This window comes from Leptinotarsa decemlineata, unplaced genomic scaffold, assembly GCF_025532065.1.
Source record: "Leptinotarsa decemlineata unplaced genomic scaffold, Ldec_3_MD MMD2_P_RNA_scaffold_12, whole genome shotgun sequence".
In the NCBI taxonomy this organism is placed as follows: Eukaryota; Metazoa; Arthropoda; class Insecta; order Coleoptera; family Chrysomelidae; genus Leptinotarsa; species Leptinotarsa decemlineata.
The window spans coordinates 10,420,773-10,542,668 of record NW_027412526.1 but is presented as its reverse complement, the minus strand read 5'-3'; the positions used below and the strand labels follow the sequence as shown (position 1 = coordinate 10,542,668).

Sequence of the window (121,896 nt, the reverse complement as noted above, 5' to 3'; positions counted from 1 at the left end):
ACGTAATGACATTCGATCACTTGAATTTTACAAGTTCATACTTCTATTCTCCAATATGATTTGAAATCTCTGAAAGAACAAATAAAATTAAAAGAATAGCTAAAATATCAAATATAATAATCAATAAACCGTGAAATGAATTTACAATAAAACGAATAAAATAATCAGGATAAAAGATAAAAATGACCACAGAAATAAAAAGAAATAAAATAAAAATAAGCAAAAAACTAAAAATACGCAAAAAATTAAAAACTAAACAATTAAAAAGGAGATCAAAAAAGATTTTCAACCAAGTTATTTCACGACGTTTCGATTGTTAGAATCCACAATGAAGTTTGAAATATTTTTTATTAATTTTTTTTTAGTTTTCATATTTTATCCTGACTATTTAATTTATTTTATTGTAATTTAATTTCATGTTTTATTGCTTAATATAAATGATATTTTAGCTATTCATTTTAATTTTATTTGTTCTTTTGTCTATTCAGTCATCAAACTGATTTGATTTCTTTTAGTATATAGACACAGTCAAAAAAACCTTTGGATTATATTTGAGAAAGAACAGTTGAAAAATTACATCAAGATAACTACTTATTTCAATAAAGGTTCAAATTTTTTCAGTCAGATCTAGAAGTGGTATGCATCAGGCTGAGTGAGAGCATTAGCAAAGAATATGTATGACCTTCAAAGTGGCCAACAGTTATCAATCAAATAATCACCATAGATAAAACCGATCACAATGTAATTTGAAATATAATTCACATAAAAAATAAAAAGCAAAATTAAGTGTATAAAGTAAATACTGTAATTCAAGATTGTCCATGCAAACTTTGATTCAGTCTCACCAAATTCAATAAACGAACAGAACGATATTTGAAAAATTTGTTCGAAAGGAATGTTAATAAGCACACACCTTAATTTGTCATACTAAACCTTTTGTTGCAATCAAAATGAAACAAACACACTTTGGAAGGTACTGCTCAATAGAATATTGTATAAAATTTGACATTTGTTCCTGTAATGCTGATCAGAACTGATAATGTTCTCAAACACTCAATTTATTTATTTTGGAGTAACGAAGATGGTAAATTTTAAATGACTAGAAAAAAGTGTAATATTTTCCAAGTAAACGACTAAACAATTGGAGTGTCACATTTTTTAAATGTTATTTTATGAATAATTGCTGCTCCAAACTCCAGAAAATAATAGGTCTGAATTTCGTTAATAAGTTGAAGACCAGAATTTTTCTATTTCTTTTTTGAATACTCCGTCATCTGATAAAGAAAACAGACCCACCAAAAAACTCAAAATCACAAATGTCTTCGACCTTTAAGTCATAAATGTTTTTCTGTGCAATGCTTATGTTTATTAAGGTATATTTTTCTTTCGTTATTATATTTTTGAAGAAAAAAAAAATACTCAATATAACAAGAGCCGAAAGTGACACATCCATATCAAATTCATTTTTCCTGCAATATGAACAATTATTTTAGCAAATCCAATCTTCATTATTTTCCACCAAGAGAAGTGATAATTAGTAACAGAATATTTAATTTTGCCATAAACTAACTTGTCAAACAAAAACTTTTCTTTAAGAAAACCATAAAAAATTTAATGTAGTGAAAAAAATTATAATATCCATCTTTGCTGATATTTCATGAACTTATGATTTACTTTTTGTATTGTTTTCACATGCAATCATACACATTTCCATGTTTCAACAACCTACATTTTTTTAAATTTTTTCAAAATGATCCATTAATGATTCTCGACGAATGAAATATCTGAGTAATTATAGTTTCATCCTTACAATGTAAAAGAGACGTGTGAGTTCTGAAAAAAGGAAATAAAAGTCCCTAAAAAGTTGGCAAAAATATAAATTGCATTACGAGTCTTATAACATATTGAATCTCCAAAACTAAACAAAATTGGGGCCAATCTGAATAACTGACAATCACCGATTTCATATATCGAAAGAGGGAGAACTCTTTTAAAAGAATTTGTTTCCGTCGAAACTTACGTATCTGTATGGTTTTACTTTCATACAACAAATGTCAAATTTTATATTGAAGATATTTTCACAAATATTGTATAATTTCCTTGCCTTTGAGATCTTGGAAACTACTCTCTTCTCATTTACATTATATTATGCATGAAATTGAGGTTGAAAAAAGTATACCAACAGATTCAGTGTTATTTTCTAATATAATAAAACTTAACTAACATCGTATCAGGTGGTTTTGACATCTGTTGCCAGCAAAAGATGTTCAAAAAGCTTAAATTTTATTTCATTATCTGATAAAGTATAGTTACCTCCGTTACATTCAATTCAAACCATTAATTTTCATGTCTTTAGTTACCGAAATCTCAATGGAAGGGATCCGCTGAAAATGAACACGTATTCTGAAGGGTTGTGTAGTTATTCTATTCCGTGAGCAAAAATCATGACAAGACCGGGCTCTACCATCATATCCTCTCCCATGTGTCCGTTATCGCAAGAAAGCACCAAAACAGCCTGCTTGCCAGGTACCCGCTTACAAACATAGTTTTCGTATTGCCTGCGATTGTTTTGTCTCGTTTCTAGGGAGCACAATCCAGGCGGCCACCTCCGTTCGTGGCAGTTTTCCATCAGGTCGTCCAGAATGTGGGGCGGACAACCCATTTCCGTTAAGGTTCTTTTGATCATTCTCTGAAATGAAACTGTGTTTGAAAATCATTTCATAACTCTTTAAATTTACCATTTATGGGTTACTCAAAGAAGTTTTCATTTTTTCAATAGTGATTGAAATCGAGAGATTGTGAGTTATTTGAGAATCACGGATCCGTTAGCGTGTTACCTTCATTCTCTAAATTCAGTATCACTACTTTTCGGATTTAAAGACCGTCGATTTTTGGAATTTTTTCCTGTGGCTAGCTTCATCAGAGGATGTATAAACCTGTGTAGAAGTCAGCCAATTGCACAGGCGAAACTTCCAAAAATAGTGACACTAAAAACCTAGGCCGCGAAAGCCTCAACCATTTTGTCATTCTCTAAATCAGGGGTGCTCAAACTTGAACTGTTGGCGATCTACATCAATATTGTTAGACTATAATCGATCTGCTCTGAGAGGCTGCAAGGTGTGTGATGCAGGATTTTCGTCTCGGCAGGGTGTATCGTGGCATAGATATTAGTTTTCCGCACGATATGCATTTTTTTTAGTCAAGGCGAGTGTAGGTCGGCTCTCAAATGTTAATGAAAAAACTCATAATTATTCAAAATTGCAAGTTTATTGGTTCTTGTAAAACAAACGAGTTGTAGTGTCTGAACTCAACTAAAGGGTAACTTTGGATGTTGAAGCGTGGCACTGCATGTCCTCAACATACTTTTTATAAGATGGTATAGGTCAAGTAAACGATATAGTGCACCCTAGCTTCCAGCAGTTCCCCTTTCATATATATATATATATATATATATATATATATATATATATATATATATATATATATATATATATATATATATATATATATATATATATATATATATATATATATATATATATATATATATATATATCATATCATATCATAATATGATGATATGATATATATATATATATCATATATATATATATATATATATATATATATATGTATATATGTATATATATATATATATGTATATATATATATATATATATATATATATATATATATATATATATATATATATATATATATATATACACATCGGAAAAGTCTAGGGATATTTTTAAAAATGGCTATAATTTTTTTTTTTAGATCGCTTTAGGGAAAAAAAAGTTGACGGGTGATTATTAAACGAATGTAACTTACAACAAAATTTATTAAATGGTCAAAAATACTGAGTGCGCATATAAGCAAAACAAAAAAAAAATATTGCTCTTCTTTGGCACTCCGAAAAAAAATCATAATACAAAAAAAATTGGAATCAGTACAAAGTATGGCCTCCACGCTGGTTTATTACGGCCCTACATCTATCGTGCATCGACAAAATGAGATTGTCAATGTCTTGTTGAGGTACATTTGCCCATTCAGCGATTAAAAGCTCTCTCAATTGAAACGTTGTGTGAATGGTCCCCATATGCGGAGTAATTCTTCGTTGAAGCATGTCCCACACATGCTCGATGGGATTCAGGTCCGGTGATTGTGCTGGCCATGGCAATACATCAACTTCTTCGTTGGTTAGCCAGTCAGTCACTAGACGCGCGACATGTGGACGAGCATTATCGTGCATTAGGTGGAAGCTTTCACCAACAGCACCAGCAAACGGACGGACGACAGGTAGAAGAATGGTGTCGAGGTACTGTCGAGCTGTGAGGGAGCGATTTGGAAAAACGAGATTGGTTCTGCCGCCGATCATGATTCCGCCCCATAGCATTACTGTACCACCTCTGTATGTGTGGACTTCCTGGACGTGTCTCAAACGTTCATTATTTCCAGGTCGTCTCCACAGTCTTACTCGACGAGAATCTGGATGAAATCCAAATCTGGATTCGTCTGTAAACAAAACTGTGACCCAATCATTTGCATCCCAGTTTTGATGTTCTTAACACCACTCTAATCTTCTACCGCGATTGCCTCTCGACAAAGGTGGACATCTAAGTGGCCTTCTGTTGTGGAGATCTGCTTCATGCAGTCGATTTCTGACAGTATCACGACCAATGGTTACCTGGTGCGTCTGCTGCAACACGTTAACCAACTCAGGTGCTGTGATTGTCGGTTGTCTTCTTGCGGTTAAGACCAAAAATCGGTCTTGAACTGCAGTTGTAGCACGTCCTCGCCCTGGATGTTGTTCGGCTGGACTGCCAGTTTCACGGAAACGCCGCCACAATCGGCTGATAACACTTTGGGAGACCCCCAAACGAAGAGCTACATCATTTTGTCGCATGCCACCTTGAAGAAGCCCTACAGCTCTATTCATCTCAGCCAATGGTAAGTGATGGCGTTCCATGTTAAAGCACAATATTTCCAGTTTAATTGCTGAGCAAGAACTGCATAGAATGTACAAACTCGACACTTTCAGATTATTCATTTTAGCCGAAAACCTACAGTTTGTAAAGAACTTGATAAAAGATTAGTTACCGTTTTTGCAGGCTTTGTAGGCTTTCTGGACTCCTTAAGGAGTGCCAGAAGATAACAGTACTACCAACTGTCGAAAGCGCTCGCAGATAATTGATAGAAGATATAAAGTAGAATTTAATATTGAAATATATATATATATATATATATATATATATATATATATATATATATATATATATATATAAATGTATATATATATATATATATATATATATATATATATATATATATATATATATGTATATATATATATATATATATATATATATATATATATATATATATATATATATATATATATATAAAATCTAGAAAGGTTAATGCAGTCAAGCTGCTGGAAAATAATTCCATGAAAATCAAAAAATAAATAGATAAGTACTCTTTGATCATTCCCATATTGATTTCAATTTAAGAGCCACCGGTATACAGCTGTTTCAGCCTATTGGGCATCGTCAGTACCGGGCAGGCGGTCCTCGATTGAAGACAAAATGAGAAAAAACCAAGAAAGTACTTGATAAAAATAGCTGCGTAAACGCAAGCGAAACATAAGTGGAACCACCTATTGGTGTGACACCCAAGTCAACTTGCCAAGTTTTTATGTCAGTGTTGGTGGTTTGACCAATCAACCGACAACTGCGGTAGCAGAAATTTGGGAAGCTAAATATATATATATATATATATATATATATATATATATATATATATATATATAGATATTTCGTTTATATAGATGAGTGGGAAAGTAGGGATTCAACTAACAGTGATGATTGAAAATACTTCTGAATACCACAATAAACCCTTGCGGGTTGCGGTGGAGGGTCGAATAGACCCACTCACTTGTGACCTAACCTAACCTAACTATTTACTCACATATTTACATATAATCGATCCTTTGAAAAACTCTTCACCAACTTTCTTCGAAAGCTTCTGATAATTCCTCTTCCATATTCTCCGTTTCACTATCACTGTCGTCATTTAAATCAATAATGAATTTATTTCCACCATTGATATGGAAGTAATCCTTTTCTGCCAGTCTTCTTCGGTGATATTAGATACTTCTTCTTAAACTAGCTCTACCACCTTCTTATCAAATTTTGGAAAATTATTTTTACACCTGATGCTTTGTTTCAATTTTCCCCAAATCAACTCGATGGGATTGAAAACACAAAAATAGGGGGGAAGTCTCAATATGGTGTGTCCTTACTTTTCAGCAAGACTTTCAAGGGCATACACTTTTTCAAATGTTTTCGTCTGTAAAACTTCAAGTAGTTGGTTTTTGGTATAGTTATCTTCAAAATACAAATTGTTATCCATTAAAAAAACTTTGTATTTCATCTTTCCTCGAATTTTTATTACACTATTCGCATCCAAATTTGGGATCAATATGTTTTCAAACCATTCCTCAAAAATATTAGCTTCCATGTTCTTATGATAGTCAACATTGCAGTTCTCAAGTTTTTTTTCACATAATTTCAAATAATTCGGAACCGATTCTTTACTTTCTCCACAATGCACAATGATTAGTCGCGATCCTTTGTTTGCAGGCATGTTAGGCGTACACATCTCGAACCAACAGTCCACTCTTTCGTAACTGTGTCGTGAGTGTCATACCAAGTTTCGTCCAAATAGAAAATTTGCCGTTGTTTTTGTCTATATTTTGTTATTTGTTTCAAGTATTTGTTATGCAATTCCACTATTATTCTGCTTTCCATAACTGCTTGACGTTTGTTTATTATTTTAAATCTAAATCCTAGTTTCTTTATCCAATTCTGAAGAGTTTTGTCACAGCAGCTCACGTTATGGCCGAAAGTATTCAATTTCTTCCTTATGATTTCAATTGTGTGAATCTCATTGCTTTTGTAACAGTCGCATATTGTTTTTTTAATGATTTTATTAGATAAACATCTAAAGGTTTTGGTAATCCCACATAAAATCGCGTCTTGCGTTCATAAGGTTTGTTTTTGACTATTTTACGTACAGTTGAGAAAGGAATTTTGGTCAAATCTGATGTTGTTTGTAATAGTTTTTTCCCTCGAAACCAAACTTGATATGTAGATTCTCATATACATTGAAACATTCTCTCTGTGTTTCAATATTCAAATGCATCCGAATTTTATTCAGTGGTATCTCTTTTTCGCATTGTTCACCAGCGCTATTGGAATCACTACACAGGAAAAAGTCTGCATTGTTATCACACTCGTTATTACTATTAGTACTTGTCCAAGGACGCCACATTTTAAACAAATAACAAACATTTTAAGTAATTATAACTTCACCAATATCGAATTTCAACACTCAAATCGCGATCAGTTCCTGAACTGAACATTGACGACACAACGGCGGTACTCATCGCTACATTCTATTGGTCACCGTAACATGACTGAGTTGGGAGATATTTTCAATCATTTCTCATTTTTGTAGTTCACGCAAACATACAGTCATGGATTTTTTCAAAGAGAAACACGACCTACTGTAGTCGGTTATCTTGTACGTATTCATGTAACTAGCAACATTATATGAAAAACTACGTTTGAAAATTTCCTTTCTATGTCGAGGAATGGTGATAAAAAGTTTGTCGAGTATTTCTAACATGTATGTCCTTTCTATATATGACTTTATCATGGAGATACTCGGGTTGCTTGTATATCAAAAGTTTGTAGAACTAGCAAAGGATATGTAGTTAACGCCTGTTGGACATATTGAGCCTGTTGGACATATTGAGCCTGTTGGACATATTGAGCCATTCAATTTCTTTAATTTTATGGGAAATTCTCGCCTTCATCCACGTGCTTTTCTGATTCTTGTAGTACACTGGTAAGGCTTTGGGTGAAATATCATTCAGGACGTGCAGACTTTCCAATCACCATCAGGGGGAGTTTGTGCTCACCAGATGCATTGGAATATGCCATTATGGTTAATCTTTCCTTACTCCTCTTATGTCCAGGAGCTGATCTTTCCTGTTGAGACGCCAAGGTTTTTAAAGGAAGCATTTTATAATTCATACCACTTTCATCGCAGTTATAAATTTGATCATATGAGTACCCACTATCTTGGATTTGCTTTTTACAGACTTGCTTTAATTTGTCAATTGATGATATATAAGCGGAAAGTTTCTCTCCACATACAGTTAGTTGTCGTACACCATACCATTTTTTCCAGTGGTCAAGCCAACCAGAACTGGCTGTAAATATTGCCTTTTGTTGTAAAATTGGACCTGACAAAGGCACACTTTTTGATCTTTGTTGGTTAAACTAAATGAATAATGAATATTACTGGAGTTCTTTCCCAACACCAAATCGTTATTTTTAACACCTCGACACGTGTTTCGATCACAAAGTGTCGAGGTGTTAAAAATAACGATTTGGTGTTGGGAAAGAACTCCAGTAATATTCATTACTACACCAAAGGTTCCAAACAGTGCATCATAAGTAAACGAATAATGCTTCGTTAACTTTTTCAAATTCGCCAGGTTTCATTGACTTTCTCCACGAGGACGAAAAGGCTTGTTTTATAGACCACTCTTCAATTTTAGTGCGATTTATTTTCCAATCTCCAACTGTTACCTCACCTACTCCATAATCTCGTGCAACAACTTTGAATGTTTTACCTGCTTCTACTCTTTTAATAGCTTTTAATTTTTCTCCAATTAGAATGACAATTCTTTTTCCTCCATCATTAGAATACAACTAAATGACTATAAAATAAAAAAAAAACATGTAGGTCAAATTCCCAATATATACATGCACGCATCTACCAGAAGATTATCGTGACGCTCCAACTAAATACATAAAGTAATTTAGTATATTTCTGCCTAATAAACTGATAAACTTCGTAAGAACACAAAAACAAACTGTGAGCACACCACACACATTCACATGCTAACTAACTCCAGGAACCTAAACGGCAGTTTTAGGAGTTTCCTAACACTATTTGGGGATTCCCCATCGATTTTGAATGAGCATTTTTCCTGAAGTACAAAAAATCACTCACTAGCAGCCCTAGTAGTTCGGTAGGGACAAATACTGCCTAATCCTCATATAAACATATGGTAAAGTACAATTGAAAAAGAATGTTTTTAACAGAAGAAGATGTTCCTGGAGCAAAACTTAATTTTGCAACGGTAAAGGATAACAATGTTGTAACATTAAAACGTTGGCTTGCATGCCGTAATTTAAAAGTAATTGGAAAAAAAGTGAATTATTAGACAGGTTAGTATACAGACTCTAGTAAACAAGTAGCAGTAGATTCAAACTGTAATAAAACAAATTTAAAATAATTGTGAATTTCAGATTTATTTCAGAGTGAAATATGAATCAAATATACAGTGTGACCCATTTAAGATGGAAGCACCCTTATAAAACTTACTTTTTTTAACCGATTGGAATGATTTTTTTTTGTTAGGTAGATATTCAAAAAGTCTATTAGGACACCAAATATCATGAATAAATCTCAATTTCCAGGGCCAACTAATCTTATTTTTCAAGGTCAAAAATCTAAAAAAATTACTAGCGATTTTTTTAGAAAAACTCTGACTACACCACTGGATTTGTGACATTTTCAAATGGGTAACATGTAAATTACGTTGAAATGCATCAATCAATAAAAAAGTTAAAAAGGAATGAAATTTGAAAAATATGCCGTTTAATCAACCCACCAATTTATGTTCAGGAATTTTATGAAAATTCTGTATACTCCACTGGATTCAAGATGTCTTGAAATATTACTGATCATAGTTTCATCGAAATCTGTTCGGTAATAAAAAAGTTATAAAGGAATAAAATTTGAAAAATATGTTGTTCAATGGAATTTTAGCAACGTTCTTACTACACCACTGGATTAGGGGCAATATTCAACAAAATATTATTTATTCAAATAAAATTCATGAAACGTTTATGGGAGAATCAATTTCCTTTCATAATGTATGTCGAACCATATCAATCAATCAGTTTATCACAACAAACTTTATTGTCAATAATTTCAAATGAATCTACAAAAAACTAACTGTAAGTACATTTTTCTAATTGCTACAAACTAGCGGAAAACAATCTTTTATTCACAATCAATGTAAAAATAGAAACCAAGAAGATACCGAATTGAAAAATAAATGAGTGCAATTCATATTCTGGTGGCCTCCACCAAACTTCCATCCAATTCAATGCATTTATCATATCGCTTACGAATATTTTTTAAAGTATTCCTCAATTGTTGTGGAGTAATTGCATCGCAAGCTTGCTGAATTCTGGTGCACAGTTCCACTCGATTCCTTGGTCTTGATTTGTAAACCTTTTGTGTAACATAACCCCAAAGGAAAAAATTGAGTGAAGTAAGGTCAGGCGATCTTGGTGGCCATCCAATTAATGTACTCCCCCTTCCTATCCAACGATTAGGGTAATTTTGATTCAGCCAACTCTTCACAATTCCCGCATTATGTATGGAACAACCATCTAACTGAAAATATAAATTTCTTGTTTCTGCAAGGGGAAGTTCATCTATTGCGTCCGAAAATTCATTCCTTAAAAATTGTAGGAAAATTGCGCCATTCATGTTGCCGTCGAAAAAGAATGGTCCAATTATCCTTTCATTCAGTATTCCACACCAAACGTTCACTTTTTCTGAATACTGCCTTTTACAGTTTATCACCCAGTTAAGATTTTCAGTGGCCCAATAGCGAATATTTTGTGATGAAACCACTCCATTTGTTGTGAAACTAGCTTCATCACTAAATAAAATTTTCTTTAAAAATTGCCTGTCATTAAGATACTCGCCCTGGGCCCATAAGCAGAATTCCAATCGTTTTTCTTGATCACCTAGTTCCAGAGTATGTAAAAACTTTGGTTTAAATGGCCTCAATTTATTTTTCTTCAGACATCGCCTAACATTCTCCCTAGGTAAGTTTAAATCTAAGCTGGCATCCCTCAAACTACTATTTGGATTATTTCTGAAGTAATCTAATATAGTCTGGTTAGTTTCGTTCCTTCTTCGTATATTGTTCTTTAAAATATATGTGGTTACTGCTCCAGTCCGATTGAAAACTTGGTTTATTTTATGTACCGTGCTGTTACTTATGGCTGGACGATTTGGGTGTCTTTCATTGAATATTCTAGTTACTTCTCTTTCACTCCGGTAATCATCACCGGAAAGACGTATAATTTCGATTTTTTCTTGAATTGACAATTGAGCCATTATCTGTTTTTATTTTGAAACACAAATTATTCAGTTCACTAATGGTGCGTAACAAAATGACAATTTAACAAAATGACAATTCATGCGCAAATAAATAGATGAGAAACTGTAAGTCACAGCTAACTTGTTTATTTCATTAATGCATTCTGAATAACAGGCAGTTAAAATTGCAAATCTCATTTTTTGCTATTCAACAAAAGGAAGAAATCACAGCTGATGTTACCTACTGGAATGATAATAATTATTATCCATTGCATATTTTTTTCATTATAATTTCTATTGGGAGTACATTAGACTTGTCTTATATTGTTGAAATTGTTTTCATGAAATTAACCAGGAGTTCTCTCCTGATTGTACTTGTTTATGTATCCACTCCACTTCGAGAAATACCTATAGACTATTTTTACCATCATGATTTTCAGATGTTATAATTGTACGACATTGCAATAATCACCCCAATAATTTTTTCAATAATCAACAGTGGTGTAGTAAGAACGTTGTTAAAATTTCATTTTACAACATATTTTTCAAATTTCATTCCCTTATAACTTTTTTATTACTGAACAGATTTCGATGAAACTGTGACCAGTGATATTTCAAGACATCCTGAATCCAGTAGTGTATTCAGAATTTTCATAAAATTCCTGAACATTAATTGGTGGGTTGATTAAACGGAATATTTTTCAAATTTCATTCCTTTATAACTTTTTTATTGATTGGCGCATTTCAACGTAATTTACATGTTACCCATTTGAAAATGTCACAAATCCAGTGGTGTAGTCAGAGTTTTTCTAAAAAGATCGCTAGTAATTTTTTTAGATTTTTGACCTTGAAAAATAAGATTAGTTGGCCCTGGAAATTGAGATTTATTCATGATATTTGGTGTCCTAATAGACTTTTTGAATATCTACCTAACAAAAAAAAATCATTCCAATCGGTTAAAAAATGTAAGTTTTATAAGGGTGCTTCCATCTTAAATGGGTCACACTGTAGATGGTAATGAAATAAATTTAATTAAATATAATAAATAAATATAACTTAATAAACAATTGAGGTTATATCTCATTCTAATCAATGGTAATTAACTATGAAAAATGTACTATTCATTTCATGTTAAGAGCATACATATGAATATTTATTTATTTATTGCACTGTTAAATCCACTCTCCTCCAAGCATGTATCCATTTCTTACGTCTAACCTCATTAATATGAGGTTTTGTAAATGTTATAAAAACACGTTTTCTTCCGTATATCGATTATCTGACATACAATTCGCAAAACAGCAATGCTTTGTTGGCATTATACTAGCACAAAATAATTTTTTATATCAGATTTATATTTTTAAATAATAAATTAATATTACGTAAATAACACTGTTTTACATGTGAATAGTTTATGTTTGTCCCTGCTACTGGTGCTGCCTCTCGTGACATTCGCTGTATTATTCCCAGGAAAAAGGCTCATTGAAATACCCTACAGTATCGGTTAATCCGGAGCTCGGTTAAACGTGACTCTGATAAAAGGGGTTCTACTGTAATAAAATCGCAGTCGGACATATTTTATAAACATTATTCCATTCACTGGTCCACTGTAATATACATCCAGAATTTTTAAAAGTTCGATATTGAGATCACTGCTTTTTATCATATACACTAGTAATATATTAACTTCGGTGGATTATTGCAAAATACAGACACATCAACAAAAATCCCAACAATAATCAAAAAGTTATCTAACGGTTGCACATAAGGTTACAGGAGATGAAACCAAATGTTACTAAAAATGTAATACTTAGTGGTTTGGCAAGAGTAATTTTGAATAGATTCAAACGATTTCTCACATTAATTGCAAAAAATTTTATCGCTGACTTGATGCCATATAGATAACGGTTTGGATGTAGAAGCAATTTAAAATTTCATTGAGCAAAATAATAAATTTGTTGGCACCTGCAAAATTTCATCAGGTGTTGAGATCATTCCTCCCCATCTAGTTACTCTTGCTCTTTGTAGGGAGTTACTCCAGCGCAGTACTTCATCTCTCTCCATTGCATCAGCAATTGCTCGCATTGATGGGTTCGATATTCTCATTGCTCTCATAAAATCCTGAAAAATACAGCAAAATTTTCCTATCGAATGAACGAATTCCCGTATATGTTGATTCAGTAGGTACCTTAAGTAGCTGCATTTCTCTCCTTTGTTCAGAAATTAAAAATCTCTGCTCGTTTATCTCCTGTTGAAATTCATTCATCTTCTGCTGCTGCGTATGTATCAAAGCTCTTAGTTCTTTAACACAGTTGTGATCTTTCAGTTCATCTTTAGGTATAATCAGGCCACATCCCTGTTCACAAGGAAGAGGCCTCTTTGGATTGTGTTCACATTCTTCTAAGTGAGAAGCTAACGCATCTAGTTTCAACACACGAGTACAGCCGTATTGGGCGTTATCACAAGAAATGCACAATCTGTAAATGATATAACACATGTTCTATGGATTAAATTCGTTGAAAGTTCATAATTATAAGTATGTTGCAAAACCCAACAAGCAACAGTGAATTTTATAAATAAATCGACCCGTTAGTTGATGAAAATTATTAACAGTATCCATGATAGTTATACAATTTTCACACTAAGGTTGCATCAGTTGGTCTGGTGCATCAAATTATTCTACATGGTCATATTCTACATAGTCATATTCTACATGGTCATATTCTACATGGTCATATTCTACATGGTCAATAAGCAATTACAAACCTTAATTAGATAAATGATTGATTCTGATAAAATAGGTAGGTTTTGAAAAAATACTACAATATGATATTACTTCTAGGAAATCAAGTAATTTATGAATATTTAAATTATTGGCTTTTCACATATAGTGAGTGGGCGTTCATGAAAATTGGCTATAAATCAAATCATCTGAAGCAGTCTTTCTCAAAGTGGGCGATAACGCCCCCTTGTGGGCGTTGGAGGCAGTAAAGGGCATAGAGAAGATTGGGGGGTGTTGAAGCGGTTTAGGGAGGCGATGGCTAATTTTAATTAAGTGAATAGCTGGATAAAGTGCTATCTGGGTAGGAATATTCAAAAACCGTATAATAGATTCAGTATTTTTTGAAAACACACTAAACGGTGGAGTATTTTAAAATTTTTTGACGAAATTCTTGGATTTTATGGAAGAACTAAGCATTGAAGAACGCAGAAATGTTATATTTCAGCTAGACGGTGCCTCCATTCACAATATGATTGCTGTGCGGCAATATCTTGATGAAGAATTTTCTAGAAAGATGGATTGGCACCTTCGATCACCAGACCTGACTCCATTAGATTTTTTCTGTGGGGATATATGAAAGAAAGTGTTTATAGAAGTGGAACACGAAATTTCAATGAATTGAAGGAGAGGGTATGGCAAAAGTGTGGTGAAATAACACCAGGCCAATTGAGGAAGGTCTGACAGAATTTGAGATGTTATGAAAAATGTATAGAGCTTGAAGGGGGATATATTGAAAACTCCAATATCTAAAAAAACTGTTCCATTTATCATTTAATTTATTTCTGTTGTTGGTAAATTTTCTAAAATTAAAACATGTTTTCAGCTTTTGATATGTTGTTTTCAATTAAACTAGAGACAACTCCATGAAACGATAACAACCTATGTAACTTCGTAGCTGAGTATTGGATGGTTACTTCATCGTTTCTGTAAAGTTCATAGACTTTCATACAGGGTCAGTCAAAAAATCATGGATTTGGAAATTTGTCATCATATAACTAACACCCTGTATGAGATATTGGGCTGAATCTTGGAATCTAGATGTTCGAAATATGCCCAAATCAAATGTGTTATCCACTTTTCCGAAAAAAAAAATGCCAAATGGTCCTTCTCAAAATTTCGACCCATTTTTCAGGTCATAATAAGCTTTGAAAACGAGAATAATTTATATCTGTCAACATATTTGGATAGAGCTCGTCGAGTACCATAACTTGAAATTGTGATTTTTCAAAATCAGTTCATGGGTCCCAAAATAACAGGATGTTGCGGATTGAAATTGCACACACTGTATGTGTATGTATCACATTACACTCATTTGTAGTTCTTGGACTTCAGGTTTGATTTTAATATTGATCTCAATGATTTATGTACATGTTTGTATATTGGATGCTGCCCGGTAGATAGTAAATAAAAATAAATTTCGGAAGTAATCCATGGATGATTTGTGATTTTACTCCTGGATTTTATGGGTACAAAACTCGGTAGGAAAGGTAATATAAGTAATATATTGAACATTCCAGAAAAATATTATTGATTCGTCAGCACTAAAAACATTTAAATTCTCTTGTAATAATACATTACAGAATTTAATATTTTCTTCAGTATAAAATTTCTTTTTCTTCCACACATGAATATCCTCTGTAAATAAATAACAACTGTCAAGTTATTCATAAACATAATTAGTTGTCGGAAGGGATCCATATATAATACTGCCTTGCATATTCTGCAAGTTTCTGCTTGAATGGTTGTTTCATCTTTGGTCACCAGACCATAGAAGAGAATGTTATGGGTTTAACCACCATAGTGTAGAAGCAATAAATCATGTCTGATTTGAAGCCCTGTGCCTCTCCATGGGCTTGTTTAGGCAGCATCAGTGCCCCCTCTTTCTAAATGTTAGTTTCAGGTCAACCTGGTATCACTTCCAGATATTTGAACTTTGCCTTGGAATTTTAGAGATGCATTAATGTTACTGTGTGTGATCTATGAAATGAATATTTGTCATGAACTTATGATTAATGATAAGTTATTTACTCTCTGAATCGGCCAGGAATGAACTGAATGAATGGTAGACACATACCTAGAGAGTAGGTTTCTCAATATTCTTGGAACTTGGCGCAACTGTGGAGACGTAACGCTTTGTCTGTCAACTGGACATGTTGGTTGTCTTGAGATCCACTCTGTTATGCACGATTTGCAAAAGGCATGTTCACATACGGGGGCCTAAAATACTGCAAAAATGTATCTGGTCAAGTCAAAATTATTTTGAATTACCTGTAAAGGATCTTCTAAAACTCCCGAACATATCGGACAAACAAGCTCTTCATCGACCTCTCCTTGAAACCTGTTCAATTCAAATCCCATATTTATATCTTACACCCATATCAAGCCTTTGAAAACATATTTGAAATTACAGAATATTCAGGCCCCTGTGAAATTTGTTTCTTGTTTTCGGAAAACTTCAATCTTTCAAAGGACAGATGATCATGACAACATTGACTACTGACAGGTGCTCATGACAAATGATGAAGTGACGTTAGACAATTTTCAGCGATAGTATATACCACCGAAAACATCGTTAGTTTTTGAAAAAGAGAGACTTGGACGTGGCTCACATAAAAAATAATTGAAGTAAATTTATTAAAAACAATTAATTCCAAACTTCAGAGTCGAATAGATGTGAAGAATAATTCCACATTTTCAAACCATTTTTTCTAAGGACAGAGCACAAGCACTACAAAGAAATTCTTAAGGCGCTCTAATAGCGGTGCCTGTGTGAAAGTAGCGATGCACAATGGATTTGAATCGCTAGAGATTGAATCCATTTCTTCTCAGGAAACTTATTCCACAAAAATGCAGTTCTCCAAATGAAAGAGTTCTCAAACAGTGATGTTCGAGGTGTACTGAGTTGAACCTTAAAACGATGAGCAGCAACAGTCCGTCGCGTATTCCTGATATGTACCGCTCTTGGTTGAATCAAATGTGCCAAGTAAGTCACTTGAACACTTCCCGTGAAAGTATCCTATAGAAGATAAACAAATCCCCTACCTTTCTTCGATTTTCCAGACTATCAAGGTTGCAAGTGATGTTCGCGTCTCCAATCAGGCGGAAGGCTCTTTTCTGGATGGAATTCAGTACTTTCAGGGTATGTTTAGGAGCGAATGAGCTCAATACATAAAAACAATACTCCAAAGAAGGTCTGAGCTGAGTTTTATAAAGTATCCAAAGTTGCTGAGATGTGTACAGTTTTCTGGTTCGGAACAGTGTTCCAAGCTTTTGAGAAGCAGCAATTGCAATTCCAGCGACATGATTGTACCAAAACATATTGGTGTCCGTTTTTAACCCCAACAAACTTATCGAAGCAGGAAGTGGAATTGTCTGTCCTGAGATTATTATATTCGGTTTGAGACCCTCAACTTTTTTGGAGAAAACCGATGCCTGGGTATTTGTAGTATTGAATTGAACCTAGTTACTTTCACCCCAATTCGAAATCACAGCCAATGTCCCAAAATCCAAATGACATGACGAGACAAGTGTGCCGTCGTCAGTAAAACAATATATTGCATTCATCATTTCTTCCAATAAGTTGTTGATATACAATAAAGAGAGGGTTGGAGACAATATGAATCCCTGGGGAACACCAGTATTGATGGTAAAAGATATATCCATCGATGATAAAAGATATATCCATCGACGGCCACTTGCAGGAAACGTTCTTCAGGAAGCTGGCGAGCCATACACAAAAATGATCTGACAAGCCATACCATCGAAATTTGGCCAGCAAACCCTCAAGCTACACACGGTCAAATGTCTTAGAAATATCAAGCCCAACAGCTCTTGATTTTCCATGTTTCTCGATTGCGTTATAGCAAATATGGGTGACATACAATAGAAGGTCGCCTGTTGATCTTTGTTTCCGAAAGCCATATTGATGATCGTTCAATACATTAAAGCCTTTCAAATATTTAAGGATATGGTGGTTTACGATTTTCTTCATGATTTTTGAAATCACTGATACCAAAGTTACTAGTCTATAGTTATTTGGAAGATTTTTCTTGCGCTTTCATTCACGATTATGATATATTGCATTTGGAAGAGAAAGGTTTAGAACTTAAAGCTTTGGAATGTTTAGAAATCAATAGGATTAATAACTGAATGAACGAATAGAATTGAATTCTTTTTTTATACCAAATCTTTTTTCTTATGTGGAAATTGGTAATTACCTCAATACATGTCCATTTAATGAGTCGGTAAAATTTATTTTATAATGTTTAAATTTTCAATTAGTAAAATTATCAGTCATTGAGTATATAGAAGTTCATATGTTTCAAAAATTGTCATATTATATGATGCATTTAGAATTTCAGCAGTATTTAGAATTCAGTATTATTCAGAATTCAGTCACTAAGAACATGCCTGAGAAAGCTATTGTATAGAAAAAACGTGTTGCGCTTTTGTAAACTATCCAGTGAAAATTCCACGTTTTGGATTTTCATCAAATATCGGCTAGTTTCATCACATAACATGATACATTGTCATCGAAGCAGACAAATCAGTAAAACTCATACAATATATTATGTATATTTACCAAATTTACTGTGAGTTGCATTTACTGCACGAATGATGTGTGTGTTTAAGGTAAGCTGCGTAACGAACTAGATTTCCAGATCATAAGTACGCTGCATTTCTATACTATCGGTTTAGAGTGCAGGGGTCCTATAGTTAGGTACTGAGTTACTCGATTTATCAAATTCTGTATTCTTACGAGAACATGCTACGGTTATTAGCAGTCATTTATACATATCAAGAGCAGAGATTCAATTGTCAATAAACCTAACTTCTCAGGAATACATCGCTATGACGTCGCCCGCGCATACGTTGCGAACAACGAATATATATTCCCAGGGCACCATGAATCCTGTATTCTTGTGTTCATATTACAAGCATTTAATCATATCAATAAGAGACATCCAAATGTCAGGAATCATATTCTTCAATCATTAGTCGTTCGCAACGTACCTATGCGCAGGTGACATTACAGGGAAATTGGTATTTTTCAAAGAAATTGGTATTTTTCAAGCATTCGCAGATTTGCGATTGTGATTATCACTCACAGAACCAATTGGTTGAAAAATTTTTGATCCAACACCAGACAGCGTCTGGTCAGCTCCTAAACATAAGGAGCTGTGTCCAAAAAACGTGGAAGAACAAGAACTAATATGTCGTATGGTTCTGTTCCAGAATATTTTTCTGCGGTTTTGTGATATGGTCGTATGACATAATAATAATTGACATCTTGACGTACGTCAAAGGTCATTGGTGCTTGTAAATTGGGACTAAAAGAGAAGTTTATTTATACAATAGTGTTGTGTTGTTCCATTTTTATCCATTTGATTGGAGGCTACGGTTTTTTAAATCGTTTTGATGTGAAAAATGTGTAACGTGCTCTCAGATTTATTTGTTCTTTATCATCAAGGGTTTATTTCTCCAATAATTGTGAAAGCCCAATAGACATACACCGACATATATGACTCTTCCTCTCTGATTACTAGTTTTGGTAAGTAGTAAGTTTCTACAGATATTTTACTTTGCAGCTACTTGGAAGGTTCTGATTTCGTCTCCTTCTTTAATATATTAGTTTTTAAGTTATCCTGAATCGTAGGTTTTATATCTGCTTCAAATTTTTTATAGTTTGCACCCTGGGGGGTAAAGGATGATAATTACTGTAAGTAATAATAGTGACAACCAATTTTCAGTGAAATCAGTACATTAAGGGATCATTTTCCAGTTCAGTAATTTCATTTGGTAGAGGGAAATTTCAAACTAGGTCATATTGGAAGAAATTGTAATATATAAATTATATTGGGTGGATTCTGGCCAAAAACATCTTTTCAAATTTTTTTCCATTCCAAACATATTTTTGCGAGGACCTTCGAAATGTTTTTGAAAGAAAGAATTGTTTGTGTAAGAGTTATGTGATATTATTTAATAACGGGAAATTGGCTTTGATTTGAAGTGTTTAATGAACTGTTATATTTCTAAAATACTATTAAAGGGACCAATTGTCCTTGTAATTATTTTTTCTACACCCGTACTCTAACAATACACTTATATGACCATAATCCGTTTCATAATGATATCCATTATGATACAGATTTTTCATAACGATACAGATTATCAACCAATAGAAACCCATAATTTTTCAATCAAGAATCCTGTTTCTTTGTTTGTCCTAGATTCTAACCTAAGTAACTAATTGCTTTATTTGTCAAAATCAGTTTTCATATTACCTACCTATATTATCAAAATGTCTGAAAACAGCGATATAGAAGGAATACCATCGACTCCAATATTTTTAAAAGATCAGATTAATTACAGTTGTTATATTCAATATAAATATAATTAGAATCTTTATAGTTTTCATATATCCATGATAATACCATTAAGTTTGTGTTTTTTTAAAAAAATATGAGTTAATTACTGTAAATGTGTTCAATACAAATATAATATTTATAGTTTTTCATTATTTATCGGGTTTAGAAAAAATAGCGTATGCAACTCTCATGTAATGGTTATTAATACACTCGCATATACCATACAAAACTCGCCTTCGGCTCGTTTCGTATCCCGGTTAATGCTCGTGTCTTAATAACCATCATTACATGATCGTTGCATAATATACTATTATTGTACCTACAATTGTCTCAGTTTTCAATTTGGATTTTGAGATCTTATCACATCCTCAATATAACTTAGTAGCAGTACCTATATGTTTCAATTTGTATCTGAAACTATGTGAGCCTTATAGGAAAAATGTTTTCAAACTATCTGATCAAGATATTCCAGATACTCCAAGAATCTCAATTTTTAAAATGCATTTCGCGATCATCACATTCTCAAAATAATTTAATTGATGGCTGTATTTGTTTTGATTCATATCTGAGCACCCTATGATGATCATATTTTATTGAATATTTTGATCAAGGTTAAGATCACAACATAAAGAGTGTTATAAATAAATGGAGCTTGTAACTCTAAAAAACTGAATCAAAGTGGGGTACGGAAAGGGTAGATCTTGGGTCTCTGTTTCTAAGAAATGTCATCTTCACTTCAAGGCTATACCTTATTCTGGTATTTTGATAAATCTGTTCAGAACATAGAAGTACCACTTTGCCTTATCAACTACACACTGACATTGATTACAAAACAGTTATCATATGTGATCATCACAAAGAAAAACAATTTTATTATTAAATGTATGCTCTAGTAAAATAGTATGGACAAACAAGTTCCTGGGTCTACATATAGACTCAGATTGTCATGGAAAACATAGGGGAGACTATCTGAAAAAAAAATGGCTCCTCCAATAGGCATTTTGAAAAACTGAGCTTTTATATTCCAAGATATCTACTTTGTTCATTATATTTCTCACTCATACTTTGTCACTTTTCTAAAACTCACCTGTCCTGTGATTTGCAACATTTCATAAATATATGAATTCACTCCAGATTATGCTGAACAAATATACAAGGTCTGTTAAAAAAAAAGGTGACATTTCATTTTTCTCAAAAAAGTATTCAATCATCAATTTGTTTTGTTCCCTTCAAAGTAATCCCCCCTCAGATATAATACACTTGTGCCAGCATTTTTTCCTATCCTCGAACAGTTCTGATATACAATTTTTGGTATGTCCTTGAGCTCTCTCAGCGATTTGGTTTTCATCTCCTCAATCGTCGCAAAACGCCGACCCTTCACGGGTCTTTTCAATTTCGGGAACAAGAAATAGTCGACGCCAAATCTGGTAAATACGGTGGCTGAAGCATGTTTATGGTGTTGTTTTTAGCCAAAAAATCATGAATAAGCAATGACGAGTAAGCATTATTGTGATGTAAGAGCACATAACTTGAAGCACTACGTCACGGTAATCGAAGAAATCAGTAAGCAGAACTTCAACATCTGACCGAACTTGGCGTGCCTTATTTGGTCTTGGGTCTCCTGGGCTCTTCCATTGGGACGATTGGACTTTGGTTTCGATCTTATAACTATATACCTATGATTCGCCACCAGTTATGACCCTTTCAAGAAAATCAATATCTGCGTTGACGTCATTCAACAATTCCTGATGCCTAAAATTTCTGAAAAACTGCATGGCATGAGCCAACCGATATGTCGACATCTTCAGCAACTTCTCTGATAATGGTTCTACGAATCTCCATAACAATTTTCTTCATTTTCTGAACATTTTCATCGGTTATTGATGTGCTGGGGCGTCCAGGGCGAGCATCGTCATTCACATCTTCACGACCTTCTGTGAAGAGCTTGTACCACTTGTAAACATTTTTATGATTCAGAGTACAATCATCGTATGCCATTGTCAACATTTCGAGTGTTTTTGAGCATTTCATTCCATTTTTACACAAAATTTGATGCAGATTCTCTGATCATAAAAGGCATAAAAGTTACAAATGTGAAACATTTGTAACTTTTATGCCTTTCATCAATAAACTAAACACGCCGAAGAGCTGAAACTGTGAACATACGTTCGAGACGAGTCTACCAACATGAAAAAATTAAAAAGTCTCTAACTGAATGTAAGTATGTAGCTCTTGAAATTTGACGGATGTGAAGTTATCCACATCCACAAAGTACACTGAGAGAAAAATATCGAATTACTTATTATTTTTTCATTTACCGACTCTGTACACCTACCATTTTTCAATATGATACGCTTATTGACTGATTTAGTGAAAAAAAAAGAACCGTCCTAGTTTATTAAACTGTCTGAAGTGGCGAAAATAGGGTGGAAGTATTTAAAAAATTCGTAACATGAATAATAGACTTTGTGCACCTACAAAATTGAGATATGTTATTCCTGATGATCTATTCGATAGAAAAAACTTCACGTCCTAGTTTTCCGGGCCGTCTGAGGGGGTGAAAATGGGGTGGAAAGTTGAAAAAATCGTATCTTCGAAAATTGAATGTGTACACCTACAAGTTTACATATGTTATACATGATTATCTATCCGACAGTAATAGTTTTAAAGGCCGGCTGGCGGGTTCAAATGTAGAATGTTTTTTTGAGGTTATTTATTACTACAGTTTAATCAAATACGTATTTATATAGAGCATCTAAAACAGATGTTCTCAAACTTATTTTGTCTACCGCCCATTACCGAGAATTAATTATTTTCTAGCGCCCCCCAAATTTTTTTACTTTACTACATCTTAAGAATCACAATCGCCGTCATTATTTCAATAATTAAATTATGTGTGTCATGTGAAAATAAGACTTTCTGATGAGGGTAATGTGAAACACCATTTTTTAATACTAGGAAAACTTTTATTCATGTTATTAAAACAAACATTTCAATTTGAATTTTAAAACTAATCTAATCCAGCTGGGGCGATCCTGCAGTGTTGACATTTGAAAAAGCATCCAACACCCAGTCAGGTATTTCCAATTTTAAAATGTCCTGGAATCGTTCTGCGAAATTACTGTGGAGGTTTTCCAAATGTTGGCAGTAAACAAGCAAGTCGTCGTTGTTGAAGAATACTGCTGACAAATTAGGGAAATTGAGAAACTCACGTCTGTCAATATTATTCTTGTGTAAGAGCAATTTGGCTTCAGAAGCAGCAATGACATTTTTTGTTTTAATTAAATTAAAGTCGTCACCTTGAAGTTGGAGATTGACATCATTAAATAATTTATACAGGTCTGTCAAGTACGAAATATCATTCTTTTAAGTTATGAGGTTGTCGTGCAATTCTTTGTCTTTGTTTTCCAAGAACTGTATTACAGAATCAAATAGATTGTAAAATCGAGTCAGACACTTACCTCTTGATAATCAACGCACTTCTGTGTGAAATAGCAATCGGTTGAAATCTTCAGCATTAGCAACACAAAGCTGATTATATAATCTGTCATTTAAAGAGCTGTTTCGGATTTTATTGACTGCTTTGATGATATATTGCAGTGATTGAGAGAGGCGCTCACTCAAATTTTTCGTAACCAAATGTTGCTTATGAATGACGCAATGTACAGCGAGCACATCTGGAATTTTATTTTTTAAGTACGTTATGAAGCCTTTGTGACGTCTTGTCATAGCCAGAGACCGTAGCAGCTGATATAATATTTTTCAGTGGAATTTCTTTCTCATCACAAAATTTTTCCAGTGTATTATATATGGTTTCTCCTTTTGTATCCGTTTCTAAATTTCTGGCAAATAGTAGTTCTTGATATATTTTCTCATTTTTAATAAACCCCACGTATGACAACAACAATGCTTCATTGGTTGGTAAAGTGGACTCATCCAACTGAATTGAGAATTTAAAAGTCTTCAGATGATTGCACAATGACCCTTCAATGTTTTCAGCCATCTCATCAATTCGTCTTTGCACAGAACTATTGCTTAAAGGAATTTTTTGGATAATATTTGCTGCTGATTTATGAAGCACAGTAGTTATTACTTCTTTTATTGCCGGTAAAATTAAATCCTCTCCAATAGTGTGAGGTTCACTTGTTTGAGCAATTAGCAAGGAGATATTGTAGGAAGCTGGGAGTCCGTCGTCGTCTTGCTTGGAAGCCGCTTAAAAAAAGTTTTGACACAGTTGGCTGAGCTGAGTGTTTCTTTTCCAGTTCTTGAAAATAAGTCACACTTTTGTCTTTTTTATCTGAATGCATTTTATTCAAATGATCTTGTAGCTTTGAGTTTCATCGCTTCATTCGAAAATGTTTTTGACAAAGAAGGCATATAGGCGAAAATGGATTTGTGGGATTTTCAATAAATCCATATTTTATATATTCCGCGCTATGCTGCCGTATCTTCTTTTTTGCTTCCGACATAATTTTGTCTTAAAAAATGCCGAAGTAAAGAATCGAGTATTAAAAACTTGCTAATGACACCACTATTCACCACCGCACGAACAGCACTTTACCTAGCTAGTCGCTAACTAAATTCAGTTGTTTTCGTAATATCGTCGAATGACATTACTGGCTGAATGGCGAGCGCTTTTATATGAGGTAGCGGGCGGGCCTAGTACTTTCGAGAATGGAGACTAGAAACTTTTCGCTTCGCATTGAAGCTTACCGCCTTCTATTGTAAAGTTTTACAACTATTGGACAAGAAATAGTTACTGTCTAGTCACATAGATGGCGTTACACGAGGAAACGGCGTTAAGCGTAAAGGAGCGATAAAGTTTGTGTTGAAAGTAAAAAACATTTTTAACTTAGCCATCGCCCCTCTAAACCGCTTCAACGCCCCCCAATCTTCTTTACTGCCCCCCTATAGGCCTCCAGTACCCACAAGGGGCGTTATCGCCCACTTTGAGAAAGACTAATCTAAAACATAGTGACTTTGCAGCGTTGTCAGACTGTTTCCGAAGTATATACTCCTACATACATTACATTAACAGTTATCAATTCATTATATTAAACAACTAATGTGGTGTAAAAGTTTCCAGTCAATATGTTTCCACTCCATTTCCACCTTCTCACAACTGAAAAACTCTGACACAGTGTTTTTTTTGTTGAATCGATTGTCAGGAGTATCTCAATCTTGTTGGTGTACAAATTCAGTTTTCAAAGATATGATTTTTTTGAATTTCCACTTCCTCAGACGGCCTGAAATACTATGACGAAGTTTTTCTCTGTCGGATAGATAAACATGGATAACATATTTCAAACTTGTAGGTGTACACATTCAATTTTCGAAGATACGATTTTTTTCAAGTTTCCACCACATTTTCAGCCCCTCAGACGGCCTGGAAAACTATGACGTGAAGTTTTTTTCGTCGAATAGATCATCAGTAGTAACATGTCTCAATATTGTAGATGCACAAAGTCGATTTGTCATGTTACGAATTTTTTAAATATTTGCACCGTATTTTCACCCCTTCAGACAGTTTAATAAACTAGGACGGTTCCTTTCTTTCACTAAATCAGTCAATAAGCGTATCATATTGAAAAATGGTAGCTGTACAGAGTCGGTAAATGAAAAAATTATATTTCGATATTTTTTTCTCAGTGTACTTTGTCGATGTGGATAACTTCACACCCGTTGAAACTTGAACATTCACCTTATTTTTCAACAGACTTCGTATGCTCCTTCCTTGTGTTAATCCAGAAAGTGCCACTATAACCTATCCATGAGAATTTCACTATATCACAGAATATGAAGTAGAGGATTGTCCTAATGAAATGAAAAATGAATACCTATTTATTTTCGATCTTCAAATTACCGTGAAGGTTGATGTCTGAAATAGAATAAAAGGAGGTTGTTTGTTACTTTTGTTACTTGTAACTAAACATTTATAGGTAACAAATGTTCTTTCATTTATTAATTGCCTGAAGAGCAACTTTTTGAGATACATGATGATCCCGCAGAAAAACGAAATCAGCTTCAAAATCTCACTGTTATTTCCAACCAAATGATTCTTTTAGCAATTGTTTTATTTATATCCAACAGTCGAAAGCGACGGGTGTGATATTTATTTTAAAAATTTAGGTGAGTCGAAAACCTCTACGTTGATTTGACGATCATAGATAATAGGAATCATCAAGAAAGAATAGATGAAATTTTATTCAATTTTATTGATAAGGTCAATGTACTGGGCGTCGTTTTACTAATACAATCTATAAGAAACATCTATCTATAAAAACATAAAAAAATTGAAAGAAGAGTGATTTATATTCAAATCATAGTTGCTGATGCATATCAATATAATAACAATTATTTTAGATTTTTTTTGTAATAATTGTAACCAGATGTACTAATATCACATTTTTTCTTATAATAAATGAAGAGTGAAGCATACAGGGCGTCCCAACAAAAACTTGACCCCCCCGTAAGTCAGAAAAGGACGTGTAATCGAAAATTTCAAAGAACACGTCAATTTTTATTTTTAAGGAGACTAATTCTGATATAGAAATTATACCCGAAGCTTCACCCAACTTCGGTCAGCAACTACTCCCCCCCTATTTTTGTCAGTGGCATAGGGGATCGAGTGATACATCATTTGAAAGGTCTTTTGTCTCTCTATTACTTCTGTCATTTTTTTTCGAAATTGGTTCATTCGTTACTTATTGAGAAATTAAATGTTGAACGTTTTATTTAAGAAAAAACAGAAAATTTGCTGTCGCTCATTTTATTGAGGAAATCAACAAAAGTAATATAAATGGCAACACAATCAACAATAAAGTGTTCAAAATGGCCTCCATCCGTTGATTGTGTTGCCATTGATATTACTTTTGTTGATTTCCTCAATAAAATGAGCGACAGCTAATGATCTGTTTTTTTTTAAATAAAACGTTCAACATTTAATTTCTCAATAACGAATGAACCAATTTCGAAAAAAAATACAGAAGTAATAGAGGGATAAAAGACCTTTCAAATGATGTATCAGTCGACCCCCCATACCATTGAAGAAAATAGGGGGGGTAGTTGCTGACCGCAGGGGGGTGAAGTTTCAGGTATGATTTTCATATCAGAATTAGTCCCCCTAGAAATAAAAATTGACGTATTCTTTGAAATTTTTCGATTACACGTCCTGTTCTGACTTACAGGGGGGTCAAGTTTTCGTTGGAACGCCCTGTATACAGACTAAGCCATTACCCATATTGATTAATTTAACTTAAATAACTCTTCATTCTTCCAATTAAACTTTCATCTCCAGTCACTCTTACGGCAATTAACCATTTAATAAGTTTCATGTATGGTTACTATGAAAAGGTGGTAAAAACTCATGTATAGTGTACACCTTGGTCTGTCTTTTATTAATGATATTGAAGACTCAAATAAAAATAAAGGAAAATCATTCAAAACCACTTTTAAAAATACTCGAGTGTCAGTGTTAGATTTTCAAAAATTTGGGTATCCTACAAAAATTTCAAAGGTGGATCAGGTCGAATCAATGAAAGGTATTAAGATTACTCTTATAATAATAGAATTGACTTCTTTACTGATGATGTAAACTTGATTAGTGAAACGAGCGGAGTGTTTTTGTTGTTCATCACTATTTTTTCTATGATAATTGAAATAAGGAAAGGTAGTAAAATTGATCTTATAATAACGAGATTGACTCTTTTTCTGTTGATGTGAATTTGGTTAGTGAAACTGGAGCGCATTGTTTTTGTTGCTCATCACAATTTTTTGTAGGATAATTGAACCAAGGGAAGGTATTAACATTGATCTTAAAATAATGATATTGACGACCTTTTCCAACTGGAATTTCCAAACCAGTGGACCAATATTTCATAAAGGCTTGTCTTCAACTTTTGATGATCTGATCTTGCCAAATCTTCGAGACGGTATGACTCTCATTGACCCATGTTTCATCCAAATAAAAAATAGATTTACCTAGTGATCTGGATTTCTTTATTTCTCTTAAATAGTTTCTTCTCCATTCTACAATCTCTGAGTTTTCAATTAACATGCTCTTTCTATTTTGCTTTCCAAAAGTGAAATTTAGTTCAGGTAATATCTTCCATAATCGAGTTCTTCTTATATCAGGAAAAAAACTGTCTTCATGAATAACTGACAAAACTTTATTCAATGTAGTAGGTATTTCGTTTTTTATGTAAAAAGAGTGTACTGTTCTCCTAATAGAATTCTTCATTTCCTCATCGATAACCAAACACTTTCTACCAGTGAATACCTTCGGCTCGTAAAAGTTGTTGTTTTTCTTGAGTTCCTTGAGAATTCTCAAAATTGTCGATCTATTGACACCGGTCATGATTTTTGCACTACTTCCACCTTACTTTTTATTTCGGGCTGATATTGTATTCTTAAAAAATTATATAGATTCATAACAAATTATTTTGTTATAAATGATATTTTTCAAGAATAAATATTTTATTTTCGTCGTATTTAATTCATTTATTCAATTCGTTGAGGGCAAATAATTTGAATGCAGTACGCCTATGGCACTAATATATATATATATATATATATATATATATATATATATATATATATATATTTTATATATATATATATATATATATATATATATATATATATATATATATATATATATATATATATATATATTCGGTTACGGTGTTGTTGAGTTATTGCTTAAAATGTAAAGTCTTGAGAACGACTATTATTTTTAAAAATATCTCATACAATTATTCTCTCTGCATCAGATCACATGAAAATTAGTCAAAATTTTGGGTGTTCGAAGTAATGGTTTCAATTTTGAGTTGTGGAATTCAGTCAGGAATCATTTTGAATATGAAACAATTGCGAAATTGAAAGAGGTGTATTCGAAAACAAATCTTTAATTAATAACAATGCAAATAATATAACTTGATAAATCATTTCATAAGAATGGTAGGTACCTAGAAATAAGTCATAAAAATTGTTCAAAGTGATGCCCATTAGATATTATACAGGCTTCGAAACGTCGAATCACTTCTCTCGTACAAGTCGCTCTTATAATATCAGGCGTAATATCACTGCACGCTAGTCGAATTTTCATTTTCAGATCATCCACATTCAAAGGGGGAGTAGTGAAAACAATATATTTTAAATAACCCCATAGGAAAAAATCAAGCGGTGATAAATCTGGGGAACGAGCCTGCCACCGAATTGGACCCTTATTACCAATCCATCTATTTGGGTACGTTCTATCCAGATATTCAGTAACAACCTGTGAATTGTGAGGAGGAGCACCATCTTGTTGCCACCAAATTCCTTGTCGTTCTGCTATGGGAATATCTTCCATCAAGTGGATCAAATCATTTTCTAGAAAATGTAAATATCGCAATCCATTGAGATTTTCATTGAAAAAGCAAGATCCTATGATGCGACCATTGAACAATCCACACCATACATAAATACCCCAAGTAGTTTGAAAATTAATTTCGCGGACCCAGTGGGGATTTTCTTGAGACCAATAGTGACTGTTATGTCGATTCACAACTCCATTATTGTGGAATCGCGATTCATCGCTCCACAAAATTTGACTGAATATGTTAGGACTTTCATGTAATATTACCTGAATACAAGCAATGAATTCAAGTCGTCGTTCAAAGTCCGTGGGTTTCAAACCTTGTACCAACTGAATTTTGAATGGGTGGTATTTATTTTCTTTCAGAATTCTCTGTACATTAGATTTACTCACACCGACTTCTTCTGCAAGAAACATGTGGATGAATAATAATATAAGCCAACACATTGATCTCTAAATCTTCAGTTCTAACAGATCTCGTATGATGACGATGCTTTGTAGTAGAAGGAAATGACCCAGTTCGCAATTTTTCTACAACTCTCGAAAAAGTCATTCGTGACGGAATGGGTCTGTCTGGAAAACGTTCTTGGTATAGACGTTGTGCTTGACGGTAGTTTTTCTGACATTCCCCAAAAATTAATAACATATCAATGCAATCACTTGGACTAAACGCGAAAGGCATACTGGAGTTTTCGCACAAAGAACACAGTTACTGTTTTGCAAAGAATCACTGAATCGAACTGACAAGTAGATACAATTCAACAACATTTGTTACTATGGCATCAACAAGCATAAGCTACTTGATGAAATTGTGCAATATAAAGCAATTCACCCTCAAGTTAGTCACATTTTCAAGAATTTCAATATTATATTCAACTGATATCGATATCGTATCGTAGAGGTGAGAATAATGGTTTGTATTCAGTAGTAGTCTAGTTCAATTTAATAAAAGATATAGACTGGATTCGTATACGAGTAAATAAGTTTTTTTGAAACTTTATATTTAAGGAAAAGTGCAATAACTCAACAACGCCGTAACCGAATTTCAAAAACCAAACATGAAATGATATCAGAATTTAACGTAGCATCTGAATATGTAATGATATACAGGGCGTTCTATTTTAAAAAATGGAATTTTGGTCTGTAGCACCTACACCAAACACCCTGTATATTTAAAAATTATATCAAAATATAGCTCTCATGAACTCCTAAAACTTTTGTATGAAACATTTATATATATATATATATATATATATATATATATATATATATATATATATATATATATATATAAAATCTAGAAAGGTTAATGCAGTCAAGCTGCATTAACTTTCTTGGTTTTTTCTCATTTTGTCTTCAATCGAGGACCGCCTGCCCGGTACTGACGATGCCCAATAGGCTGAAACAGCTGTATACCGGTGGCTCTTAAATTGAAATCAATATGGGAATGATCAAAGAGTACTTGCTAACCTGAAACGCCATCGGAAAACGAATCCATATATATATATATATATATATATATATATATATATATATATATATATATATATATAGATTCGTTTTCCGATGGCGTTTCAGGTTAGCTTCCCAAACTTCTGCTACCGCAGTTGTCGGTCAATTGGTCAAACCACCAACACTGACATAAAAACTTGGCAAGTTGACTTGGGTGTCACACCACACTTGCGTTTACGCAGCTATTTTTATCAAGTACTTTCTTGGTTTTTATCATTTTGTCTTCAATCGAGGACCGCCAGCCGGTATATATATATATATATATATATATATATATATATATATATATATATATATATATATATATTTATTTATTTATATATATATATATATATATATATATATATATATATATATATTTATTTATATATATATATATATATATATATATATATATATATATGTGTCAGTGTCACACATAAAGTCCGCATCAAATAGGTTTTTTTTGTTCATCTCTTCAAACAGCTTTTGATATCTCCATTAGGTTGTGCTTTGAAAATGATGTCAAATGACATGCATATGACCGATCAAGTGATTTTTCTTCCCTGTCCAATTTGACATTTGCCGATTTCTCAAATTTAGCCAAACCTCAACAAAGTTAGTGCTTTATGCCTAACTTATCTTTCCAACGCATTTTTATTACCAATTGCAATTCTAAATACAACTTATTTCGCAAAAATTTAAAACACCAGAAAAAATTATGCCAAAAATGATGCAAAGTTGATACAGTTTTTAAAAACAGATAAACATTTCACTTTATTTCTACTTTTTGCGAAATAGCTTGATACATAAGCATAATTAAAAAACAATATCAATGAAAAGTCAATAATTTATTCTTTACTGCAATTTTCAAACAGTTAAACGGTGATTTACTAATTACGAAAAATATCAACGAAATTAAACTAAGGGTACTGTGGAAACAATTGAACTGAACTGAATAAGCAAAATATTTTATTTCTGACCGGGATATTATAAGCTTATATCGTCATAGTTACGCTATCAATAAAGAGGGTCATAACTCCCTTGGGACATTATAGATTTTATAATTCCCTCTACCTTTCACAAGTAAAAATAAATAGAAATGAAAACTGAACCATGGCTAGTTCTTGAAAATATGCCAGAAATACAGTTTCAGTGACATCTTTTGGCATAACATTTTTCCGTGTCAGCCAGTCCAGATATATCTTGTATTCTTTTTGGTATACGGCTTCACTTTTCGATGGAATTAATGATTCTCTTGCTTGTTCAGCTTTTTTCAAAATATCCTCCATTATATTTGGGGTAGAAAACACGTTTTCACCGCAAACACAGCTTGATAACAAAGTTCTGTTTATAAACAAGTAACATAGCAACAACCTAGCAACAAGAAAACTCTACTATAATCAACGGTACCTGATTCAAATATACCGGGAAGGTAATGAATTGGTACATTTTTCCGTTTCAAAAATGAACAAAATTTTATTGAAATCGGTCAGAAATAAAATTATCTATGTACCACGAGAATTAATGAGCCTTAATAACCTCAGGCAATTGCTGTCCCTCGGGCCAGAGGCCCTCGGGACGCAAACTTTGCCATCGGTAATTAAGGCCCTCCTAATTCCCTTGATACATAAATAACTATTATTCGTTGTCTTCAAGAGAAAATTGAAATCGTTTTAATATGCGACGAGAATACCGGTCACCGACAAGTAGCTGATATTTTCAATGTCAGACATCCTGCAAGAAATATTCAAAGTCGTAATACACTTGAGCGATAGAACAATTTAGGTGTATGCACCGACTAATTTTTCAGTGGAGTCGGGTGTGGGTCTTATTATTATCATTAGACAAGAAAATGCATTAGAGGGTGCCAACAAACAACAAACAACAAAATAAAACATACACCTCTCTTAAACCTAAAATCAGTAAATCCTGGCTTACTTGCCAAACTATAGGTTAGTTGAAATTAAAAAAATAGATGAATGGTATAAACGCTTCTATAATATCAGTAAATATGTTATAATACAAGTTATACAAAATTTAGAGGTAACGGCAAAGAAAAACTCTCGAGAGAGAACGGTTCCAGAATAAAATCTATAAAACTCAATCTTTATCATCTACTTATTAGTAAAATAAATCAAGCTAAACAAGTATATATAAATTCTATAAGGCTTTGAAGAAAAAAATACTCGCACCTACTTATTAGTAAAATAAATCAAGCTAAACAAGTATATAAAGGCTTTTAGGAAAAAAATACTCGGCTAGTTCATGCACAGCACGTGCGCGTACTAGTGCGCGTAAGTGTGCGCACTAGTGCGCGCACTAGGTAAAAAATTAAAGAAACATCCACTGAGTGGTACTGTGGTACTTATCACTGTGTCCTAAGACTTCATCAGTTCCTGTATCAGCTGTTAGCTTCATCAGTTTCCGTATCAGCTGTCTTATGTTGGATCGAAGATGAATAGCAGTCGTTCTTCCTAGTTCAAAAAAATAACCCTTTCATTACCTTTTATTAACTCGAAGACTCCCACAAACTCCTATTCCTCAGGAGAATTGGAAACACAAGTCAAAACGGTATCGTAAAACGCCTTATGTGCAACCCTGAGACGTTGAATACTAACATATCATAGACGTATCCTCTATTATTAAAGAAAATCCGGCGATACCTATCCAGAAAATGCTATAACCCAAAATGAAATTTGCCGATTTGGAACGAAATAGTGAAGAATCCATTAACAACGATACGGAATAGGCACCATTCATCCAATACCGGGTGTCAACGAATCTATTAGACAAGTCATAATTTCTAGACTATTAGGAGAATTGAAATGAGATTTGGTATAGTTGAATGGTATGTGGAGAGGAATGTTTTCACATATTTTTCACTTTCCGGTCACTTCCGATTTCAGCGGAAATGGCTCCGGTTCTGAATTTTTAAATGGAACACCCTGTATATTGTAACATTTTTGGATTTCTGAGACAATTCTGGATCAGAAACTGACATTTCCGGAAGTTTTTCAGCCTACTTGATTTTTTCAGAGTCACTTTTAAAATTGCATCTAGGTGGCCATGATCGGACGTAAACTAATCTATGGACCTCAGGTGATATCAGAAAATTGCAATAGCGGAGTTTTAGTGACTAGTGTGTTGAATATGAATGAGACAAGTTTACAAAATAACATTTTCGTGTCGAATTATTATTTTTCAAATGGCGACCATTTTTTGACAAGCAATTTCCGAAAAAAGGATTTTTTGACGAATCTAACGTTACTAATTTATTTGCGATTGGATCAACAAATTTAACAAATTTAACTAATAATTTCAGCGATGCACTTAGATTTTTTGTAATATCCTAAGTTCTTGAAAATTCCACTATAGTAAATTTTCAAAGTGCATCCCTCCTTGTTCAAGACACATTTCAGCTCGTTCAATTGTTTCTCTCAACACGTTTTGTAACATTTGAGGCGATATACTTCTAAATGCCTGTTGAATCCTTTCTTCTAAGATTTCGAGAGTGGCTGGGGCTGTTGCATAGTAGACCCTTTCTTTTACATATCCCCAAATGAAGAAATCTAACACAGTCAGATCCGGTGAGCGGGCAGGCCACCGTACTGGACCGTTGGTTGCAATAACTCTATTATTAAATTGCTCTATTAAAAAATCAAGTACGTCTCTGCTATTATGGGGTGGTGCTCCATCTTGCTGGAAGTAAATTTGCCGTAAAACTTCTAAAGGCATATCATTAAGATGATCCTCGATTTCATTTTGAAGAAAATCCAAGTATCTAACCCCTGTTAACTGACCTTGAAACAATATTGGACCAATTATTCTGTTTCCAACGATACCAGCCCAGACATTGACGCCAAACCTTTCTTGAAAATTGCCCTCTCTCATTGCATGTTGATTTTGTTGGGCCCAGTACCGACAATTCTGCTTATTAAACATGCCATAATTTGTAAACCGTGATTCGTCGGAAAATAGAATGAAGTTGATAAAATTTGGGTTAACTCTATGATTTTGAAGCAACCAATCACAAAATACTACTCTTCTATTGCCGTCGTCAGCATACAAATGTTGATGTAACTTATATTTAAATGCTCGATATCCGTGCTTTTTCAGTATTTTTCTTGCTGATTCGTAACTTATCTGCATTTCTCTACTAATTTCTCTTAAAGAAACCGTTTTGTCAACTTCTACCATAGCAAGAACGTTAATCTCAGTCTCCTCATTTATGACAAACCTCTGTTCTGCGTCTCGATTTCCCTCTTGCCTAAAACGACTCTCAACCTAGGGAAAATACTGATGAGATGGGTGTTGCCGATTGGGATATCTCTGAGCATACAACTCAGCAGCTTTCCTTGAATTTCTGTGGCATTCTCCAAACAATAACAACATATCCACTTTTTCACTTTGAGTATACATTATTTCGACGAAAAATTAAACTAAAATTAACGAAAATCAAGAGAAACTTCTACTTTCTGCTCATAAAGCTTATGTCACTGTCATAACCTAGGTGAGCGTTTTGTTCTCCAAAGTGGACTTGATGGAAATAACCGCAAAATATTATGCATCATTCCTATCCATGGCACCCTTGACAAAAGTAAATGAATTTGTATCGAGTATTTTCCTCAGTAATATTTAATTTATGTTCTTATTTGTAATCCAATCGCAAATAAATTAGTATCGTTAGATTTGTCAAAAAATCCTTTTTTCGGAAAGTGCTTGTCAAAAAATGGTCGCCATTTGAAAAATAATAGTTAGACACGAAAATGTTATTTTGTAAACTTGTCTCATTCATATTCAACACACTAGTCACTAAAACTCCGCTATTGCAATTTTCTGATATCACCTGAGGTCCATAGATTAGTTTACGTCCGATCATGGCCACCTAGTGACTCTGAAAAAATCAAGTAGGCTGAAAAACTTCCGGAAATGTCAGTTTCTGATCCAGAATTGTCTCAGAAATCCAAAAATGTTACAATATACAGGGTGTTCCATTTAAAAATTCAGAACCGGAGCCATTTCCGCTGAAACCGGAAGTGACCGGAAAGTGAAAAATATGTGAAAACTCTCCTCTCCACATACCATTTATCTGTACCAAATCCCGTTTTGATACACCTAATAGTCTAGAAGTTATGACTTGTCTAATAGATTTGTTGACACCCGGTATATCCGAAATCTACCCAATCACTGTTCCGTCGACCGAAACATACGATACGGTTTTTTTCCGTAGCTACTTTTTTTACACGCTTTATATTAGCTTCACCTGTATGTATGTATGTTTGTTTGTCAGTTTGTTTGTAACTCCAGAATTATCGACATTATTGCTTGATCTATTCGCGGCAGATGGCGCTGTACGTAACCGTCTTGATATATCGATACTATTGCATGATCTATTCGTGGGCAGATGGCGCTGTACGTAACTTTCTTGATATATTGACATTATTGCTTGATCTATTCGCGGGCAGATGGCGCTGTACGTAACCTTCTTGATATATCGACAATATTGCTTGATCTATTCGCGGGCAGACGGCGCGTAACCTCCTTGATATATCGACATTATTGCTTGATCTATTCGCGGGCAGATGGCGCTGTACGTAACCTTCTTGATATATCGACAATATTGCTTGATCTATTCGCGGGCAGACGACGCGTAACCTCCTTGATATATCGACATTATTGCTTGATCTATTCGCGGACAGATGGCGCTGTACGTAACCTCCTTGATATAATTCGAACTCACCTTACATGTATTTTTTCATTTAAAAAAAGTATTTTTTTTAATTAACACGCGCGCCTGCTGCGCGTGTTATATACTCCTGATTTTTCGAATTTTGATGTTTTGTCTTTCTTATTTTCAAATAACTTTCCCAACGTATTATTCGTTCTGTATGCAATTTTAATGTTTTGTTTCCTCAGAAATGAAGCCACTTTTTCTGTTGTTTGTCCAAAATACGTTAAAGCTCTATAATTTTGATTTTGATTATCTAACTTTTCAATAGGAAAAACGTCTTGAATCGTTTTGGAAAGTATTTTGTTTATTAATTGGGCATTAAACCCATTGTTTACTGCAATTTGCTTGATGATATTCTTTATTGAAATTATCTATTGAAAGAGGAACATTGACTAATCTGTGAATCATGCTATTATGAACTGCTATTTTGTAGGCTATTTCTTTGCATGATCTACAACATCTGTGTAGAGTTAATTTTTTAAATTGCTTTCTGCCTTTTTATCGGAAGATTCCCACATTTTTAGTGTAAACAGATGTAGAAGTAAAAAGCCAAAACCTTTCTTTCCCACTTTGTGAAACATTTTCGTTAAGTCGACTTTGCCTACTCCTATTCTTTTCAGTTTTTCTCACTCTATCTCGTGTATACCTTCACTTTTCAGTCAATAGTTTCATTCATTTTCAAAACATTTCTATTTTTATACGATGAAAACGTGAAAATAAACTTCTCGAAATATCACGAACTCTTACTTATAATATTTTTTAACGAAATCACCCACAATTTTATTAATATTTGTTGCGAATTGGCTATATACAGGGTGTAACATAAGTACGTTGAAATATTCAAGTGACGCATTCCTGAGAAAATTTTAAGAAAAGAAGCCTATATGAACTTGTGTCCGAAAATGCTTCGTTTCGGAGATACGGGGTGTTGAAATTGAATTTTTTTGTTCGCTTTTTAAAATCACTCTTGCAAAAAATGAGTTATTTGCACGAAATTCGGTACCAGGGGTTTTTTTGACGTGGGAAATCATAATTTCGTATTAATTTTCATGTAACATCTAGAGGGCGCTGCGTACGCTGTCATTATTTATTTCAAATTGCCCTAACTTTTTTGACAGTAAACTTTTGGTACTTTTCATGAAAAAACCTAATTCCCACACCTTTTCCAAGTAAAAAAAGTACACCTTCTAAACAACGATGGAGGTGATCGTTTTCGAGATATTTACAATTTTCTATATCGATGCATATTACTTAGCTCCTAGGGAGCTAAGTGAAGTTGCTGAGAACATTACAAAAACTAAGTATGTGGTGGATCTCGTCAAAATAAACAACTTTTTCCTATAAAATGTTTAACGAAGAACGTTTTTGAATTACTTGACTTATTTCTTCGATATCTGACTATTTATAGGTCATTCGAGTGCTTTCACCTATCCCCTTTTCCCTTTGTTCGTTTCATCGGTTTTTCAAAAACCGACGAATCTCTCATAAATAATCACTTTGGACTAAACTTATCACTGCCTTGCACTACAAGTACTAAGCTTAATATTCTCTATCCATACGAAGACAGTCCGATAACTAAACGTGAGATACATGATATCCTAAAATTAATGAAAAATAAAAAGTCATCAGGCGTTGATGATCTATCTATGAGTACTATTAAGAGCATAATAGATGCTATAATCGACCCACTCACTTATCTTTTCAATCAATCATTCATCCAAGGATATTTTCCTGATGAATTCAAAAAAGCTCTAATTTTACCGTTGTTTAAAAAAGGTAGTAGTGACGAAATAGATAACTACAGACAAATTTCTCTGCTTTGTGAACTTTCCAAACTATATGAGAAATTAGTGGCTAGCAGAATTATCAGCTATCTGGAGAGTAATACCCTGCTATCAAACTGCCAACACGGTTTTAGGAAAAAATCATTCTATTGAAACAGCTAGCTATTGTTTTCTCAGTTATATTTATGAAAAACTTGATAAAAATGATTTTATTATCAGTGTGTTATTTGACCTGTCAAAAGCATTTGACACGGTATCAACTAATTTTGTGTTGACCAAATTAAGTGTGCTTGGTTTGCCTAATAACATAGTACTATGGTTTAAGTCTTACTTGAGTGGTCGTAGCATAATTGTAAAACAAATAAATTCAATGTCTAATGAACGCGAGGTTAGATTGGGGGTTCCCCAAGGCTCTGTTCTTGGTCCCCTATTGTTTTTAATTTTTGTCAATGATCTGTCGGAATATATGAGTGATTGCTATTTAACTGTGTTCGCTGACCACACCACCATTACAGTCGCTAGACCTACTACAGATGATTTGCTAACAAGAGTTAGACTGATTATAGACCAGTTCACAAGCTGATGTGATCGTAATCGTCTAGTTCTGAATACCTCAAAGTCGGTATCGATGAGATTTTATAATAGAAGTAGGGGTACCATAAGTGAATTAGCTCAGTGCGATAATATCAATATCAATGCAGCAAACGAAGTTAAATTTTTAGGAACAATTTTGGATGAAACATTAAGTTGGGATCAACACATCGATAGTGTCTGTAAAAAACTAAATAAAGCATATTTTGCGATCAAGCAAATGAAAAACTGTGTTGACCAACAAGGTCTATTGGCAATCTATTTCGCTATGGCTTATTCCCATATTTCACTCAATATAATGTCTTGGGGTTCTGGTAGAGATTTTAATAGGATATTTGTAGCACAAAAACGTATTGTAAGATTGATTTTCAATATGGAATATAGAGATAGCTGTAAACCGATATTTGTCAGAATGCAACTATTATCGGCACCATCAATTTATCTGTTCAAATGTGTTAATTTTGCGAGAAAAAATCTGTCCACTTTTGCAACCAATGCATCATCCCACAATCATAACACGCGGCATGGTAGCTTATTGAGAATACCAGCCCACACCACATCTAAATTTAAAAACTCTCCCCAGTATAGTGCTATTACGTTTTATAATAAACTACCCAACTTTTTAAAAAACTCCAAATCAGACAATATTTTTTATAAAAGTACTAAGGAATTTTTTATTGAAAAATGTTTTTATAATGTACAAGAGTATCTGGATGGCAACTTCATCTGAGTTTTATTTTGTTTAGTATACTAATAAACTCTCATTGAGATTTTAAACTTTATATGTTTAGTATAAATAGTACCTGTTGACATACCATATGTACATATTGTACCTCAGTGGCTAAATAAATTATTATTATTATAGCGGGAGCTGACCGTTTGGCGGGAGTTGGTCGTGTTCCGCTTGATTAGAGGTTTCCATATGTTGCCTCTCTCCACGCTAACTTGGCTAAATAAGTTATTGAACATATATGCGGCTTCTTCGAATTTTCTCCTAAACCAGTGTTCCTCCTCGTGCAGGATTTCAGCTTGACACCACTTGGACGAGTGGACGAGTCCAAACATGTTCTGTTATTCCCGATTTGCTGGTTTCTTCTCGCTCTGTGTGTTTCTTGTGCTCGGCAATGCGAACTTTCAATGACCTCTTAGTTTCACCGATGTATAATTCTCCGCACTCGCAGGATATCCGGTAAATGCAATTATTGAAATTGCAGTCCGTGTTTGGTGGCCTGGTTTTCGAGAGGCTGCTACGGATAGTGTTCCCAGATCTGAAGCAGTTCCTGATGTTATACTTAGACCCAATCCTTCGTATCCTTTCCGATACTCCTCTGATGTAGGAAAGCACATTTGATTGTGTTTGTATTTCATTTCATTGTAATTTCAGTTTTTTTGCTTAATATATTTGTTATTTTTCAGCTAATCTTTTTAATTTTTTATAGATTCTTTCAGGGATTTCAAATCAATTTATATCATATTAGACAATGGAAGTCTGAACTAATGAAATTATTACATACATTGAAAACAATAGTTGAGGGGAAGAAAAATGCCTTTTTAGTTGAAGAATTTTTTCTCGCGCAATTTTTGTTGAACATGTTGTTAAGAATTCTTTATAAGTGACAGAACTATATGAATATTACTTACAGAGTAAAATGCACCGAGGTCTCCGAGCCAGCAGCAAAGGCAGTACCTCTGACCTGGGCGTAGGCTACCTTTCGAAGCAGTACGACGGGAAGATAGCTGGTCTGTATGACTTGGAGGAAACCCTTGGACGTGGACATTTCGCTGTTGTAAAACTTGCCAGGCATGTTTTCACTGGAGAAAAAGTCGCTGTCAAAGTCATCGACAAAAGTAAACTCGATGAAGTATCCAGAGCTCATCTGTTCCAAGAAGTAAGTTATTTGGTGTATGTAGCTTGCGAAAAGAGTGAATCAATTTTAAATAAAACGTATTTGCTCAATCAGTCATTTAGTGGTCTTTATAAAGTTTACATTTCATAGTTTCGAGAGCACAATAAAAAGGTTGAGGTATATCGTGTATCAAATTAGGAGTTTTTCAATACATTTGTTTATAATTGTTGATAAAGATCAGTCAACAATTCTTTTAGATTTTTGAAGGGTAATGTGGTCTTCGCCGAGAGCTGCATTCATTTCTAAAGACATTATTATTTCTTTTATGTCTTTATGTAGACTTCAAGAACAAAGATTTACAACAGGATGGTTTTAATTTTTTTTTCATAACAACAATCCAATATCTGAGAAAAAAAGAATAAAATTTAGGATTAGCTGTTAGTTCAAAATTTTTCTCACATTTTTTACAACAAATATCAGTTTCATTTTCTAGTTTTTTTATATAAGAAATCCTAATTTCATCATTGTTTGGATCATTCTTCAAATTTTTGTAAATAGTTTGTTTAAAATTTCATCGATTATGAGCATATGTAGCTTATGAGCAATGTCGGAGGACAGTGGGACGCGCATGGGGTCTTTAACCCCGTGTTATCACCTGGATCTACACTGCAATAATAAGATCTATGTTAACGTACAGAACCATTGCATGGGGACCGAAAGTTCTACAAGCAATGCCCATCCAAAAATTATATCAAATACAGCGATTGGCTTGTTTAAACATCACAGGAGCCATGAGAACAACACCAACCGCGGCAATGGAATTAATTACGGGTCTGACTCCTCTGGACCTGTACGTTAAAGGAGGTTCCGTTAATGGCCATGTTACGATTGCGCACGGCTGGTGTAAACCTCGAAGTAGGAATGGGTCAATTGAGGTTGGGCCTATGGCGAGAAGCGCTCACTGCGCAACCTCTGCTGCAGGCAACCAGTGATGCAATTGAACCCAGGTTTGTGTTTAATAAACCCTACAAAATACAAATGAAACAGAACACAGAGTCAGATGCTACAAATGCAATACGTATATATACAGACGGCTCAAAAGCCAAAGAAGGCGCAGGATGTGGAGTGTACTCCATTAAGCCTAAGGATTAAGTGGGAAATTGGAAAAAATACCAGCGTGGTTCAAACAGAACTGCTGGTATCTCAATGGCCACAAAAGAAATAACCAGGAAAGGAATTTCTGGCAAAAACATAAGAATCTGCACTGACAGTAGACAAGCCCTATTAGCCTTGAACAGACGTGATAACCTCAGGGCTAGTACTAGAGTGTCACCAAGATTTAGCCAAAGCCTCGGTAGATAATAACATTATCTTGAGGTAGGTTAAAGGGCACGACAGAAGTAAAGGTAATCGCATTGCCGACTCTTTAGCCAAGCAAGCGACAGGACTAAGAATTTTAGGACCCAGGGGCACCTACGGCCTGATGACTTCGACAATTGCGGAACTAGCTTAATGTTACACCCATGCTCGATCCATGAAGAGATGGGATGGAATCAAAAGATACAATCTTGCAAGGATCACCTTGGGAGACCCTGAGAAGCTGACGCCGAAGAAATATCTGGCGATTACCAGGAAAAATCTACGCTTAACAGTAGGATTTCTGACTGGTCACTGTCAACTAGGTGAACACTTCCATAATATGGGGCTAGTGGACACACCTCTATGCAGGATGTGTGAATAGGAAGATGATACTGTCAGGCATGTCCTGTGCGAGTGCCCGGAGTTATCGTCAATAAGAGAGTGTGTGTTCTGCGAGTCTTGGCCTACACCTGCCGATATAAAGGAGATGTCTTCCAGTGACCTGTCCACCTTCCTGGAAAGGACAGGATGGACGATGACCTAGGAGGACAGTTCCTCGGGAGGATGTACAATGAGTCACATGTGGCCTAGGTGCTGTGGGCTTACACTTACATTCCCTACTCTACAGATACTCTCATTCTCAATATCTTATTGAAACTGCATCTATTTTTTTATAGGGTTGTTGAAGCTATATCTGTCAAATTAGTTGTCATTTATTTAGTCTATTTTACCAAATCTCCATGGACGGATATAGCATTCAATAACACGTGCAAATAATAAAATTCTTTTATCAAAATGGGTGCTCTGTTCGGGCATAATCTTCCTACCGAGAGGACTATTCTAAGCGTGGTGGATAAATTTGAGTCCACTGGTTCAGTAAACGATCGATCAACACCCGTACGTCGACCAAACGCAAGATCTACCGAAAACATCGCCGCTGTCTGTGAGAGTGTGCAGGAGAATCCAAAGCAGTCGTTTTCCACATCACTCGCAAGAAGTCGCCTAGGACTATAGACATCCGTCTTTCAGGCGGAAGTGTATAGTGTGCAAGGCTTATTAAATTGAGACCTCAAAGAAATGAGCGGATCAATATCAAAGCTGGCCTGGGAATGCCATGAAGAACTGAATGAACTTGCAAACAGGAACAAATTAACTTTTTACTGGGTGCCAGGGCATTTAGGAATCACAGGTAATGATAAAGCTGATGAATGCGCTAGACGCGGATCATCAACTTCATATACCGGGTGTCAACGAATCTATTAGACAAGTCATAACTTCTAGACTATTAGGTGTATCAAAACGAGATTTGGTACAGATAAATGGTATGTGGAGAGGGGAGTTTTCACATATTTTTCACTTTCCGGTCACTTCCGGTTTCAGCGGAAATGGCTCCGGTTCTGAATTTTTAAATGGAACACCCTGTATATTGTAACATTTTTGGATTTCTGAGACAATTCTGGATCAGAAACTGACATTTCCGGAAGTTTTTCAGCCTACTTGATTTTTTCAGAGTCACTTTTAAAATTGCATCTAGGTGGCCATGATCGGACGTAAACTAATCTATGGACCTCAAGTGATATCAGAAAATTGCAATAGCGGAGTTTTAGTGACTAGTGTGTTGAATATGAATGAGACAAGTTTACAAAATAACATTTTCGTGTCTAACTATTATTTTTCAAAATGGCGACCATTTTTTGACAAGCACTTTCCGAAAAAAGGATTTTTTGACAAATCTAACGATACTAATTTATTTGCGATTGGATTACAAATAAGAACATAAATTAAATATTACTGAGGAAAATACTCGATACAAATTCATTTACTTTTGTCAAGGGTGCCATGGATAGGAATGATGCATAATATTTTGCGGTTATTTCCATCAAGTCCACTTTGGAGAACAAAACGCTCACCTAGGTTATGACAGTGACATAAGCTTTATGAGCAGAAAGTAGAAGTTTCTCTTGATTTTCGTTAATTTTAGTTTAATTTTTCGTCGAAATAATGTATACTCAAAGTGAAAAAGTGGATATGTTGTTATTGTTTGGAGAATGCCACAGAAATTCAAGGAAAGCTGCTGAGTTGTATGCTCAGAGATATCCCAATCGGCAACACCCATCTCATCAGTATTTTCCCTAGGTTGAGAGTCGTTTTAGGCAAGAGGGAAATCGAGACGCAGAACAGAGGTTTGTCATAAATGAGGAGACTGAGATTAACGTTCTTGCTATGGTAGAAGTTGACAAAACGGTTTCTTTAAGAGAAATTAGTAGAGAAATGCAGATAAGTTACGAATCAGCAAGAAAAATACTGAAAAAGCACGGATATCGAGCATTTAAATATCAGTTACATCAACATTTGTATGCTGACGACGGCAATAGAAGAGTAGTATTTTGTGATTGGTTGCTTCAAAATCATAGAGTTAACCCAAATTTTATCAACTTCATTCTATTTTCCGACGAATCACGGTTTACAAATAATGGCATGTTTAATAAGCAGAATTGTCGGTACTGGGCCCAACAAAATCAACATGCAATGAGAGAGGGCAATTTTCAAGAAAGGTTTGGCGTCAATGTCTGGGCTGGTATCGTTGGAAACAGAATAATTGGTCCAATATTGTTTCAAGGTCAGTTAACAGGGGTTAGATACTTGGGTTTTCTTCAAAATGAAATCGAGGATCATCTTAATGATATGCCTTTAGAAGTTTTACGGCAAATTTACTTCCAGCAAGATGGAGCAGCACCCCATAATAGCAGAGACGTACTTGATTTTTTAATAGAGCATTTTAATAATAGAGTTATTGCAACCAACGGTCCAGTACGGTGGCCTGCCCGCTCACCGGATTTGACTGTGTTAGATTTCTTCATTTGGGGATATGTAAAAGAAAGGGTCTACTATGCAACAGCCCCAGCCACTCTAGAAATCTTAGAAGAAAGGATTCAACAGGCATTTAGAAGTATATCGCCTCAAATGTTACAAAACGTGTTGAGAGAAACAATTGAACGAGCTGAAATGTGTCTTGAACAAGGAGGGATGCACTTTGAAAATTTACTATAGTGGAATTTTCAAGAACTTAGGATATTGCAAAAAATCTAAGTGCATCGCTGAAATTATTAGTTAAATTTGTTGATCCAATCGCAAATAAATTAGTAACGTTAGATTCGTCAAAAAATCCTTTTTTCGGAAATTGCTTGTCAAAAAATGGTCGCCATTTGAAAAATAATAGTTAGACACGAAAATGTTATTTTGTAAACTTGTCTCATTCATATTCAACACACTAGTCACTAAAACTCCGCTATTGCAATTTTCTGATATCACCTGAGGTCCATAGATTAGTTTACGTCCGATCATGGCCACCTAGATGCAATTTTAAAAGTGACTCTGAAAAAATCAAGTAGGCTGAAAAACTTCCGGAAATGTCAGTTTCTGATCCAGAATTGTCTCAGAAATCCAAAAATGTTACAATATACAGGGTGTTCCATTTAAAAATTCAGAACCGGAGCCATTTCCGCTGAAACCGGAAGTGACCGGAAAGTGAAAAATATGTGAAAACATTCCTCTCCACATACCATTCAACTATACCAAATCTCATTTCAATTCTCCTAATAGTCTAGAAATTATGACTTGTCTAATAGATTCGTTGACACCCGGTATAGGTCTGAACCAGCTCTGGGAGTACCAAAATCATTGATACGAAACCAGATTAGGACATGGACCAATAAGAAGCATACAGAGTACTGAACAAAAGTACCTGGCAACAAACACAGTAGAACTTTCATTAGGGAACCGTCCGAGAAAAGAACCGAAGAACTACTTCAATATAGTAGGGATCGGCTCAGAATAATTACAGGGTTATTAACTGGTCATTGTCCGCTTAGAGGACACCTGAATAAAATGGGGCTGTACAATGGAGACCTCAGCTGCAGATTATGCAACGAAGGGACAGAAACAGCTCTATATATCTTATGCGAATGTGAGGCACTGAATCACAGGAGGCAGGCAATATATAGGCATACAAAATTACGCCCAGAAGAATATGACGAACATCCAACACGGAACCTGATGGAACTGATGGAATGGGTGCCATGAAAACATGGGAGAATAAACGCAATAAGCCCAAGAGGCTGCAGTATTTTCTGGAGACTTGGACTAAATGGACAAGTCAGACAGCTCCCAAGGTACCAAAAAAAAGAAAAGAAAATTGTCGAATTTGGAACGATAGCAATCCACATGAGATCCAAGAGTGTCCAATGCATTCCGAAAAAGTCACTGTTTGGTGTGGATTTTGGGCTGGCGACGTCATCAGTCCATATTTCTTTGAAAATGACGTAGGCCAGACTATCACTGTCAATGGGGGTGATGTGAATTGGCCTCCGAGATCCCGCTATTTGACCTCGTTAGACTTTTTTTTGTGGGATTTTCTCAAGTCGCAGGTGTATGTGAATGAGCCACAAACCGCAGCGGTCCTCAAAGCCAACATAACCCATTGGTCAGCCTGATTTATGCGCCAGTCATGGAAAATTAGACGTTTCGGATGCGCTCCACCCAGAGAAGCCGTGGCGGACATTTGAACGATGTTATCGTGACAAATTAATGAATTAACTATCTTAAGCAAGTTTATTTCCAACAATATTTCAATAATCACAAGCTTATTTATTTCCACCATTTGAATTCCTTGTTTAGCCGCTCGATTCACTTTTTGAACTGCCCTCTTGGGTCGGGAAGACGAGCTTATATCGGTAAAAGTCCTTTTTAGAATTCTGTAGTCGTTTTAACTTGAGTTCATGTGTTTGTTTGATGAGTCGGCTGGCCTAGCGGTCAGGTGCCGCTCCAGATTCGTTACATTATATTCCACACATAATGGCATCAATAGGTATTTCAAAGGAATAACAAATTTCGATGATATTACACACACTCTTTGTTTTATTTAAATTTAAAAATAGGAAGCGCCTTATGAAAGACCCTATACAATTTACAAGGTTTAAGAATGTCCGGGTATCAGTTAATAACTCCAGCTTTTCTGTTATTAAACAACAGAATTTATTTTCTCAGTACTACATCGCAATTATTTTTCACGACTCGAATCTTTGCAGGTTCGGTGCATGAAACTCGTTCAGCATCCCAACGTAGTTCGACTCTATGAGGCTATTGACACGGCAACTAAACTCTATCTGGTGCTGGAACTTGGAGATGGAGGGGATTTGTACGAATACATCATGCGGCATGAAACAGGTCTCCCGGAAGAAGTGGCAAAAGAGTACTTCAGTCAGATAGTGAGGGCCATATCCTACTGTCATCAGTTGCATGTGGTCCACAGAGATCTGAAACCGGAGAACGTGGTGTTTTTTAAAAAGCAAGGCATTGTCAAGTTGACAGATTTCGGTTTTAGTAATAAGTTTTATCCCGGACAAAAATTAGAAACTTCTTGTGGTAGTTTAGCTTATTCAGCTCCAGAAATACTCTTGGGGGATTCTTATGATGCACCCGCTGTCGGTAAGTCTTCGGTACTAAGAAGCCGAAGGGCTTTGGAGTAGCTGTCATTGATCTGTTTAATAATTGAACTGTTATTTTCAGATGTATGGTCTTTAGGAGTAATACTATATATGTTAGTTTGTGGCCAAGCTCCCTTCCAGGAAGCCAATGATTCCGAAACGCTTACAATGATTATGGACTGTAAATATGATATTCCTGCACATGTGTCGCAAAATTGCCGCCAGTAAGTTAGTAGTCTATAATTTCACTTAGTTTATAAATACAGTGAGCTGTTACTTGATAAAAATTAATAACAATATTCATGATAATACAATCATATGGATGAAAAATGGGGAACTTTTTCACATACTTTTTTGGTAAAGAAAGTTTTTGGCTTTCTACTACTCCATCTTGATACAAAAAAAAGGATGAGGAAATCTTCCAAAGAAAGGAATGAAGTAATCAATTTGAAAATAAGTAACTCTATACATGGATGTGTAGATCATGCAAAGAAGTAAATTTCAGACACAAACTGAAAGAAAGTCCTCCTGAAACAGCTGCTTTCATATAAACATTGAATTACACGAAAGAAAAAATTCTTTCAAAACAAATACTTCTATATGAACACTGAATTATACAGAAGATACTTTTCTCTACTTTGTATTTCAAACATTTGTTGTGGAATAAAAATCAGATATCATTCACATGAGTTCTACTTTAAATGAATGGTAATAAATTGCACTTACATGGAACACTGTCACCCTTACTGGTATACACCGATGTTTCGCCTTAAGACAGCAAGTGTCTTAAGGCTCTTCAGTACCAAATTGGATAACATTATAGAAAATACACACAGTTCATTCACGAATTACGATTTTTAATGTCACGGAATAAGCTTGAGCTGCTTATGTCATCGATGACATCGTAATGTCATTCATTCACCTATTTGATTTAATCCCAGCCAAGAGGAATCTTATTTGAATTGAAGGGGTTATATTTTTAGGTTATAGTTTTTGGCTTTCTACTACTCCATCTTGATACAAAAAAAGGATGAGGAAATCTTCCAAAGAAAAGAAGGAAGTAATCAATTTGAAAATAAGTAACTCTGTACATGGATGTGTAGATCATGAAAAAAAGTAACTTTTTTTTCTTCTTTCGTATAATTCAATGTTTATATGAAAGTAGCTGTGTCAGGAGGACTTTCTTTCAGTTTGTGTCTGAAATTTGAATAAGTTACTTATTTTCAAATTGATTACTTCCTTCCTTTCTTTGGAAGATTTCCTCATCCTTTTTTTGTATCAAGATGGAGTAGTAGAAAGCCAAAAACTTTCTTTCCCAAAAGTTAATCACTTTTAAAAGTATAACCCCTTCAATTCAAATAAGATTCCTCTTGGCTGGGATTAAATCAAATGAATGTCTTTACGATGTCATCGATGACATAAGCAGATCAAGCTTATTCCGTGACATTAAAAATCGTAATTCATGAATGAAGTGTGTGTATTTTCTATAATGTTATCCAATTTGGTACTGAAGAGCCTTGGGGCAAGTGTCTTAAGGCAAAACATCGATGTATACCAGTGAGGATGACAGTGTTCTATGTAAGTGCAATTTGTTACCATTCATTTAAAGTAGAACTCATGTGAATGATATCTGATTTTTATTCCACAACGAATGTTTGAAATACAAACTGAGTAGAAAAGTATCTTCTGTATAATTCAGTGTTCATATAGAAGTATTTGTTTCGAAAGATTTTTTTTCTTTTGTATAATTCAATGTTTATATGAAAGTAGCTGTTTCAGGAGAACTTTTTTCAGTTTGTGTCTGAAAATTACTTCTTTGCATGATCTACACATCCATGTATGGAGTTACTTATTTTCAAATCGATTACTTCCTTCCTTTCTTTGGAAGATTTCCTCATCCTTTTTTTTGTATCAAGATGGAGTAGTAGAAAGCCAAAAACTTTCTTTCCCAAAAATTAATCACTCCTAAAAATATAACCCCTTCAATTTTTCTGATACATTGTCAAGATAGTCAAATTGGCTACTGGAAATTTAGTGCGATTGGAAATTTAGAACCGATCAAGTAAATATAGAATCGTTGAAATTTTTGTATTGAATAAACTGTAAAAACTGTTTTCTATTTTTTTGTCAATTTCAAAACACGGAATTTCCAAGGCAAACTTTGTGCCTGTGCCAAATTTCAAACCAATATCTCATTTTTTTCAAAATATAGTGTATTTTATCAAATTCTGGACGTATGTACATACAGACGGACATAATTTCACAGAAAAAAATCTCCGAGAAATACATGTTCAAAGTAACTATAGGTTTATCTCTACAAATAAAAAAGTTGGGGTCCACTTCGAAAATTATTTCAGGCATGAATCTTCTCCATAGATTCATATGTGGAGAGTTAGGCGGCTACAACTAACCTCATACATTAATTAATGATAATATTTTCGGATTGCCTATTTTCAAGTTGGTTTTGAACTGACAAAAAACCTCTTCAATAGGCCACATTGACCTGGAAGGTAATTAAGCTGCCAACTCTCTTGCAAAGGAAGTTGTTGCAAGTTGTTTTGATTGGATCAAAACCTGTCTTAGCATGTCTTCAGGTTTTGTCAAATAAATAATACTGAATACCTAGATTGCAACATCTATTAAGATTGGCCCATTGTAAATCATTTATTCATTTCTCAAAGAATTGTAGATTATAGCAGGGATGGCCTATACATTGTATAACAAGCCTAGTCGTAGGTTACTGATGGCCAGAGACTTGGCGTGTTTGAAGATCCGGAATTCATGCGAATTCGTGACCACAAGAACTTACCTTTTATGTAATAGCTGATGTTTAGTCCAGTGGTGTTTCAGCTTCTAATGGTAATCTTTGTGCCTGTTAGAAGTTGGTTGAAGTGGCCTCTTGATGTTAGGAACAATCGACAAACCATGACACAAATACACACACATTTAATAATGTTTGTTGCGATGCGTAACATTAGATTTTGCACAAACCCCTAAGCATAACCTGAAGCTGCTAGATTCCATTCAGAAAAGAGCCATCCACTTGATTGAAGACGCTAACATCACTTGTAATCTTGATAGTCGGGAACTTTGAAGAAAAACTGGAGATTTGTCTCTCTTCTCTTCTGCTCATCGTTTTTAATTTCAACTTCACTGTTCAAGAACTCTTTAATAAGAATAATAATAATATTTATTCGTATTAGCATACAGCAGCCATACGTAGATGGATATACACGTCAATTTTAAAAGTTGATCATGCAGCATACGTTAAGACATTATTGCAAGGTACATTCGTTTAATAATAATAATAATAATCATCCTATTTTTCTTTTTGACATGATTGAACACGTATAGAAATAGTCAGATACATAAAAAATAGCATACTCAATAATAGTAATAGAAAAAGTGATACATGTTATTAAAATAAGACAGATTATTCACGTTTATAATAAAATAGAAATATAAATAGAAATATATAACTTTTATTTATGTATACACGTATGCACAAATACACATATACATATACATAATCTACATATACATAAGAATGTTTGCAGCGCTACTTCAAAAGGAACTCCTATATCGTGTAGGGATTTTTTTTGAATTATAATCTTTTTAATAGAAATTGAAATTTTCTCAGGCACCCTATTTTCCTAATCTCTTGTGGAAGATTATCAAAAAGTTGTGCTCCCAGGTAACAAGCAGAGTTTTCAGTTATCTTCTACTAATAAAATGGAATATAAAATTTGTCTTTATTTTGTCTGGTATTAATGCTGTGAATATTCACATTCAAAGTAAAGCCTTTTCTATTATTAAATACATAAATGCATAGCTCTAAAATAAATAAACTTACTGCATTTATGTGGAATGAACTTCCTGATGACGTTTTTCCAAATGAATTTAATCTCCAGCAATTCAACTCTCAACTCTTAAGAGCGACTTAAGAATTTTTCTGTAATCCTTGTGATTTGTCCTTAAAAAAATCCACGAAATATTTATTAGAAGAAAATGGGAGACCGATCAGTCACGTTAGCGTCTGTTTTTGAACTGACTTTTCGTTTATCAATTCTAATGACAAAAAAGATAAAAAGTCTTTTATGGCCAATGGCGCGGACAGAAATATTTCCGAGGTAAACCCTCAACGGCTATCTGTAACTGTCAGGAATCATATCTCTTGTGAAATCTCTAATTTTGAATAGAATAAATTGTGTATGAGTAATAACCATGTCGATGATCAAATAAAACTTTGCAGCACAGAAATTGATATTGCAAATGCATTCAATGTATAGGTGAAATTGTAAACAATATAAATTCTGAGTCAGACTGGAGTTCAAACAGTTTCTACATAGTAAATTGTAAATTAAATTCTTTTAAACAGATAGACTTGCCGCAGTTGAAAAATATAATATTTTCAATAAATAAATTTAATAGATCTGAGATAATGAACAGTCTATTTCTGAAGAGACATTCAAAACCTTGGGGCATGTTATACTGAACTTTATTAATACGTCTCTTCAAACAGGACAATTTCCCCAACACTTCAAAATAAGCACAGTAATACCAGTACCAAAAATAAATAATACTTATGAGGCATATTATTTTCGTCCTATCAATGCTGTTCCAACCCTTGAAAAAGTATTGGAATTAGCAGTGTATGAGGAACTCAACAAAAACTTTGATGAAAACAGGTTACTTCTAGGTTGTCAGTCAGGCTTCATAAAAAAACATCCGTGTGAGGTTGCCTTACAGTTCACAATAACAAATTGGAAAGAAAAAATTGATAAAGATAATTACGTTGTTTGTGCATTCTTGGATTTAAAGAGGGCATTAGAAACAATAGACAGAGATATATTAATCCGAAAGCTTAAATATTATGGTATTGTTGATGTGTTTTGAAGAGGATGAAAAGTTACCTCAGTACGCGGAGTCAAATAACAAAAATTAATAGGTGCTACTCACCAGAGGTAGTGAATAATTTTGGAGTTCCACAAGGTAGTGTATTAGGACCTTTACTATTTCTGATTTATATAAACTATATCAATTACGTAGATGGTGATCATGTGATTAACTTATTTGCAGATGATACATTAATATATACCTACGATAAAACCTTGCAAGTCGCTATTGAAAAGATGAATAATTCATTGAAAAATGTTGAGTTGTACCTTGGAATAAATAAACTGAAACTCAATATCACTAAAACTAAGGCGATGATCATTACAACATTACATGCTGACTATGTAATAAGTAAAATATCAAAGAAACTGTATTTTTTTATTTTTGTTTTCTAGAGTGGCATCTGTATTATCAATGTATGCCAAAATAACGTGCTATAATTGCATAATAAAACCTCATTACGATTTTTGTGGGACTCTTTTATATCTCTTGAATCAGAACAAATCAAATACAAAAATTACAAAATCGTGGAATGCGAATATTACTTTGCAATAGAATGACACCTATACATAATATGCTCTGTAGTTTAAAGTTGCTTAATGTCTCTCAACGACTATAGTCTCAAACTATGATATTTATGTAGAAAATAATAAATAAAATGCAACCAACATACTTGGTAAACCTTTTGATCACGAGTAGTGAAGCACATCATCATGATACTAGATTAAACACCAATTTTCACATCCCAAGGACAAATTCACGTAACAGTATGAACTCGTTATTATTGGACAGTTTTAATAAACTGTCAAATAATATAAAAAAACTCTTCTCTTCGTCTATTCAAGAGGGACTTGGTAACATTCATAACAATAAACTGAATTAAAGCTAATTTATACTTGAAATATAATAATAAGACTTTGTTTTGATTGAATATATAAGTAAATATGTAAACGTGTATCCTATATAGAATATGTGCGATATAATTTTTTTTTGTGATTTTCTGTTATTTGGTTATAATAGACTAATTTTTTTGATTTTTATGTATTATATTTAGATAAAGTACATTAATTATGTTTATATTAGGCTTGACTATCTGGAAATGAAGTTCTTTTTATAAATTGCATACTATGTGATGGTTTGTTGAATTTTTCAGATTGATATCAAGAATGTTGCTGAGAAATCCAGAAAAGAGAGCAACATTAGAGGAAATATCCAAACACCCTTGGCTCAGTGGCAGCAAACATGATTCTACTGACTTTACACCTCTTGTTTTGAAGGAGCAGCTTTCCGAAGATGATCACAATTTTATCCTTCAGAAAATAGTCAATGGAGATATAGCTACAAAAGAGGAAGTACACGAGTAAGATTGCTAATTTTATTTACTGTAGAATTTAGCTTTTATTATAAATGTGATTATTTGGAGAGTAAATAAGATGGGTTGAAGGTTAAAATTTGTTTGCGTACTTTGTGGATATATGCATTTCTCATTTGATGATATATTTAGTAAATACAAATGACTAAATCTGGTGTAGAAAAAACTTCAAAAGTGAAAATATGGAATATAACTGGATTGACGATAAACGTTAGATCTTTCTAGGATTGGTACTTTCAGTCTCTGTGGTTAGAGTTGTAATATTAATCGTAAATTTATTAAGTACTTATGATGCACTTTTTGGAACCTTTGGTGTAGTAATGAATATTACTGGAGTTCTTTCTCAACACTAAATCGTTATTTTTAACGATTTGGTGTTGGTTCCTCTTGAAGATGATAACTTGGTGATCGAAACACGTGTCGAGGTGTTAAAAATAACAATTTGGTGTTGGGAAAGAACTTCAGTAATATTGTAAATTTATTATGATTAACGATATTGATAAAGTTTCATTGAAATTTTGTCTGGTTACACGGATAAAATTTTTTAAGACAATGACTAAGAAAAATCTGTTAAAAAAATCTGTTTAAAATCTGTTTTTTCGTTAATTGGATAATAAAACTAATCAGCATCAAATATAGTTGATTGACAATCTGTTGAGCCACTTCTGAAAGTGATTAATGTTTTATCAAGTGATTAATCCTCGAATTCTTGATTTAAAAATAATTGCTCTTAAATGTAATATAATCAGGTTGTATAGTATCGGTTCTGACATTAACTGAAAATACATTCAAAATATAATTGTATCTTCCAGAACCTACAAATAATTGAGCTGGTTTGTACATATGGAAGCTATTACTGGAAAACTTTTCCACGTTTTTTTTTTTTAGTTGATTAGGCTTCGTGGACAGCTTGAAGACGTTTAAAAAAGTATATTCTTCTTTCTATTTCTTTCCATACAACCTGCTGGTAACATAAGATTTGTCCTATGTTATTATATGGTTACTGACATCTCTAGCTACTGTTATAGCTTTTTAGCAGAACAACTCTGCTGATTTGCAGCAATCAAGTAACGTAGCAAAAAGCGATAAGAATTCTGGCCAGAGAATATTGTATAGATTATTTTTGACATCTTTTTTCTCTACTTGGCAGTATGCCACCTTCTACATGCCACCTTCTACTACATTCTCATTGGAACCACAGAAGTCCTAAAATTTATTAACTCCAAACATTAACTAGCAGTCAGTCGGAGAAATTCTCCTAATTCTAGTCTACATATTTATTCGTCAATGACATCATTAAAATTTACCCAGTTCAAGTTTAGTGTGAAAAGTTTTCTTCTTCAAAATTGAAGAATTAATTTAAGTGAAGAGATTTTTAATATTTGAATTCATTAGCGATTGAAATTCCTATTTGTGCCACAACTTTAGTTGTGAATAGCTTCAATAATTTTTTCAGAAATGCCCCATTAAATATTATTGAAAAAACCCAGAATTCCACAAACTTGTTCAATCCACTAGAAAAATATACTCATTCAAATAAGTTCTCACAGGTACGTTATAATCAAGATGAATTATACAAGCTATTATGGTCAAAATTAAAAAACACCTACTCATCTGGATTTAATGAAGTCCCAGGGTTTCTATTAAGAAAAATTTTAGGCTCTATTATCTCACCTATAACAAATCTGATATAAATATTTCATACTGTACAGGAATTTTTCCGAATCTTCATAAAACGAGCAAAGTAATTCCCATATACAGTGTGACCCATTTAAAATGGAACCACCCCTGTAGAATGTGCATTTTTCAATCAATCTCAATTTTTTTTTATTGAAATATTAAGCATGAAAAACTGTATCTTGACACTAACTTTCACAATTTTAGTTTCATTTCCAAGGCACTCTATGGTTTTTTTTGTTTGTCAAAAACGGCAAAAGTTTATTAGGCAATTTTTGTTTTCAAATTTGACTACACCACTGGATTCGTAGTCGTTATAAATCAAAACTGTCAAATTTTCATTAAAAAATATTTGTTAACAACGAAGTTACAACTTCAATTTTGGAAACAAAGTATTTGTTTGTAATTTTTATTCAGATTATAGACATATTTGAGATCTGACAACACTGTCATCACCAAGTAGAACACCAGTGAATTTGTACAGTGAAAATCCGAAGTCAACAGCTCAATGCGTTCTACAGTTATAACTCCTGAAAATATGGTAATGTGAGAGATTTGTGGTGCAAGCGTTTTGTAATAAAAATCTGACTACGCCACTGGATTTGTGGATAATATTCCCTTAAAATCATTCATTTGAGTGTAGGTTACGAGAAGTGAAAATTAAAATAAAAATTGAATAATTGAATAACAGAAAATTAAAAGTTCATTTTCAAGTTACGCAGTAGTAGACCAAGTTCAGAATCTCATGTCATGGGATCTCCCAATTGCGCTTTTACCAAATCTTGATAGAATCTTGAAGTATTAATGGTCATACTTGTAAGCTTTTTGGAAGTTTCCCAATAATAAATAATAGTACTTTTGTAACAGCGCACCTGGAAAATCACATTTTATGAGATTCTGAACTTACTCTACCTTCTTCTATAGCTGATGAAAACAAAATGTATACAAACAAGTTTCAAAGTATTTATTCAACAATTAATTGCCATTAAGAAAAAACTGATACTAAAATAAACATTGATTTAAAACTAAACATTCAAATTTTTGTGGCTTCTACCAAACCTCCATTAAGTTCAATACATTTATCGTATCTCTTCCGAATATTGTTTACACTATTTCTTATTTGTTGAACTGTAATTTCGGCACAAGCTTGTCGTATCCTTTGCATGAGTTCAGCTCAATTCGTTGGTCTTGTTCTGTATACTTTTTGTGTCAGAATACCCCACAGAAAAAAGTCTAATATTGTTAGATCAGGCGATCTAGGTGGCCATTCAATTAAGTCACTACCTCGTCCTATCCAATGATTTGGAAACTGGTTATTTAGCCACTCTTTAACAATCCTCGAATTGTGCACGGAACAGCCGTCGAGCTGAAAATATAAATTTACTTGTTCCGCAAGAGGCATTTCATCTATTTCGTCCGATAATTGGTTATTTAGAAATTCCAAAAAATTTTGCCTGTTTATGTTTCCATGAAAAAAATATGGACCTATTATTCTATTTTGTACTATACCACACCAAACGTTAACTTTTTCGGAATATTGACTTTTACAATTTATGATCCAGTGCGGATTTTCCGTAGCCCAATACCGAGCATTTTGCGATGAAACTACCCCATTGGTGCTGAAAGAAGCTTCATCACTAAACATTATGCAGTTTAAAAAATTTCTTGTATTCAGGTACTCGCCTTGTGCCCACAAACAAAATTCCATACGTTTCACTTCATCACCTGCCTTTAAAGAGTGAAGAAATTTAGGTTTAAATGCTCTCATTTTGTTTTGTTTATGACATCGTCGAATAGTCTCTCTCGGTAAGTTTAAATCCAAACTGGCGACTCGTAAACTTCTGTTTGGGTGGTTTCTAAAATAATCTAAAACAGCACCTTCGTTTAAATTTCTTCTTCGGTGATTATTTTTTAAAATATGTTTGCTGACTGCACCGGTTTCTTTAAATGTTTTGTTAATTTTACTGACGGTGCTTCTGTCAATGGGAAGTCGATTTGGATGTCTGTGATTAAATATCCTAGCTGCTTCTCTTTCACTATGATAATTGTCCCCAGAAATTCTCACAATTTCAATTCTTTCTTCTAATGATAATTGCAAAGCCATTATTAAATGCACGTAACTAACAACTATTATTTTATTTATGATTAACTGTCAAAATCACAGCCTACTGTTGATTTATTATAAAACCTTTGCATAATGAGTTCAGCTTCCTCAAATTATTGATATCACCTCTAAAAGATTGTTTTAGCTGAGTTATGAAGAATTTACAGGGAACAATTTTTGTCCTGCTCTCTGTTTTATTATTGAATAAATGATTTCCATGCTTTAAATCAATTTGATTTTAGCGGCTATGCGGAAGAATGTACTAAGTACTGCATAACTTGAAAATGAATTTTTAATTTTCTGTTATTCTAGAATACACTTCTCGTAACCTACACTCAAATGAATGATTTTAAGGGAATATTATCCACAAATCCAGTGGCGTAGTCAGATTTTTATTACAAAACACTTGCACCACAAATCTCTCACATTACCATATTTTCAGGAGTTATAACTGTAGAACGCATTGAGCTGTTGACTTCGGATTTTCACTGTACAAATTCACTGGTGTTCTACTTGGTGATGACAGTGTTGTCAGATCTCAAATATGTCTATAATCTGAATAAAAATTACAAACAAATACTTTGTTTCCAAAATTGAAGTTGTTGTAACTTCGTTGTTAACAAATATTTTTCAATGAAAATTTGACAGTTTTGATTTATAACGACTACGAATCCAGTGGTGTAGTCAAATTTGAAAACAAAAATTGCCTAATAAACTTTTGCCGTTTTTGACAAACAAAAAAAACCATAGAGTGCCTTGGAAATGAAACTAAAATTGTGAAAGTTAGTGTCAAGATACAGTTTTTCATGCTTAATATTTCAATAAAAAAAAATTGAGATTGATTGAAAAATGCACATTCTACAGGGGTGGTTCCATTTTAAATGGGGTCACACTGTATAAAAAAGGTGATCCAAATAACATGAAAAATTTTCGACCAATCACAGTGCCATCTGTTTTCTCTAAGATCTTTGAATATGCATATTTGAATAGACTGAACGGTTATTTGAATGAGAACGACATTATATCCAAAAACCAATATGGTTTCCAGAATTCAAAGTCATCAACCGATGCGATTCATTCATTATATTCTAACGTCTTGAATTCAATTAGCAGGGGCGAGTGCCCTATCGGGGTCTTCTGTGACCTCAGTAAGGCATTCGACTGTGTTGATCACGAAAATCTTTACATAAAACTCAATAATATTGGCATACAAGGAAATGCACTTAATTGACTGAAAACGTTTGTCTCAACACGAAAGCAATATGTCAGTATCATCAATGATAATAATAATGTGAGAAAGTTATATACATCCAATTATGTGTACATTAATGTAGGTGTCCCACAGGGATCAGTGTTGGGCCCTATACTTTTTTCATTATATGTAAATAATATGGAATCCATCTCCACATATGCTCATTTTAACTATATGGAGATGACAACATCACTGGTTATATCAGATAAAATAGATCAAAATCTACAAACCAAAGGTAACTTAATCCTGCAAAAATTAAACACCTGGTTCAAGGAAAATTCCCTACATTTGAATAATCAAAAAACACGTTTGATAAGATATCATGCTAGACAAAAAGAAATAGCCAGATTCAACTTGCAAATTGAAGATGATGAAATTTCTCCGTGCTCTACGGTGAAATTTTTAGGTGTACACTTGGATGAATTTCTCAGCTGGAAAACTCATTGTGGAACAGTTATATCAAAATTGAACTCTATGAATTATTTTCTGAGAAACCTTCGTAATATTTTAGACCAGAAACAGTTGATTATGCTGTATCATGCTCAAGTTGAATCGCATCTTCGGTATGGTATTACTTTCTGGGGAGCTTCCTCTTCATGCAAAAATGTTTTTGTCGCCCAGAAAAAGATTATAAGATGTATAGCAGGAGTCTCAAGAAATACAAGCTGCAACAGCATTTTTTTATTTTGAAATACTAACATTGCCATGCCTGTATATATTCGAATAATGTTTTTTTATATATGATAACTGTAACTGTTTCATAAGAAATGAAAATGTGCATTCTATTGATACCAGGTCGGTCGATAGCCAAGCGGTTCGGCGTGGGTGCTTTGTTCACTCACTCGAATTGACTGCCGTGTTGGTCGGTGGTTCAAGCCCTAGTCTGAACGATCGATCTTCACTTGCTATCGTCCAACCCGTGTTAGGAATCACACGTTAAAAGGTAAGACCTCGTTAATCCTTAGCTCGCACAAGTTTCGACTTTTGAGGGTTATCGTTTGTAGGGGTGCGACAGCTGGTTAACGGAAAAACAGATTTTAAACAGATTTTTTTTTAAACAAGACAGACTTTCATATGCCATATTGTAAAAATGCACTGACTTACAATTCCCCCAATGTAATAGGGCTCAGATTATTTAATCTGTTACCACTTGAACTGAAAAACTCTAGTACTATCCACAGCTTCAAAATTACACTTAAGTCTTTTCTACTAGAGAAAACCTATTACTCCCTTCAGGAAATGATTGAATAATAAAATGAAAATTTCAATGAATGCATTACTCTTAGTAAATTGTCTTATTTTTAGTTATACTTTTAAGCTCTTTTCTGACTAATCCTACACAATGTACCTTTTTGATTGTCTTACAGGATAATAAAAATTATTATTATTATTATTATTTTTCAATATTTCATTTGTGTTTTTTAACTGAACCATTATTCATTTTTCTCAATATTCTCTAAGAGATTTCACTACTTACTGCAATATTTCAATTTCTGTATTTGTGATATGTTGTATAAATATTCTTTAATACCTTTGTAAAACAGTAAAATATCATGAATACTTTACCCCGGGCCTGTAAATAATTGCATGCCTTCTTATTACAGATCTTTAGATAAAAATGAGTACAATCACATCACAGCTACATATTATCTCTTGGCCGAGAGAAAATTAAGGTACAAAAGACAAGAACACGTCAATAGAAGCAAGAGACCTGAAGAACTGGCCGTATTTCCCAATGCCCAAGTATCAAAAAACGATAATTCCACAAGTATTATTACACCTAGTTTGTTAAATGTTCCTCGTACGCCAGGAGATATACCTCAGGTATGTATCGTTTAATATTCAATTTTATATTTTCAACTTGTGGTTACATTGTTTTTCAGAATATCGATTGAAATATTATTTTTCTTGTTAAATATTTTTTCAAACAATCACTGTTTCAATAATCAACTGTACTTTATTATTCAAGATATATTCTTATGGACAAGGCATAGGTTTCTAATACCAATAAAAGCAAAACATGGACATGTATGACAAATTTTATCAATGTCAACGCAAAAATATTGTCAAGATAAAATTGTCTTTTAAAATTTGAAACCTGAATCAGAAGCTGGGCTCAAAGTCTGTCATATTCTGCCAGGCTGTAATGAACTTTCAAGAGTTACATTTTTTTCACTAGGTTTACTTTGAGGTTTCGGCCGGTAAACGAATGAAAATCCGACTTGCAAGCTACAGTTTTCATTAACATTGATGTTGGAATGGGAAGAGGTGTAACTTAATTTTGAAGTGCAAAATATATTTATTAAGCTCGATGGTCAGTGGGTCTCTTGGTTTTTCTAGATTTTGTTAATGTATATCTTATGTGTATTTTTGAAATATTTTATTAATTTTTAATCTATTAAAATTGTCACTCAGTTACTGTATATTATAGTTATTTATTTATTTAACGGCAAAGCCAATTTACAAAAACATTCAAGAAAGTGTGAAGAACTACAAAGTATTTTTGAATGCTTATGTCTAATGTCTACATTACAATTTACAATTTCACAAAACATTAAGCGAAGTATGAAATACAAAATATTACTGAATCATGTCTAGTGACTACATTACTAAAAGATGAAACAAATCATCTGGTACTTACAAGGAAAAATATGTAACAAATCTGGTACTTACAAAAAAAATGGTAAGGTAAAGAAAAGCATCGGAAACGCTATAGCCTTTTCAATTGATTTTTAAAGACCTGAAGTGACATAGGTCTAAGTTATTATGATATTGATTTACCAGCTTTAGAATACGAGGAATCGAACTGTTCAAAGCATAATTGGTATGGAAAAAATTGATATGAAAAATGTCAAGATTTCTTGTATCTTTTTGTTTGATATGAAAAGTTATTAGTTGAAGTAGTTCTGGGTAGTTCATCTCACTATTCATTATTTTGAAAAGGAAACTCAAGTTCATAGAAATTCTCCTATCTTCCAATGATTTTATATTTAAGTTGATTAAGAGTTTACTGTACTCAATATTAATTTCGTTGAATAACAAAATGAAAAACACAATTCCTCAAGAATTTCTTTTGAACATTCTCAATCAAATCCATATTTACATTATAGTATGGGTCCCATATAACCGAACAATATTGAAGAATGGATCTTACGAAAGCACAATATAAAATCTTTTTGTTTTAATTGAAAAATCAGTAGAAATTCTCAACACAAAATCTAGCATTTTGAGACTTTTTGCCACAATTTCTGACACTTGAAGATTAAAATCAATTTTGCTATCAAACATAACTCCCAGATCGTGAATAAATGTTTCTCTGTCAAGAGCTATATTATTCAATTTATATTCAAAGAATATTGGATTTCTAATTTTAGCTAACGTAATGATTTGACACTTATCCATGTTTACCTCTAACAAATTATTTCTACACCACATGGAAAAAGCTTCAAGAAATTTTTTGAATTAATTCAGCATCTTCCCGGCAAGTAATTGCTCTGACAAAAAGCTCTATGTCTGATACAAACAAGTTGAACAGCAGTGGGCCCATATGGGATCCCTGCGGTATCCCTGATGAAACTGAATGGGTATAGATGTTGAATTTCCTTATTTTACAGACAGAGTTGGATCAGTTAAGAAGCTATTGATTACTTGCAAAATATTCCTGCCTATACCAAGCGCTTGAATTTTAGCTATAATTAGGCCGTGGTTGACTCTGTCAAAGGATTTGGAAAAGTCAGTATAGACAGAGTCAACCTGTAGCCACCTCTTAAGATTTTCTATGTAGTTTGTGTAAAGAGCAAGATTGGTTCAAGTGGATTTAATTTCTGAGAAACTGTGTTGTTGGGGATTGAGTAAAGACTTACAGTCTCAGGAAAGTTTCTTTGTAAGCATAAGGCTTTGGAAAAGTCAGTATAGACAGAGTCAACCTATAGCCTCCTCTAAAGATTTTCAATTGAGTAGTTTGTGCAAAGAGCAAGGTTGGTACAACTGAATTCACTTTCTGAGAAACTGTGTTGGGGATTGAATGAAGACTTACAGTCCCAGGAAAGTTTCTTTGTAAGCATAAGGCTTTGGAAAAAACAGTATAGACCGAGTAAACCTGTAGCCTCCTCTGAATATTTTCAGTTAAGTAGTTTATGTAAAGAGCAAGATTGGTACAAGTGGATTTACTTTCTGAGAAACCGTGTTGTTGGGGATTGAGTAAAGGTTTACAGTCCCAGGAAAGTTTCTTTGTAAGCATAAGGCTTTGGAAAAGTCAGTATAGACAGATTCAACTTATAGTCTCCTCTAAAGATTTTCAGTTAAGTAGTTTGTGCAAAGAGCAAGGTTGGTACAACTGGATTCACCTTCTGAGAAACCGTGTTGGGGATTGAATGAAGACTTACAGTCCCAGGAATGTTTCTTTGTGAGCATAAGGCTTTGGAAAAATCAGTATAGACAGAGTAAATCTGTAGCCTCCTATGAATATTTTCAGTTAAGTAGTTTATGTAAAGAGCAAGATTGGTACAAGTGGATTTACTTTCTGAGAAACCGTGTTGTTGGGGATTGTGTAAAGGTTTACAGTCCCAGGAAAGTTTCTTTGTAAGCATAAGGCTTTGGAAAAGTCAGTATAGACAGATTCAACCAATAGCCTCCTCTAAAGATTTTCAGTTAAGTAGTTTGTGCAAAGAGCAAGGTTGGTACAAGTGGATTTACCTTCTGAGAAACCGTGTTGTTGGGGATTGAGTAAAGGTTTACAGTCCCAGGAAAGTTTCTTTGTAAGCATAAGGCTTTGGAAAAGTCAGTATAGACAGAGTCATCCTATAGCCTCCTCTAAAGATATTCAATTGAGTAGTTTGTGCAAAGAGCAAGGTTGGTACAACTGGATTCACCTTCTGAGAAACTGTGTTGGGGATTGAATGAAGACTTACAGTCCCAGGAATGTTTCTTTGTGAGCATAAGGCTTTGGAAAAATCAGTATAGACAGAGTAAATCTGTAGCCTCCTATGAATATTTTCAGTTAAGTAGTTTATGTAAAGAGCAAGATTGGTACAAGTGGATTTACTTTCTGAGAAACCGTGTTGTTGGGGATTGTGTAAAGGTTTACAGTCCCAGGAAAGTTTCTTTGTAAGCATAAGGCTTTGGAAAAGTCAGTATAGACAGATTCAACCAATAGCCTCCTCTAAAGATTTTCAGTTAAGTAGTTTGTGCAAAGAGCAAGGTTGGTACAAGTGGATTTACCTTCTGAGAAACCGTGTTGTTGGGGATTGAATGAAGACTTACAGTCCCAGGAAAGTTTCTTTGTAAGCATAAGGCTTTGGAAAAATCAGTATAGACAGAGTAAACATGTAGCCTCCTCTGAATATTTTCAGTTAAGTAGTTTATGTAAAGAGCAAGATTGGTACAAGTGGATTTACTTTCTGAGAAACCGTGTTGTTGGGGATTGAGTAAAGGTTTACAGTCCCAGGAAAGTTTCTTTGTAAGCATAAGGCTTTGGAAAAGTCAGTATAGACAGATTCAACTTATAGTCTCCTCTAAAGATTTTCAGTTAAGTAGTTTGTGCAAAGAGCAAGGTTGGTACAACTGGATTCACCTTCTGAGAAACCGTGTTGGGGATTGAATGAAGACTTACAGTCCCAGGAATGTTTCTTTGTGAGCATAAGGCTTTGGAAAAATCAGTATAGACAGAGTAAATCTGTAGCCTCCTATGAATATTTTCAGTTAAGTAGTTTATGTAAAGAGCAAGATTGGTACAAGTGGATTTACTTTCTGAGAAACCGTGTTGTTGGGGATTGTGTAAAGGTTTACAGTCCCAGGAAAGTTTCTTTGTAAGCATAAGGCTTTGGAAAAGTCAGTATAGACAGATTCAACCAATAGCCTCCTCTAAAGATTTTCAGTTAAGTAGTTTGTGCAAAGAGCAAGGTTGGTACAAGTGGATTTACCTTCTGAGAAACCGTGTTGTTGGGGATTGAGTAAAGGTTTACAGTCCCAGGAAAGTTTCTTTGTAAGCATAAGGCTTTGGAAAAGTCAGTATAGACAGAGTCATCCTATAGCCTCCTCTAAAGATATTCAATTGAGTAGTTTGTGCAAAGAGCAAGGTTGGTACAACTGGATTCACCTTCTGAGAAACCGTGTTGGGGATTGAATGAAGACTTACAGTCCCAGGAATGTTTCTTTGTGAGCATAAGGCTTTGGAAAAATCAGTATAGACAGAGTAAATCTGTAGCCTCCTATGAATATTTTCAGTTAAGTAGTTTATGTAAAGAGCAAGATTGGTACAAGTGGATTTACTTTCTGAGAAACCGTGTTGTTGGGGATTGTGTAAAGGTTTACAGTCCCAGGAAAGTTTCTTTGTAAGCATAAGGCTTTGGAAAAGTCAGTATAGACAGATTCAACCAATAGCCTCCTCTAAAGATTTTCAGTTAAGTAGTTTGTGCAAAGAGCAAGGTTGGTACAAGTGGATTTACCTTCTGAGAAACCGTGTTGTTGGGGATTGAATGAAGACTTACAGTCCCAGGAAAGTTTCTTTGTAAGCATAAGGCTTTGGAAAAATCAGTATAGACAGAGTAAACCTGTAGCCTCCTCTGAATATTTTCAGTTAAGTAGTTTATGTAAAGAGCAAGATTGGTACAAGTGGATTTACTTTCTGAGAAACCGTGTTGTTGGGGATTGAGTAAAGGTTTACAGTCCCAGGAAAGTTTCTTTGTAAGCATAAGGCTTTGGAAAAGTCAGTATAGACAGAGTCATCCTATAGCCTCCTCTAAAGATATTCAATTGAGTAGTTTGTGCAAAGAGCAAGGTTGGTACAACTGGATTCACCTTCTGAGAAACCGTGTTGGGGATTGAATGAAGACTTACAGTCCCAGGAATGTTTCTTTGTGAGCATAAGGCTTTGGAAAAATCAGTATAGACAGAGTAAATCTGTAGCCTCCTATGAATATTTTCAGTTAAGTAGTTTATGTAAAGAGCAAGATTGGTACAAGTGGATTTACTTTCTGAGAAACCGTGTTGTTGGGGATTGTGTAAAGGTTTACAGTCCCAGGAAAGTTTCTTTGTAAGCATAAGGCTTTGGAAAAGTCAGTATAGACAGATTCAACCAATAGCCTCCTCTAAAGATTTTCAGTTAAGTAGTTTATGTAAAGAGCAAGATTGGTACAAGTGGATTTACTTTCTGAGAAACCGTGTTGTTGGGGATTGAGTAAAGGTTTACAGTCCCAGGAAAGTTTCTTTGTAAGCATAAGGCTTTGGAAAAGTCAGTATAGACAGAGTCATCCTATAGCCTCCTCTAAAGATATTCAATTGAGTAGTTTGTGCAAAGAGCAAGGTTGGTACAACTGGATTCACCTTCTGAGAAACCGTGTTGGGGATTGAATGAAGACTTACAGTCCCAGGAATGTTTCTTTGTGAGCATAAGGCTTTGGAAAAATCAGTATAGACAGAGTAAATCTGTAGCCTCCTATGAATATTTTCAGTTAAGTAGTTTATGTAAAGAGCAAGATTGGTACAAGTGGATTTACTTTCTGAGAAACCGTGTTGTTGGGGATTGTGTAAAGGTTTACAGTCCCAGGAAAGTTTCTTTGTAAGCATAAGGCTTTGGAAAAGTCAGTATAGACAGATTCAACCAATAGCCTCCTCTAAAGATTTTCAGTTAAGTAGTTTGTGCAAAGAGCAAGGTTGGTACAAGTGGATTTACCTTCTGAGAAACCGTGTTGTTGGGGATTGAATGAAGACTCACAGTCCCAGGAAAGTTTCTTTGTAAGCATAAGGCTTTGGAAAAATCAGTATAGACAGAGTAAACATGTAGCCTCCTCTGAATATTTTCAGTTAAGTAGTTTGTGTAAAGAGCAAGATTGGTACAAGTGGATTTAGTTTCTGAGAAACCGTGTTGTTGGGGATTGAGTAAAGGTTTACAGTCCCAGGAAAGTTTCTTTGTAAGCATATAATCAAACATCTTAGCCATCTCTGACTGATTGCAAACTGCTCTATAATTCCTAATGTTTTTCTTATCTCCTACTTTATGTATTAGACTTTGACGAAATAAAGGATTTATATACCAAACAATGACTGATCTGGGATTTAATACGAAAATGTAAGTTTATGATTATGAAACTTGATTACTACATGAACTCCATTACAAAATAAATAATGAAAAAGGACTTTAAAATCATCTTCCGTGGTAATACCAACAAAAGAAGTTTTCATACATTTTTCAATTATATTCTCTTATTTCCAGAGATCTCGCAAATGCAGTATTGTACAAGAAGACGAAGAAGAAGAAGATATTTCTTCTTGTTCTGGTAGGGATGACCTAGGGCCACCCTTGAACCGCAGGGGATCCCGTTCAGAAGGCCGACTGAATCTCACAATCCAAGAAAGGATAGCTGAATCGGAGAAAAGAAGGCCTATTGTCGAACAAAAACAGGTACCAGACATTCATCACAAAATTGCTAATTTCAAAATTTTAAGAAATCGAGTTTTTTGAAAAAATATGAATCTCGGTTATGAAAGAACATTCATTTATAATGATGAATTCAATTTTACAATTGTGTGAATATTAGACTGGTACAGAAAACCGACTATTTTTTTTTCAAAACCCTCAGTGAAATATCTTACTAATAGTAAAAAAAGACGCCCGTGGAAATCGGAGCTCTCAATATTAATATTTAGAGGTCACTCATCGCGAATTTTCATTTTCCATTTAAATAACACAGGAATAAATTGATGACTAATGAAATGAATAAAAACACTTTCGTCTCATTCCCACTAGTTAATTTTATTTATACAACCGGTTTCAGGTTTAAACCCATTATCAAGTATAAAACTGAAATGTGAAATTAGAAAACTCAGTTATATCGGGAGTTTTTAGGTAAGATGGAAGGACCAGGATGCTAACTTTAAAATTCAACACTGAAGATTATAGGAGTTGTTAAACTCATAAATTCAAGACTGGAGACCTACATAAATTGAGTTGCTTGTTTAGGGGTCTATATTTCTGGTTTTTAATTGATTTGTCAATTTCCATGGCTTCCAACAAATTCATTTTTAAAAGTTTTTATTTAACTTGACTTGTATGTATGTTAACAAATCTTGAAAGTTTAATTTGACCCGCTTTCCGGTATCCGATTGACCTGAAATTTTGCATGCTGGTCCAGAACCGATGAAAATGCATGTTAATCATAAACGTGACCTGATGTTGCTGCCAGGCTCGGCTCCGTACGAGAGATCTCCCCAGCGGTAAATAGCAGGGACACGAAATTTTGTAATCGCATTCGTTTATAATAGGCAGTTGGTAGGCCCACCAGTTAATAGATGCCACATCCAGGGTTGGCTTCAATAAAAAAAAATATATTTCTAGAAAGAAAAAATAAATCAAGCTTTTATCTTTAAATACCTTCTTCCCGACTCTAAAAAGAAGACAATAAATGGTGTAGTAGGTTGTAATAACCCATATTTATTTGCATTGTAAAAAAATATTATCTACCACCCTCCAAGTTCACAGAGTAAAAGGGTCCATCACGCAATGTGAGCAACAGGCACGTAAGGCATACCATGACTTGTGTAATTTGGTGAGATGGGCGTCATTAGCATTGGTCTGCAACTCGTCTAGGAGAAGGAAAACTCCAAAATTAAACCTGGAACGGCGTTTCGTCAGGCAGGAGTAAGCTCTAAGCTGAAAAAAGTGGCGCATCTTTCACCAAATTACCACCCAAGTCAAGGTGAGGCCGTGCCGAGGACTGAGTAGCATCAGGGTATAAAATGATGTCGTGAACGTACCTTAACCTGCTAAACGAAGCTCTGGGAGGGTTGACAAATATTTCTTCGGTACTCGTGGGAACACTATAGGAAATAAAGAAACATCAACACAAAGGTAAAGAAGGTTACAGAAAGAGAAATTGAAACGAAATGAAAAACTTGCCAATGAAAAGCGTTAACTTGAAACGCCAAAGGCCGCCTGATAGAAGAATTAGACTGTTCAAAATTAACTGGGACTCGGCCATGTAATAATGACGCCATCAATGAAATGAATAGACTAAGAAATATAACATGCTAATTCTTCTATAAGGTGTGCCGGAGCAGTAGGTACCTATCTACTTCTATAGAATATAGTTTATCCTAATAATAGTTTTCCCCGTTCCTTAAGTTTTTCTGTTGAAGGTCTCGCCGTTTTATAGATGGACTTTCTTATTGATCGATAACTATCGATTGAAACTAAAAAATATAAAATAACATATTTATTTATTATTTATTATTTGTTCAATTACAATGAAGTAAAATGCCCAGATGAGCGTAGAACATGTCAGTGTAATAAATATACAGTTAAAAACATTTAAAAATTGAAATCAATTAAATGTGAGTCATTTTAACAGGTAAAATCTGAAGGGATGGTATCTTTAAAATATTCATCAGTTGAGTAGTATGCTCTATTTAGAAGAAAGTTTTTAAGTTTATTTTTGAGTGTTGTTTTAGAGAGGCTTCTTAGTGCATTTGGAAGTTTGTCATAGATTTTTATTAGAGTATACGGTATATTTTTCTGAATATAAGTAAAATTAGGAATATTAGTAACCAAATCTGCTTTATTTCTTGTTGGGTAGATGTGTGCTTTATCAAAGTCGTTAAAAAGCTTTGGATTGCTTTTAATAAACATTATGCTGTCAAGAATATACTGACTATATAGGGTCAGTACTTTTTTTTCTATGAATAAAGGTTTACAGCTATCAGTTTGTTTGGATTTATAAATAACTAAGGCAACGTTTTTGAAGTGAAAAAATTTTTTTAACGTTCACAGATGCACCCCAAAAAATTAAGCCGTATTTAAGTCTTGAGTGGACTTGTGCATAATAGACAGACATTGACGCTTGAACATTTATTGTTTTAGTGATGACTCTTAGGGCATAGCAATGCCTTGCAACATTTTCTGACAAAGTATCCAGATGAGATTTCCAATCCAGTCTAAAATCTAGCTCAATTCCCAGGAATTTTGAACTTTTACTAGTTGTTATTGTTGATTTACCATCCGAAAAAGTATAATCATTTTCAGCTGACTGTGAGAATTTGATTGCCTGTGTTTTATTAGGGTTCAGCTTTAGGTGATTTTGTGCAAACCAAGCTTCCAGGGTACTTAAAGCATCGAACACATTTCTTTCCAAGTCATCTCCATTTTGTTCTTCAAGGATAACGGTTGTGTCATCAGCAAATTGTATAGTGTTTAAGTTGTTGTCCATTTGTAGTTCATTGGTATAGAGAATGTACAGCAATGGACCTAGAATTGATCCTTGTGGTACCCCTCTAATTATTGTTAGTTCATCAGACCTTATAACCTCATTTGTGATGTGACATTTTTCGACCACGTACTGTTTTCTATTATATAAGTATGATTCTATCAAGTTAGCTGAGGTTCCCCTGATTCCATAAGCCTCAAGTTTATTTAGCAATGTTTTATGATTGACATTGTCAAAAGCTTTTGAAAGATCTAAGTTAATCATTAAGCTATGTTTCTTGTTGTTTTGACTATTTATGACTGAACATAAAGCTTGATATATTGCTCTTGTTGTCGATTTACCCTTTCGAAAACCGTTTTGTGTATCACTTAATAGTTCGAATGTTTCAAGGTAGGATATAAGGCGATTATATATGATTCTTTCAAAAATCTTACTAATATTTGATAGTAATGCTATAGGTCTGTAATTTTTTATTTGATCCTTGTCACCCTTTTTGAAGATTGCTTTTATATGAGCTATTTTTAATTTGTCAGGAAATATTCCTTTATTAAGCATCATGTTTATAATAATTGCTAGGGGTGTTGATAGTTCACGTGCAACATATTTCAAGAGTTTTACCGGGATTTCGTCATAGCCAACCGATTTTAGATTTTTTAGTGACATTATTGTAGAGATTACTTCATGTTCAGTTGTTGGTGCAAGAAATAGGGTTATATTTATTGGATGTAAACTTGTATGTTCATTTGTTGTCATGACGATAGACTTAGAACATTGATTTATGTAGAAGCTATTTACTTTGTTTAAGATTAATTTTTTATCTTTTTCTTCTTTATCAATATTTCTTAGAATTGAAACGTTCTTCTTTTCTGTTTTCCCTGTGTACTTTTGTACCAATGTCCATATTGCTTTCCCTTTATTGGTAGCGTTATTAATAAACTGGTTGTCACACAATTTTTTTGACTCTCTAACCACATAATGCTAAAAAAACAAGCTTTCATTTAAGTGCCCTAAAAAGATCAAAATAAAATTTTAAATCACATTAACCACATTCATTTATGACTTTACAGAATTGAAAGTATAATAAAAGCTTGTCGCAATAATTTCAATTAGTAATTGAAATTTTGTAATTAGATAGGCATCTACTAAACTTGTAAGCAATTCATAATGTTTGTAATTAAATAAAAGTGTCATGAATGCTTGAAATGTGGAACTTTAACCTTGAATAAATTTTTTGCACACATAGGATTTATCGGGTTTGAAATTTATTGCAGTACCTAGTTGATCTGTCAGAATGTTTCTTAATTTAATTTTCATCTGACTGAATATGTAGAGATTTCTTCCAAGCATCGCGACAAGGTTTTATTTTAATTTCAATTCTGTAAAGTCATAAATGAATGTTTAACCACATTCAAAATGTTATTGTGATCTTTTAGGGCACTTGAATAAAAGCTTGTTTTAAACGTTTTTTTATCATTTTTTTCCCTTTATTACATATTTGTAGGACTTTGAGGTTACTGTCCTGTCGTAGAGAATCCACTTGTCATCACACGGGATGATCCGATCTAAAAAAGGGTCGTTTTGGTTGCACAAAAGCAAAGAAGAACAGACCTCTAGACGTGTCAGTCGTTCGAATTGTAGGACACAAATTTTTTGAGCTCTTTGACCATTCGAATACGCTTCAAACCATCAAAAACAGCATGGGAGCTGTCGCCCAGTTCTTCCGCCATCCCACGCACTGTTTATGATGGGTCAGTCTCCACCAAGGTCCTCAAATCATCGTCCTGGATTACTGTGGGTCGACCATTTCGGGGCTTATCTTCTAAGCTTAAATCTCCTAAATGGAATTTTGCAAACCAACGTTGAACAGTGCGTTCATTAATACTATTATTGCCAAATGCCTGGTTAATTTTTCAGTTGTTTTGGCAGCGCTTTGGTTCAATTAGAATTCGTAGAGAAAAATTCGCCGAAAATCGCTCGGACATTATATAGTAATAAACTGAAAAGAGGCGAAAAAAATAAACAGTATCAATGATTAGAGTACAATTTTCTCTATCGTTCAGTATATACCACAACACAGTAGAATGTATATTTATTATTTATAGAACTGATTTTTTATTATATGACATTGTGTATGTTTAGGTGAGTTTTTCTTTTGTCATTAACGATCTTCCCAAAATTTCTGGTATTATTCTGAGATATTGTTATGTACTATGTACAAATGGTTTTAGGTATCGAGTGCCAAAAAGTCACCTTGCTGCAGAGTCTCCAGAAACGGAAAGTTCAAAATATTCAAAGTTACGAAACTAGATCTACCTCCCCCAGAACCAATAATTACGACTAGCATAGATGAAAAATTGGTCAAAGAAGAAGATGATCTTTGTCCACCGATAAACAAGACACTCTTGAATTCAGATCGTTCTAAAACACCTGATATAACAAGGAGTTTCATAAGCGAAAGCAGGAAGTCCCGTTTCAACAAAAATCGTACCGCATCATGTAGCTCGTCAGATGCTAGCGATGATGACAGCGAGAAACGCAAAAAGCGTGCACAGGTATGTACTTTATTAGTCACTATTACATGGTGTAATCTATAGGGTCTTTCATAAGGCGCTTCCTATCTTTAAATTTAAATTAAACAAAGTGTGTGTGTGAGATATCATCTAAATTTTTTATTCGTTATAAAAACCTATTGATGCCATTACATGTGGAATACAATATCGTTCAAATGTCCGCCACGGCTTCTCAGAGTGGAGCGCATCCGAAACGTCAAATTTTTCGTGACTCTGGCACATAAATCGGGCTGAATTTGACCAATGGAATGGATTTGAGGACTGCTGTGGTTTGTGGCTTATTTGTGGCGAGTTGCGGTCTCCGAAAGGCTTAGTTTTTGTGAGTGACATGAAATCGACTGCCTCGGATTCTCCTGCATACTCTCACAGACAGCGGCGATGTTTTCAACGGATTTTACGTTTCGTCAAAGTACGGGTGTTGGTCGATCGTATACTGATTCAGTGGACTCAAAATTACTCACCACATTGCGAATAGTCCTCTTGGTAGGATGATTATGGCAACTGTAGAATGGGCGAAGCACGCAGTACGTCTCCCGAACGGAACATCCATTTTGATAAAACAATTTTATTATTTGCATGTGTTGAATGCTGTATCCTTTCATGGTAATTTGGTAAAACATACTGAATACATAAAAACTAATTTGACAAATGTAGCTTCAACAAGATGGCCGTTATCAATTGTCAAAGTTTGGAAGTCTCTGTTGAAAGACTCTATATAAAATCCATTTCTGAGTATGTTGGCTGTAGTTTGCAGGTTGTTTTTTTGCCAGATGTTTCGTTGACAACTGTTTTATTGCGTTGGTGGTAGGCTTAGTTTTTATTGTTTGAATCAAATGACCTCCTTCCACGAATATGGTTTACAGGTTAGGTTAGGTTAGGTCCAAAGCAATCCGCAAGGGTTTATTGTGGCTCACACCTATTCACACTCGACCAAATAAACCTAGCTTCTTAACGAAGCCGATTTGCTGCATACTCCCCAGAAGGCAATACCATATCTCATATGTGCATCCACAAAGGCAAAGTACGCAGATTTTGCAAAGGTTCTACCCAGTTCCTTCGAAACTGACTTCACTACAAAGCAGCCAGATGCAAGTTTTTTATTCCACTTGATAAATTTAAGCTTATTATCAATGTGAAGTCCTAAGAATTTAGAGGACAATTTCATCTCGAAAATGTTGTTATTCAAACTAAGAGGTGGGAGTTCACATTTGAAGGTGAGGAGATGGGTTTTATCAAAGTTTAAAGAAAGCTTATTTGAGTCGCACCAGCTCTTAATTTTTTCCATGTCTACAGTGGCATCTTGAGCTAATTTTGTAGGATCTTTTCCCTGCCACAGCAACGTTGTGTCGTCTGCAAATAATGTGATGCTAGCAGTTAGATCCAGTTGTGTTATATCATTAATATACAATAGAAACAAGATGGGTCCTAGGATGGAACCTTGAGGAACACCTGCTTTGATTTCTCCTACATTTGAGTCGGTTGAGAGTCTTACAATTTGTTTTCGATGCAATAAGTACGATTCAAACCATCTAATGCTTCTGTGCTCAAAACCATGATGTTTCAGCTTCCGCAGTAAGATTCCGTGATCAACGAGGTCAAATGCCTTGGAAAAGTCACAGAATACAGCTGCTGAATAGGCACCAGAATTCATATCACTATAAATCTTATGTAGAAAGTTGAAAATTGCATCACTTGTATTTTTGTTGTTTTGAAACCCATACTGCTGTGGACTCAATATGTTATTATTATAGAGAAAGTAAATTAGCCGCCTTGTTATGATTCTTTCAATAATTTTGGATAAGGTCGGAACAAGTGATATAGGTCTGTAGTTTATTGGATCATCCCCGGTACCACCTTTGAAGAGCGGAATCACTACAGAAGTTTTTGAAAATTCAGAAAATGAGCCGTTCACAAAGGAATCATTTATCAATGAGACAAGAACGCTCAAAACACAATCTGTCAGTGTCTCAAAGATTTTGACAGACATTTCATTAGTACCTGATGTTCTTTTATTTCTAATTTCTCGAATAACCTCTTTTAATTCATCTAGGTTAATGGGGATTAAATCAAATGTTTGACCTATTTGAACTCCCTTCAAATATTTGATTGGGTCGTTGCTCGAGACTGTATCAACTGCATATTTTGCTGTTATTGAACAATAGTGTTGTAAAATACAGTCGCATAGGTTCCTAGGTAGGTTGATATCTCTGTCCTGGGAGGATCCACTCCTCTCGGGAACAGTACTTTATAAGGCAGTTCGTAGTTGAAAGTTTGAGGCATAAAGTCACAGGTCATTTCCAGAATGCTGTGACTTCCAATGTCGACCAACAGTCTGTTGCACTCTGCATTGAATTGATTTGTGCAATTGGGACCTTAACCACAAGTTTACCACAAATTCTTTGACATGTCCATAGCGACAGTCTGGCTTTGTGTAAAACTTTTTCTAAGTGAGCATTCCAGGTGAGTTTTTTATCAAGGACATTGTCAAGATATTTCACCTCCATTCCAAATAGAATGACCTCACCATTGAGATAAAGTGGCGTTAGATCGTCCAATTTTCTCATCCTGGTGAAGGGGATTGTCACAGTTTTGCTGGAGTCAACAGACATCTGCTCCCTTAGGCACCAATTGTGAACAACGTACATCGTGCTTTGGAGGATATTACAATAATAATAATAATAATAATAATATCGTTTATTGCCATATAAATCTACAATGGACAGGGCAACGTCAATAGGATGATATTTACAATATTTGTTATATATAATGATAATAATAGTATAATAAGGTACAGTACAATAATAAATAAGACGGTTGAATAATAATATAGTAACAATAATAATAGTAATAGTAATATTCTTCCTATAAATCTACATTGACGTCAATGGGTTAAGATTTGCAATATGTGATATTTATTGCAACTACAGTTCCTATATCACAATTTTTATAATTGGTCAACATTACATGTTGGATAATTTAAGAAGGACTATTAAAAGAATTTTGCGCAGTACTCAGTTATGGTGCAATCGCATAGAGACCCATCACCAACTGCGAAACTATAATAAACTTTGGTTTTTAGATAATCAATGACTGAGAGTCTGTTGTGGTTTTCTGTATTTCTAATTTCTCTTGGGAGAGATTGATAAGCCTTTATGGCTTTGTAATGCGGTCCTTTTTCAAAAAATGATGAATTATGTCTCGGTATGCTTAGTTCATTCTTGTGTTTGGTATTTATAGTCATTTGGTTTGAGTAAAGATCACAATTTCTCATGAAGATACTATAATGTTTTTTGACAAACATGACTAATTGCAGAAAATAGATTGAAGGAACTGTTAATATGTCTAGCATCTTGAAGTGTGGTCTACATGTTGATCTATGAGGTAGTTTTAACATACAGCGAATTATCCTTTTTTGAGTTTTGAAGATTTTATATGACTGTGATCCCCAGAAAATAATTCCGTTTGAATAATAGATTGAATATGCGCATAATAGTATATCTTCAGACTATCTAATGATACTTGATCTCTTAGTGCACGGATTAGACCTACTGTAGTACCCAGTCTAGAGTTAAGTTTGTTTAGATGGATTTCCCATGTAAGATTATTTTCCACTGTGACCCCTAAGAATTTAATATCACTTATTTCAGGAATAGATTTGTAAAGCAATTTGGCATATATCGATTCTAGCCTATTTTGGGATTTGCTGAATGTTATAAGCCCTGTTTTTCCTGTATTTAATTTTAGGTCATTTTCCTTGCACCAATCAATCATTTTTTGAGCTGCTTGGGATAATTGTCTGGAGAGGGTAGACGGGGCTTCAGATGACACTATAACCGATGTATCATCTGCAAACTGGTATACTAGTCCAGGGTCGAGTGAATTTGAGAGATCATTTGCATATACTAGGAAAAGAATTGGGCCCAGGTTAGACCCCTGTGGTACTCCTTGTGTAATGGGGTTTTTAGTGGAAAGAGCCGACGAATTATTTTGAGAAACGTCCACTATTTGTGATCTCCCAGATAAGTAAGAGTTGATGAGATCATGTGCTTTGCCTCTAATACCATATCCTTCTAGTTTATTTAGAAGAATCCTAACTCAACATTTTTCATAATTTCTGTTACAGTATTATAGATTGCAAGTTCGGTTGACCGTCCTTGTCTGAAACCATACTGTTGTGGAGCAAGTATCTTATTCTGATTTAAAAAAGTAACCAGTCGTTTGTAAATTACTCTTTCAAAAACCTTCGATGGTGATGGTAGTATAGATATGGGTCTATAGTTGTTTAAATCGGTTTTTAGCTATCCTTCCCGGCGTGGACCTTTCTAAGATGACAAGGTCATCTGCATAAGCTTGCAGATTTATTTTTCTTCTGTCGAGGGGATCGACTATCAATCAGGAGCGACCACAGAAGGGGATATAGCTTGAGGGCAGCCTCTGGTGACCCCGACCTCGTCTTGAAGAGTCGTAGTTGCAGTTCTGTTTACCAGCATGGCATAAATCCAGCCAGTTATGGTCGATTCTATACCTTTCCTAGCCAGAGACGATCCTATAGATTGAAGTAGTACATTATAAAATACTCCTTCAATATCGAGAATCTCCCAGTCAAGGGACTGGGAGATTTTCTCTACAAGGGTGTTTAATGGTAAATCTGTTGATTTGCCGGTTTGATAAGCATACTGGTGATTATTCAGGGGAATGCATATAATGCCACCCTCCTGATGTGTTTGTCCAGTATCCTCTCAAGTCCTTTCAACAGGAAGGATGTAAGGCTGATTGGTCGCACCCATTTAGGGTGTGGGTCTTTCCGACCATGATTTACAGGTAGCCCGACCTTATTGATGTCAATTTATCCTTTTTTCTTTTCGGTTAAAATCGTTTTTATATTTCCCAAAACAGTCTTGGGTGGTAGCTCTGGGCTCCATTAAGCACTTGGGTCTGTTCAAACACGATAACACGGTTATCTTTGTAAGAAAAAAGTGCAATATAGTAAGAGTATCGGATAATTTCAAACTTAGTGGATAGAGAGATATGTTGTGGGACACTGGTATGTGAAACATATCACAAATCCGTTAGTCAAAAACGCAAACCAGAACAAAAAGAATCAATTGCAAGTGCATTGAAAGACAGAAAAACAGTCAACATCTATTATTAAATTGTTGGCAAAAATTGTCATTAGAGCGCGACAAGTTACGCGACTGCAAATGTCATTGCTTGGCATAGTAAATCTTTTCAAGAGGGAGAGTTTTTGAAGGAAGCTCAGTTAGCATGCGCACTCTCTCTTTTTGATGATTTCAATAATAAAGATAGGATAATTCAACACATCAAAGATACTCCTCTGTCCATAAACATAATAAAAGAAGGAATCTTAAAATGGTTCAAAAATGTAACATCTCAACAAAAAATTGGCACTAACTCTGCTTCTTTTATATAGCTTTTTCCTTGACAAAAGTACTGACGTCACTAAATCTGCACGATTTTGTTTGATATTGCATTGAAAACGTTATCAAGGAAAATTCGTCTGTGATATAAATAATCATAATTTTAAATGCAGTTATAGTAGACTTTTCCTTTCTAAAGGGTTGATTATGGTTTAGTAGAATTTTTCTCACTGAAATAAATGGTTCACCTGATGTTATAAGCCAATTCATGCAATTTTGATAGGATGGTGATTAAAGAAATTGAGTTTGAGGTAGATCTGGAAAAACACCTTTTTCAAAACAGGCATTATTGGAGGAATCTATGAGGCTGATTAACTATTCTTTGGCTAATTTCAGTGAATAGTTGTATAATCCGTATATATCTGTTTGCTTTGAAGAGGTTAGTCTGTATATCAGGCTACTTGTCTCTAATTTTGTTATTGGAGTTAAGTTGAAAGAAATGCTACACTGTTATTATTTTTGTTTATTATTCAAAAGGACAAGCCCATTACAGAACATAGATAATTACAAATTGAGACAATTAGAAAGAGATAACAAATATAGCAATAACATTGAGATAATGAGACATTAGGTATCTGGTTATACATGTTATATGTTGTTTATTTAACTTCTCTATTCATACCCAGGGTGTAAACAGGACAAATGTCGATGCTGACTTATGCTGAATCGACATCCGGCAATACGCAGTTCTCCAAAACAAGGGCAAAAATAACCTTCATTTTCTTTGTTCCATTTTAGATTATGTAATCAATTATTTTTTTTTAAAACGTCCTGCGTGGCGAAATGAGTTAGATACATTTGTTACTTTCAAGTTATAATTACAGTTACATTAAAGTTGTATCAGTTGTGTTTATATTCAGTTTCTGTTCAATTGTAACTCAACTTTTTCCTTTTTCAAAATAAATATTTTTTTAAAAACTTATATTTCCAAATCGAGAAATAACATACATTTCACAAGTGATAAAATAAAATAGTACGATTTGCACATTAGCATCTAGATGAATAGCTTCTAAAATGAGCATTGAAAAATTATGTAAAATAAAATATGGGTTGCACATCGGGGAACACTTGAAAAGACAGGTTATAATTGACTGGTGAAGTCTAGTGGTGCGTGGAAAATTAATCTCAGATAAAAAAAGGGGGCATTTCAGATAAGTTTTGCAACGGGATTTGATCCCTTTTAACTGAGATTACCTGAAAACATGACTTTGAGTTGTGCCTTTTCCAGTCTGGATGTGCGATATATATCATTGTTGTTATTTAATATAGGTTTTCAATATAGTTGGAGACCAATTGTCTTTTTTTCTTCTAATTGTGACATTATGTTTGTTATCAGAAACTAACCGGCACCCCTTCGAAATCATTCGAAGTTCGTCGAGATAGCCACGATGACAGCAGCGATTCACAAGAACCAGGCACAGGAGTTGGCTCTAGCGGTAGCGGCTTCGCTACTCTGAAGGGCGGCGGCACTTTCTGCTCGAACAGGGGGACAGACCCGCAAAAATGCAAGGATAAGAACGGAACGTACAAGAACGAGAGGAATCACAGAAAGAAGACATGTAAGACCCGGCTGAGGGAGAGCCAGTCGCTGAACAGAATAACGGAAGTCCAGGAGGATCAGTCGCATCAGCAGCAGCAGGCTGTTGTCGTTTCGACGACTATCTTGACCTTGCCGAGCTCTTTTGCACCAAAGGTGAGATTTCTGTTTATTATTTCATTTTCAGTACTAGACGGATAACAATTAAAATCTCTTAAGAGAAAAAATTGTTACAATATTCATTAAAAAAATATAAATTCAGGGGAAAACAGTGTTGAAGAATACAAATTCATTGTAGATGTAATCTTGGGAAGTATCACAGGAATCAGTTATGTAGGTATTTCCATGAATTCTATGAAAAAACCTTTAGGTTTTCTCTTGAAAATATTTAGGCTACGATGTCTGGGGTCAGCAATGTGCGGCTCTTTGAATGTGAAGCTGCGGCTCTTTACTTTCATACACAAATATCATTTATTCAATTAAAAAACATTTGAAAATCATTCTAAATTGATTAACGAGGACTAGGCAGCATTTCTATCTCTAAAGGCACAACAAAGATTCTTCAGAGCAAAATAAACCACGAATGACTACCTTTTACTGGCATAATCTGGTTTTCAGAAGGCAAAAGGCACAAATGATGCAATCTTTTCCTTTCTTGAACATGTCTACACACATCTCAACAATGGTGAGGAAGCAGCTGCAGTATTCTGTGATTTCTCCAAAGCTTTTGATTGTGTAAATCATGAACTTCTTTTGCTAAAGTTGAACTAATATGGCTTTAGAGGAGTGTGTTATAACTGGTTCAGGTCTTATTTAAGTGATAGAAAACAGTTAGTAAGATCAAACAAAAAACTATCACACACTAAGGATATCTTATGGGGTGTTCCACAAGGATCAGTGCTGGGCCCGATTCTTTTCCTCATAAATGTAAATAACCTTGTTACTCTCTCAATTCAAGGAATTTTTTCAATCTTTGCGGATGACACCACGCTCCTTTGGCATGGAAAAAATACTTCTAATATGAAAGAAACTATCTCTAGTGACTTAGAAGTTGTGGAAAAATGGTGTGACGCAAACTACTTGTGCTTTAATATTAAAAAACACACTTTATACTTGAATGGACAAATTCTTGAGAATGAAAACCAAACCAAATTCCTGAGAGTCTTCATGGACAACAAATTGAAATTTGATCAACATATTTCAGCTTTGAATAAAAAATTGGCATCAGGATGTTATCCACTTTAAATAGTTTCAAATGAACTGAGTTCATCCACAACAAAAATGGTATATCATTCCCTGATTGAGTCCCACATGAGATATGGACTTGCCTTCTCGGCATTTTGCAGTCAACAACTTTTTCATTCAGTGTTTCTTTTGCAAAAGCCAGCGGTTAGATACTTATGCAAGGTGGGAGTGCGTGAGTCATGCAGACCATTATTTTTGAGAGAAAAAATTCTCACTGTTACTTGTATTTTCATACAGGAAACTATTTGCCTGATTTACAAAAAACATAATATGGTTGGAACTCCGGAATTACATAATTCGGCAAGTAACAGAAAATAAAATACATCTTCCTGTTCCAAGAACAAGTCAGACAAAGTATTCTTTAATTTATGAAAGTAAAAAGCTGTATTATCACATACTTTACGAAATTAGGAAGGAAAAAAGCTATAAAAAGTTCAGAAATCTTGCCCTTGCAACAAAATCGTACTACAGATCTTGATGAATATATGTGTGATTTAATATATGTGTTTCTTTATTTGTTTATATTGACACCTACACTTTGAATTATATTTTATACTGTGATATATCTTATTTTATTGCCATGACATGTGAACTTATGTTCAAATTGTGTATATTTGTTTTTTACATTTTATTGTTATATTTTATCTATTAGATATGTGAACTTAGTTTTGCTCAAATTGTGTTTCTGGGTATTTGTGTTTTTGAATTGTATCTTTTCTTTAATTTTTTGAAGTGCTATACATACCGGATTTTTTAACAAGCTTTGTCAATAAGATTTATTTTCTTAGACAATAAAGTATATGTCTATCTATCTAATACACCAAGGAGTGCTTTGTGTCCAAATATTTCCGGCAGAAATAGTTGAGGTCATGAATTTGGTAATCAAGGTTGTTAACAGCATCTTGTCAGAAGCACTCTACCTTTGTTAGTTTGAAACATTTTTAAACGAAATGGATACTCAGTATTCGGACCTCCTTCTTCACAATAAAGTGTGATGGCTTTCCAAAGGTAAGGTGTTGAAACGTCTTGCTTTGTGATTGAACGAAATAAATATATTCCCCAATAAACAAGGCATTAATTAAATGAGCTGAACCTAAAACTGCAAAGAAAGCGAAACCCAGCCTATGTTTTGGGAAAAGAATTGATTTGTTCAGAAGGAAAATTAATTATTTTTGCAAAAGATATTTGATGTGGTAAATTACTTCATATTCAATTTCTAAAGCAATATCCCGATAAAACCAGAGGAACTGCTGATACGATTTACTTCAGCACAGCTATATAATAAATTAAATATGAATTTGCTGACCAATTTCAGCAATTTAAAACCAACAAAATCACTCTAGCATTCATAGTAAATCCCCTCAACACAAATAGTAACGAAAACCACATCGGGCCATTTGAAGTTGATACTGGATCTCCAAAAATGCAATTGATCGATTTAAAAAGTAAATTTTCTGATTGATTTGTCCGTTACTTGATGAAGATCCAAAGATTTTTAATAAACTACAGCTTACAATTTGATCTTCACAGAACTTTGTTTTTCAAAAATATATCACGACATGTTTTGCTACTACTGTAGCTTTTTCATAGTAAATGACATAATGAAAGGTAATTATATTATATACTCTAATTTTTATATATCCCGTGTAATCATGAGTGAAAGATACCTATTCAGGTACTTCTTCGATCATAATTACATACAGTATCTACTCCACTTTTATATACCTAAGGTACCTCCTCAAATTATGATTACCTAGAGTTTTGAAATGAGATATTTCAAAACCTTCATTATATATGAAAATTTTGCGAGAATAGTTGTCCCTTATTTTGAATAAAAGTTGATTTTATTACTGGTTTTTTTGGTGTATAACCTTCTACAATCTGAAGCTGAATCAATAGAGAGAAGTTACTGCTTTATATAAACCACTGAAAAATTTAATGGAAAATGCAGTTTCTATACTTAGCTTTTCTTGAATATGTTTATTGTCGCAAAAGTCTAGATAACATTTTGTCGACAGACATTTTGTTATTAATAATATCTATACATACTAGCAGAAACATATTGACTGAATATTGACAAATTTACACAGGAAGTAGGTATGTATAAAATATACATATCATTATAATCAAAATAAAAAACAATGATAAAATGAGCCAGCTGAAAACCAAAGTTATCAGTTTAAGATTTCAAAAACATGTACACAAATATATAAACAAACATGTATCACTTACAAACTTATATACCTACATCTTCTGAAAGTAAACACAAATTCATTACGTTAACTGAGTAGAACATTGAAAATGAGAAATTATAAACCTTATTATATGCCATAACATATCACGATCATGATTTTTCATTAAAAAAATTATATTGTACGAAATCTGCTCAGAAAATAAGGCGAATTTCAATTTTTTTTCCAAAAAAGTTCTGATATGCATTTTTTGGAATATCCTTGAGCACTCTCCTTTTATGGAATCACTTGGGGTTCTGTTATACTCCAATTGACCTCCCTGTAAACTTGGATCAGGAGCCAGTCTACAGAAGAGATGGATGTCGAGTTTACGACTCCAACTGACCCCCCCTGTAAATTTAGTTCAGGAGCGAGTCTACAGACGATATGGATGTCGAGTTTACGACTACAACATACCTCCCTGTAAGTTTAGTTCAGGAGCGAGTCTACAGAGGAGATGGATGTCGAGTTTACGACTCCAACTGACCTTCCTGTAAATTCAGTAAAACCGCCTAGCACCAAATTCTTGAGCGGCGTACGCAGAATCTGTCTCAGGTGGGGAAACAAACCCCCCATGAGCAGGTTAGCAAACGTTTGCGCTCAAGTAATGATTCACCAAAACCAGAGGCGAAAAAGCCCTGCACGGCTGAATCTTAGGCATCGTCAGGTGTAGTTGACGTACAAAAACCCTCATATGGGAAGGTTGTCGTGGGTATCAAGGTGGGATTCTTGCAACTTGACTATCCGATAACCTCATTAACAGAGCATATACTTTGTGCCTGCCCCGTTGGAGACCGAATCAGATCTTTAGAGTTCGGTAGAGCCGTACTCTTATCATCTGACCTGAAAGACCACTCACCGTACAAACTAATCGGCTTCGTTAAGAAGCTGGGTTTATTTGGCCGAGTGTGAATAGGTGTGAGCCACAATAAACCCTTGTAGATTGCGGTGGAGGGTCGAATAGACCCACTCACTTTGGACCTAACCTAACCTCCTTTTATGGATCTCTTCAAGGTGTGAATAAGGTGGCTGAGTTATGATTACGATGTTAGTTTTGGCAAAAAAATATGAACAAGCAATGACGAGTGAGCAGATGATTGTGGTGATGCAAAAGTCATGAATTGTTTTTCCACAATACCTGACGTTTTCTTCGTATTGCTTCTCGCAAGTGGCGCATAAGTTCAAGATAATATTATTGACTGCATAACCATGTGGCAAGTACTCCTGATGCACTACGTCATGGTAATCGAAGAAAACAGTCGGCAAAACCTTGACATTTGATCGAAATTGGCGTGCTTTTTTGTTCTTGGCTCTCCTGGGCTCTTCTATTGGGACGATTGGACGATTCGTCACCAGTTATGACCTTATTAGGCAAATCTGGATCGCCGCTGACATCATTTAACAATTCCTGAGCGATGCTTATGTGACAGGTTTTCTTGGTCAAAATTCAGCAATTTTGGAACAAACTTCTCTGAAACACGCTTCATGCCTAAAATTTCCCAAAAAAAATGCATGGCATACCGACATGCCATAGTGCTTGAACGATTCTCCATAATAATTTTCTCTACTTTCTCAACATTTTCATCGGTTGTTAATTTGCTGGGCCGCATTCAGGGCGAAAGTCGTCATTCACATCTTCCCGACCTTCTGTGAAAAGCTTGTAAACATTTTTCTGGCTGGGAGTGCAATCACCGTATGGGACTGTCAACATCATTTCGAGTGTTTTTGAGCCCTTTATTCCAACATGCATAGTTGAATTGAAAGAACTTAACAGATCTAGCAGTTTTTCGAGTATCTGAATCTATTTGAGTTTCAAAGTTTATATTCAGGTCCACTGAAAATTTGTCTTTCTGGGAATTTTTGATAGCAAGTATTTAAACTTTTTTTTTTGTTAGAGGAGAGGGTAAGACTACGGTCGTTCCGTAGTGGTGGATTTTTACCACCTAAAACCTCTCCTCACTGAGCTCCAAGTACTGGGACCGCTTTCACATTACTTCGGTACTTGGGCTGCTGTCTCATTATTAATGCTTTATATAACCATCTATGTGTCTTCTCTTGACATATTTGACATATGTATATATACATTTTTTTTATCACCTATCCTCCACTTCTTTGGTTTCGATGATAGGATCGTACTGTGTTATAGGCAAAATTCCATGGTTTTTCTCCACCCTGAAGACTTTGCATCATGTTCTCTGCGCAGAAAATTCTTCCCGTTTTGTGTAAAAATGCAGTTCTTGCGTCTTGCCATCTTGTACAGATAAAAAGTGTATGCTCTACGTCGTCCTCTGCTTGACAGTACGGACAATTTGGCGATTCAGCTCTCCTGCGAACATAGAGGTATTTGCGGAAACAACCATGTCCCGAAAGTGCCTGGGAAAGGAAATAATCCACTTCACCGAAAGGTCTATTGATCCAGACCTGTAAATCAGGTATTAAGGAGTATGTCCATCTTCCATGAGTTCTTCCTTCCCATTTTTGTTGCCAGCTGTGCATTATGTTACCTCTTGCAATCGATTTCGGTACGCCTGAATATCGGTCTTTTCTCTCGCTAGCTTGCAGTTCTATTGGAGGAATTGCTGCTATGACGCCAGCCGCCTCTGCGGCTTATCGCCAGTTTTCTCTGTATTCGGGTGAGTTTTAGTAGTAGCTTTTTATTAGTGAGGGCTGTGTACCAGCAAGATGAACCGTACAGCATCTGGGAGTGCACCACGCTGGATATGATTAATCGTTTTGATGCCCTGGGGCCACCTATATTCGGCATTAACTTTGCTAGTGCAGCCATGGTTCTGTCGGCTTTGACTACAATTTGACTTATATGTTCAGCGAAGGTGAGCTGTGTGTCTAACCATATACCCAGATATTTCACAGCTTTGCTAAGTTCAATCGTTGTTCCTTGGATATCAAAACTTATTGGTTTCAGTTTCCTTCTCTTGGAGAGAAGGACAGCTTCTGTCTTCTCGGGAGCCAATTCCAAGCGCAGCCGGTGGATTTATTCTGAGGTACGGACCAGTCCCCTGTTCGTCAAATTCACCAGAAGGTCTTCTGTTTTTGCTGTGACTATCGCAGCAACATCATCCGCAAAACCGATTAGTTTTATTCCGTCAGGCATTTCCGATTTCAGAAAGTCGTCATATAAAATGTTCCATAGAGTGGGGCCCAGCACCGATCCCTGGGGTACACCACTACTTATTTTAATAGATTTGACATTTCCTTCACTCTCCAGTATTACCTCCCTTTCCGACAAGTATGAGAATATAATACTTATTAGGCTCTCCGATATCCTTCTGTCTCTCAGTTTGTTCAGAATCAACTGCCACGATGCATTATTGAAGGCATTCCTGATGTCCAGCGTTATCGCAACGCAGAGAAGTCCTTGGGCCATGGCTTCCCTTGCACAGAGTATCACTTCATTAACTGCGTCCGTGGTTTGCCGTTGCTTTCGAAAACCATATTGATTCGCTGATAGTCCCCCGGTTTGTTCCAGTTCTCCGTTGATGCGCTCGAGCAGCAAATGTTCATAGAACTTGCCTTCTACATCCAGTAGGGATTTAAACTTACCTAGAAATACACCAACGTTTGAAGCTGGAGATCGTTATATTGTTGATGTTTTGGAAAATAATCCTGTTCCGTAGTCAAAACAAAAAAATCACTTGTTGATAATGCTTCAATGGAAATCAGCTATATTTCCTTAGACACCCGTCAAAAGAATGAAACTTCCAGTTGTCACTGAATCTCATCTACGAAAAATGTCGGGCTTGCTTTTTAATAGTTTTTTTCGGGAGGTCTATTATTTTAGTTTTTCTTGAAGCCGTACATCTCTCGCAATTACACCAAAACCCTTTATCAAACTCCGAAATATTCTTAGAAGAGACGTTATATTGCTGGTTTATAACGCCTTGGCTGAGTCAATCATACGGTATTGTGTTATTGTTTGAGGGGGGGATTATACAAGACTTCCTTACACAATTCAGATATAATTCAAAACACTTCAATTAAAATAATGTTTAGAAAAACTCGAAGATATCTAATCGAGTCCTTATATGAAGAAACTGGCCTAAGGAAAATATATGCCTATGAATGCTTACTATGACTGAGGGCTTACTCATTTGGAGTGCAAGATTTCATTGTATTCAGCAGCTATTGTCGGGAAAAATATCAGAGAGGTGGCACATGCATATTAATACGACAGCAATATCTACCAATTGCAAAATATGTACAAGTAAATAATAACTTGGAAAGAGAATTTGAATGTTCTGTAGGCTATGTTCAGTTGAATAAGTTGAAATTATATGTTGTTTCAGTATATAGAACACCAGATAGTAATGTAGAAAACTTTCTCTGCAAAATGTATGAAATGTTATGTGATATTTATTCAAATGATAACTGGTACATAGTGAGTGGAGATATGAATATGAATATGCTTGCTGACACTAGAGGTGGAAAAGATCTGATTAATATGTTTGAAGAATTTGGAATGACGAATCATATTTCACAAGCTACACGTATAACTGATAAGAGTGCGACCTGTATTGATCTCATTTTTTCCAACCTTGACTGTCGAAGAACAAATATCAAGAATAATCACATATCAGATCATACATTCCAACTATGTGAGTTCAACCTCCCCATAACGAACCCATCAAAATACCAAAATCACTTAGTAAGAGACCTATCAGAATCTAATATGATAACATTCAAAAACTTAATCACTTCAGAACAGTGGCAAGAATTCTATAGCTCTTGCTAAAACATCAACTAATAGTATCATTAAAGAAAGATACAAACAACTGAAATTAATTTATATAGAGAAAGTGAGGCAAGCAAGATACACATTCAATAATAATAGACTGGAGAATTCATCGAATATAACAAAAGAGAGCTGGAAAATAGTGAATGAAAAAAGAGGTGTATCAAATAGTAACACAATCAACCAATTAAGTATAGACAATAACACAGTATCTGACCCAACCCAAATCTGCAACATTTTGAGTAATTATTTCACTAATACGTCAGGTTCTATCCCAGACCGTAGTGGGCTAACGATGTCACCAATGTATGAGCACTCATTCTTTCTAACACCAATAACACCCTATGAAGTGGAATCGATTATCACAAAAACTACTTCGAAACCGCCAGCTGGTATCGACGAAATAGATGGCAAAGTAATTCGTTTTGTGAAAGAGCAAATAAGCAAACCATTAGCAAATATAATTAATAAATCGTTCACCTCTGGAAAGTACATTGTACTTTCCATCTCTAAATCAATACCTATCTATAAAAATAAAGGGTCGAGAGATGACATGAATAATTATAGAAATATCTGCTTACAGAGTCAGATTGCAAAGATCATAGACATGGTCTTCAACACGAGATTAACAAGTTTCCTTGAATCTCGAAATCTCTTAGGCTCATCTCAACACGGTTTTCGACAAAACAAGTCTACCAGTTCTGCTATGGCAGAATTATGTTTGCAACTATATGATGCTTTGAACTCAAAAAACAGCTCTATCGTACTCTTCTTTGATATGAGTAAAGCGTTTGATACGGTCGATCACAATCTCCTAGTTGAGAAACTCTATCACATTGGTGTTAGAGGGACGCCACTAAATTGGCTCACATCGTATCTCGAAAATCGAAAACAAGTATTGATACTGGGTAGTGCAAAATCGGAAGAGAAAACTGTAAATGTAGGGGTACCGCAAGGATCGCTACTGGGTCCAGTACTGTTCACTATTTTTGTCAATGATATCACCTCAACATGCAAACAAGCGCACAAAATAATGTATGCAGACGACACAACTATGATAGTGAGAGAAAACAACTTAGCAAAAACCGTAGAAACTGCCAACACGGTTGCAAACCATTTTCACACATGGTGTACCAGTACGGGCTTGTGTGTGAACAGAGAAAAATCAAATTTTATCTCATTCATTCCAAAAAACATCAATAATACGTTCTGTTCCCTGATTAGAATTGATGGCAAAAGTATTGAACAGGTCACATCAACGAAGTTTCTAGGTATTACCTTGGACCATAAACTAAGCTGGGAAAACCATATTAACAGCTTATGTAATATACTGAGTAAAAACTGCTTTGTACTAAGGCAATTGAAGAATACAGTGTCAATGGACGTGCTGCTATTGGTTTACTATGGTTTGATACAATCAAATATATCCTATGGGTTGATATTTTGGGGAGGCTCAACTCAAATAGAAAAAGTACATCAAAGAATGTCATGCAAAGAAATATTTACTGAATTATCTATTCTGTGCCATCATTGTACATATTTCAAACTATTTTAAACGTAAAAAAACATTTGGAAGTACTACCTACAAATAGTGCTCACCATAACTATAATACACAAAGTGCAGGGAATTTGCAGCAGCCGTTTTCGAGACTTGCCATTGGTCAATGCTCTCACATATACAAAGGCATCGTATTTTATAATTATTTCAAGAACAAATATGGCAGTGAAAAAAATTTCAATGATTTTAAAAATTTTAAATCTCTTTTGAGTAAGTTCTTGCTGAGAAAAGCATTCTATTCTGTGAAGGAATTTTTAAACGACTGAATATGACCTTTTCTAGCCTTTTTAACAAATTTTAGCGTTGAAATTAGGTTGTGTATGTAGAATAAGTCTTATAAATAGGTATATATTCTGATTTTAGTTGACTAGTCTAATGAAGTAGTAACATTCGTGTACCAAATTATTTTGTAACATATTATGTTCTGCTTTTACAGATGATTAAATTCTATTCTATTCTATGGACAATGAGTAAACCCATTATTATAATTTATCACAGGCAGAATACACGAATGATGGCAAGTCAAGTTATAAATATACCACGTTGCAGATTGACTCACAACTAAAAAATTTGTCACTTACCTTGGTCCTAAACTATACTATCAGCTACCTACACATATAAAAAATATCAATAGCCACAAAAAATCTAAAAAGAAATAAAACTATTCATTAAAAACCATTACAATCAACTGAAAAATATCTTTGAGAACGACTGAATCAGAAACCTCCATCAGTTTTGCTCTACCTACATATGTCTCTACTCAAACTGTTTTCTAAAACTAAGTTACCTTTCTAGTTAGATAGCATTAGTATACTGGTACCTATATATTTTATGTTCAGATAAAATTTAGCGGTCTGATGGGCACAATACAAGCTTAGCTTAGGTGAATTCAGACTGTTAGGAAGAGAATATTCTACATCTGCATCATTTACTTAATATGTATTTATATTAACTTTATTATATTGATATCGACCTGAATAAAAATCTATCTATCTATCATGTATCTTCTTCTTTCAGATGAAGAGCGTTGGAGCCAAACTTTTACAAGGGTTCAACAGATCAACCAAGAAACCTCCGGACGATAAGGAAGACTTTCGGATATCCAGGAGAGATTTACAAACTAAAAACCTCGATTCGAATAACCAATTCGACAAAGTTGATAGCTGCAATAAAGTAGAGAAATGCAACGTGAGGAAGATACGCATGTTCGGCAAATACTTTCATGTTCACAAAAAGTTATGCATACCCCTAGCAGGACTGTTTCGCAAGAACGGTCTCTACAAAGCTCAGTCGTGTAGCAACCTGTCAAAAGACCGCATATTCGTCAACAGGGGGATGGGCGTTATCAGGAAGGACGGCGACATCAACCAGAACGAACCGGTCAAGACGTTTAAGAGTAGCACTCCTGCGAAATCCTCGTTTGACATGAATAATATGCGTAATGAATTGAATGAGATATGCGCCGTTCACGTACACATCGGGCACGCATGCAAGTGTAGTTTTTGTTAAAGTTGGAGTTACCAAAGCTAGTATTGTTTGTTATTGAGATTCTCAGATATTTTTAATTGTATGACCCATGTTTTTTGTTTGTTTACCAACGTGTTCAAATAGATTGATTATTAAACTTATTTCAAAGGTATACAGTTGATGTGCAAGTTGTTGTTAACCTAAAAGACATGAATCTAACTTATTTTAGATTTAGATTATTTATAAATAAATTATTCAAAACGAACGAATTTATTTTATCTTTTCACCAAACCAAGAGTCTTTCTGACCTATTTAATTATTTGTTTATATACACAAGCAAGCCCAATTCAGATATAAGTAGTACAGTACTATGTAGTACTTGATGTAATGCAGTGGATTAAAAGTAAATTATGAGAATAATACAAGATAAGTAGAATATTGAGGAAAAATTAAAATGTATAACAATATCTGTCTGTTCTGTTTAAAATCTGTTTTTCCGTTAATAAGCTGTCGCCCCCATACGAACGGCAACTCTCAGAAGTTGAGGAACTTGTGCGAGCTAAGGACTAACGAGGTCTTACCTTTTAACGTGTGATTCCTAACACGGTTGCAGAATCATCCTAGTTTCAACCAGATAAATTCTCTCGAGAAAAATATCTGGTCGAGGCGGGAATCGAACCCACGGCCGCACTACCACCGCGGCCAATTGCACAATGAATTAATATAATTCTTACAGTCAAATAACACTAGACACAATACAGCAACACAAGTAGAGAGTATTAGATGGCTAGGTGAAGAATATGGTTTTTAAAGCAGGAAACTGATATATTAAAGATTTGAAGGTTATTTAAAGAGTTAGCCAATCGAAGAGTTCTGGGAATAAAGCTGTTATATGAATAATTGAATCTGTGAAAAGAAACGTGAAACGTTTGCACCTGCCAGTTGAACGACTGGGGACATTTAAAGATATTTTGGAGAGAACCTCGGGGCTGAAGAGATTTAATAGCAGTGATGTTGCTGAAATCACGAGTGGTTCTTTTTGTAAAGCCAAGCATCTTCATATATTTTTGAATTACAGCGTAAATGTGTGATTTATAGCTAAGTGTGGATTCTAGGATCACACCTAGATCTTTGGTTTCAATAGCAGAATGTAAGGTCCGATTATTTATACTATATTCGAAAGTGATTGGGTGATGTGTTCGTATTGTAACGAATCTAAAGCCGCCCCTAACCAGTATGCCGGCCAACTCATGGACATCACCGCGAAAGAATGCAGTCGGGAATCGCCGGTAAAATTTAGTACCGAACTGCCTACAGAATTCTAGAAAAGACCGTTACTGATATAAGCCCGTCTTCCCGACCCAAGAGGGCAGTTCAGAAAGTGAATCGAGCGGGTGCCCACAAGAAATTCAAATAGTGGAAATAAATTAAGCTTCAGTTGCCAAGTGTTGTAATAAATAAATTAGTTTGTGATTAGTGAAATATTGTTGGAAATAAATTTGTTTAAGATAGTTAATTCGTTAATTTGTCACAGTATCTATACATTACGTTCCGAAAAAATATTGTTAATAAAAGTCAATTTCAACATTGCACAGAAGTGAAATTTACCGTATAAATGAAATAGTAAATGTAAATAATAATTGATATAATAGTGATTGGGGTGAACTTTCGGATTGGCTGCACTCGCCGATTTTGAAAAAAGTTTGCTGTGTAGATTACGAATCCGAAATAAAAAATCGTCGTGCAGTTCCAGGTCCAGAGTGCAGTTGACGTTGATAAAGGATTAACAATATGTTTCAATTTCAATGAATTGATAAAAATTTCAGCACACAATTTTGTCTTGATGTTTCCCAAAGCATGTTGACTTGTGATTCCCAACACAGTTCATGATGGTCAATCATTAATCCTAGCAACTCATTTGTTTCACTAGCATAGATTTTCATGTCGTAGTCCTTGAAAATTTGAAATTGTTCCCCTCAAAGTAAATTTCATCAAAGAGTTTTTAGATACATCTACTTTCAGGAGATTTTATTCGGACCACTATATTACTTTATTATATACCATTTCTGATGTTATCACAAGTTCGGTAGTATCTTCACCCGTTATGAATAGGTTTGTCATCAGGATGATATTACTTGGACCTTAGACATATCAAGAATGACTAATGATATCATTAGCACAGTAAAAATCAACTAGTAAGTCAATTCCCACTACTTTCATTATTAAATTCACAAAGTTCTCGGTGACCTCGAAACGAAGTGCGGAGCCTATTTCGTTCTTTTACCATAGGCGTGCGCTCATATAAAAACAAAATTTGAAGATATAGAAGATTTTGTGGTAAATTACTTATTCTGTAAGGCAATTTCACCGGCTCTTCAAGAGCCCAATCCTTAAAGCATGCGGTCGACACATGTATTGATATTGCCGTCTGGCTAGCCCAAGGAAAAAAACCGGCCGTTGACCATTTAGAAAAATGTTCACCGCAGTTCTAAATGTGTATTTTCTCTTTGTTTCATTTTCTTTTTCTCTTGTCTTGAATACTTTTTTTCTATAGTGTTGATACATATTATACAATGTATTGCAAATAAGTACTCATGTGAAATAATAAAAAAAAGTGATTATGAATGACTAACACACACAAGAATTATATTAACTTTTGGAAAGGTAAGATAGGATAAATGACTGGCAAGATGTTCCCAGTACCTATCTTCGAAACCAATGATATAATCGGAATGACTGTAAAATAAATTGGCTTTTATATTCATTTCGTCAACACATAAAACGCAGAATTTATCTTGGGGACATAAAGTGCCGACTTTTAATTTTAGCATTTTGAAAACCATGATATTTTTTCCAAGCCAGAGGGTATTTTTAGTCCAGTAAATAATTTTCTTAGAATTTGTGGTGCTGGCAAACAAAACAGTTTCTTTAAAACATTTTTATATACCTGAGGCCCAGAAAAGTATATTGATAAACATTTGTATTCAACTTCAATAGCATATCTTCTACCGTTCGGGGCATTTTGGCTTGGTCATAATTGTGAATTGAGAAAATCAGCGATCTCTCCTGATGGGCAAGCCTTAATAATCAGTTCTTGCAGGTGATCTAAAGATATTAAATCAGGCGCATCTGCAAGTTTCCTTCTCAACTCTTAATTTTCTTTGCACAGTTTTTCGTTCTGTCTTTTCAAAGCAACGTTTTCCTCTTGTAACGTCTGACATTTTTCTCAGCTTTTCCTTCCTAGGTGTATGACTTGCTGAATCTTTTAGCGGTACGTCATCTTTCTCAATGGTTGATGTCTAGATAAATATCGTTGGTATAGCATTCTGTCGTAGAAGTTTTTTTCTTATGGCTACTCATCACATCATTTTCAAAATGAGTGCCACATAAACGATAACTGCTTTTATACAGTGTTTCTAATTTGTTAAGCAAATCATGCCTGCAGCATGCTTCCAACAATATTTTCGCCCTAGAATAAAAATCATACAGATTGAAGAACTTATTACGTACTTACTTACCTTTCGGGATCTTTCGGCAATCTATAAAATTTCTCACTACAATTATAGGCCTTGTTTTTGCAACCATCGAAGCAGCAAACATTTCCTGACTTCTTTAATAATGTCTTTTTTACATCTTCCATTTTCTAATCACTTAATAATGAAAAAATAGGTAACTAACTACAAAAACTAAAAACAATGATAACAACAGCGAATAAACTGAACACAATATCAATCCGATGCCCGTGTGCCATTGAATCCTTCGATACTACAGCACTGAATGCGTTGGATGAGAATCTCATCCTAAGAGCGGTTGAAGGTCCCCGGCAACTCGGACAGATCACGTGGTAGGAGAGCCTACTGGTTGTATTCTATTGTGTCATTAGCATATATTGAAAATAACGAGGGTCCAAGAATGGAGCCTTGGGAATTTCCCTGTTCAATTGTGAGAGAGTGGCTGAGTGTTGTTGATGATTACCCTATGTGATCGATTACTCAAGTATGATTTCACCATACTGTTCAAGCTTAATAATCAAAGGAACAAGAGAAGTCAATGACTAACTCACAAAGGAGTAGTTGTTTTCTGATAGGTGTCAGTCCATTAACCTACAGTGTAGGGATTTGAGACTGGCCTAAACAAATTGTTCCTTTAGATGATGTGAATGATTCAAATTAAAAAAAAGATAATTCACGGAACATTACTGTAGAAAAGGGGGGGGGTAAACTGCGGGCACGTGTTTGTAGCTATTGGCCTCATCAGCGCGGCGTAGCTAAGTGCAAAGATTGGCAACATTTGATTGCTGAAAAAAGAAAACAACACATATGAACGTAGTCACCAACAGGAGCCCACCACACATTTGTGGTTCCAGTCATTAGGAGACCTACAAATTGTAGGATTCACCCAACATTACCACGTACGTAGTTGGGTGCAGATATAAAAAAAGCGCCTATTTTTCAAATCCTTAAGAACAAAATCAAGTATTTACAAAGCTGTTTTTATTTATTATCTGATATCATTAAGTAATTACTCACTGACAATATTATAGCATACCTCTCTCATATGTATGTGTATGTCAATCAATCAATCAATCAATCAATCAAATTTATTCATCTGAAGACCACATGTGGTATGACATGTCAAAAATTTGAAGTATAGATCCAAAAAGCAAAATTACAGAGTAAAAACTTAAATGTTAAAATGATAAATACAAGTACAGAGTACACTACAATTTAAATATTGAGTTAAAATATACAACAGAATAGACAGAATAGACTACCAGTGATTTATATACTAAAAAATTCTTCCAAAGTATATAATGCCCCCTCAATTGGTCCTTTCTTCAGTGACTTCTTGAATCTCCGAAATAGGTAGGTTAATCTCTGATATTTTGGAGAATTTTAATGAAAATTCGAATTCCGATGCTTAGAGGACCTTTTTGCGCTAGGTTCAATCTGTTTAGAGGGGCATTCAGCAAATGCTGATTCTTGGGGGAACAACCGTGTATGTCATTACGACAAAACAAAGTATTTCTACGTTTGTAAATGTAACAAGCAGTTTCTAATATGTAATTGTAACTTTCTAAAGAGAGGTCTACTAGATTCTGTTTGAGGTTTGCTGTGTAATGAAGAGACATTTGGCAGCAGGTGATTGTCTCCAGACTATGACTCCGTATGCCAGTGTCGACTGAATTTCTGCAAAATAGAAGTCTTTCATTACTGGAGTTGTCAGAATCTTATACATACAGCGTATTTGAAATATTTTGCTGTTCATATTTTTTATTAGAGTAGATATGTGGGTTTTCCAATTTAGTTTATCATTTATTATTGAAGCCGAAGAACTTAACAGTGGTATTACGGTTCACGTTAGTGTTGTTTAAGTTCAGGTTGATATTTCCAATTCGTTTTCGTCTTATATGGAAGATAATAAATTCAGTTTTCGCTGTGTTTATATATAGCTTATTTTTTGAAAACTATTTTGCAATTTTATAAATCAAATCAATACTAGTTTGTTCATTCAAATCATTCAAGGTTCTTTAGATACCAAGATAACTTAAAATTCTGATATATAATTCACAATGTCTGTCAGATACAGGAAAAACGGAATTGGAGCTACTACACTTCCTTGAGGAACACCTACTTTCACACGTAGTGTACTGGAGTAGTGTGTAGTTGATAAGACCTCTCTCTTATGAGATACTGATAGATATTGATTTCCATTTGCAAGAAAGAATTGAACCGATTATGTACTCTTTCTTTAATGCCGAGTGCCTTGAGTTGATCTAGTAGCCAATTGTGTGGCACACAATCAAAGGCTTTGCTCAAGTCACAGAACACTCCAATTGTACATTTTCTTTTGTCAAGCTCTTCCAGAATATTGTTTATAGACTCAGTGGTAGCAGCAGTAGTTGACCGTGTTTTTCTGAATCCATGCTGTTCGGTTGGTATTAGAATAAATTTCTCAAGAAAGGACTGAGCCTTTCTAGCATGCAATATTAAAAAATTTTGAATAATTATGGTGTTAAAGAGATTGTCCTATAATTATCCAATTTATTTTTTGTGCACAGGTATAACTTTTGATGTTTTGAGTTGAGTAGGGAATGTGCCTGTTTCGAAAGAATATTTCACAATATGTAAGACGAATTTTCATGTCCTCCGCTAATTCAGTGATTCAGTTTTATCTCTTCAATCGCCGCAAAACGCCGTCCTTCCATGGATCTCTTCAATCTTGTAAATATTAAAAAGTCGCAAGGAGCCAAATTTGGTGAATACGGTGACTGAAGCTGTGTTGTTTTTGCCCAAAAAATTACGAATAAGCAGTGACGAGAGACACTCTCCTCGCCTTTCCATTGGGACGATTGGACGTTGGTTTCGATGGATCGTCGTTGACGTTATTCAACTATTTTTGAGCTCATGTGACGGTTTTTTGGAACGAACTTCCGATATGCAATCGATATGCCGCCATCCTCAGCAACTTCTCTAGTATAGAGTATATACTAGTATATACTGTATATACTAGTATAGAGTATATACTAGTATATACTGTATATACAAAGACCAAAACGGGATATACAGTATACAATGCTCGGACTGCAACAAATTCTATATCGGCCAAACCAAGAAAAAACTGATCCAAAGGTACAATGAGCACAAAAAGGCATACATAAATCCAATAGTATATAAATCAAACCTCGCAACACACGCCATACAAAACAAACATAATTTCCCCCCACCAGACCGTATAAAGAGGCAGACGACAGGATGACAAATTCAGTTTCAGGAGAGCCTAGAAGATGACAGTACTACCAACTGTCGAAAGCGCTCGCAGATAATTAATAGAAGATATAAAGCTTCAAATCCTTTTTGTAAAATTTAATATTGAAATACTGAAAATAAAGGAAAATTAGTTGCATCCTTCAAAATATATATATATATATATATATATATATATATATATATATATATATATATATATATATATATATATATATATATATATGTAAATGTAAATGTATATATGTAAATGACCTTGCTCTCAATTCAAGGAATTTTTACGATCTTTGCGGATGACCCCACGCTCCTTTGGCATGTAAAAATACTTCCAAGTGCAATTTTTTACCATTCATTTAGTGATATTAACAATTTATACTCGAATGAACAAATTCTTGACAATAAAAACCAATCCAAATTCTTGGAGATCTTCATGGATAACAAATTAAAATTTGACCAACATATTTCAACTTTTAATGAAAAATTGGCATCAAGATGTTCTGCACTTCGAATAGTTTCAAATGAACTGAGTTCATCCACAACAAAAATAGTATATCATTCCCTGATTGAGTCCCACCTGAGATATGGTGTTGCCTTCTGGGGATTTTGCAGTCAAGAACTTTTTCATTTAGTGTTTGTTTTGCAGAAGCGAGCGGTTAGATACTTATGCAAGGTGGGAGTGCGTGAGTCATGCAGACCATTATTTCTCAGTGTCACTTATATTTTCACACTGGAAACTGTCTGCCTGTTTCACAAAAAACATAATGTGGTTGGAACTCCAGAACATATAAATTACATAACCCGGCAAGTAACAGAAAATAAAAAACATCTTCCTGTTCCAAGAACAAGTCAGACAGAGTATTCCTTAATTTATAAAAGTTAAAAGCTGTATAATCACATATCTTACGAAATTAGGAAGGAAAAAGGCTATAAAAAGTTCAAAAATCTTGTTAAAGATAATAATAATATCATTTATTAATGAAAAGAGAGAGTTTGTATACAGCAAATACATTTTTTTTGCATAAATTATACCTACTCGATAAGTGAGCAAACACGTGTTTCGAGATAAAATTACTTTACTTAACTAGATAAAAAATATATTCAATCCAATACAAGAACATTACGAAAAAAAGCATCACACTTGCCCTTGCAACAGAAGCGTAGGTAGTACAATCTTGATGAATGTTGCAATGAAATTTAATATATGTGTTTATTTGTTATTGTTTGTACTTTAAATTATATTTTATACTGTGATATATCTCATTTTATTGCCATGACATGTGAACTTATGCTCAAATTGTGTATATTTGTTTTTTACATTTTTTGAAAGGGACTATACAAACTATTCTTTCGACAAACTTTATTAAATTTTATTTTTTATTGTTATATTTTATCTATTAGATATGTGACTTAGTTTCGCTCAAATTGTGTTTCTGGGTATTTGTGTTTTTGAATTGTTTTTTTTTTTATTCTTTGAAGTGCTATACATACCAGATTTTATAACAAGCTTTTTCAATAAGATTGTATTTTCTTGGACATTAAAGTATATGTCTATCTACCTATCTATTATTATGATAACCAACAAGAATTTTGGTGAATCTCATTGAATTATTTCAGTCCTTGGAGTTCACAATACCTTATTTTGCTACATCATGCTTTGTGAACGTTTCTGAAAGGTTTTCCAACAAATTTTAAACGAAAAAGTTACCGAGGCACAGTAAAAACCCGTTTTTTTTTTCACCCTATATTAGAATCAGAGCACCGTACCATTTTCTTGAAATTAGATATTTCAAGGAATATCTATGACATAATTAGCCACAACGAAATTCAATTCAACAGGTAATGTCAAGTAAGCAATATGGTTTGCGAAAGTTGTTCTGAAGATATCAAAATACATCACTATATAAGCTGTTAATTCCCCACATTATATCAGTGTGTGGGTAATCATATCATTTCGAACATGGTGTTCAAGGTAAGATACTTTTGACTTTTCTTGGCAAATATAAACGGTTTTAATTATTTTATGATTTTTCAAAATGAATTCAATACCATAGTTTCAAATTATCTGTATAGTTCAAGTAAAGTAGGTTTGCTCTAAAATGTCAATGAAAAAACCCATAATAGGAAGCGTTGTCAAGAACTATTATACTATTCGCATCCACATTTGGGACCAATGTGTTTTCAAACAATTCCTCGAAAATATTAGCTTCCATGTTCTTATGATAGTCAACATTGTAGTCCTTGAGTTTTTTCAACATAATTTCAAAGAATTCGGAACCCATCTTTCACTTCCTTCGCGATGGACAATGAATAGTCGCGATCCTTTGTTTTCAGACATGTTAGACGTACACATTCTCGAACCATCAGTCCACCCTTTCGTAACTGTGTCGTTAGTGTCATACCAAGTTTCTTCCAAATAGAAAATTTGCCGTTGTTCTTGTCTACATTTAGTTATTTGTTCTAAGTATTTGTTACTCAATTCCACTCTTCTTCTGCTTTCCATAACTGCTTGACGTTTGTTTATCATTTCAAATCTAAATCCTAGTTTCTTTATCCAGTTCTGAAAAGTTTTGTCACAGCAGCTCACGTTATGCCCGGAAGTATTCAATTTCTTCCTTATGATTTCAGTTGTAGGAATCTCATTGGAATCACTAAACTGGAAAAAGTCTGCGTTGTTATCACACTCGTTATTACTATTAGTACTTGTCCAAGGATGCCACATTTTGAACAGATAAAAAAAATTCTAAGTGATTATAACTGCACCAATATCGAATTTCAAAACTCAAATTGCGATCAGTTCCTGAACTAAACATGACGACGTTAACCATCCTCGCATTCTCCGATTTCTATTCGTCACCGTAAGATGACTTCAAATTTAACTTTATGACTCTTCAGCCAATCATAAAACTCGGTTAGTAAAATTATCCAAAACGAACCGCCAAGTATACAGTCCACGTGGACTAGATAGCTGCTAGTTCATTTTTATGTATTGTTTTTTTGGCCTTTGGGTCTGCCGACAACTTTAAGAGCACACACTATCGTTTACTCCGACTATACCTTATATTAATCCTACGACTCATTTTTTATTCATGTTAGGAAACTGTGATTCATCAAATAACTTTCAGTAATTGGTGTGGGTTTCAAAAACAACTTCATCGAAATGTGATGGAATCGCGGCCTTTACTTGATAAAAATTCATAACGTATTCAAGAAATACTTTACATTGAGTGTTTTTTAAAAACTTCATCGAAGCACCAACTGTTTCTGTGAACCATTGCTGTTTTTGGGTTTATTTGCGAGGACTGTACGTTTTTGGGCTTGATGTTTCGTCTGCAACTGCGGTAGACATCATCAAAGACGATGAAATGGTGGAAGTGAACGAACTTGATACGTTAGACACCGGTCTTGAAAGCCTACACAGCAGGATTGATCTTATATTTATATCGACAGTTTAGAGACCTTGAGAAGTGGATTGGAACTATTTTTATTATCCCATAGATGGCATCTTCGTGAGAGAAGATGTCATCGTCATCTACCACTTAGACGTGTTCTTCAGGGACATTTGGGTCCAAACATTGCATCCGATGTTCAGCCTAACACCACTGATGAGACCCCGGCGGGTTGAAACAGCGCAGTCTGCTGTTGGATCACGAATGCTAGGTTTTTGGTCTCTGGTTTTATTTATTTTTGTCATCTTTCAACTAGTACTACTACACTCCTGTTTTAGAACTGATAAAAGCAATCTTAATAAATTGAAAGGAGTATATTTTTGAGAGAGGTTAATTTTTGGGAAAGAAATATTTTGGCTCTCAACTACTCCATATTTACATTCATTACCACATTTTTTTTGTATAAAGATGGACAGGTAGAAAGCTAAAACCTTTCTGTCTTAATAAATGATGACAATGTGCATTTATATCAATTTTTAATAATTACCAATTCATCATTCTTGTGAATAGATACTGTAAAACCCCCTAGAGGAGTTTATCCACTACAGAAGCCATGATTTCTCGTTCCAGGTAGATTTTCTTTCACCTCCTCTTGCTACAGTGCCAGTTGTTTGAAATCTTTCAACCAATTTGTTGATATATTTTTATCATATTGGATCATTAGGAAATCTTGCATCCGGCTTCGACGTGAAGAAGGATTGTTTCTGTTTTTTTCCTGTAAAAATGAAGCGAATTCTCAATAGTGACTTCTGTCAAGCTAACACAATACTCTGTTACTATGAAAACATGGTGTGGATTCCTATCTACATACAGTGTGCAAAAGCCAAATGGAATAAATTCATTATTTCGGTTACGGTACTTATTTTAACAAAACCCCGAAACAAGTCAAATTTAAATTATATTTGACATACTTCAACGGAAAAATGCTACCCCTACCTTCAACCACCGTCGAATAACAGATACAATCCCCAATTTTTTAAATGGGAAGTATAGGCTTGTTATATATCGTTTGAAATAATGTCTCTTCATTCTCTGTTCAAAAATGTTATCGCTTTCAAGTTTATTGCAACAATTAAGATAAAATAAATTTACCGAAATTCGATAACCACACACAAAAAATATACTCAAAATTTACTTCATGTTGAAGAAAGTAGGCAAAAACCATAGTAATGTTCTTTTTCATGAGAAATTTCCTAATTTACCGCCCATATCTCAGGGAACAATAAGCAAAATAGAGAAGCAATTTCGCGAGCTTGGTCATGTGGGGCAGATAAAAAAGCAGCTGTCAATGCAATAAGTGATGAACTCAAATTAGATGTGATGCTTGAGTTTGAGGAAAACCCACATACATCGAGTAGACAGGCATCCACTACATTCAATGTTAGCCATAGATCGATAGTAAACATAGCAAAAGAAAATAAAATGCATCCCTATAAAATGATACCTACTCAGGAGCTCATGAAAGACGATTTTGATAGAAGGACTTATTTTTGTGAGCGAATGATGGACATGTTGGTTAACAATATCATCCAATTAGAAGACCTTAGGCTTTCTGATGAGTGTACTTTGTTTCTTAACGGTCATGCTGATCGGCAAAATTGCCGCTACTGGTCAAGGGAAAATCCTCACTGGATGAGAGAAGAACACACGCAATACCCTCAAAAGGTTAATGTTTGGGTAGGGATTGTAGGAAACCACATCATTGGTTCCTTTTTCGTTGAGGCCAATGGCTATAATTATTTGGCCCTATTTCAAAATGATGTCATTCCAAGTTTATCAAATTTATATCCTGACCTAGGAAACCCTTAAGTTCCAGTGAATACGATATAGTTTCAGCAGGATGGAGCATCACCATATTACCAAGTTAATGTCCTCCCAATTGAGGAATTTCAACGAGATAAATAACCAATCAAATGATCCCGTAGTATACCAGCCCATACATTTAATGAAAACTGCTCTTGAAAATGTGCTTCTACAATTCCATGTGGATTTTCTTGTGCCCATATGTGGTTGTTATGAAAATTAATAATGGAATTCTTTGAAAAATTGGCTTTGTCAGTAAAAAGGATTTTACAGTCAAAATCGGGGTCATCTGCTAGTCTATTAAGGTACCACTGGCAGAAATTGATCCTTAAAGGGAAATCTCGAGGAAGAAGCGCCTGCACTCTTTGAATATGGTAAGGGTATAGTAGAGACTCGCGCAATATTCTCCAAATAACCTGATGACTAATATTTAAATGTTTACCGATTATTCTGGTGCTAGTACTGGGATGTTCTTCTATTTCATTTAGCACAGCTTCTTCGATCTGTGGAGTTCTAACAGTACGTGGTCTACCTCCGTCACATACCTTTTTATTAACACATCCAGTTTCTACAAGACGCCTATGGATATTCGAGAATGTTCTTTGATCAGGTATTACTCTATTGGGATAGCGCTCCATGTACAAACGTCTGGTTTCTCGTGCATTTCCATTCGCAAGACCAAAGATAAAATGCATCTCAGCCATTTCAGAATTGGTAAAAATTGACATTGTTTGAGATTGTAACAAGTAATTAAAACAATTAATTTTATACCGTACAGTGTCAAACTAAAACCTTAAATAGTTAAAACGCAAATCCGAAAAAAACTCCTAAAGAAAACAAAACATTTATTTTGTATCGTAGAATCTACCAGCGGCGCACTGCAAAGAAGTTCAATAGGAACTGCAGGAATCGCCTTTATTACTCGAACACTTGCCTCTTTTGTTGAGAAATTTGATTTATGCACGACAGCACTCCAGCATATTTTTCTATTTTGTCTCGGAAGTGTTTACATGAAGTGTATGAGAACAACTGAATAGAGGTTTTTGTATTGTAAAATAAATCATTTCTACAAAAAATCTTTAATTTTTTTCTCGATAACGGTCGCAGAAACGAAAAGAGTTTCTAAACAAAAAAAAGTTTCCAAATAAAATGGAAAATTCATTTTGTATTTTAGAATCTACCAGCGGCGCACAGTAAAAAAGTTCAGGGGGAGAAAATGAAACATGACTCCTGAAAAAATATCACCTTGTAGAATCAACAATCATCTGACAAAACCCACTAATGTATGCCCTATAACGCAATCTAGATTCCAAATTTGAGCTCAATATCTCGAAAACTGCAGGAGCTTCAAAGAAATAACAAGAAAAATCTTGTAATTTCAACACCCTGTAAATCGGTAACGAAGCGTTTGCGGACCTATGTTTATATGAACTTGTAGTTATGAAATAAGCTAAAGAATTACCCCCTTTCGTATGTGCACGATGTTTAGGAACACCCTGTATAATAAAATCAAATTCACCGTAGAGATAGAAGAGAACAATGAGAATAATTTTTTAGATCTGACAATATCCAAAAACAATGATAAATTCGACATTTTGCGAAAAAACACATTCACAGATTGCATAATACCTTTCGACTCTTTCAACCCGATTTCACAGAAATTGTCTGCATTCAGGTCAATGATACATAGATAGGGCTTTCACAATACCCTTTCTAATCAAAATCTCCAAAGTGAAATCGCAATCATTAAACAAATAGCAGTTGATAACAAAATACCTATTACTCTAATTAACAACCTTATAATGAAATATTAACAAAAATCAGTAATGAAAGAACTATATTCAATTTCCACAAGACCGAAACACAAATATGTTAGTACCAACTATACAGATAGAATCTCCAAGAATATTAAAAATTATATATCAAATTTCAATTTACAAACATCCTACTCATCCAACGGAAACTTAGGTAACATATTATTTAATGCTAAACCTTATATTAGATAAAGGGAAGAGATCTGGTATATATCAACTGGAATGTGGTGAATGCCCCGCCATATATACGGGCCAAACTGATAGAAATTTTGATATAAGGTACCATGAACATGTAATTTCGGACAAAAAATCATTAATGTACGAGCATCTTCAAAACTCGAAACATAAAATAGATAAAGATAATTTAAAAATCCTTCACACATGCGAAAAAGGGAAAATGATGAATTTGTTGGAATCTATGGAAATAAACAAGTCAAAGAAAAATCCCAATTCTATTATCCTCAACGAAAAACTTGATCTAAACAGTAGTCCTCTCCTGAACCTATAATCCAGTTCCCAAAACCTACATTTCGCCAAAAGTTTCGTTTTTGTTATGTTTATCGATATTCAGGTATTGACAATGTAGGTACCAAATTATTGTAACCCCTATGATGGGTTTGAACTCTGTATTTATAGCTGAAGATACTTTCTGATAGGGATATTTATTTCCCAAACGAAGCCGCCATTGTAGCAAAGCTAGCCTTCAATTTTATATCGAGGAAAACAAAATTACCTTGATCTTGATATTTATCAGATAAATATAGTCTCGTTTTGATAGGGAAAACGATAGCCAAAACTTAAAATTAGAGCAGCCGCTGTCAACATTTGAGCTTTAGAAGTGGGGAATGATACTTACTGGAGAACTATCTTAGATGTTGCCTGCAGAAGTGATCACCCTCCAAAGGTTTGGCTTAGCTTCTCCTTATCAAATAGGATCTGTTTTTGAATAGAACAATTTTTCACCTAAGTCCTTCCAGGCGCTTTGTCGAGATATGCCATTGATACCTCTCATATGAACTTTTCCTAGGGAGTTTTCTTATTTGTGTGAGAAATGAATATACTACGTTCTCCTTTTCCCCTGTTTTCCCTACCAGTATAATTATCGGTAATAATACACTGTATTCAAAGTTAATAAGTATAATAAAAAAAAAAAAAGAAATGCAAAAGTGACAAATATGACATAATAAACGACATAATAAACAGAAAAAACCAAACCACCAAAAGGAACACATTAACAATCAGACCATAATAGAATGCTCAACCGGCATTCGATTGAATATTCATAAACATGCCCTTTATTCGACAAACATATATGAGACAAGCTATTCAAATAAATGTTCACCCACAGTATGTCAATAAAAGTATATGGTTAGCCACCAGACGAAAAAACCCTAAAACTTTCTTACCAATAGCTCTCTTCCTTCGTTTAGCTGTAGATAGCGGCTAATCCTTTCATGTTTTACTGAATTTAACACAAAACACCAAACCAGAATTTTACTCGGTTGAACTAGCAACCAAAAAAAAGAAAGAAAAACTGTGTTTTTCCCAAGCTCCCAAAAGTACCTCCAAAATCACACTAATCGAATAACTCGCGATTGAACTCTTGTTTGTCACTTTCTTTCGAATACTTTATTAGTTTTCCGACTTTATTTCCCCAAAAAAATTCTCCTTTAATTATTTGTCTCAACTAGACCTTTCGAAGACCCAAAACCACCGACGGACACCTCTCGACTTCCCATAAACCCACTCTCTCGCGTTCCATTTCCCGCGACCCAATTTTTCCCTAAGTCAGCGGATATTTCCCTTCTTAACGGCCCAATCCAATCAGAAAATTCAATTCTATCACTTAGTATTTCGGCCATCTTTAATTTGTTTTTAGCATACCGTTCCCAGCTTATCGCTGACTTTTCAAAAGATCCAACCGTGTTTCATAAACAAAGTGTCTCCAGCCATCAATAATAATTGGTTTTTTCGTCTGGCCCTCACGAAGTAACTATGAATAAACCACTGTATCTTGTGGTGAAGAAATATGCCTTTAGCACGTACAAATCATATATACATCCGTTCAGTAAGATATCGTTTTCTTTTGGAAATCTTCCGACATTTCTCGATTACCCATGAAGTTTAATTTTTCCTATTTAGACAAATATGTGAGACCACAAAAATTAAAAATAAAATAGATAGATACATAGATAGATAACTTTATTACCACATAAGTGTAGGTTCATTAGTTACAATCATCGAATACAACCGGATACAATCTTTAAAATCTAACATTATATTGAAAAAAAAATATAAAAAAAAGGTAGAATTAATGATATAAAAATGTTAAAGAAACAGTACAATAAACAAGTATTCTCACCCAGATTTGAATGCAAAATTACTATTTATTAACATTTAGAAGATCTACGAATTCTTGAATATTATAAAGCGGATTGTCAGCCAGTAGAGTTTTTACAAGCTTTTTGAATCTGAGATGTATATTCTCCTGTTTTCTCGTAGAGTATTGATGAAGATCTGAATTTTTTTGTAGGTTGATGATATTCCTATGTGTGTCTATCAATAATTTGAATAAATATATACCTGTTACTGTAAGAATTTTTTGAGATTTAAAAGTTGGTCTACACGATTCACGGTATTCCAGGCTATATATTAATCGAATAATGCGTTTCTGGATCATGAATACCCGGTTCCGTTCTGTAGCTTGTCCCCATGTGGTGATATTCACCTCATCATTTAGAATATCAATAAAGTCTGTTTTATTACTTAAACTTTGGACATTCACATGAATCAGCGAGAATTTGGGAGAATTTTTATTTGATGTAGTTTTTATTTACCCAACACATTCCGGTAATTGCGATTCCGAAAAGCTGAATTGCTGCACCCTCCGGCCAAATATTGGAATCATAAATCCTTTCAATGAATTCTAATGGAGAAAGACACATAATATTCGGTTTTATTCCACTCTTCGACAACGAACTGGATATCTGGAGCACTTTCTTTCAAAAAGTTTTTCATATCTTCGGAATTTATATCAGGATGGATTCTGCACACATGTACATATCCTTGTTTGGATATTGTCCTTATCTGTGTCCCATTCTGCTTAGAATTGGTCCCTATTATGGGTTTATTGGTTTGTTTATTTGATTTTTGCGAGTGCATTGCCCCCGCCACTGCTGTTCGAACCTGAGCACCACTAATCGTTTGTTTTGGTTTGTCTTTCTTAGGAGATGAACAAGTTTGTAGCATTATAGATTCCTTCATGTTGCAGGCTGCTTTATCGGCATAGGCACCATCCACTCTTAAGATGTTCGTTGTGTTCACGAACGATGGCGCTGGCTGTTTGAATTTGTCAAAATTGCTAATATGTTTCAGAACCAATATTAGGTCTTCCTGTTCAGCACATCTCTTTTCTAAATGTACAACCAGTTTTTGGAGTGTCTCTAGTTTTTCTTTCAAGGTTTTCAGTTGTGGGTGTGAATTTCCACACGACGAATTAACACATCCTTTAGAGGTTATGTTACTGCCTGTATCCTGAACTGCCTGTTCGCTATCACTTTCCACAGGTGTTGACAGAAATTTCAGGAGTACATCACTAGTCACTGTTGTAGGTAATCTCTTGTAAGTTATTATTTCGACCAACTCACTTTTTTTAAGTTTGTTAAGTTCAGCTGAAATCAGCACAATATTATTGTCGGCCATGTTTTCTAGGCGTCTTCTCATAAGGCGAACTGTTACATTATTTATGATAGGAAAGGCAATGTAGGTATAAACTACTCAGATTTGAATGTAATCTAGTTAGTTTTGAAAATGGTGCAGGCTTGTAATTGTTAATTGTTAAAACTATTATTCGAATACATTTTTTCTATAGTGTATCAACTTGGCGTTGGCGTTGGTATTGGGAGTCTGTTCTGGAACCAACATCGGGGTATACCCTAGTAGCCAGTTGGGATACAGCAATGGACATTTAGGCTACAACAGTGGACAAACTGGCTACACCAGTGTGCAGCAACATCCAGTTCCAGCGCCCACCGTTGTCAGCGAAGTCCTCCAACCCCAAATAGCCACTGTAAACGTTCCGGTGGTACAGACAAGAGTGGAACCCTACGACCCCAATCCTCAGTACAGCTACGCCTACACCGTCAACGACCAGAGTACAGGGGACTCCAAAAGTCAACACGAAACCCGCCATGGTGACTCAGTTCGTGGACAGTACAGTTTGACAGAGCCCGACGGTTCGAGGAGAACAGTGGATTACGCTGCTGATCCTCACAGTGGATTCAACGCCGTCGTGCATAGAACTGTTGCACACTGATTTTGATGAAGTATCTTTGAAGATGTATCCGTGAGAAATGGTTTGGTTTTACACGACTTTATTCTTGAAATGTTTGTACATTAGAGACTTATGGAATAAATTGATATTTTTTATTTATTTGATTAATTCCGTAGTCCCTTTTATGAAAAGCTGTTTTCAAATATCGAATTGTAAAACCTCAAGGGTTCATCATTTCGCAAAATCTCTCTGATGAAATATTCTCTTTTCATTCACTCAATCAGCAAGGTGTACTCATGCAAGGTGCGTATAAAGATAGAAAGAGATACTTTGAGATAACTTCTCTTGGTACACTCCTCCCGATCAGAAATCACAAATCTGACATCTGGCTCTTGTAGGCTCTGGAAGTTCTAAAAGAAAAGATAAGAAGATGCAAAGAAAATGATAGATTTCAAAAATAACCCCTAACCACATAAATCTCCGGGACCAGATGGCATTCATCCAGTAAGCTAAAAAAGGTGGGATCTGCTACAAACACTATTGCGTGTTTGGTCCTGGGATAGGAACCTGAAAGACAGAAATTGATTGAAACCATCTTCATAAGGTGGATCAAATATAAACGGACTTTTCGACCTTCAGGCACAATAGTGGAGGGAGAACGTTCCCGCTATGTTTGTTGGTGGAGAGATTGATTGCCCAGTTCGGGGAAGAGACACTGTTGCGAGCCAGAAGGTTCGCATGGCATAAACGGGCGTGGAGGGTCATGATCGTGTTGAAAATGAAAGCCATAACCACAGACCACGCACCAGCATTACAGCGAACAACATCAACAGTGTTCGACGCCTTATTGAAGATGACAGACGTCGTACCACTTCTGAAATTGCAAGTGAGCACTTACTCCATACTCACAGAGGAGCTAAGCTACCGTAAAGTGTGCGCCAGGTGGGTTCCTCGCCTTCTCACAGCTGACCAGAAATTGCATCGTCTTCAGGTGTGTGGGCGTCTTCTTGCACGATTTCAGGAACAAGGAGACCTATTTCTCACTCACGTTATCACGTGTGATGAAACATGGGTGCACCACTACACCCCAGCGTGCATGGAGTGGAGAAACAAGGAGAACCTGGACCAGTGAAAGCCAAGTCACGTTTGTCGGCTGGCAAGGTTTTGGCTACCGTCTTTTTGACCAGCGTGGATTGCTGTATCTCGATTTGTTGCACGAGCGCAGGACAATTAATGCGGCGACGTTTTGAGTGAGGTCCGAGTGAGGCATATCGCCGCAAAAGATTAGACCTATCGATCAGGGAAGTGGTTCTCCTCCATGACAATGCTCGCCCCCACACAGCAGCCTTGACTAGGAAAAAATTGAAGTAACTGGGATGGGAGACATTGGAACACCCTCCTTACAGTCCAGACCTGTGACCCTGTGACTTTCATGTGTTTGGTCCTCTTATGGATGCTTTTGGGAGGCCAAAGATTTGATAGTGATGCTGAGGTTGAAGTCTGCGTGCGCAATTGGCTGCAGACACGACCTGCATCTTTCTACTGAAAAGTGGAGAGATTCAACTGTTAAAGGTTTGTAGAATATCTAGGAGTTGAATAGATCCCAGATTGACCTAGAAAAACCATTCAGGCAGGATAAAAAGTCAGTCGGATGTCATTGAGGCTGGCCAGGCTCATCATGTGAAAACACAAGTGTTTCTTCGGTTTGTTGGTAGAATATCATACAAAAGACTACTAATAATAATCTGATTGATTCGGCCGTTACTTGATGAAGATCCATAGTAATTTCAAAAGTGATTATATTTTTCAAATAAAGTTTGTGGAGATCAAATCGTGGTGATTATATTTTTTAAATAAAGTTTGTGGAGATCAAATCGTGGTGATTATAATTTTCAAATAAAGTTTGTCGGGATCAAATCGTGAGGTGTAGTTTTTTAAATTGCTAATAATAAACTTGTAATGATGAGCAGGAAAGTCAAACTGGAAAAATTGACGAGCTACAAGAGATTGACGTATCAACTGGTGTATCTTTGAGGGTCTATAAACTTAAAATGAAAAATAATGAATCATTGCGAAGAATAACTTTCACGCATACGAAACAAAAAACTTGCACTGTACAGTTATTAACATGTATCATTAGTGAAAGTCATGGATAGTTTGCTCGATGATAAATGACAGCTGATGGATGTCATTCAATATTATTGCCGCTTAGTTTCTTTGATTCTTTTTTTAATTTCGCTTGAGTCGTTTCAAATGTGTAACGAGATATATTGCGAATTCATGATGTGTTGAAGAAGAAGCTGTTTAACTCAATTTGGCATTTCTTTAACTAACTTGTGAATAGTTATTTCGTAAACTACACCTTACGATTTGATCTTCACAAACTTTATTTTCAAAAAATATATCACGACATGTTTCACTAAAACAGTAGCGTTTTCGTAGCGAATGACATATTTTGAACAAACAACATAAGAAGTGGCTCAATTTTTGAATAAACAAGATATTAAAATTGCATATAGAATAGATAATCCGTTGGAAATCTAGTTAAAAATAATAAAGACAGAACATCCAAATTCGAGAAATCAGGATTAGGGGAAGGATGGATAAAGTGAACCAGGCAGGTAAAGTGGCCACCTTCTGTTTCCGGACGAACTGATAAGAGCTATCTGTCAACGACATATGGAAATAATTCATTGGTTGATGCCATATTGCCCCCGTAAACACCGGCCGGGTCAGTGCTCGTCTTCAGATTTTATGGTGAAATAATTGTGTTTTGTGGTGTCTGATCTAAGGTGAGTGATTTGAATATAAAGCAAATTCAAATCCAAGATAGAATGGATGTAAATATCGACATGCCCTACGCACGTGATATTGAAAATCCCAAGAATTAGCCAGGGTCGTATTCAGAACCAATATCTTGTTGATCGCAAATGCTATATCATACTTAGGAAAACTTTTTTATAATAACGAGTGAAATGCACAAGTTTTGCAGTTTAACGGGAAAAATGCAGATAATATGTGTAATATAAAAAGATTTTCATTGTATTTTTCACAGCGCACTCAAGCATTATATGAAAAGAGACGTAATTATTTATTTATTGATAATTTTCATTTTATGTGAAATCAAAAGGATTATTAAACAAAATTATTCAACTGGATGAATTTGTCTCTTCATCAGTAGTGTCATCCTCACCAATCTGAATTATCAGTGGCTCGATTTGTGCCTCTATTATGTTATCAAGCTTCCACATCTTTGTCTCGACTTTCGATATCACATGCCGAACACACTTCTCCCATTTCTCCGCAGTGACTCTTTTCAAAGCCTCATCAAAAAGTACTTTGAGATCTGCAAATTTGAACGTGGTGTTATGCTGAGCTACAAAATTCTTCACATCCGCCTATATTAAGTCGATGGGATTGAGCTCGCAGTAGTATGGAGGCAGGCGAAGGACAATTTTGTTTTGGCCTGCAGCCATCTCATCGACTATATATTTTTGGTATTCAAGCTTGCGCTCCTTGACAATTTTTAGTAGCTGTACTCTTAGCATTGAGTCTTCAAAGCTAATATTCTTTGATCGCAGCCAATTTTGGATTTCAACCTTCTTTGAAGACGTTGTCGGAATCTTCTCTAACCGTCGCGAATGATAAGGTGCATTGTCCATTACAATCACAGCATTATCCTCCAGATGGGGTAGAACTTTGGAAAACCACTGTTCGAAAGATTCACCGTTCATTTCTTCGTGATAATCTCCAGTTTTCTTCGACTCGAAACACCACAGCCCTTCAGCAACAAACCCATTCTTATTGCCGATGTGACAAATAATAAGCCGTTTTCCTTTACCTGAAATTATGGAGAGATATGTAAGTAAATTTTATATATTGAGATTGAGGCAGGTCTTAATATAAGTATAAGTTTACCTGATGGATTTGTTAATCCGGTGGATAGTCCATCTAGAAAGGCCCTCCTAGATGAGGTCACAGTTTTATCGACCCATACTTTAGGGGTAGTATGACCAGCAATAACCCAGGTTTCATTCATATAATAAATCGTTCTCTGTTGTTCTCTATAATATTTAATTTTGGTCAAATACTCTCTCCTCCATAACACAATTTCCTCTCTATCCAATAATAAACTATTGCGCCCTCGTTTTTTCCATACAAAATTCAAATGTTTCAATACTTTATGGAATGTTGACCGCTCAAAACTTGGCAATAAAACATCTTCATTTATTTCTGTGAGTACTTTGTCTATTGTGGGTATTTCATTTCTGAAAAAGTACTCATGCACTTTCCTCCTGATTGCACGTTTATCAGCATCATCTATTGATTTTATGATGGTTTGACGATTCGGTTTGGAAAATGTATGATTTTGTTTATATTCCCGTAAAACATTGTAAATCGAAGCGCAACACACTCCAATTTTATCGGAAACTTTCGATACGACTTCGTCGACAGTCGATGTCTCAATTTCTTCCATCTTTTTCTTGAACACATTTAAAATTACTTCTTCCATCTCAACACTCAAATGTCTTTTTTTGGATCGTTTCCTGGCTGGACTCAGAGGATAGCTCACAGTGTCATTAGCAGTGTCTGTACTGGACGTCTTGGAAAACAATTTTAAACAATATGCTATAACGCACGCCACACAAACACGCAAACGACTGATTACAACCCTGTGCTGGTACTGAACTCGTACCAAGAAGGTGAATTCACCAATGAAAGCTGCCCTTTCCATCTAACACTGGGCGATCACGTGAACATCACGCTTCGGTTTTGTTTTGTTTTACTCTATCTTGGATTTGGATAGACTTTAGTTAAAGAGAAATGTCATCAGGTTCATAGAACCATAGAAAACCATAGAAACCATAGAAATACTTAATGAAATTCCAGTAGAATCAGAGATAATAAATTCAGAAATGTTAACGAGAAATCTTGAAAGTAGATTGTCAATTATTCAAACTGAAACGTCAATCATTGAAATGCCATCAATATAAACTACGTTTCTATTGATGGCATTACAAAAAGGCCAGTCTGGTTAGATGACTTTGAAATCTAAATGGCACTAAATACAGATTCAATTGTAGAAAATGTACCAGAAAACTATAAAGATATTGATAATTTACCACAAGATGATGCAAACAAATGGAAAAATGAGATGAGAGAAGAATTAGACTCCTTAATGGAAAATAATACCTGGACTTTAGTGGACTGCCCTGAAAAAGTGAAACCTATAACAAGCAAATGGGTGTTCAAGCAGAATAAAAATGTAAATGGACACGTAGAGGGAGCTAGACTGGTAGCAAGAGGCTTTCAGCAGAAAGAAAACATTGAATACAAAGGAACGTATGTTTCTGTTGCAAGATTACCAACATTTAGGTTATTTATGTTAGGACAAAAGAAAGCTACAAAGAGAGTGAAAAAAGTTTCTATTGACCCAATCACAACTTAAACTACCAAAAAACTCAAAACTTGAATAAAAAAACATGGCACGAACGATGCTAAAAAAAGTGATAACGACAATAATGAATGCTTTTACTGTGGTGAAGTTTGGTCTAAATCAAAACAAGACGATGATTGTGATGACAACAATGATAACTTTCATTGTGAATTTTGTTCCTAAGACTATTTTCTATTGCGATTATGGATGAACAAATGCAAATGAAGAGGTTGTTACTTATATTGCATAGGTTAGTAACTGAAAGTTGATTTAATTTGTTATTAATGAATACTTGAGAAGAAGCTAACAAGGTAACACATGATTTTTGCAATTAATATAAAAGGGTGTTAATAAGTAAATGAAGTGAACGTAAGTATATTTGGATTATGAAAAATAAAAGACTGTTGATTGTTGTGAATTTATATGTAGAATTACAAAACTTTTTGAGTTAAAAACTTTAATGAAACTGTTGTTTTAGTTAAATATTTTTTCCATGCAAAATTTCAATAAATCTTTATTAAAATAACATAATTTTGATGTTATATTTGAAGTAGGCCACCACTTTACCCGTTAATGAAATTGTATATGCCATTTTACCCGACCAGGATAGGTAAAGTGGCCAATTTCTCATTTCGACTTCAAACTTGAATTATGCTAAAATTATCAGAATATTGGTCTGTAAACAATATACTATTGAAACTTGGTAAGAACACGCATAATAATAAATAAACAAATTGTAAAAAGGTTGATATTTATTCGGTTGGCGTGGGTTCAAGGCTTAGGGTGGCCACTTTACCCTACCTTCCCTTATGTTAATCAACTTACTTGTTCTAGGGTATATATTGGTCAAACTGGCAGAAAATTGAGGAATCGCATCCAAGAACATGTTGAACTTGATAAGTTCAACACATTCAAATCAACTTTTAGAATGAAATCATATCTGTAACCGGGATTTTGAAATTTTACGCAAAGAAAATTAAGGTTTGGAACCCAATTACTTAAAAGCAATGGAAATTGATAAAATAAAAAATTCAAACATTTTACTGAACTACCAACTGCATTTAAATAGATCACCCTTATCGTGTAGGTAGTAGATAATGAATATTACTGAACTTCTACTCCAACACCAAACCATTTGAACAGTTTAATCTTGATTTGAAAGGGTTATATTTTTAGGAGTGATTAATTTTTTGGGAAAAAAAGTTTTTGGCTTTCTACTACTCTTTCTCTTGAAGATGATCAATTGGTGATTGAAACACGTGTCGAGGTGTTAAAAATAACGGTTTCGTGTTGTTTATCATTTATCAACATGTTCGATTGATGACCTATGTATTTTGTAGAAATTCATATTGAACATAGAATTAAAAAAATAACTTGTGTCTAATTTCTACTAATTTCTAGAAGTAGAAATCAGACAAAAGTTATTTTCCTAATTCTATATTCTGTATGTAACATTTGTATTATTGTATACGTCTGGGGGTGTTTCTTTCTTGCAACGAGACATGCACAAATATTTATTTCAGAAATAATTATGTTGTTTCGTTAAAATATTTTTTCTTGTCAACTTTACACTATTAGTCGAAACTGAGCATTCCCTTTTACTGATTTTAATTAGGCAAGTTTCACATCCAGACTGACAATATGACATAATGTACACAAACAGAAGAAATGACATAAAAACACGATGAGGGTTGAACTGGGATGCGTTAATATTATACAGTGAAGTATTGAATTATTCGTCGATACGCAACTGACACATTTCATCCTCCCAAAAAACATCCTTCCCTTTGCCCGTTCCGTTATAATCGAATTACCGGTTACTGATTTTCACTTGTTCTCTCTCCTCTCCCCCGATCCGCCTACAGAATTTATTTGCTGACACAACATTACCACCCTCGTAATCTAACTATAGCGATGTTGTTACACAAACGCAGTTTCGAATACGTTTAGATAGTTAGAGAGGCTGAAACAACGAAATAGTTTCTTGTCATGATTTATTAAGCATCAAGAACTCCATTGGAAACAATGTTCACCTTTAGAATAACCAAAATTAAAGATAGAATAGGAACTTCTGGCGTAGAATTAATTCAAAAGAAGAGCTGTTTTCAAGTACCAGAACTGCCACAGTAGTTGGTTTATGCCGATTTAGGAACCTCCCCCCCACCACTTTTAACCTTGAAATGATCTGTACATACGTAAAACAAAGTAGCCAAGGTGACTTTGAGGAGGTGTTTTGAGTTTGATCTTGAACGTATTTGAACTATGTCACACGACGTAGACAAGGTGACCTGGAATGACCTTCATTCACTTCCCATATTTTCGACGAAGTGACTTTGAGCTCGAATGAACTCGAACCAGTTACGCGGTTTTCTTGTTGTGTAGGTGACTTTGAACGATTGTGTTGAGTTTGACCTTGGACGATCCCGACCTACGTCAGACGACGAAGGCAAGGTGACTCTGAGGTAGTGTTTTGGGTTTGAACTTGAACGACCTTCATTGATCCAAACGGCTATTTCGAAGATTCGAGGATTCGATTTTGAACGACCTTCAACTGCCTGGACGAAGGCTTTTGAAGTGCGTTTTTATTTTGACTTTGGGTGACCTTCTGCAATATCATGTGCCTTCGCTGAAGTAAATTTGTGGGCGCTCGTGTATTCTCCTTCCCTCCCCCACATTTTGAATAAACCTATAAAAGAGGGACCACTCATTCACAGGATTCAGTTTGATATCGCGCGTATTGAATATACATGTGTCACTGTCAAGCTTATCGCTCACTTGTCCGGCACAGCACAGCACAGCATAGCGCTGTCCGTCGCATAATGGCGATGGGTAGTACATTGCCCACTTGTCCAGCGACAACCAGCATACTGAAGGTGCTGTTTGTTCGATTTCAAGGGAAATAGTCACAAAAAGGAATGTTGTTGGTCCATCCCCTTTATCAAAAGAGGGTAAACCTGGGAGAGTTTCATCATCATTTCAACGATCTGAAAGAAGACGAGGAAAAATTTCTCCAATATTTCCGATCGGAGAAGTGGAATCCTTTCCGGTGGCGGACGGTCTTGGCTGTGCCGTGCCGGGCTAATGGGCGCTGGTCCATTCATTTCCATTGTTCCAATCCTATCCGTATTTTGATGGGACGTGCCGTGCTGTGCTGTGCCGGACAAGTGGGCGATAAGCTTAATAGGTGTGGTAAAAGTTTCAGCCGTAAACATAACATGTATCGTCATCAAATGCAGTCAGTCTTGCAGGCCGAATGATGAAGCAGGTCCTCCAACAAAACGACCCAGAGCGGATTCCGCCCAACCAAGTACATCACAGGAATTGTGGCAGGTATTAATTAGCAAAAATCGGATTAAATGAAGTAGATACTTGTACAACCGTTTTTTGGAATTAGAAGGTGCGGACCTGTGGACTACACAAAATTCAAAAGTAGAATTTTTTGGCAACAAATAAGCTCTATTGGGTTGAGCTCGCAGTGGTAAGGGGAAGACGTAATACTATTGTATTACGTGCCTTAGCAATTTCCTCAAAAATATATTTATTATATTTGGTTTTATGTTCATTCACTATCCTTAAAAGGTTAGCCTTTATCATGTAATCCTCGAATGGTATACTTTTCAAACGTATCCAGTCTTGAATTACAGCTTTTTTGTGGCTTCAGTAGAAATTTTTTCAGCTTTTCTGGAATGGTATGGAGCGTTTTCTGAAACAATAACACAATAATCTTCTAGTTTCGGAGCTATGTTCTTACACCATTTCTCAAACAACATGCCATCAATTGCCATATCTAAATTGTTTGAGAAAATTTTAGCCAGTCAACTATCTGAACATCTCAATGAAAATAAAATCTTACCCTCTATTCAGTCGGGGTTCCGAAAGGGACATAGTTGCACGACGGCTCTTCTACAAGTAACTGATGATATTATTGGATCACTTGATAAAAATAATTGTATGGTATTGGTAATGCTTGACTTTAGTAAAGCGTTCGATACGGTTAGGCATGATACCTTACTAAAGATCTTGAAAACAAGTGGAGTCTGTACGGAATCACTGCAGCTTTGTCAATCATATCTCAACAATCGTAGACGAAGCGTCAAATTGGGAAATCAATTATCTGCAGCTAGAAATGTCATCTTGGGAGTACCTCAGGGCTCAGTTCTGGGACCACTTTTTTTCACACTTTATACTAGCCAATTTCATAAACATGTTAAACATTGTAAAATACACATGTATGCTGATGACATACAACTATACCTCCCTCTTGAAGTTGATGACTTGAACAACGCTGCTAGAAAGTTGAACAATGACTTAGAAACCATATCAAATGTTGCCGAACTGCATTCCCTTGTGCTCAATCCAAAAAAAATCAGTAGCACTAGTATTTGGAAGCAATGCTCATGTAGCATCAGTTAAAAATAACTTGATACTGTATCTGAATAATGAAGTAATTAGATTTGAAAGTAATGCAAAAAATCTTGGTTTAATTTTAGATGAGTCTTTAAGATTTAGAGAACATATCAATCGAAATATTCAGAGAGCCTATGGTGCACTACGATTACTATATCCTCACAAAATGTACCTCAATGTACCTATAAAGAAAATGTTATGCGAGTCTATAGTTTTAGCACAATTCAATTATTGTTTTCCGGTCTATGGACCTTGTCTTGACTACGATACCTGGTCCAGAGTACAACGTGTTCAAAACTCTTGTATTCGTTATATATATATATATATATATATATGGAATTAGGAAGTATGAACATATGTCCCACAAGCTTGCGGAACTGAACTGGTTTAACATGAAAGATAGGTTCAAATTTCATTCATTATGTTTATTTCATAAAATTATATTATACAGAAATCCGCCTTATTTATATCGTAAAATAACATTCAGGACAGACGTACACAACATAAATTTGAGAAACAAAAATGTAATCACATGTCCACAACACAAGACCGCAATTTTCCAGAGAAGTTTTTCGTATTCGATTTTTCATCTTTATAATTCTATTCCCGATTCGCTAAAACACCATAGTAATTTATATAAATTCAAAAAAGAGCTTAAAAGTTTCCTGCAAGTTAACACATTCTGATGCAGTTCCGTTTCGTATACCCCTTTTTTTTTCTATAATCTGTGTTTCACAAGTAGTCATTTTTCGTTATCTCTCATACAACTTTCTTTTTTTCCACTTGGTTATTGGTGGTGAATATTCAGGTGACCCAACAAATGACAAATGTCAAATGCCAAAAAATTGTGAAATAAAAATTTAGGTTTTAGGATTAGTTAGGTTAGTTTTCAAGTTATAATATGCTTATTTAAAATAGCAAGGGTTGAGTGGTAGAGCACCCTCGGGTGAACTCCCCCTTGGGATTTTTGTGTAACAAGATGAATATCATGCATTTTATTTTTCATTGGAAATAAAGACATTATTATTATTATTATTATTATTAATTTCCTCATGATAGTCGCCCGTTTTCTTCCACTCGAATGCCCACAAGCCGTCGGGGACAGAACCGGTTTCGCTCCTATGTAACTCACAATCATCCTCTTCCCTTTTCCTGAAAAATGATTTATTTTGTTTCAGTTGAAACAGAAAAAGCGTTCCTTTTCATACGAATAATATCACAACAATAACATGTTATCTTTTTCACAAACATACGCGGTTTCTTGAGAGTACAATGAGGTGATTTTCACTGAAGGGTTCTTCAAGCCAGTTGAGAGGTCATCTAAAAAGGCTTGTCTTGAAAAAGTTATTCATCCACCCAAATTTGGGTGGATGAATAGATTTTTCTATTTTCTCTTTGTAGGATCATATTTTCATTAAATATTGTCGTCTCCACAATACTATTTTTAGTTTCTCGAGCAAAACACTATTTCTCCTTCTTTTTTTAAATTTAAAACTTAATTTTTTTAATAATTTGTGGAGTGTCGACCTTTTGAAATTTGGTAGATCAGGATCATCGTTTACAACTTTTAGAACTGAATCTGTTGTTGGCATTTCGTTTCGAAAGAAAAAATTATGTGTTTTGCTTCTAATAGCGTTTAAATCAAAATTGTCTACCTTATCAGTATTTTTTTTCGGGAGGAATATGGTTTTGGAGCCAGAAAGAATGCTTTAGTTTATATTCTCTTATAACTCCAAAAACACTTGAAGGAGACACTCTAGCAATGTTTCCTACTTTTCTCACGATTTCATCAATGTACCATAAAAGAAATAAAGGATTTGCTTCAATTTGATTTTTGTAAATGTTCATAATTACATTTTTTTCATTATTATCAAAACGAAAATTTTTTGGTCTTTTTTCAGGTGGAGTGTAGGGATACAAATCAGCAGTTTATTCAGCTGTATGAGTACTTGACATTTCGAAAATTTTAAACTTTAAAATGTCGTATATAGTGATATATATGGTTTTAATACGTAACTGAATGAATTTCGTCAGCCGATTGCAGTTAAATTTGATTGGACAGCGTGAGGAGGCTTGTTTATTCTACCCAATAGATGCAAATGTGGGTGGCGATAACGCTTTGATATCTCATTTATCGTTGTTTGGCTTGCTTTGCTTGTTTGGCTTGCTTTGCTAGAATGATTGGGACAAACTGGAGGGGATATTACCCAGACCACGAAGTCACCAACTTATTTTAGAAAAACCAGTAGATAAATATCCAGACTCATTCTTTCATTCATCACTTGATAACCCCCATAAAGCACATAGAGAGTTTCTTATTAGTCCAGGCTATACTTGAAGATTGGCAGTAAACAAATCTAAAGAAATGAACTTTAAACGTTCAAGCCAGTTTCGAATATACCTACACAGTAGGTTGAATAGGCTGACGCCTATCAGAAACAACTACTTCCCTGGCTAATACCACGAAGGGCGATGGATTATATGCTACAGGCGTCAGTGCAGGAATCTTCACAGAAAATTTCCTGCACATACAATTGGCAATACAACTGGCTTGAACGGTTGAAGTGTGTTTCTTTAGATTTGTTC

At 34.6% G+C, this 121,896-nt stretch overlaps 3 protein-coding genes and 1 long non-coding RNA gene across 4 annotated transcripts; 2 read left to right on the top strand and 2 right to left on the bottom strand.

Annotated features, from left to right (window-relative positions):
- Positions 1-725: 725 nt before the first annotated feature.
- On the bottom strand, positions 726-16,550 carry elgi (E3 ubiquitin-protein ligase NRDP1 elgi). Its single transcript, XM_074173952.1, has 5 exons — positions 16,319-16,550; positions 16,125-16,267; positions 13,457-13,745; positions 13,234-13,389; positions 726-2,689 (listed from the first exon to the last, which is right to left on the bottom strand). Exons 1-5 carry the CDS (start codon positions 16,406-16,408, stop codon positions 2,420-2,422), a joined length of 948 nt encoding a protein of 315 aa, XP_074030053.1. The 5' UTR covers positions 16,409-16,550; the 3' UTR covers positions 726-2,419.
- A 2,800-nt stretch (positions 16,551-19,350) lies between these two features.
- Snrk (SNF related kinase) lies at positions 19,351-91,628 on the top strand. The gene is made up of 10 exons (XM_074173943.1): positions 19,351-19,601; positions 41,020-41,265; positions 47,670-48,069; positions 48,151-48,292; positions 54,118-54,324; positions 60,974-61,193; positions 67,582-67,770; positions 72,796-73,119; positions 79,912-80,268; positions 90,914-91,628. The coding sequence occupies exons 2-10, from the start codon at positions 41,026-41,028 to the stop codon at positions 91,403-91,405; spliced, it is 2,571 nt and encodes an 856-aa protein (XP_074030044.1). The 5' UTR covers positions 19,351-19,601; positions 41,020-41,025; the 3' UTR covers positions 91,406-91,628.
- Positions 91,629-100,005: 8,377 nt separating this feature from the next.
- Positions 100,006-109,621, top strand: LOC111514312 (larval cuticle protein A2B). The gene is made up of 2 exons (XM_023170546.2): positions 100,006-100,099; positions 109,065-109,621. The coding sequence occupies exons 1-2, from the start codon at positions 100,088-100,090 to the stop codon at positions 109,506-109,508; spliced, it is 456 nt and encodes a 151-aa protein (XP_023026314.1). The 5' UTR covers positions 100,006-100,087; the 3' UTR covers positions 109,509-109,621.
- Positions 102,036-106,752, bottom strand: LOC141481773 (uncharacterized). Its single transcript, XR_012465165.1, has 2 exons — positions 106,600-106,752; positions 102,036-102,291 (listed from the first exon to the last, which is right to left on the bottom strand). It is a non-coding gene; the product is annotated as an uncharacterized lncRNA (long non-coding RNA).
- Positions 109,622-121,896: the final 12,275 nt, after the last annotated feature.

What these genes read in the sequence shown, in the direction of transcription:
- elgi (XM_074173952.1), bottom strand. Translation starts at nt 16,408, where the DNA reads ATGGGATTTGAATTGAACAGGTTTCAAGGAGAGGTCGATGAAGAGCTT. An exon ending in TTTTAGAAGATCCTTTACAG is followed by an intron (nt 16,268 to 16,318) that starts GTAATTCAAAAT and finishes GCAGTATTTTAG; the next exon opens with GCCCCCGTATGTGAACATGC. An exon ending in TTGAGAAACCTACTCTCTAG is followed by an intron (nt 13,746 to 16,124) that starts GTATGTGTCTAC and finishes TATCATTTACAG; the next exon opens with ATTGTGCATTTCTTGTGATA.
- Snrk (XM_074173943.1), top strand. Translation starts at nt 41,026, where the DNA reads ATGCACCGAGGTCTCCGAGCCAGCAGCAAAGGCAGTACCTCTGACCTG. An exon ending in GTGTCGCAAAATTGCCGCCA is followed by an intron (nt 48,293 to 54,117) that starts GTAAGTTAGTAG and finishes TGAATTTTTCAG; the next exon opens with ATTGATATCAAGAATGTTGC. An exon ending in CGAGCTCTTTTGCACCAAAG is followed by an intron (nt 80,269 to 90,913) that starts GTGAGATTTCTG and finishes TTCTTCTTTCAG; the next exon opens with ATGAAGAGCGTTGGAGCCAA.